Raw genomic sequence first — 115265 nt, 5'->3', positions numbered from 1 at the left:
ATGTCTTGTGGGATACCTGGAAATATATATGGACCTAAATGTAGCTTGGCTGTGTTTTCCAATTTGTTGTCCAAGGAAATATGGAACGAGGTGGTGGTCATGTGACATACATCACAAAATCCTCCAGAGCATTGACAATTGCAGGAAAACTAGAAGGCTCAATACTGGGCACTGTAAGATGGAGAGTAACATACATGGAAGAAAGGAACAGGAAGAGGAATCCTAAAGTAGGGTTAAGAGGAAGAGCATAGAATCAAAACCGCAAATTAGGATGTTGAAAAAATCTTATCTAGATAGGAACAAAGTCATTTTGCTTACTTGAATGTTTTCTCTATTCTTACCAAAATCTCTGTTGTAAAGATTAAGTACATAAGTTCAGGGAACATTCACAGATACCCGATTTGGGGCCAGTGACACCCACCAAATGCAATGTTTTGACCTCTATTTTTCTCATATGGTGTCAGAGGGAAAGGCTCTTCAATCCTGTCACTGTGTTTCCCCACCACCTTTGACAGAATGAGCTACATGCCTCCTGCACAGATGTGAACTTCCTTATCAAGGCCCAGGAGTCTAGCTCTCTGGGGTTTCACTTGGTAGGTGAAAACTCATGTGTTGAGCGAAGGTCTTTCTGGATCTATGATGACAACAGGTATCTGAGGACGTTGACTGACTTGAGCAGATGTAATCTGAGGTCCAGATATGAGGACCTTGTGAGACCCATGAGGATTTCAGAGCCTGCCTGGCACTCTTCCCTCTTCAGAGAGGATGAGAACTGTGCAGTTTGGCATCAGATTCTGAGATTTTTCGAAAAAGGCCTCATAACAGTACCCATACTTGGTTTGATACATTCTTCATTGCTTTCTATTTTCAAAGAGATTGAAATGATTCCAAGTGATAGGGAGACAGCCTTTACTCTAGGAGTAGGCACATATATCAGGTAGAGATGACTGTAGGTGCAAATGATATACTCAAAAAATATCTAAGAACTGATGAATTCGAACGTGGTGCTCATTCCTAGTCTCGGTCGATGTACCCTTGGACATATGTGGTAAAGTGTCAGGAGCGGATTTTATGGCTCATGCCAGTAGTCCCAAGAATATTGGAGGACAATGACTGCCCTCGCCCTTTACCCAAAGTTGTGTAAAGGCTGACGTATAACAAATAATTCCAGGATCATTCAATTTATATAGAGGGAAAATTGAAATGGTCTTTCCTGTTAGAGGCTGGGTAAATTCGAGATAATAAAGGCTAGGGGATAAGCCAGGGCACCTGTTTGAGACATTCCCTAGTTTTATTGGTGTTCTTCAATTCTGTCTTAGCTGCCAAAATCTTCCAGAGCATGTTGTGTTTACATATCTCTCTCTCTCGCATGGAAACCATCTCAGTTGATCCATCATGGAAATGACAATTGGGCTTTGCTTTCTGTTATTTCTTGTTGTTGTTTCTGTTTTCCACCTGCGTACATTCTTCCTCTTATTGCAGCTCTCACACAGTTGCACATCATCTCTTCTAACAAAATTTGCGTGTTACCCAAGATCTATGAAAACAACTATTCCTTTAAAAAACAAGGAAAGATATTTCTAAAGAACATGTTGCTAGCTGGTAGACCCACAGTCCTGATAATGGAGCAGACACGCTAACTCTCCAATGAAACAAGAACGAACCACACACTGAATCTTCTTAATATCCTCATGATGAACATAATTAATTCAGAACTGACACACACACACACACAGATATATATATATATATATATATATATATATATATATATATATATCTTACTACTAACAGACTTTTAGGAAGCAGGAGGATAGGACTCTTGGTAACTCTTGCTGGATACACAATTTCTACAACCATGGTTGAAACTTGAATATCCAATCAAGGACATCATGTAATCTCAGATGTGTAGTACAACATACTCTATTAAAAAGCAACCCATGAGTATTTGACCACAGGCTAGTCAGTTAGTGCGTACAAAACATCTTCTTTTCATCAGATTTAACCTGATGCATGGTAGATGATTCCAACGCACTTCCAAGTGGAAGACTTGAGTTCCATGAATCGAGACATGGTAACATACATGTAGACAAAAAGGCACCTTTGGATTCCCCTCTCTTCCAAGATGAGGTTGCATGGCAGGGAAGAAATCTAAAGTCAATTATGGAATACTCTTGGATAAACAAGGAAAGAATTCCATGCACAGAGCATAAATTTCAATGACACCCTGAAATCTCAAAGATACCATAGGGCTTACTGACTTTCACCACTGTGCAACTTGTTCGTTTTGACTTTGAGAAACGAGGAGGAGTTAAGAATGACCATACTGCAATGCTATAGGCAGTGCCTCTTCTTTGCTTTGTTGAACTTCCTTGCTGCCCACTGAGAGGCGTCCACACTGTGTCTGCTGGCACTGGCAAAGATGCTCTCACAGACAGCTTTTGAGGAAGCCATCAGAAGAAGAGAAATTTTTGCCCCAGTGGCTAAAATCTGAGGGGATTGGAAGGGAGGAAATGAATTCAATAGTTGGTTCTGGGAAATACTGAACGGCTGGCAGACTTGAAGGTCGGGACACTTTAGAAAGTCAAGGTTGCCTAGACGCATTTCCTTTTCTGATAACCTTCATACTTATTATGTTGCAGGCTAAAACTTGGAGAGGTGCTTCCCTTCTGGCAGGACAGGTAAGCAGTGACGCTGCTTCCCATGGTGTCTTTTGTTTGTAGGCAGGCTGCAGTCTCGGCTGACTAAATATTTACCTATTGTGTACCTCTAGAGATGAGAATCATATGACGTCCCTCTTATGGCTAAACAACCTAGGCTTCATCTAGCCTCTTGCTGGTGGAACACTTGTTATGGCCCTGGCATTGTAGGGGACTTAGCTAGGTAGTCCCAACCCAAGCAAGTGACAAGGATACTACCTAATACCATTAGTATGTTGATGTGCATTTGGAAAACCATTAGTTGGGTGAAGTTATTGGACTATGTGACTTTCTTTTGTAGCTACCCTTGAAGCTTCCAATTCTAAATAATATATCCAGAAGTACTAAGAAAAGCCTTCTCCCAGGTCCTTCCCTTATGGACATTCAAGCTCAAAGAATTAAACTCTTCTTTCTGCCCTGACAGGTGTGGAACCCAAAGGAAGATGATAGGGTGTTAGGAGTCTAGACCCCTAGAGCACAGAACAATAACCCTCACAAATTTCATCTATCCTTGATCCTCTGGCGTGGATACTAAGAGAGCAACCCATGCGTTTTCACGTCCTTGTAAGTAGCATGGAAACTTGCAATCTTGCCCTCTAAAATTCAGGTGAATTGCCATAAAGTTTTCGCAGCCCCAAACAGAGCTGACAATGAACCATAATTATTCTTTTTATAAATGATTATGGATTATGTTGAGCCAGAAATCTAGTTGTCCATTGTCGGAAAAATCAAAACAAAACAAAACAAAACGAAGAATATTTTTGTATTAAATGCAATGCCTTCCTTCATCTTGGAAACTGGGTGGATTTGAGTTCATTTGAAGAAACATGACATGAGAGGTGATAAGAAGAGAAGGTTCAGGAATCAGGAACACAGAACCCAACTCCTGTCCCTGTCAATGTCCTGTGGGATACCTGGAAATATATATGGACCTAAATGTAGCTTGGCTTGTGTGTTCCAATTTGTTGTCCAAGGAAATATGGAACGAGCTGGTGGTCATGTGACATACATCACAAAATCCTCCAGAGCATTGACAATTGCAGGACAACTGGATGGCTCAATACTGGGCACTGTAAGATGGAGAGGAACATACATGTAAGAAAGGAACAGGAGGAGGAATCCTAAAGTAGGGTTAAGAGAAAGAGCATAGAATCAAAACCGCAAATTAGGATGTTGAAAAAATCTTATCTAGATAGGAACAAAGTCATTTTGCTTACTTGAATGTTTTCTCTATTCTTACCAAAATCTCTGTTGTAAAGATTAAGTACATAATTTCAGGGAACATTCACAGCTACCCGATTTGGGGCCAGTGACACCCACCAAATGCAATGTTTTGACCTCTATTTTTCTCATATGGTGTCAGAGGGGAAAGGCTCTTCAATCCTGTCACTGTTGTTCCTACAACCTTTGACAGAATGAGCTACATGCCTCCTGCACAGTTGTTAAATTCCTTGTCAAGGCCCAGGAGTCTAGCTCTCTGGGGTTTCACTTGGTAGGTGAAAACTCATGTGTTGAGCGAAGGTCTTTCTGGATCTATGATGACAACAAGTATCTGAGGACGTTGACTGACTTGAGAAGATGTAATCTGAGGTCCAGATATGAGGACCTTGTGAGACCCATGAGGATTTCAGAGCCTGCCTGGCACTCTTCCCTCTTCAGAGAGGATGAGAACTGTGCAGTTTGGCATCAGATTCTGAGATTTTTCGAAAAAGGCCTCATAACAGTACCCATACTTGGTTTGATGCATTCTTCATTGCTTTCTATTTTTAAAGAGATTGAAATGATTACAAGTGATAGGGAGAAAGCCTTTACTATAGGAGTAGGCACATATATCAGGTAGAGATGACTGAAGGTGCAAATGATATACTCAAAAAATATCTATGAACTGATGAATTCGAACAAGGTGCTCATTCCTAAGTCTCGGTCGATGTACCCTTGCACATGTGTGGTAAAGTGTCAGGAGCGGATTTTATGGCTCATGCCAGTAGTCCCAAGAATATTGGAGGACAATGACTGCCCTCGCCCTTTACCCAAAGTTGTGTAAAGGCTGACGTATAACAAATAATTCCAGGATCATTCAATTTATATAGAGGGAAAATTGAAATGGTCTTTCCTGTTGGAGGCTGGGTAAATTCTAGATAATAATGGCTAGGTGATAAGCCAGGGCACCTGTTTGAGACATTCCCTAGTTTTATTGGTGTTCTTCAATTATGTCTTAGCTGCCAAAATCTTCCAGAGCATGTTGTGTTTACCTATCTCTCTCTCTCGCATGGAAACCATCTCAGTTGATCCATCATGGAAATGACAATTGGGCTTTGCTTTCTGTTATTTCTTGTTGTTGTTTCTGTTTTCCACCTGCGTACATTCTTCCTCTTATTGCAGCTCTCACACAGATGCACATCATCTCTTCTAACAAAATTTGCGTGTTACCCAAGATCTATGAAAACAACTATTCCTTTAAAAAACAAGGAAAGATATTTCTAAAGAACATGTTGCTAGCTGGTAGACCCACAGTCCTGATAATGGAGCAGACACGCTAACTCTCCAATGAAACAAGAACGAACCACACACTGAATCTTCTTAATATCCTCATGATGAACATAATTAATTCAGAACTGACACACACACACACACAGATATATATATATCTTACGACTAAGAGACTTTTTGGAAGCAGGAGGATAGGACTCTTGGTAACTCTTGCTGGATACACAATTTCTACAACCATGGTTGAAACTTGAATATCCAATCAAGGACATCATGTAATCTCAGATGTGTAGTACAACATACTCTATTAAAAAGAAACCCATGAGTATTTGCCCACAGGCTAGTCAGTTAGTGTGTACAAAACATCTTCTTTTCATCAGATTTAACCTGAAGCATGGTAGATGATTCCAACGCTCTTCCAAGTGGAAGACTTGAGTTCCATGAATCGAGACATGGTAACATACATGTAGACAAAAAGGCACCTTTGGATTCCCCTCTCTTCCAAGATGAGGTTGCATGGCATGGAAGAAATCTAAAGTCAATTATGGAATACTCTGTTGGATAAACAAGGAAAGAATTCCATGCACAGAGGATAAATTTCAATGACACCCTGAAATCTCAAAGATACCATAGGGCTTACTGACTTTCACCTCTGTGCTACTTGTTCGTTTTGACATTGAGAAACGAGGAGGAGTTAAGAATGACCATACTGCAATGCTATAGGCAGTGCCTCTTCTTTGCTTTGTTGAACTTCCTTGCTGCCCACTGAGAGGCGTCCACACTGTGTCTGCTGGCACTGACAAAGATGCTCTCACAGACAGCTTTTGAGGAAGCCATCAGAAGAAGAGAAATTTTTGCCCCAGTGGCTAAAATCTGAGGGGATTGGAAGGGAGGAAATGAATTCAATAGTTGGTTCTGGGAAATACTGAACGGCTGGCAGACTTGAAGGTCGGGACACTTTACAAAGTCAAGGTTGCCTAGACGCATTTCCTTTTCTGATAACCTTCATACTTATTATGTTGCAGGCTAAAACTTGGAGAGGTGCTTCCCTTCTGGCAGGACAGGTAAGCAGTGACGCTGCTTCCCATGGTGTCTTTTGTTTGTAGGCAGGCTGCAGTCTCGGCTGACTAAATATTTACTTACTGTGTACCTCTAGAGATGAGAATCATTTGACGTCCCTCTTATGGCTAAACAACCTAGGCTTCATCTTGCCTCTTGCTGGTGGAACACTTGTTATGGCCCTGGCATTGTAGGGGACTTAGCTAGGTAGTCCCAACCCAAGCAAGTGACAAGGATACTACCTAATACCATTAGTATGTTGATGTGCATTTGGAAAACCATTAGTTTGGTGAAGTTATTGGTCTATGTGACTTTCTTTTGTAGCTACCCTTGAAGCTTCCAATTCTAAATAATATATCCAGAAGTACTAAGAAAAGCCTTCTCCCAGCTCCTTCCCTTATGGACATTCAATCTCAAAGAATTAAACACTTCTTTCTTCCCTGACAGGTGTGGAACCCAAAGTAAGATGATAGGGTGTTAGGAGTCTAGACCCCTAGATCACAGAACAATAACCCTCACAAATTTCATCTATCCTTGATCCTCTGGCGTGGATACTAAGAGAGCAACCCATGCGTTTTCACGTCCTTGTAAGTAGCATGGAAACTTGCAATCTTGCCCTCTAAAATTCAGGTGAATTGCCATAAAGTTTTCGCAGCCCCAACAGAGCTGACAGTGAACCATAATTATTCGTTTTATAAATGATTATGGATTATATTGAGCCAGAAATCTAGTTGTCCATTGTCTTAAAAATCAAAACAAAACAAAACAAAACGAAGAATATTTTTGGTATTAAATGCAATGCCTTCCTTCATCTTGGAAACTGGGTGGATTTGAGTTCATTTGAAGAAACATGACATGAGAGGTGATAAGAAGAGAAGGTTCAGGAATCAGGAACACAGAACCCAACTCCTGTCCCTGTCAATGTCCTGTGGGATACCTGGAAATGTATATGGACCAAAATGTAGCTTGGCTTGTGTGTTCCAATTTGTTGTCCAAGGAAATATGGAACGAGCTGGTGGTCATGTGACATACATCACAAAATCCTCCAGAGCATTGACAATTGCAGGACAACTGGAAGGCTCAATACTGGGCACTGTAAGATGGAGAGGAACATACATGGAAGAAAGGAACAGGAGGAGGAATCTTAAAGTAGGGTTAAGAGGAAGAGCATAGAAACAAAACCGCAAATTAGGATGTTGAAAAAATATTATCTAGATAGGAACAAAGTCATTTTGCTTACTTGAATGTTTTCTCTATTCTTACCAAAATCTCTGTTGTAAAGATTAAGTACATAATTTCAGGGAACATTCACAGCTACCCGATTTGGGGCCAGTGACACCCACCAAATGCAATGTTTTGACCTCTATTTTTCTCATATGGTGTCAGAGGGGAAAGGCTCTTCAAGCCTGTCACTGTGTTTCCCCACCACCTTTGACAGAATGAGCTACATGCCTCCTGCACAGTTTTGAACTTCCTTGTCAAGGCCCAGGAGTCTAGCTCTCTGGGGTTTCACTTGGTAGGTGAAAACTCATGTGTTGAGCGAAGGCCTTTCTGGATCTATGATGACAACAGGTATCTGAGGACGTTGACTGACTTGAGCAGATGTAATCTGAGGTCCAGATATGAGGTCCTTGTGAGACCCATGAGGACTTCAGAGCCTGCCTGTCACTCTTCCCTCTTCAGAGAGGATGAGAACTGGGCAGTTTGACATCAGATTCTGAGATTTTTCGAAAAAGGCCTCATAACAGTACCCATACTTGGTTTGATGCATTCTTCATTGCTTTCTATTTTCAAAGAGATTGAAATGATTCCAAGTGATAGGGAGACAGCCTTTACTATAGGAGTAGGCACATATATCAGGTAGAGATGACTGTAGGTGCAAATGATATACTCAAAAAATATCTAAGAACTGATGAATTCGAACGTGGTGCTCATTCCTAGTGTCGGTCGATGTACCCTTGCACATATGTGGTAAAGTGTCAGGAGCGGATTTTATGGCTCATGCCAGTAGTCCCAAGAATATTGGAGGACAATGACTGCCCTCGCCCTTTACCCAAAGTTGTGTAAAGGCTGACGTATAACAAATAATTCCAGGATCATTCAATTTATATAGAGGGAAAATTGAAATGGTCTTTCCTGTTGGAGGCTGGGTAAATTCTAGATAATAATGGCTAGGTGATAAGCCAGGGCACCTGTTTGAGACATTCCCTAGTTTTATTGGTGTTCTTCAATTATGTCTTAGCTGCCAAAATCTTCCAGAGCATGTTGTGTTTACCTATCTCTCTCTCTCGCATGGAAACCATCTCAGTTGATCCATCATGGAAATGACAATTGGGCTTTGCTTTCTGTTATTTCTTGTTGTTGTTTCTGTTTTCCACCTGCGTACATTCTTCCTCTTATTGCAGCTCTCACACAGATGCACATCATCTCTTCTAACAAAATTTGCGTGTTACCCAAGATCTATGAAAACAACTATTCCTTTAAAAAACAAGGAAAGATATTTCTAAAGAACATGTTGCTAGCTGGTAGACCCACAGTCCTGATAATGGAGCAGACACGCTAACTCTCCAATGAAACAAGAACGAACCACACACTGAATCTTCTTAATATCCTCATGATGAACATAATTAATTCAGAACTGACACACACACACACACACAGATATATATATATCTTACGACTAACAGACTTTTTGGAAGCAGGAGGATAGGACTCTTGGTAACTCTTGCTGGATACACAATTTCTACAACCATGGTTGAAACTTGAATATCCAATCAAGGACATCATGTAATCTCAGATGTGTAGTACAACATACTCTATTAAAAAGAAACCCATGAGTATTTGCCCACAGGCTAGTCAGTTAGTGCGTACAAAACATCTTCTTTTCATCAGATTTAACCTGAAGCATGGTAGATGATTCCAACGCTCTTCCAAGTGGAAGACTTGAGTTCCATGAATCGAGACATGGTAACATACATGTAGACAAAAAGGCACCTTTGGATTCCCCTCTCTTCCAAGATGAGGTTGCATGGCATGGAAGAAATCTAAAGTCAATTATGGAATACTCTGTTGGATAAACAAGGAAAGAATTCCATGCACAGAGGATAAATTTCAATGACACCCTGAAATCTCAAAGATACCATAGGGCTTACTGACTTTCACCTCTGTGCTACTTGTTCGTTTTGACATTGAGAAACGAGGAGGAGTTAAGAATGACCATACTGCAATGCTATAGGCAGTGCCTCTTCTTTGCTTTGTTGAACTTCCTTGCTGCCCACTGAGAGGCGTCCACACTGTGTCTGCTGGCACTGGCAAAGATGCTCTCACAGACAGCTTTTGAGGAAGCCATCAGAAGAAGAGAAATTTTTGCCCCAGTGGCTAAAATCTGAGGGGATTGGAAGGGAGGAAATGAATTCAATAGTTGGTTCTGGGAAATACTGAACGGCTGGCAGACTTGAAGGTCGGGACACTTTAGAAAGTCAAGGTTGCCTAGACGCATTTCCTTTTCTGATAACCTTCATACTTATTATGTTGCAGGCTAAAACTTGGAGAGGTGCTTCCCTTCTGGCAGGACAGGTAAGCAGTGACGCTGCTTCCCATGGTGTCTTTTGTTTGTAGGCAGGCTGCAGTCTCGGCTGACTAAATATTTACTTACTGTGTACCTCTAGAGATGAGAATCATTTGACGTCCCTCTTATGGCTAAACAACCTAGGCTTCATCTTGCCTCTTGCTGGTGGAACACTTGTTATGGCCCTGGCATTGTAGGGGACTTAGCTAGGTAGTCCCAACCCAAGCAAGTGACAAGGATACTACCTAATACCATTAGTATGTTGATGTGCATTTGGAAAACCATTAGTTTGGTGAAGTTATTGGTCTATGTGACTTTCTTTTGTAGCTACCCTTGAAGCTTCCAATTCTAAATAATATATCCAGAAGTACTAAGAAAAGCCTTCTCCCAGCTCCTTCCCTTATGGACATTCAAGCTCAAAGAATTAAACTCTTCTTTCTGCCCTGACAGGTGTGGAACCCAAAGGAAGATGATAGGGTGTTAGGAGTCTAGACCCCTAGAGCACAGAACAATAACCCTCACAAATTTCATCTATCCTTGATCCTCTGGCGTGGATACTAAGAGAGCAACCCATGCGTTTTCACGTCCTTGTAAGTAGCATGGAATCTTGCAATCTTGCCCTCTAAAATTCAGGTGAATTGCCATAAAGTTTTCGCAGCCCCAAAAGAGCTGACAGTGAACCATAATTATCCTTTTTATAAATGATTATGGATTATGTTGAGCCAGAAATCTAGTTGTCCATTGTCGGAAAAATCAAAACAAAACAAAACAAAACGAAGAATATTTTTGGTATTAAATGCAATGCCTTCCTTCATCTTTGAAACTGGGCGGATTTGAGTTCATTTGAAGAAACATGACATGAGAGGTGATAAGAAGAGAAGGTTCAGGAATCAGGAACACAGAACCCAACTCCTGTCCCTGTCAATGTCCTGTGGGATACCTGGAAATGTATATGGACCAAAATGTAGCTTGGCTTGTGTGTTCCAATTTGTTGTCCAAGGAAATATGGAACGAGCTGGTGGTCATGTGACATACATCACAAAATCCTCCAGAGCATTGACAATTGCAGGACAACTGGAAGGCTCAATACTGGGCACTGTAAGATGGAGAGGAACATACATGGAAGAAAGGAACAGGAGGAGGAATCTTAAAGTAGGGTTAAGAAGAAGAGCATAGAATCAAAACCGCAAATTAGGATGTTGAAAAAATCTTATCTAGATAGGAACAAAGTCATTTTGCTTACTTGAATGTTTTCTCTATTCTTACCAAAATCTCTGTTGTAAAAATGAGTACATAAGTTCAGGGAACATTCACAGCTACCCGATTTGGGGCCAGTGACACCCACCAAATGCAATGTTTTGACCTCTATTTTTCTCATATGGTGTCAGAGGGAAAGGCTCTTCAATCCTGTCACTGTCTATCCCCACCACCTTTGACAGAATGAGCTACATGCCTCCTGCACAGTTTTGAACTTCCGTGTCAAGGCCCAGGAGTCTAGCTCTCTGGGGTTTCACTTGGTAGGTGAAAACTCATGTGTTGAGCGAAGGCCTTTCTGGATCTATGATGACAACAGGTATCTGAGGACGTTGACTGACTTGAGCAGATGTAATCTGAGATCCAGATATGAGGACCTTGTGAGACCCATGAGGATTTCAGAGCCTGCCTGGCACTCTTCCCTCTTCAGAGAGGATGAGAACTGTGCAGTTTGGCAAAAGATTCTGAGATTTTTCGAAAAAGGCCTCATAACAGTACCCATACTTGGTTTGATGCATTCTTCATTGCTTTCTGTTTTCAAAGAGATTGAAATGATTCCAAGTGATAGGGAGACAGCCTTTACTATAGGAGTAGGCACATATATCAGGTAGAGATGACTGTAGGTGCAAATGATATACTCAAAAAATATCTAAGAACTGATGAATTCGAACGTGGTGCTCATTCCTAGTGTCGGTCGATGTACCCTTGCACATATGTGGTAAAGTGTCAGGAGCGGATTTTATGGCTCATGCCAGTAGTCCCAAGAATATTGGAGGACAATGACTGCCCTCGCCCTTTACCCAAAGTTGTGTAAAGTCTGACGTATAACAAATAATTCCAGGATCATTCAATTTATATAGAGGGAAAATTGAAATGGTCTTTCCTGTTGGAGGCTGGGTAAATTCTAGATAATAATGGCTAGGTGATAAGCCAGGGCACCTGTTTGAGACATTCCCTAGTTTTATTGGTGTTCTTCAATTATGTCTTAGCTGCCAAAATCTTCCAGAGCATGTTGTGTTTACCTATCTCTCTCTCTCGCATGGAAACCATCTCAGTTGATCCATCATGGAAATGACAATTGGGCTTTGCTTTCTGTTATTTCTTGTTGTTGTTTCTGTTTTCCACCTGCGTACATTCTTCCTCTTATTGCAGCTCTCACACAGATGCACATCATCTCTTCTAACAAAATTTGCGTGTTACCCAAGATCTATGAAAACAACTATTCCTTTAAAAAACAAGGAAAGATATTTCTAAAGAACATGTTGCTAGCTGGTAGACCCACAGTCCTGATAATGGAGCAGACACGCTAACTCTCCAATGAAACAAGAACGAACCACACACTGAATCTTCTTAATATCCTCATGATGAACATAATTAATTCAGAACTGACACACACACACACACAGATATATATATATCTTACGACTAAGAGACTTTTTGGAAGCAGGAGGATAGGACTCTTGGTAACTCTTGCTGGATACACAATTTCTACAACCATGGTTGAAACTTGAATATCCAATCAAGGACATCATGTAATCTCAGATGTGTAGTACAACATACTCTATTAAAAAGAAACCCATGAGTATTTGCCCACAGGCTAGTCAGTTAGTGTGTACAAAACATCTTCTTTTCATCAGATTTAACCTGAAGCATGGTAGATGATTCCAACGCTCTTCCAAGTGGAAGACTTGAGTTCCATGAATCGAGACATGGTAACATACATGTAGACAAAAAGGCACCTTTGGATTCCCCTCTCTTCCAAGATGAGGTTGCATGGCATGGAAGAAATCTAAAGTCAATTATGGAATACTCTGTTGGATAAACAAGGAAAGAATTCCATGCACAGAGGATAAATTTCAATGACACCCTGAAATCTCAAAGATACCATAGGGCTTACTGACTTTCACCTCTGTGCTACTTGTTCGTTTTGACATTGAGAAACGAGGAGGAGTTAAGAATGACCATACTGCAATGCTATAGGCAGTGCCTCTTCTTTGCTTTGTTGAACTTCCTTGCTGCCCACTGAGAGGCGTCCACACTGTGTCTGCTGGCACTGACAAAGATGCTCTCACAGACAGCTTTTGAGGAAGCCATCAGAAGAAGAGAAATTTTTGCCCCAGTGGCTAAAATCTGAGGGGATTGGAAGGGAGGAAATGAATTCAATAGTTGGTTCTGGGAAATACTGAACGGCTGGCAGACTTGAAGGTCGGGACACTTTACAAAGTCAAGGTTGCCTAGACGCATTTCCTTTTCTGATAACCTTCATACTTATTATGTTGCAGGCTAAAACTTGGAGAGGTGCTTCCCTTCTGGCAGGACAGGTAAGCAGTGACGCTGCTTCCCATGGTGTCTTTTGTTTGTAGGCAGGCTGCAGTCTCGGCTGACTAAATATTTACTTACTGTGTACCTCTAGAGATGAGAATCATTTGACGTCCCTCTTATGGCTAAACAACCTAGGCTTCATCTTGCCTCTTGCTGGTGGAACACTTGTTATGGCCCTGGCATTGTAGGGGACTTAGCTAGGTAGTCCCAACCCAAGCAAGTGACAAGGATACTACCTAATACCATTAGTATGTTGATGTGCATTTGGAAAACCATTAGTTTGGTGAAGTTATTGGTCTATGTGACTTTCTTTTGTAGCTACCCTTGAAGCTTCCAATTCTAAATAATATATCCAGAAGTACTAAGAAAAGCCTTCTCCCAGCTCCTTCCCTTATGGACATTCAATCTCAAAGAATTAAACACTTCTTTCTTCCCTGACAGGTGTGGAACCCAAAGGAAGATGATAGGGTGTTAGGAGTCTAGACCCCTAGATCACAGAACAATAACCCTCACAAATTTCATCTATCCTTGATCCTCTGGCGTGGATACTAAGAGAGCAACCCATGCGTTTTCACGTCCTTGTAAGTAGCATGGAAACTTGCAATCTTGCCCTCTAAAATTCAGGTGAATTGCCATAAAGTTTTCGCAGCCCCAACAGAGCTGACAGTGAACCATAATTATTCGTTTTATAAATGATTATGGATTATGTTGAGCCAGAAATCTAGTTGTCCATTGTCTTAAAAATCAAAACAAAACAAAACAAAACGAAGAATATTTTTGGTATTAAATGCAATGCCTTCCTTCATCTTGGAAACTGGGTGGATTTGAGTTCATTTGAAGAAACATGACATGAGAGGTGATAAGAAGAGAAGGTTCAGGAATCAGGAACACAGAACCCAACTCCTGTCCCTGTCAATGTCCTGTGGGATACCTGGAAATGTATATGGACCAAAATGTAGCTTGGCTTGTGTGTTCCAATTTGTTGTCCAAGGAAATATGGAACGAGCTGGTGGTCATGTGACATACATCACAAAATCCTCCAGAGCATTGACAATTGCAGGACAACTGGAAGGCTCAATACTGGGCACTGTAAGATGGAGAGGAACATACATGGAAGAAAGGAACAGGAGGAGGAATCTTAAAGTAGGGTTAAGAAGAAGAGCATAGAATCAAAACCGCAAATTAGGATGTTGAAAAAATCTTATCTAGATAGGAACAAAGTCATTTTGCTTACTTGAATGTTTTCTCTATTCTTACCAAAATCTCTGTTGTAAAGATTGAGTACATAATTTCAGGGAACATTCACAGCTACCCGATTTGGGGCCAGTGACACCCACCAAATGCAATGTTTTGACCTCTATTTTTCTCATATGGTGTCAGAGGGAAAGGCTCTTCAATCCTGTCACTGTCTATCCCCACCACCTTTGACAGAATGAGCTACATGCCTCCTGCACAGTTTTGAACTTCCGTGTCAAGGCCCAGGAGTCTAGCTCTCTGGGGTTTCACTTGGTAGGTGAAAACTCATGTGTTGAGCGAAGGCCTTTCTGGATCTATGATGACAACAGGTATCTGAGGACGTTGACTGACTTGAGCAGATGTAATCTGAGATCCAGATATGAGGACCTTGTGAGACCCATGAGGATTTCAGAGCCTGCCTGGCACTCTTCCCTCTTCAGAGAGGATGAGAACTGTGCAGTTTGGCAAAAGATTCTGAGATTTTTCGAAAAAGGCCTCATAACAGTACCCATACTTGGTTTGATGCATTCTTCATTGCTTTCTGTTTTCAAAGAGATTGAAATGATTCCAAGTGATAGGGAGACAGCCTTTACTATAGGAGTAGGCACATATATCAGGTAGAGATGACTGTAGGTGCAAATGATATACTCAAAAAATATCTAAGAACTGATGAATTCGAACGTGGTGCTCATTCCTAGTGTCGGTCGATGTACCCTTGCACATATGTGGTAAAGTGTCAGGAGCGGATTTTATGGCTCATGCCAGTAGTCCCAAGAATATTGGAGGACAATGACTGCCCTCGCCCTTTACCCAAAGTTGTGTAAAGGCTGACGTATAACAAATAATTCCAGGATCATTCAATTTATATAGAGGGAAAATTGAAATGGTCTTTCCTGTTGGAGGCTGGGTAAATTCTAGATAATAATGGCTAGGTGATAAGCCAGGGCACCTGTTTGAGACATTCCCTAGTTTTATTGGTGTTCTTCAATTATGTCTTAGCTGCCAAAATCTTCCAGAGCATGTTGTGTTTACCTATCTCTCTCTCTCGCATGGAAACCATCTCAGTTGATCCATCATGGAAATGACAATTGGGCTTTGCTTTCTGTTATTTCTTGTTGTTGTTTCTGTTTTCCACCTGCGTACATTCTTCCTCTTATTGCAGCTCTCACACAGATGCACATCATCTCTTCTAACAAAATTTGCGTGTTACCCAAGATCTATGAAAACAACTATTCCTTTAAAAAACAAGGAAAGATATTTCTAAAGAACATGTTGCTAGCTGGTAGACCCACAGTCCTGATAATGGAGCAGACACGCTAACTCTCCAATGAAACAAGAACGAACCACACACTGAATCTTCTTAATATCCTCATGATGAACATAATTAATTCAGAACTGACACACACACACACACAGATATATATATATCTTACGACTAAGAGACTTTTTGGAAGCAGGAGGATAGGACTCTTGGTAACTCTTGCTGGATACACAATTTCTACAACCATGGTTGAAACTTGAATATCCAATCAAGGACATCATGTAATCTCAGATGTGTAGTACAACATACTCTATTAAAAAGAAACCCATGAGTATTTGCCCACAGGCTAGTCAGTTAGTGTGTACAAAACATCTTCTTTTCATCAGATTTAACCTGAAGCATGGTAGATGATTCCAACGCTCTTCCAAGTGGAAGACTTGAGTTCCATGAATCGAGACATGGTAACATACATGTAGACAAAAAGGCACCTTTGGATTCCCCTCTCTTCCAAGATGAGGTTGCATGGCATGGAAGAAATCTAAAGTCAATTATGGAATACTCTGTTGGATAAACAAGGAAAGAATTCCATGCACAGAGGATAAATTTCAATGACACCCTGAAATCTCAAAGATACCATAGGGCTTACTGACTTTCACCTCTGTGCTACTTGTTCGTTTTGACATTGAGAAACGAGGAGGAGTTAAGAATGACCATACTGCAATGCTATAGGCAGTGCCTCTTCTTTGCTTTGTTGAACTTCCTTGCTGCCCACTGAGAGGCGTCCACACTGTGTCTGCTGGCACTGGCAAAGATGCTCTCACAGACAGCTTTTGAGGAAGCCATCAGAAGAAGAGAAATTTTTGCCCCAGTGGCTAAAATCTGAGGGGATTGGAAGGGAGGAAATGAATTCAATAGTTGGTTCTGGGAAATACTGAACGGCTGGCAGACTTGAAGGTCGGGACACTTTAGAAAGTCAAGGTTGCCTAGACGCATTTCCTTTTCTGATAACCTTCATACTTATTATGTTGCAGGCTAAAACTTGGAGAGGTGCTTCCCTTCTGGCAGGACAGGTAAGCAGTGACGCTGCTTCCCATGGTGTCTTTTGTTTGTAGGCAGGCTGCAGTCTCGGCTGACTAAATATTTACTTACTGTGTACCTCTAGAGATGAGAATCATTTGACGTCCCTCTTATGGCTAAACAACCTAGGCTTCATCTTGCCTCTTGCTGGTGGAACACTTGTTATGGCCCTGGCATTGTAGGGGACTTAGCTACGTAGTCCCAACCCAAGCAAGTGACAAGGATACTACCTAATACCATTAGTATGTTGATGTGCATTTGGAAAACCATTAGTTTGGTGAAGTTATTGGTCTATGTGACTTTCTTTTGTAGCTACCCTTGAAGCTTCCAATTCTAAATAATATATCCAGGAGTACTAAGAAAAGCCTTCTCCCAGCTCCTTCCCTTATGGACATTCAATCTCAAAGAATTAAACACTTCTTTCTTCCCTGACAGGTGTGGAACCCAAAGTAAGATGATAGGGTGTTAGGAGTCTAGACCCCTAGAGCACAGAACAATAACCCTCACAAATTTCATCTATCCTTGATCCTCTGGCGTGGATACTAAGAGAGCAACCCATGCGTTTTCACGTCCTTGTAAGTAGCATGGAAACTTGCAATCTTGCCCTCTAAAATTCAGGTGAATTGCCATAAAGTTTTCGCAGCCCCAACAGAGCTGACAGTGAACCATAATTATTCTTTTTATAAATGATTATGGATTATGTTGAGCCAGAAATCTAGTTGTCCATTGTCTTAAAAATCAAAACAAAACAAAACAAAACGAAGAATATTTTTGGTATTAAATGCAATGCCTTCCTTCATCTTGGAAACTGGGTGGATTTGAGTTCATTTGAAGAAACATGACATGAGAGGTGATAAGAAGAGAAGGTTCAGGAATCAGGAACACAGAACCCAACTCCTGTCCCTGTCAATGTCCTGTGGGATACCTGGAAATGTATATGGACCAAAATGTAGCTTGGCTTGTGTGTTCCAATTTGTTGTCCAAGGAAATATGGAACGAGCTGGTGGTCATGTGACATACATCACAAAATCCTCCAGAGCATTGACAATTGCAGGACAACTGGAAGGCTCAATACTGGGCACTGTAAGATGGAGAGGAACATACATGGAAGAAAGGAACAGGAGGAGGAATCTTAAAGTAGGGTTAAGAGGAAGAGCATAGAAACAAAACCGCAAATTAGGATGTTGAAAAAATATTATCTAGATAGGAACAAAGTCATTTTGCTTACTTGAATGTTTTCTCTATTCTTACCAAAATCTCTGTTGTAAAGATTAAGTACATAATTTCAGGGAACATTCACAGCTACCCGATTTGGGGCCAGTGACACCCACCAAATGCAATGTTTTGACCTCTATTTTTCTCATATGGTGTCAGAGGGGAAAGGCTCTTCAAGCCTGTCACTGTGTTTCCCCACCACCTTTGACAGAATGAGCTACATGCCTCCTGCACAGTTTTGAACTTCCTTGTCAAGGCCCAGGAGTCTAGCTCTCTGGGGTTTCACTTGGTAGGTGAAAACTCATGTGTTGAGCGAAGGCCTTTCTGGATCTATGATGACAACAGGTATCTGAGGACGTTGACTGACTTGAGCAGATGTAATCTGAGGTCCAGATATGAGGTCCTTGTGAGACCCATGAGGATTTCAGAGCCTGCCTGTCACTCTTCCCTCTTCAGAGAGGATGAGAACTGGGCAGTTTGACATCAGATTCTGAGATTTTTCGAAAAAGGCCTCATAACAGTACCCATACTTGGTTTGATGCATTCTTCATTGCTTTCTATTTTCAAAGAGATTGAAATGATTCCAAGTGATAGGGAGACAGCCTTTACTATAGGAGTAGGCACATATATCAGGTAGAGATGACTGTAGGTGCAAATGATATACTCAAAAAATATCTAAGAACTGATGAATTCGAACGTGGTGCTCATTCCTAGTGTCGGTCGATGTACCCTTGCACATATGTGGTAAAGTGTCAGGAGCGGATTTTATGGCTCATGCCAGTAGTCCCAAGAATATTGGAGGACAATGACTGCCCTCGCCCTTTACCCAAAGTTGTGTAAAGGCTGACGTATAACAAATAATTCCAGGATCATTCAATTTATATAGAGGGAAAATTGAAATGGTCTTTCCTGTTGGAGGCTGGGTAAATTCTAGATAATAATGGCTAGGTGATAAGCCAGGGCACCTGTTTGAGACATTCCCTAGTTTTATTGGTGTTCTTCAATTATGTCTTAGCTGCCAAAATCTTCCAGAGCATGTTGTGTTTACCTATCTCTCTCTCTCGCATGGAAACCATCTCAGTTGATCCATCATGGAAATGACAATTGGGCTTTGCTTTCTGTTATTTCTTGTTGTTGTTTCTGTTTTCCACCTGCGTACATTCTTCCTCTTATTGCAGCTCTCACACAGATGCACATCATCTCTTCTAACAAAATTTGCGTGTTACCCAAGATCTATGAAAACAACTATTCCTTTAAAAAACAAGGAAAGATATTTCTAAAGAACATGTTGCTAGCTGGTAGACCCACAGTCCTGATAATGGAGCAGACACGCTAACTCTCCAATGAAACAAGAACGAACCACACACTGAATCTTCTTAATATCCTCATGATGAACATAATTAATTCAGAACTGACACACACACACACAGATATATATATATCTTACGACTAACAGACTTTTTGGAAGCAGGAGGATAGGACTCTTGGTAACTCTTGCTGGATACACAATTTCTACAACCATGGTTGAAACTTGAATATCCAATCAAGGACATCATGTAATCTCAGATGTGTAGTACAACATACTCTATTAAAAAGAAACCCATGAGTATTTGCCCACAGGCTAGTCAGTTAGTGCGTACAAAACATCTTCTTTTCATCAGATTTAACCTGAAGCATGGTAGATGATTCCAATGCTCTTCCAAGTGGAAGACTTGAGTTCCATGAATCGAGACATGGTAACATACATGTAGACAAAAAGGCACCTTTGGATTCCCCTCTCTTCCAAGATGAGGTTGCATGGCATGGAAGAAATCTAAAGTCAATTATGGAATACTCTGTTGGATAAACAAGGAACGAATTCCATGCACAGAGGATAAATTTCAATGACACCCTGAAATCTCAAAGATACCATAGGGCTTACTGACTTTCACCTCTGTGCTACTTGTTCGTTTTGACATTGAGAAACGAGGAGGAGTTAAGAATGACCATACTGCAATGCTATAGGCAGTGCCTCTTCTTTGCTTTGTTGAACTTCCTTGCTGCCCACTGAGAGGCGTCCACACTGTGTCTGCTGGCACTGGCAAAGATGCTCTCACAGACAGCTTTTGAGGAAGCCATCAGAAGAAGAGAAATTTTTGCCCCAGTGGCTAAAATCTGAGGGGATTGGAAGGGAGGAAATGAATTCAATAGTTGGTTCTGGGAAATACTGAACGGCTGGCAGACTTGAAGGTCGGGACACTTTAGAAAGTCAAGGTTGCCTAGACGCATTTCCTTTTCTGATAACCTTCATACTTATTATGTTGCAGGCTAAAACTTGGAGAGGTGCTTCCCTTCTGGCAGGACAGGTAAGCAGTGACGCTGCTTCCCATGGTGTCTTTTGTTTGTAGGCAGGCTGCAGTCTCGGCTGACTAAATATTTACTTACTGTGTACCTCTAGAGATGAGAATCATTTGACGTCCCTCTTATGGCTAAACAACCTAGGCTTCATCTTGCCTCTTGCTCTTGGAACACTTGTTATGGCCCTGGCATTGTAGGGGACTTAGCTAGGTAGTCCCAACCCAAGCAAGTGACAAGGATACTACCTAATACCATTAGTATGTTGATGTGCATTTGGAAAACCATTAGTTTGGTGAAGTTATTGGTCTATGTGACTTTCTTTTGTAGCTACCCTTGAAGCTTCCAATTCTAAATAATATATCCAGAAGTACTAAGAAAAGCCTTCTCCCAGCTCCTTCCCTTATGGACATTCAAGCTCAAAGAATTAAACTCTTCTTTCTGCCCTGACAGGTGTGGAACCCAAAGGAAGATGATAGGGTGTTAGGAGTCTAGACCCCTAGAGCACAGAACAATAACCCTCACAAATTTCATCTATCCTTGATCCTCTGGCGTGGATACTAAGAGAGCAACCCATGCGTTTTCACATCCTTGTAAGTAGCATGGAATCTTGCAATCTTGCCCTCTAAAATTCAGGTGAATTGCCATAAAGTTTTCGCAGCCCCAAACAGAGCTGACAGTGAACCATAATTATCCTTTTTATAAATGATTATGGATTATGTTGAGCCAGAAATCTAGTTGTCCATTGTCTTAAAAATCAAAACAAAACAAAACAAAACGAAGAATATTTTTGGTATTAAATGCAATGCCTTCCTTCATCTTTGAAACTGGGCGGATTTGAGTTCATTTGAAGAAACATGACATGAGAGGTGATAAGAAGAGAAGGTTCAGGAATCAGGAACACAGAACCCAACTCCTGTCCCTGTCAATGTCCTGTGGGATACCTGGAAATGTATATGGACCAAAATGTAGCTTGGCTTGTGTGTTCCAATTTGTTGTCCAAGGAAATATGGAACGAGCTGGTGGTCATGTGACATACATCACAAAATCCTCCAGAGCATTGACAATTGCAGGACAACTGGAAGGCTCAATACTGGGCACTGTAAGATGGAGAGGAACATACATGGAAGAAAGGAACAGGAGGAGGAATCTTAAAGTAGGGTTAAGAAGAAGAGCATAGAATCAAAACCGCAAATTAGGATGTTGAAAAAATCTTATCTAGATAGGAACAAAGTCATTTTGCTTACTTGAATGTTTTCTCTATTCTTACCAAAATCTCTGTTGTAAAGATTGAGTACATAAGTTCAGGGAACATTCACAGCTACCCGATTTGGGGCCAGTGACACCCACCAAATGCAATGTTTTGACCTCTATTTTTCTCATATGGTGTCAGAGGGAAAGGCTCTTCAATCCTGTCACTGTCTATCCCCACCACCTTTGACAGAATGAGCTACATGCCTCCTGCACAGTTTTGAACTTCCGTGTCAAGGCCCAGGAGTCTAGCTCTCTGGGGTTTCACTTGGTAGGTGAAAACTCATGTGTTGAGCGAAGGCCTTTCTGGATCTATGATGACAACAGGTATCTGAGGACGTTGACTGACTTGAGCAGATGTAATCTGAGATCCAGATATGAGGACCTTGTGAGACCCATGAGGATTTCAGAGCCTGCCTGGCACTCTTCCCTCTTCAGAGAGGATGAGAACTGTGCAGTTTGGCAAAAGATTCTGAGATTTTTCGAAAAAGGCCTCATAACAGTACCCATACTTGGTTTGATGCATTCTTCATTGCTTTCTGTTTTCAAAGAGATTGAAATGATTCCAAGTGATAGGGAGACAGCCTTTACTATAGGAGTAGGCACATATATCAGGTAGAGATGACTGTAGGTGCAAATGATATACTCAAAAAATATCTAAGAACTGATGAATTCGAACGTGGTGCTCATTCCTAGTGTCGGTCGATGTACCCTTGCACATATGTGGTAAAGTGTCAGGAGCGGATTTTATGGCTCATGCCAGTAGTCCCAAGAATATTGGAGGACAATGACTGCCCTCGCCCTTTACCCAAAGTTGTGTAAAGGCTGACGTATAACAAATAATTCCAGGATCATTCAATTTATATAGAGGGAAAATTGAAATGGTCTTTCCTGTTGGAGGCTGGGTAAATTCTAGATAATAATGGCTAGGTGATAAGCCAGGGCACCTGTTTGAGACATTCCCTAGTTTTATTGGTGTTCTTCAATTATGTCTTAGCTGCCAAAATCTTCCAGAGCATGTTGTGTTTACCTATCTCTCTCTCTCGCATGGAAACCATCTCAGTTGATCCATCATGGAAATGACAATTGGGCTTTGCTTTCTGTTATTTCTTGTTGTTGTTTCTGTTTTCCACCTGCGTACATTCTTCCTCTTATTGCAGCTCTCACACAGATGCACATCATCTCTTCTAACAAAATTTGCGTGTTACCCAAGATCTATGAAAACAACTATTCCTTTAAAAAACAAGGAAAGATATTTCTAAAGAACATGTTGCTAGCTGGTAGACCCACAGTCCTGATAATGGAGCAGACACGCTAACTCTCCAATGAAACAAGAACGAACCACACACTGAATCTTCTTAATATCCTCATGATGAACATAATTAATTCAGAACTGACACACACACACACACACAGATATATATATATCTTACGACTAACAGACTTTTTGGAAGCAGGAGGATAGGACTCTTGGTAACTCTTGCTGGATACACAATTTCTACAACCATGGTTGAAACTTGAATATCCAATCAAGGACATCATGTAATCTCAGATGTGTAGTACAACATACTCTATTAAAAAGAAACCCATGAGTATTTGCCCACAGGCTAGTCAGTTAGTGCGTACAAAACATCTTCTTTTCATCAGATTTAACCTGAAGCATGGTAGATGATTCCAACGCTCTTCCAAGTGGAAGACTTGAGTTCCATGAATCGAGACATGGTAACATACATGTAGACAAAAAGGCACCTTTGGATTCCCCTCTCTTCCAAGATGAGGTTGCATGGCATGGAAGAAATCTAAAGTCAATTATGGAATACTCTGTTGGATAAACAAGGAAAGAATTCCATGCACAGAGGATAAATTTCAATGACACCCTGAAATCTCAAAGATACCATAGGGCTTACTGACTTTCACCTCTGTGCTACTTGTTCGTTTTGACATTGAGAAACGAGGAGGAGTTAAGAATGACCATACTGCAATGCTATAGGCAGTGCCTCTTCTTTGCTTTGTTGAACTTCCTTGCTGCCCACTGAGAGGCGTCCACACTGTGTCTGCTGGCACTGGCAAAGATGCTCTCACAGACAGCTTTTGAGGAAGCCATCAGAAGAAGAGAAATTTTTGCCCCAGTGGCTAAAATCTGAGGGGATTGGAAGGGAGGAAATGAATTCAATAGTTGGTTCTGGGAAATACTGAACGGCTGGCAGACTTGAAGGTCGGGACACTTTAGAAAGTCAAGGTTGCCTAGACGCATTTCCTTTTCTGATAACCTTCATACTTATTATGTTGCAGGCTAAAACTTGGAGAGGTGCTTCCCTTCTGGCAGGACAGGTAAGCAGTGACGCTGCTTCCCATGGTGTCTTTTGTTTGTAGGCAGGCTGCAGTCTCGGCTGACTAAATATTTACTTACTGTGTACCTCTAGAGATGAGAATCATTTGACGTCCCTCTTATGGCTAAACAACCTAGGCTTCATCTTGCCTCTTGCTGGTGGAACACTTGTTATGGCCCTGGCATTGTAGGGGACTTAGCTAGGTAGTCCCAACCCAAGCAAGTGACAAGGATACTACCTAATACCATTAGTATGTTGATGTGCATTTGGAAAACCATTAGTTTGGTGAAGTTATTGGTCTATGTGACTTTCTTTTGTAGCTACCCTTGAAGCTTCCAATTCTAAATAATATATCCAGAAGTACTAAGAAAAGCCTTCTCCCAGCTCCTTCCCTTATGGACATTCAAGCTCAAAGAATTAAACTCTTCTTTCTGCCCTGACAGGTGTGGAACCCAAAGGAAGATGATAGGGTGTTAGGAGTCTAGACCCCTAGAGCACAGAACAATAACCCTCACAAATTTCATCTATCCTTGATCCTCTGGCGTGGATACTAAGAGAGCAACCCATGCGTTTTCACGTCCTTGTAAGTAGCATGGAATCTTGCAATCTTGCCCTCTAAAATTCAGGTGAATTGCCATAAAGTTTTCGCAGCCCCAAACAGAGCTGACAGTGAACCATAATTATCCTTTTTATAAATGATTATGGATTATGTTGAGCCAGAAATCTAGTTGTCCATTGTCGGAAAAATCAAAACAAAACAAAACAAAACGAAGAATATTTTTGGTATTAAATGCAATGCCTTCCTTCATCTTTGAAACTGGGCGGATTTGAGTTCATTTGAAGAAACATGACATGAGAGGTGATAAGAAGAGAAGGTTCAGGAATCAGGAACACAGAACCCAACTCCTGTCCCTGTCAATGTCCTGTGGGATACCTGGAAATGTATATGGACCAAAATGTAGCTTGGCTTGTGTGTTCCAATTTGTTGTCCAAGGAAATATGGAACGAGCTGGTGGTCATGTGACATACATCACAAAATCCTCCAGAGCATTGACAATTGCAGGACAACTGGAAGGCTCAATACTGGGCACTGTAAGATGGAGAGGAACATACATGGAAGAAAGGAACAGGAGGAGGAATCTTAAAGTAGGGTTAAGAAGAAGAGCATAGAATCAAAACCGCAAATTAGGATGTTGAAAAAATCTTATCTAGATAGGAACAAAGTCATTTTGCTTACTTGAATGTTTTCTCTATTCTTACCAAAATCTCTGTTGTAAAGATTGAGTACATAATTTCAGGGAACATTCACAGCTACCCGATTTGGGGCCAGTGACACCCACCAAATGCAATGTTTTGACCTCTATTTTTCTCATATGGTGTCAGAGGGAAAGGCTCTTCAATCCTGTCACTGTCTATCCCCACCACCTTTGACAAAATGAGCTACATGCCTCCTGCACTGTTTTGAACTTCCGTGTCAAGGCCCAGGAGTCTAGCTCTCTGGGGTTTCACTTGGTAGGTGAAAACTCATGTGTTGAGCGAAGGCCTTTCTGGATCTATGATGACAACAGGTATCTGAGGACGTTGACTGACTTGAGCAGATGTAATCTGAGATCCAGATATGAGGACCTTGTGAGACCCATGAGGATTTCAGAGCCTGCCTGGCACTCTTCCCTCTTCAGAGAGGATGAGAACTGTGCAGTTTGGCAAAAGATTCTGAGATTTTTCGAAAAAGGCCTCATAACAATACCCATACTTGGTTTGATGCATTCTTCATTGCTTTCTGTTTTCAAAGAGATTGAAATGATTCCAAGTGATAGGGAGACAGCCTTTACTATAGGAGTAGGCACATATATCAGGTAGAGATGACTGTAGGTGCAAATGATATACTCAAAAAATATCTAAGAACTGATGAATTCGAACGTGGTGCTCATTCCTAGTGTCGGTCGATGTACCCTTGCACATATGTGGTAAAGTGTCAGGAGCGGATTTTATGGCTCATGCCAGTAGTCCCAAGAATATTGGAGGACAATGACTGCCCTCGCCCTTTACCCAAAGTTGTGTAAAGGCTGACGTATAACAAATAATTCCAGGATCATTCAATTTATATAGAGGGAAAATTGAAATGGTCTTTCCTGTTGGAGGCTGGGTAAATTCTAGATAATAATGGCTAGGTGATAAGCCAGGGCACCTGTTTGAGACATTCCCTAGTTTTATTGGTGTTCTTCAATTATGTCTTAGCTGCCAAAATCTTCCAGAGCATGTTGTGTTTACCTATCTCTCTCTCTCGCATGGAAACCATCTCAGTTGATCCATCATGGAAATGACAATTGGGCTTTGCTTTCTGTTATTTCTTGTTGTTGTTTCTGTTTTCCACCTGCGTACATTCTTCCTCTTATTGCAGCTCTCACACAGATGCACATCATCTCTTCTAACAAAATTTGCGTGTTACCCAAGATCTATGAAAACAACTATTCCTTTAAAAAACAAGGAAAGATATTTCTAAAGAACATGTTGCTAGCTGGTAGACCCACAGTCCTGATAATGGAGCAGACACGCTAACTCTCCAATGAAACAAGAACGAACCACACACTGAATCTTCTTAATATCCTCATGATGAACATAATTAATTCAGAACTGACACACACACACACACAGATATATATATATCTTACGACTAAGAGACTTTTTGGAAGCAGGAGGATAGGACTCTTGGTAACTCTTGCTGGATACACAATTTCTACAACCATGGTTGAAACTTGAATATCCAATCAAGGACATCATGTAATCTCAGATGTGTAGTACAACATACTCTATTAAAAAGAAACCCATGAGTATTTGCCCACAGGCTAGTCAGTTAGTGTGTACAAAACATCTTCTTTTCATCAGATTTAACCTGAAGCATGGTAGATGATTCCAACGCTCTTCCAAGTGGAAGACTTGAGTTCCATGAATCGAGACATGGTAACATACATGTAGACAAAAAGGCACCTTTGGATTCCCCTCTCTTCCAAGATGAGGTTGCATGGCATGGAAGAAATCTAAAGTCAATTATGGAATACTCTGTTGGATAAACAAGGAAAGAATTCCATGCACAGAGGATAAATTTCAATGACACCCTGAAATCTCAAAGATACCATAGGGCTTACTGACTTTCACCTCTGTGCTACTTGTTCGTTTTGACATTGAGAAACGAGGAGGAGTTAAGAATGACCATACTGCAATGCTATAGGCAGTGCCTCTTCTTTGCTTTGTTGAACTTCCTTGCTGCCCACTGAGAGGCGTCCACACTGTGTCTGCTGGCACTGGCAAAGATGCTCTCACAGACAGCTTTTGAGGAAGCCATCAGAAGAAGAGAAATTTTTGCCCCAGTGGCTAAAATCTGAGGGGATTGGAAGGGAGGAAATGAATTCAATAGTTGGTTCTGGGAAATACTGAACGGCTGGCAGACTTGAAGGTCGGGACACTTTAGAAAGTCAAGGTTGCCTAGACGCATTTCCTTTTCTGATAACCTTCATACTTATTATGTTGCAGGCTAAAACTTGGAGAGGTGCTTCCCTTCTGGCAGGACAGGTAAGCAGTGACGCTGCTTCCCATGGTGTCTTTTGTTTGTAGGCAGGCTGCAGTCTCGGCTGACTAAATATTTACTTACTGTGTACCTCTAGAGATGAGAATCATTTGACGTCCCTCTTATGGCTAAACAACCTAGGCTTCATCTTGCCTCTTGCTGGTGGAACACTTGTTATGGCCCTGGCATTGTAGGGGACTTAGCTAGGTAGTCCCAACCCAAGCAAGTGACAAGGATACTACCTAATACCATTAGTATGTTGATGTGCATTTGGAAAACCATTAGTTTGGTGAAGTTATTGGTCTATGTGACTTTCTTTTGTAGCTACCCTTGAAGCTTCCAATTCTAAATAATATATCCAGAAGTACTAAGAAAAGCCTTCTCCCAGCTCCTTCCCTTATGGACATTCAATCTCAAAGAATTAAACACTTCTTTCTTCCCTGACAGGTGTGGAACCCAAAGTAAGATGATAGGGTGTTAGGAGTCTAGACCCCTAGAGCACAGAACAATAACCCTCACAAATTTCATCTATCCTTGATCCTCTGGCGTGGATACTAAGAGAGCAACCCATGCGTTTTCACGTCCTTGTAAGTAGCATGGAAACTTGCAATCTTGCCCTCTAAAATTCAGGTGAATTGCCATAAAGTTTTCGCAGCCCCAACAGAGCTGACAGTGAACCATAATTATTCGTTTTATAAATGATTATGGATTATGTTGAGCCAGAAATCTAGTTGTCCATTGTCTTAAAAATCAAAACAAAACAAAACAAAACGAAGAATATTTTTGGTATTAAATGCAATGCCTTCCTTCATCTTGGAAACTGGGTGGATTTGAGTTCATTTGAAGAAACATGACATGAGAGGTGATAAGAAGAGAAGGTTCAGGAATCAGGAACACAGAACCCAACTCCTGTCCCTGTCAATGTCCTGTGGGATACCTGGAAATGTATATGGACCAAAATGTAGCTTGGCTTGTGTGTTCCAATTTGTTGTCCAAGGAAATATGGAACGAGCTGGTGGTCATGTGACATACATCACAAAATCCTCCAGAGCATTGACAATTGCAGGACAACTGGAAGGCTCAATACTGGGCACTGTAAGATGGAGAGGAACATACATGGAAGAAAGGAACAGGAGGAGGAATCTTAAAGTAGGGTTAAGAGGAAGAGCATAGAATCAAAACCGCAAATTAGGATGTTGAAAAAATATTATCTAGATAGGAACAAAGTCATTTTGCTTACTTGAATGTTTTCTCTATTCTTACCAAAATCTCTGTTGTAAAGATTAAGTACATAATTTCAGGGAACATTCACAGCTACCCGATTTGGGGCCAGTGACACCCACCAAATGCAATGTTTTGACCTCTATTTTTCTCATATGGTGTCAGAGGGGAAAGGCTCTTCAAGCCTGTCACTGTGTTTCCCCACCACCTTTGACAGAATGAGCTACATGCCTCCTGCACAGTTTTGAACTTCCTTGTCAAGGCCCAGGAGTCTAGCTCTCTGGGGTTTCACTTGGTAGGTGAAAACTCATGTGTTGAGCGAAGGCCTTTCTGGATCTATGATGACAACAGGTATCTGAGGACGTTGACTGACTTGAGCAGATGTAATCTGAGGTCCAGATATGAGGTCCTTGTGAGACCCATGAGGATTTCAGAGCCTGCCTGTCACTCTTCCCTCTTCAGAGAGGATGAGAACTGGGCAGTTTGACATCAGATTCTGAGATTTTTCGAAAAAGGCCTCATAACAGTACCCATACTTGGTTTGATGCATTCTTCATTGCTTTCTATTTTCAAAGAGATTGAAATGATTCCAAGTGATAGGGAGACAGCCTTTACTATAGGAGTAGGCACATATATCAGGTAGAGATGACTGTAGGTGCAAATGATATACTCAAAAAATATCTAAGAACTGATGAATTCGAACGTGGTGCTCATTCCTAGTGTCGGTCGATGTACCCTTGCACATATGTGGTAAAGTGTCAGGAGCGGATTTTATGGCTCATGCCAGTAGTCCCAAGAATATTGGAGGACAATGACTGCCCTCGCCCTTTACCCAAAGTTGTGTAAAGGCTGACGTATAACAAATAATTCCAGGATCATTCAATTTATATAGAGGGAAAATTGAAATGGTCTTTCCTGTTGGAGGCTGGGTAAATTCTAGATAATAATGGCTAGGTGATAAGCCAGGGCACCTGTTTGAGACATTCCCTAGTTTTATTGGTGTTCTTCAATTATGTCTTAGCTGCCAAAATCTTCCAGAGCATGTTGTGTTTACCTATCTCTCTCTCTCGCATGGAAACCATCTCAGTTGATCCATCATGGAAATGACAATTGGGCTTTGCTTTCTGTTATTTCTTGTTGTTGTTTCTGTTTTCCACCTGCGTACATTCTTCCTCTTATTGCAGCTCTCACACAGATGCACATCATCTCTTCTAACAAAATTTGCGTGTTACCCAAGATCTATGAAAACAACTATTCCTTTAAAAAACAAGGAAAGATATTTCTAAAGAACATGTTGCTAGCTGGTAGACCCACAGTCCTGATAATGGAGCAGACACGCTAACTCTCCAATGAAACAAGAACGAACCACACACTGAATCTTCTTAATATCCTCATGATGAACATAATTAATTCAGAACTGACACACACACACACACAGATATATATATATCTTACGACTAACAGACTTTTTGGAAGCAGGAGGATAGGACTCTTGGTAACTCTTGCTGGATACACAATTTCTACAACCATGGTTGAAACTTGAATATCCAATCAAGGACATCATGTAATCTCAGATGTGTAGTACAACATACTCTATTAAAAAGAAACCCATGAGTATTTGCCCACAGGCTAGTCAGTTAGTGTGTACAAAACATCTTCTTTTCATCAGATTTAACCTGAAGCATGGTAGATGATTCCAACGCTCTTCCAAGTGGAAGACTTGAGTTCCATGAATCGAGACATGGTAACATACATGTAGACAAAAAGGCACCTTTGGATTCCCCTCTCTTCCAAGATGAGGTTGCATGGCATGGAAGAAATCTAAAGTCAATTATGGAATACTCTGTTGGATAAACAAGGAAAGAATTCCATGCACAGAGGATAAATTTCAATGACACCCTGAAATCTCAAAGATACCATAGGGCTTACTGACTTTCACCTCTGTGCTACTTGTTCGTTTTGACATTGAGAAACGAGGAGGAGTTAAGAATGACCATACTGCAATGCTATAGGCAGTGCCTCTTCTTTGCTTTGTTGAACTTCCTTGCTGCCCACTGAGAGGCGTCCACACTGTGTCTGCTGGCACTGGCAAAGATGCTCTCACAGACAGCTTTTGAGGAAGCCATCAGAAGAAGAGAAATTTTTGCCCCAGTGGCTAAAATCTGAGGGGATTGGAAGGGAGGAAATGAATTCAATAGTTGGTTCTGGGAAATACTGAACGGCTGGCAGACTTGAAGGTCGGGACACTTTAGAAAGTCAAGGTTGCCTAGACGCATTTCCTTTTCTGATAACCTTCATACTTATTATGTTGCAGGCTAAAACTTGGAGAGGTGCTTCCCTTCTGGCAGGACAGGTAAGCAGTGACGCTGCTTCCCATGGTGTCTTTTGTTTGTAGGCAGGCTGCAGTCTCGGCTGACTAAATATTTACTTACTGTGTACCTCTAGAGATGAGAATCATTTGACGTCCCTCTTATGGCTAAACAACCTAGGCTTCATCTTGCCTCTTGCTGGTGGAACACTTGTTATGGCCCTGGCATTGTAGGGGACTTAGCTAGGTAGTCCCAACCCAAGCAAGTGACAAGGATACTACCTAATACCATTAGTATGTTGATGTGCATTTGGAAAACCATTAGTTTGGTGAAGTTATTGGTCTATGTGACTTTCTTTTGTAGCTACCCTTGAAGCTTCCAATTCTAAATAATATATCCAGAAGTACTAAGAAAAGCCTTCTCCCAGCTCCTTCCCTTATGGACATTCAATCTCAAAGAATTAAACACTTCTTTCTTCCCTGACAGGTGTGGAACCCAAAGTAAGATGATAGGGTGTTAGGAGTCTAGACCCCTAGAGCACAGAACAATAACCCTCACAAATTTCATCTATCCTTGATCCTCTGGCGTGGATACTAAGAGAGCAACCCATGCGTTTTCACGTCCTTGTAAGTAGCATGGAAACTTGCAATCTTGCCCTCTAAAATTCAGGTGAATTGCCATAAAGTTTTCGCAGCCCCAACAGAGCTGACAGTGAACCATAATTATTCGTTTTATAAATGATTATGGATTATGTTGAGCCAGAAATCTAGTTGTCCATTGTCTTAAAAATCAAAACAAAACAAAACAAAACGAAGAATATTTTTGGTATTAAATGCAATGCCTTCCTTCATCTTGGAAACTGGGTGGATTTGAGTTCATTTGAAGAAACATGACATGAGAGGTGATAAGAAGAGAAGGTTCAGGAATCAGGAACACAGAACCCAACTCCTGTCCCTGTCAATGTCCTGTGGGATACCTGGAAATGTATATGGACCAAAATGTAGCTTGGCTTGTGTGTTCCAATTTGTTGTCCAAGGAAATATGGAACGAGCTGGTGGTCATGTGACATACATCACAAAATCCTCCAGAGCATTGACAATTGCAGGACAACTGGAAGGCTCAATACTGGGCACTGTAAGATGGAGAGGAACATACATGGAAGAAAGGAACAGGAGGAGGAATCTTAAAGTAGGGTTAAGAGGAAGAGCATAGAATCAAACCCGCAAATTAGGATGTTGAAAAAATATTATCTAGATAGGAACAAAGTCATTTTGCTTACTTGAATGTTTTCTCTATTCTTACCAAAATCTCTGTTGTAAAGATTAAGTACATAATTTCAGGGAACATTCACAGCTACCCGATTTGGGGCCAGTGACACCCACCAAATGCAATGTTTTGACCTCTATTTTTCTCATATGGTGTCAGAGGGGAAAGGCTCTTCAAGCCTGTCACTGTGTTTCCCCACCACCTTTGACAGAATGAGCTACATGCCTCCTGCACAGTTTTGAACTTCCTTGTCAAGGCCCAGGAGTCTAGCTCTCTGGGGTTTCACTTGGTAGGTGAAAACTCATGTGTTGAGCGAAGGCCTTTCTGGATCTATGATGACAACAGGTATCTGAGGACGTTGACTGACTTGAGCAGATGTAATCTGAGGTCCAGATATGAGGTCCTTGTGAGACCCATGAGGATTTCAGAGCCTGCCTGTCACTCTTCCCTCTTCAGAGAGGATGAGAACTGGGCAGTTTGACATCAGATTCTGAGATTTTTCGAAAAAGGCCTCATAACAGTACCCATACTTGGTTTGATGCATTCTTCATTGCTTTCTATTTTCAAAGAGATTGAAATGATTCCAAGTGATAGGGAGACAGCCTTTACTATAGGAGTAGGCACATATATCAGGTAGAGATGACTGTAGGTGCAAATGATATACTCAAAAAATATCTAAGAACTGATGAATTCGAACGTGGTGCTCATTCCTAGTGTCGGTCGATGTACCCTTGCACATATGTGGTAAAGTGTCAGGAGCGGATTTTATGGCTCATGCCAGTAGTCCCAAGAATATTGGAGGACAATGACTGCCCTCGCCCTTTACCCAAAGTTGTGTAAAGGCTGACGTATAACAAATAATTCCAGGATCATTCAATTTATATAGAGGGAAAATTGAAATGGTCTTTCCTGTTGGAGGCTGGGTAAATTCTAGATAATAATGGCTAGGTGATAAGCCAGGGCACCTGTTTGAGACATTCCCTAGTTTTATTGGTGTTCTTCAATTATGTCTTAGCTGCCAAAATCTTCCAGAGCATGTTGTGTTTACCTATCTCTCTCTCTCGCATGGAAACCATCTCAGTTGATCCATCATGGAAATGACAATTGGGCTTTGCTTTCTGTTATTTCTTGTTGTTGTTTCTGTTTTCCACCTGCGTACATTCTTCCTCTTATTGCAGCTCTCACACAGATGCACATCATCTCTTCTAACAAAATTTGCGTGTTACCCAAGATCTATGAAAACAACTATTCCTTTAAAAAACAAGGAAAGATATTTCTAAAGAACATGTTGCTAGCTGGTAGACCCACAGTCCTGATAATGGAGCAGACACGCTAACTCTCCAATGAAACAAGAACGAACCACACACTGAATCTTCTTAATATCCTCATGATGAACATAATTAATTCAGAACTGACACACACACACACACAGATATATATATATCTTACGACTAACAGACTTTTTGGAAGCAGGAGGATAGGACTCTTGGTAACTCTTGCTGGATACACAATTTCTACAACCATGGTTGAAACTTGAATATCCAATCAAGGACATCATGTAATCTCAGATGTGTAGTACAACATACTCTATTAAAAAGAAACCCATGAGTATTTGCCCACAGGCTAGTCAGTTAGTGCGTACAAAACATCTTCTTTTCATCAGATTTAACCTGAAGCATGGTAGATGATTCCAACGCTCTTCCAAGTGGAAGACTTGAGTGCCATGAATAGAGACATGGTAACATACATGTAGACAAAAAGGCACCTTTGGATTCCCCTCTCTTCCAAGATGAGGTTGCATGGCATGGAAGAAATCTAAAGTCAATTATGGAATACTCTGTTGGATAAACAAGGAAAGAATTCCATGCACAGAGGATAAATTTCAATGACACCCTGAAATCTCAAAGATACCATAGGGCTTACTGACTTTCACCTCTGTGCTACTTGTTCGTTTTGACTTTGAGAAACGAGGAGGAGTTAAGAATGACCATACTGCAATGCTATAGGCAGTGCCTCTTCTTTGCTTTGTTGAACTTCCTTGCTGCCCACTGAGAGGCGTCCACACTGTGTCTGCTGGCACTGGCAAAGATGCTCTCACAGACAGCTTTTGAGGAAGCCATCAGAAGAAGAGAAATTTTTGCCCCAGTGGCTAAAATCTGAGGGGATTGGAAGGGAGGAAATGAATTCAATAGTTGGTTCTGGGAAATACTGAACAGCTGGCAGACTTGAAGGTCGGGACACTTTAGAAAGTCAAGGTTGCCTAGACGCATTTCCTTTTCTGATAACCTTCATACTTATTATGTTGCAGGCTAAAACTTGGAGAGGTGCTTCCCTTCTGGCAGGACAGGTAAGCAGTGACGCTGCTTCCCATGGTGTCTTTTGTTTGTAGGCAGGCTGCAGTCTCGGCTGACTAAATATTTACTTACTGTGTACCTCTAGAGATGAGAATCATTTGACGTCCCTCTTATGGCTAAACAACCTAGGCTTCATCTTGCCTCTTGCTGGTGGAACACTTGTTATGGCCCTGGCATTGTAGGGGACTTAGCTAGGTAGTCCCAACCCAAGCAAGTGACAAGGATACTACCTAATACCATTAGTATGTTGATGTGCATTTGGAAAACCATTAGTTTGGTGAAGTTATTGGTCTATGTGACTTTCTTTTGTAGCTACCCTTGAAGCTTCCAATTCTAAATAATATATCCAGAAGTACTAAGAAAAGCCTTCTCCCAGCTCCTTCCCTTATGGACATTCAATCTCAAAGAATTAAACACTTCTTTCTTCCCTGACAGGTGTGGAACCCAAAGTAAGATGATAGGGTGTTAGGAGTCTAGACCCCTAGAGCACAGAACAATAACCCTCACAAATTTCATCTATCCTTGATCCTCTGGCGTGGATACTAAGAGAGCAACCCATGCGTTTTCACGTCCTTGTAAGTAGCATGGAAACTTGCAATCTTGCCCTCTAAAATTCAGGTGAATTGCCATAAAGTTTTCGCAGCCCCAACAGAGCTGACAGTGAACCATAATTATTCGTTTTATAAATGATTATGGATTATGTTGAGCCAGAAATCTAGTTGTCCATTGTCTTAAAAATCAAAACAAAACAAAACAAAACGAAGAATATTTTTGGTATTAAATGCAATGCCTTCCTTCATCTTGGAAACTGGGTGGATTTGAGTTCATTTGAAGAAACATGACATGAGAGGTGATAAGAAGAGAAGGTTCAGGAATCAGGAACACAGAACCCAACTCCTGTCCCTGTCAATGTCCTGTGGGATACCTGGAAATGTATATGGACCAAAATGTAGCTTGGCTTGTGTGTTCCAATTTGTTGTCCAAGGAAATATGGAACGAGCTGGTGGTCATGTGACATACATCACAAAATCCTCCAGAGCATTGACAATTGCAGGACAACTGGAAGGCTCAATACTGGGCACTGTAAGATGGAGAGGAACATACATGGAAGAAAGGAACAGGAGGAGGAATCTTAAAGTAGGGTTAAGAGGAAGAGCATAGAAACAAAACCGCAAATTAGGATGTTGAAAAAATATTATCTAGATAGGAACAAAGTCATTTTGCTTACTTGAATGTTTTCTCTATTCTTACCAAAATCTCTGTTGTAAAGATTAAGTACATAATTTTAGGGAACATTCACAGCTACCCGATTTGGGGCCAGTGACACCCACCAAATGCAATGTTTTGACCTCTATTTTTCTCATATGGTGTCAGAGGGGAAAGGCTCTTCAAGCCTGTCACTGTGTTTCCCCACCACCTTTGACAGAATGAGCTACATGCCTCCTGCACAGTTTTGAACTTCCTTGTCAAGGCCCAGGAGTCTAGCTCTCTGGGGTTTCACTTGGTAGGTGAAAACTCATGTGTTGAGCGAAGGCCTTTCTGGATCTATGATGACAACAGGTATCTGAGGACGTTGACTGACTTGAGCAGATGTAATCTGAGGTCCAGATATGAGGTCCTTGTGAGACCCATGAGGATTTCAGAGCCTGCCTGTCACTCTTCCCTCTTCAGAGAGGATGAGAACTGGGCAGTTTGACATCAGATTCTGAGATTTTTCGAAAAAGGCCTCATAACAGTACCCATACTTGGTTTGATGCATTCTTCATTGCTTTCTATTTTCAAAGAGATTGAAATGATTCCAAGTGATAGGGAGACAGCCTTTACTATAGGAGTAGGCACATATATCAGGTAGAGATGACTGTAGGTGCAAATGATATACTCAAAAAATATCTAAGAACTGATGAATTCGAACGTGGTGCTCATTCCTAGTGTCGGTCGATGTACCCTTGCACATATGTGGTAAAGTGTCAGGAGCGGATTTTATGGCTCATGCCAGTAGTCCCAAGAATATTGGAGGACAATGACTGCCCTCGCCCTTTACCCAAAGTTGTGTAAAGGCTGACGTATAACAAATAATTCCAGGATCATTCAATTTATATAGAGGGAAAATTGAAATGGTCTTTCCTGTTGGAGGCTGGGTAAATTCTAGATAATAATGGCTAGGTGATAAGCCAGGGCACCTGTTTGAGACATTCCCTAGTTTTATTGGTGTTCTTCAATTATGTCTTAGCTGCCAAAATCTTCCAGAGCATGTTGTGTTTACCTATCTCTCTCTCTCGCATGGAAACCATCTCAGTTGATCCATCATGGAAATGACAATTGGGCTTTGCTTTCTGTTATTTCTTGTTGTTGTTTCTGTTTTCCACCTGCGTACATTCTTCCTCTTATTGCAGCTCTCACACAGATGCACATCATCTCTTCTAACAAAATTTGCGTGTTACCCAAGATCTATGAAAACAACTATTCCTTTAAAAAACAAGGAAAGATATTTCTAAAGAACATGTTGCTAGCTGGTAGACCCACAGTCCTGATAATGGAGCAGACACGCTAACTCTCCAATGAAACAAGAACGAACCACACACTGAATCTTCTTAATATCCTCATGATGAACATAATTAATTCAGAACTGACACACACACACACACAGATATATATATATCTTACGACTAACAGACTTTTTGGAAGCAGGAGGATAGGACTCTTGGTAACTCTTGCTGGATACACAATTTCTACAACCATGGTTGAAACTTGAATATCCAATCAAGGACATCATGTAATCTCAGATGTGTAGTACAACATACTCTATTAAAAAGAAACCCATGAGTATTTGCCCACAGGCTAGTCAGTTAGTGCGTACAAAACATCTTCTTTTCATCAGATTTAACCTGAAGCATGGTAGATGATTCCAACGCTCTTCCAAGTGGAAGACTTGAGTGCCATGAATAGAGACATGGTAACATACATGTAGACAAAAAGGCACCTTTGGATTCCCCTCTCTTCCAAGATGAGGTTGCATGGCATGGAAGAAATCTAAAGTCAATTATGGAATACTCTGTTGGATAAACAAGGAAAGAATTCCATGCACAGAGGATAAATTTCAATGACACCCTGAAATCTCAAAGATACCATAGGGCTTACTGACTTTCACCTCTGTGCTACTTGTTCGTTTTGACTTTGAGAAACGAGGAGGAGTTAAGAATGACCATACTGCAATGCTATAGGCAGTGCCTCTTCTTTGCTTTGTTGAACTTCCTTGCTGCCCACTGAGAGGCGTCCACACTGTGTCTGCTGGCACTGGCAAAGATGCTCTCACAGACAGCTTTTGAGGAAGCCATCAGAAGAAGAGAAATTTTTGCCCCAGTGGCTAAAATCTGAGGGGATTGGAAGGGAGGAAATGAATTCAATAGTTGGTTCTGGGAAATACTGAACGGCTGGCAGACTTGAAGGTCGGGACACTTTAGAAAGTCAAGGTTGCCTAGACGCATTTCCTTTTCTGATAACCTTCATACTTATTATGTTGCAGGCTAAAACTTGGAGAGGTGCTTCCCTTCTGGCAGGACAGGTAAGCAGTGACGCTGCTTCCCATGGTGTCTTTTGTTTGTAGGCAGGCTGCAGTCTCGGCTGACTAAATATTTACTTACTGTGTACCTCTAGAGATGAGAATCATTTGACATCCCTCTTTTGGCTAAACAACCTAGGCTTCATCTTGCCTCTTGCTGGTGGAACACTTGTTATGGCCCTGGCATTGTAGGGGACTTAGCTAGGTAGTCCCAACCCAAGCAAGTGACAAGGATACTACCTAATACCATTAGTATGTTGATGTGCATTTGGAAAACCATTAGTTTGGTGAAGTTATTGGTCTATGTGACTTTCTTTTGTAGCTACCCTTGAAGCTTCCAATTCTAAATAATATATCCAGAAGTACTAAGAAAAGCCTTCTCCCAGCTCCTTCCCTTATGGACATTCAAGCTCAAAGAATTAAACTCTTCTTTCTGCCCTGACAGGTGTGGAACCCAAAGGAAGATGATAGGGTGTTAGGAGTCTAGACCCCTAGAGCACAGAACAATAACCCTCACAAATTTCATCTATCCTTGATCCTCTGGCGTGGATACTAAGAGAGCAACCCATGCGTTTTCACGTCCTTGTAAGTAGCATGGAATCTTGCAATCTTGCCCTCTAAAATTCAGGTTAATTGCCTTAAAGTTTTCGCAGCCCCAAACAGAGCTGACAATGAACCATAATTATCCTTTTTATAAATGATTATGGATTATGTTGAGCCAGAAATCTAGTTGTCCATTGTCGGAAAAATCAAAACAAAACAAAACAAAACGAAGAATATTTTTGGTATTAAATGCAATGCCTTCCTTCATCTTTGAAACTGGGCGGATTTGAGTTCATTTGAAGAAACATGACATGAGAGGTGATAAGAAGAGAAGGTTCAGGAATCAGGAACACAGAACCCAACTCCTGTCCCTGTCAATGTCCTGTGGGATACCTGGAAATGTATATGGACCAAAATGTAGCTTGGCTTGTGTGTTCCAATTTGTTGTCCAAGGAAATATGGAACGAGCTGGTGGTCATGTGACATACATCACAAAATCCTCCAGAGCATTGACAATTGCAGGACAACTGGAAGGCTCAATACTGGGCACTGTAAGATGGAGAGGAACATACATGGAAGAAAGGAACAGGAGGAGGAATCTTAAAGTAGGGTTAAGAAGAAGAGCATAGAATCAAAACCGCAAATTAGGATGTTGAAAAAATCTTATCTAGATAGGAACAAAGTCATTTTGCTTACTTGAATGTTTTCTCTATTCTTACCAAAATCTCTGTTGTAAAGATTGAGTACATAAGTTCAGGGAACATTCACAGCTACCCGATTTGGGGCCAGTGACACCCACCAAATGCAATGTTTTGACCTCTATTTTTCTCATATGGTGTCAGAGGGAAAGGCTCTTCAATACTGTCACTGTCTATCCCCACCACCTTTGACAGAATGAGCTACATGCCTCCTGCACAGTTTTGAACTTCCGTGTCAAGGCCCAGGATTCTAGCTCTCTGGGGTTTCACTTGGTAGGTGAAAACTCATGTGTTGAGCGAAGGCCTTTCTGGATCTATGATGACAACAGGTATCTGAGGACGTTGACTGACTTGAGCAGATGTAATCTGAGATCCAGATATGAGGACCTTGTGAGACCCATGAGGATTTCAGAGCCTGCCTGGCACTCTTCCCTCTTCAGAGAGGATGAGAACTGTGCAGTTTGGCAAAAGATTCTGAGATTTTTCGATAAAGGCCTCATAACAGTACCCATACTTGGTTTGATGCATTCTTCATTGCTTTCTGTTTTCAAAGAGATTGAAATGATTCCAAGTGATAGGGAGACAGCCTTTACTATAGGAGTAGGCACATATATCAGGTAGAGATGACTGTAGGTGCAAATGATATACTCAAAAAATATCTAAGAACTGATGAATTCGAACGTGGTGCTCATTCCTAGTCTCGGTCGATGTACCCTTGCACATATGTGGTAAAGTGTCAGGAGCGGATTTTATGGCTCATGCCAGTAGTCCCAAGAATATTGGAGGACAATGACTGCCCTCGCCCTTTACCCAAAGTTGTGTAAAGGCTGACGTATAACAAATAATTCCAGGATCATTCAATTTATATAGAGGGAAAATTGAAATGGTCTTTCCTGTTGGAGGCTGGGTAAATTCTAGATAATAATGGCTAGGTGATAAGCCAGGGCACCTGTTTGAGACATTCCCTAGTTTTATTGGTGTTCTTCAATTATGTCTTAGCTGCCAAAATCTTCCAGAGCATGTTGTGTTTACCTATCTCTCTCTCTCGCATGGAAACCATCTCAGTTGATCCATCATGGAAATGACAATTGGGCTTTGCTTTCTGTTATTTCTTGTTGTTGTTTCTGTTTTCCACCTGCGTACATTCTTCCTCTTATTGCAGCTCTCACACAGATGCACATCATCTCTTCTAACAAAATTTGCGTGTTACCCAAGATCTATGAAAACAACTATTCCTTTAAAAAACAAGGAAAGATATTTCTAAAGAACATGTTGCTAGCTGGTAGACCCACAGTCCTGATAATGGAGCAGACACGCTAACTCTCCAATGAAACAAGAACGAACCACACACTGAATCTTCTTAATATCCTCATGATGAACATAATTAATTCAGAACTGACACACACACACACACACAGATATATATATATCTTACGACTAACAGACTTTTTGGAAGCAGGAGGATAGGACTCTTGGTAACTCTTGCTGGATACACAATTTCTACAACCATGGTTGAAACTTGAATATCCAATCAAGGACATCATGTAATCTCAGATGTGTAGTACAACATACTCTATTAAAAAGAAACCCATGAGTATTTGCCCACAGGCTAGTCAGTTAGTGCGTACAAAACATCTTCTTTTCATCAGATTTAACCTGAAGCATGGTAGATGATTCCAACGCTCTTCCAAGTGGAAGACTTGAGTTCCATGAATCGAAACATGGTAACATACATGTAGACAAAAAGGCACCTTTGGATTCCCCTCTCTTCCAAGATGAGGTTGCATGGCATGGAAGAAATCTAAAGTCAATTATGGAATACTCTGTTGGATAAACAAGGAAAGAATTCCATGCACAGAGGATAAATTTCAATGACACCCTGAAATCTCAAAGATACCATAGGGCTTACTGACTTTCACCTCTGTGCTACTTGTTCGTTTTGACATTGAGAAACGAGGAGGAGTTAAGAATGACCATACTGCAATGCTATAGGCAGTGCCTCTTCTTTGCTTTGTTGAACTTCCTTGCTGCCCACTGAGAGGCGTCCACACTGTGTCTGCTGGCACTGGCAAAGATGCTCTCACAGACAGCTTTTGAGGAAGCCATCAGAAGAAGAGAAATTTTTGCCCCAGTGGCTAAAATCTGAGGGGATTGGAAGGGAGGAAATGAATTCAATAGTTGGTTCTGGGAAATACTGAACGGCTGGCAGACTTGAAGGTCGGGACACTTTAGAAAGTCAAGGTTGCCTAGACGCATTTCCTTTTCTGATAACCTTCATACTTATTATGTTGCAGGCTAAAACTTGGAGAGGTGCTTCCCTTCTGGCAGGACAGGTAAGCAGTGACGCTGCTTCCCATGGTGTCTTTTGTTTGTAGGCAGGCTGCAGTCTCGGCTGACTAAATATTTACTTACTGTGTACCTCTAGAGATGAGAATCATTTGACGTCCCTCTTATGGCTAAACAACCTAGGCTTCATCTTGCCTCTTGCTGGTGGAACACTTGTTATGGCCCTGGCATTGTAGGGGACTTAGCTAGGTAGTCCCAACCCAAGCAAGTGACAAGGCTACTACCTAATACCATTAGTATGTTGATGTGCATTTGGAAAACCATTAGTTTGGTGAAGTTATTGGTCTATGTGACTTTCTTTTGTAGCTACCCTTGAAGCTTCCAATTCTAAATAATATATCCAGAAGTACTAAGAAAAGCCTTCTCCCAGCTCCTTCCCTTATGGACATTCAATCTCAAAGAATTAAACACTTCTTTCTTCCCTGACAGGTGTGGAACCCAAAGTAAGATGATAGGGTGTTAGGAGTCTAGACCCCTAGAGCAGAGAACAATAACCCTCACAAATTTCATCTATCCTTGATCCTCTGGCGTGGATACTAAGAGAGCAACCCATGCGTTTTCACGTCCTTGTAAGTAGCATGGAAACTTGCAATCTTGCCCTCTAAAATTCAGGTGAATTGCCATAAAGTTTTCGCAGCCCCAACAGAGCTGACAGTGAACCATAATTATTCGTTTTATAAATGATTATGGATTATGTTGAGCCAGAAATCTAGTTGTCCATTGTCGGAAAAATCAAAACAAAACAAAACAAAACGAAGAATATTTTTGGTATTAAATGCAATGCCTTCCTTCATCTTGGAAACTGGGTGGATTTGAGTTCATTTGAAGAAACATGACATGAGAGGTGATAAGAAGAGAAGGTTCAGGAATCAGGAACACAGAACCCAACTCCTGTCCCTGTCAATGTCCTGTGGGATACCTGGAAATGTATATGGACCAAAATGTAGCTTGGCTTGTGTGTTCCAATTTGTTGTCCAAGGAAATATGGAACGAGCTGGTGGTCATGTGACATACATCACAAAATCCTCCAGAGCATTGACAATTGCAGGACAACTGGAAGGCTCAATACTGGGCACTGTAAGATGGAGAGGAACATACATGGAAGAAAGGAACAGGAGGAGGAATCTTAAAGTAGGGTTAAGAGGAAGAGCATAGAATCAAAACCGCAAATTAGGATGTTGAAAAAATATTATCTAGATAGGAACAAAGTCATTTTGCTTACTTGAATGTTTTCTCTATTCCTACCAAAATCTCTGTTGTAAAGATTAAGTACATAATTTCAGGGAACATTCACAGCTACCCGATTTGGGGCCAGTGACACCCACCAAATGCAATGTTTTGACCTCTATTTTTCTCATATGGTGTCAGAGGGAAAGGCTCTTCAATCCTGTCACTGTCTATCCCCACCACCTTTGACAGAATGAGCTACATGCCTCCTGCACAGTTTTGAACTTCCGTGTCAAGGCCCAGGAGTCTAGCTCTCTGGGGTTTCACTTGGTAGGTGAAAACTCATGTGTTGAGCGAAGGCCTTTCTGGATCTATGATGACAACAGGTATCTGAGGACGTTGACTGACTTGAGCAGATGTAATCTGAGATCCAGATATGAGGACCTTGTGAGACCCATGAGGATTTCAGAGCCTGCCTGGCACTCTTCCCTCTTCAGAGAGGATGAGAACTGTGCAGTTTGGCAAAAGATTCTGAGATTTTTCGAAAAAGGCCTCATAACAGTACCCATACTTGGTTTGATGCATTCTTCATTGCTTTCTGTTTTCAAAGAGATTGAAATGATTCCAAGTGATAGGGAGACAGCCTTTACTATAGGAGTAGGCACATATATCAGGTAGAGATGACTGTAGGTGCAAATGATATACTCAAAAAATATCTAAGAACTGATGAATTCGAACGTGGTGCTCATTCCTAGTGTCGGTCGATGTACCCTTGCACATATGTGGTAAAGTGTCAGGAGCGGATTTTATGGCTCATGCCAGTAGTCCCAAGAATATTGGAGGACAATGACTGCCCTCGCCCTTTACCCAAAGTTGTGTAAAGGCTGACGTATAACAAATAATTCCAGGATCATTCAATTTATATAGAGGGAAAATTGAAATGGTCTTTCCTGTTGGAGGCTGGGTAAATTCTAGATAATAATGGCTAGGTGATAAGCCAGGGCACCTGTTTGAGACATTCCCTAGTTTTATTGGTGTTCTTCAATTATGTCTTAGCTGCCAAAATCTTCCAGAGCATGTTGTGTTTACCTATCTCTCTCTCTCGCATGGAAACCATCTCAGTTGATCCATCATGGAAATGACAATTGGGCTTTGCTTTCTGTTATTTCTTGTTGTTGTTTCTGTTTTCCACCTGCGTACATTCTTCCTCTTATTGCAGCTCTCACACAGATGCACATCATCTCTTCTAACAAAATTTGCGTGTTACCCAAGATCTATGAAAACAACTATTCCTTTAAAAAACAAGGAAAGATATTTCTAAAGAACATGTTGCTAGCTGGTAGACCCACAGTCCTGATAATGGAGCAGACACGCTAACTCTCCAATGAAACAAGAACGAACCACACACTGAATCTTCTTAATATCCTCATGATGAACATAATTAATTCAGAACTGACACACACACACACACAGATATATATATATATCTTACGACTAACAGACTTTTTGGAAGCAGGAGGATAGGACTCTTGGTAACTCTTGCTGGATACTCAATTTCTACAACCATGGTTGAAACTTGAATATCCAATCAAGGACATCATGTAATCTCAGATGTGTAGTACAACATACTCTATTAAAAAGAAACCCATGAGTATTTGCCCACAGGCTAGTCAGTTAGTGCGTACAAAACATCTTCTTTTCATCAGATTTAACCTGAAGCATGGTAGATGATTCCAACGCTCTTCCAAGTGGAAGACTTGAGTTCCATGAATCGAGACATGGTAACATACATGTAGACAAAAAGGCACCTTTGGATTCCCCTCTCTTCCAAGATGAGGTTGCATGGCATGGAAGAAATCTAAAGTCAATTATGGAATACTCTGTTGGATAAACAAGGAAAGAATTCCATGCACAGAGGATAAATTTCAATGACACCCTGAAATCTCAAAGATACCATAGGGCTTACTGACTTTCACCTCTGTGCTACTTGTTCGTTTTGACATTGAGAAACGAGGAGGAGTTAAGAATGACCATACTGCAATGCTATAGGCAGTGCCTCTTCTTTGCTTTGTTGAACTTCCTTGCTGCCCACTGAGAGGCGTCCACACTGTGTCTGCTGGCACTGGCAAAGATGCTCTCACAGACAGCTTTTGAGGAAGCCATCAGAAGAAGAGAAATTTTTGCCCCAGTGGCTAAAATCTGAGGGGATTGGAAGGGAGGAAATGAATTCAATAGTTGGTTCTGGGAAATACTGAACGGCTGGCAGACTTGAAGGTCGGGACACTTTAGAAAGTCAAGGTTGCCTAGACGCATTTCCTTTTCTGATAACCTTCATACTTATTATGTTGCAGGCTAAAACTTGGAGAGGTGCTTCCCTTCTGGCAGGACAGGTAAGCAGTGACGCTGCTTCCCATGGTGTCTTTTGTTTGTAGGCAGGCTGCAGTCTCGGCTGACTAAATATTTACTTACTGTGTACCTCTAGAGATGAGAATCATTTGACGTCCCTCTTATGGCTAAACAACCTAGGCTTCATCTTGCCTCTTGCTGGTGGAACACTTGTTATTGCCCTGGCATTGTAGGGGACTTGACTAGGTAGTCCCAACCCAAGCAAGTGACAAGGATACTACCTAATACCATTAGTATGTTGATGTGCATTTGGAAAACCATTAGTTTGGTGAAGTTATTGGTCTATGTGACTTTCTTTTGTAGCTACCCTTGAAGCTTCCAATTCTAAATAATATATCCAGAAGTACTAAGAAAAGCCTTCTCCCAGCTCCTTCCCTTATGGACATTCAATCTCAAAGAATTAAACACTTCTTTCTTCCCTGACAGGTGTGGAACCCAAAGGAAGATGATAGGGTGTTAGGAGTCTAGACCCCTAGAGCACAGAACAATAACCCTCACAAATTTCATCTATCCTTGATCCTCTGGCGTGGATACTAAGAGAGCAACCCATGCGTTTTCACGTCCTTGTAAGTAGCATGGAAACTTGCAATCTTGCCCTCTAAAATTCAGGTGAATTGCCATAAAGTTTTCGCAGCCCCAACAGAGCTGACAGTGAACCATAATTATTCGTTTTATAAATGATTATGGATTATGTTGAGCCAGAAATCTAGTTGTCCATTGTCGGAAAAATCAAAACAAAACAAAACAAAACGAAGAATATTTTTGGTATTAAATGCAATGCCTTCCTTCATCTTGGAAACTGGGTGGATTTGAGTTCATTTGAAGAAACATGACATGAGAGGTGATAAGAAGAGAAGGTTCAGGAATCAGGAACACAGAACCCAAATCCTGTCCCTGTCAATGTCCTGTGGGATACCTGGAAATGTATATGGACCAAAATGTAGCTTGGCTTGTGTGTTCCAATTTGTTGTCCAAGGAAATATGGAACGAGCTGGTGGTCATGTGACATACATCACAAAATCCTCCAGAGCATTGACAATTGCAGGACAATTGGAAGGCTCAGTACTGGGCACTGTAAGATGGAGAGGAACATACATGGAAGAAAGGAACAGGAGGAGGAATCTTAAAGTAGGGTTAAGAGGAAGAGCATAGAATCAAAACCGCAAATTAGGATGTTGAAAAAATATTATCTAGATAGGAACAAAGTCATTTTGCTTACTTGAATGTTTTCTCTATTCCTACCAAAATCTCTGTTGTAAAGATTAAGTACATAATTTCAGGGAACATTCACAGCTACCCGATTTGGGGCCAGTGACACCCACCAAATGCAATGTTTTCACCTCTATTTTTCTCATATGGTGTCAGAGGGGAAAGGCTCTTCAAGCCTGTCACTGTGTTTCCCCACCACCTTTGACAGAATGAGCTACATGCCTCCTGCACAGTTTTGAACTTCCTTGTCAAGGCCCAGGAGTCTAGCTCTCTGGGGTTTCACTTGGTAGGTGAAAACTCATGTGTTGAGCGAAGGCCTTTCTGGATCTATGATGACAACAGGTATCTGAGGACGTTGACTGACTTGAGCAGATGTAATCTGAGGTCCAGATATGAGGTCCTTGTGAGACCCATGAGGATTTCAGAGCCTGCCTGGCACTCTTCCCTCTTCAGAGAGGATGAGAACTGGGCAGTTTGGCATCAGATTCTGAGATTTTTCGAAAAAGGCCTCATAACAGTACCCATACTTGGTTTGATGCATTCTTCATTGCTTTCTATTTTCAAAGAGATTGAAATGATTCCAAGTGATAGGGAGACAGCCTTTACTATAGGAGTAGGCACATATATCAGGTAGAGATGACTGTAGGTGCAAATGATATACTCAAAAAATATCTAAGAACTGATGAATTCGAACGTGGTGCTCATTCCTAGTGTCGGTCGATGTACCCTTGCACATATGTGGTAAAGTGTCAGGAGCGGATTTTATGGCTCATGCCAGTAGTCCCAAGAATATTGGAGGACAATGACTGCCCTCGCCCTTTACCCAAAGTTGTGTAAAGGCTGACGTATAACAAATAATTCCAGGATCATTCAATTTAGATAGAGGGAAAATTGAAATGGTCTTTCCTGTTGGAGGCTGGGTAAATTCTAGATAATAATGGCTAGGTGATAAGCCAGGGCACCTGTTTGAGACATTCCCTAGTTTTATTGGTGTTCTTCAATTATGTCTTAGCTGCCAAAATCTTCCAGAGCATGTTGTGTTTACCTATCTCTCTCTCTCGCATGGAAACCATCTCAGTTGATCCATCATGGAAATGACAATTGGGCTTTGCTTTCTGTTATTTCTTGTTGTTGTTTCTGTTTTCCACCTGCGTACATTCTTCCTCTTATTGCAGCTCTCACACAGATGCACATCATCTCTTCTAACAAAATTTGCGTGTTACCCAAGATCTATGAAAACAACTATTCCTTTAAAAAACAAGGAAAGATATTTCTAAAGAACATGTTGCTAGCTGGTAGACCCACAGTCCTGATAATGGAGCAGACACGCTAACTCTCCAATGAAACAAGAACGAACCACACACTGAATCTTCTTAATATCCTCATGATGAACATAATTAATTCAGAACTGACACACACACACACACACAGATATATATATATCTTACGACTAACAGACTTTTTGGAAGCAGGAGGATAGGACTCTTGGTAACTCTTGCTGGATACACAATTTCTACAACCATGGTTGAAACTTGAATATCCAATCAAGGACATCATGTAATCTCAGATGTGTAGTACAACATACTCTATTAAAAAGAAACCCATGAGTATTTGCCCACAGGCTAGTCAGTTAGTGCGTACAAAACATCTTCTTTTCATCAGATTTAACCTGAAGCATGGTAGATGATTCCAACGCTCTTCCAAGTGGAAGACTTGAGTTCCATGAATCGAGACATGGTAACATACATGTAGACAAAAAGGCACCTTTGGATTCCCCTCTCTTCCAAGATGAGGTTGCATGGCATGGAAGAAATCTAAAGTCAATTATGGAATACTCTGTTGGATAAACAAGGAAAGAATTCCATGCACAGAGGATAAATTTCAATGACACCCTGAAATCTCAAAGATACCATAGGGCTTACTGACTTTCACCTCTGTGCTACTTGTTCGTTTTGACTTTGAGAAACGAGGAGGAGTTAAGAATGACCATACTGCAATGCTATAGGCAGTGCCTCTTCTTTGCTTTGTTGAACTTCCTTGCTGCCCACTGAGAGGCGTCCACACTGTGTCTGCTGGCACTGGCAAAGATGCTCTCACAGACAGCTTTTGAGGAAGCCATCAGAAGAAGAGAAATTTTTGCCCCAGTGGCTAAAATCTGAGGGGATTGGAAGGGAGGAAATGAATTCAATAGTTGGTTCTGGGAAATACTGAACGGCTGGCAGACTTGAAGGTCGGGACACTTTAGAAAGTCAAGGTTGCCTAGACGCATTTCCTTTTCTGATAACCTTCATACTTATTATGTTGCAGGCTAAAACTTGGAGAGGTGCTTCCCTTCTGGCAGGACAGGTAAGCAGTGACGCTGCTTCCCATGGTGTCTTTTGTTTGTAGGCAGGCTGCAGTCTCGGCTGACTAAATATTTACTTACTGTGTACCTCTAGAGATGAGAATCATTTGACATCCCTCTTTTGGCTAAACAACCTAGGCTTCATCTTGCCTCTTGCTGGTGGAACACTTGTTATGGCCCTGGCATTGTAGGGGACTTAGCTAGGTAGTCCCAACCCAAGCAAGTGACAAGGATACTACCTAATACCATTAGTATGTTGATGTGCATTTGGAAAACCATTAGTTTGGTGAAGTTATTGGTCTATGTGACTTTCTTTTGTAGCTACCCTTGAAGCTTCCAATTCTAAATAATATAGCCAGAAGTACTAAGAAAAGCCTTCTCCCAGCTCCTTCCCTTATGGACATTCAAGCTCAAAGAATTAAACTCTTCTTTCTGCCCTGACAGGTGTGGAACCCAAAGGAAGATGATAGGGTGTTAGGAGTCTAGACCCCTAGAGCACAGAACAATAACCCTCACAAATTTCATCTATCCTTGATCCTCTGGCGTGGATACTAAGAGAGCAACCCATGCGTTTTCACGTCCTTGTAAGTAGCATGGAAACTTGCAATCTTGCCCACTAAAATTCAGGTGAATTGCCATAAAGTTTTCGCAGCCCCAAACAGAGCTGACAATGAACCATAATTATCCTTTTTATAAATGATTATGGATTATGTTGAGCCAGAAATCTAGTTGTCCATTGTCGGAAAAATCAAAACAAAACAAAACAAAACGAAGAATATTTTTGGTATTAAATGCAATGCCTTCCTTCATCTTTGAAACTGGGCGGATTTGAGTTCATTTGAAGAAACATGACATGAGAGGTGATAAGAAGAGAAGGTTCAGGAATCAGGAACACAGAACCCAACTCCTGTCCCTGTCAATGTCCTGTGGGATACCTGGAAATGTATATGGACCAAAATGTAGCTTGGCTTGTGTGTTCCAATTTGTTGTCCAAGGAAATATGGAACGAGCTGGTGGTCATGTGACATACATCACAAAATCCTCCAGAGCATTGACAATTGCAGGACAACTGGAAGGCTCAATACTGGGCACTGTAAGATGGAGAGGAACATACATGGAAGAAAGGAACAGGAGGAGGAATCTTAAAGTAGGGTTAAGAAGAAGAGCATAGAATCAAAACCGCAAATTAGGATGTTGAAAAAATCTTATCTAGATAGGAACAAAGTCATTTTGCTTACTTGAATGTTTTCTCTATTCTTACCAAAATCTCTGTTGTAAAGATTGAGTACATAAGTTCAGGGAACATTCACAGCTACCCGATTTGGGGCCAGTGACACCCACCAAATGCAATGTTTTGACCTCTATTTTTCTCATATGGTGTCAGAGGGAAAGGCTCTTCAATCCTGTCACTGTCTATCCCCACCACCTTTGACAGAATGAGCTACATGCCTCCTGCACATTTTTGAACTTCCGTGTCAAGGCCCAGGATTCTAGCTCTCTGGGGTTTCACTTGGTAGGTGAAAACTCATGTGTTGAGCGAAGGCCTTTCTGGATCTATGATGACAACAGGTATCTGAGGACGTTGACTGACTTGAGCAGATGTAATCTGAGATCCAGATATGAGGACCTTGTGAGACCCATGAGGATTTCAGAGCCTGCCTGGCACTCTTCCCTCTTCAGAGAGGATGAGAACTGTGCAGTTTGGCAAAAGATTCTGAGATTTTTCGAAAAAGGCCTCATAACAGTACCCATACTTGGTTTGATGCATTCTTCATTGCTTTCTGTTTTCAAAGAGATTGAAATGATTCCAAGTGATAGGGAGACAGCCTTTACTATAGGAGTAGGCACATATATCAGGTAGAGATGACTGTAGGTGCAAATGATATACTCAAAAAATATCTAAGAACTGATGAATTCGAACGTGGTGCTCATTCCTAGTCTCGGTCGATGTACCCTTGCACATATGTGGTAAAGTGTCAGGAGCGGATTTTATGGCTCATGCCAGTAGTCCCAAGAATATTGGAGGACAATGACTGCCCTCGCCCTTTACCCAAAGTTGTGTAAAGGCTGACGTATAACAAATAATTCCAGGATCATTCAATTTATATAGAGGGAAAATTGAAATGGTCTTTCCTGTTGGAGGCTGGGTAAATTCTAGATAATAATGGCTAGGTGATAAGCCAGGGCACCTGTTTGAGACATTCCCTAGTTTTATTGGTGTTCTTCAATTATGTCTTAGCTGCCAAAATCTTCCAGAGCATGTTGTGTTTACCTATCTCTCTCTCTCGCATGGAAACCATCTCAGTTGATCCATCATGGAAATGACAATTGGGCTTTGCTTTCTGTTATTTCTTGTTGTTGTTTCTGTTTTCCACCTGCGTACATTCTTCCTCTTATTGCAGCTCTCACACAGATGCACATCATCTCTTCTAACAAAATTTGCGTGTTACCCAAGATCTATGAAAACAACTATTCCTTTAAAAAACAAGGAAAGATATTTCTAAAGAACATGTTGCTAGCTGGTAGACCCACAGTCCTGATAATGGAGCAGACACGCTAACTCTCCAATGAAACAAGAACGAACCACACACTGAATCTTCTTAATATCCTCATGATGAACATAATTAATTCAGAACTGACACACACACACACACACAGATATATATATATCTTACGACTAACAGACTTTTTGGAAGCAGGAGGATAGGACTCTTGGTAACTCTTGCTGGATACACAATTTCTACAACCATGGTTGAAACTTGAATATCCAATCAAGGACATCATGTAATCTCAGATGTGTAGTACAACATACTCTATTAAAAAGAAACCCATGAGTATTTGCCCACAGGCTAGTCAGTTAGTGCGTACAAAACATCTTCTTTTCATCAGATTTAACCTGAAGCATGGTAGATGATTCCAACGCTCTTCCAAGTGGAAGACTTGAGTTCCATGAATCGAGACATGGTAACATACATGTAGACAAAAAGGCACCTTTGGATTCCCCTCTCTTCCAAGATGAGGTTGCATGGCATGGAAGAAATCTAAAGTCAATTATGGAATACTCTGTTGGATAAACAAGGAAAGAATTCCATGCACAGAGGATAAATTTCAATGACACCCTGAAATCTCAAAGATACCATAGGGCTTACTGACTTTCACCTCTGTGCTACTTGTTCGTTTTGACTTTGAGAAACGAGGAGGAGTTAAGAATGACCATACTGCAATGCTATAGGCAGTGCCTCTTCTTTGCTTTGTTGAACTTCCTTGCTGCCCACTGAGAGGCGTCCACACTGTGTCTGCTGGCACTGGCAAAGATGCTCTCACAGACAGCTTTTGAGGAAGCCATCAGAAGAAGAGAAATTTTTGCCCCAGTGGCTAAAATCTGAGGGGATTGGAAGGGAGGAAATGAATTCAATAGTTGGTTCTGGGAAATACTGAACGGCTGGCAGACTTGAAGATCGGGACACTTTAGAAAGTCAAGGTTGCCTAGACGCATTTCCTTTTCTGATAACCTTCATACTTATTATGTTGCAGGCTAAAACTTGGAGAGGTGCTTCCCTTCTGGCAGGACAGGTAAGCAGTGACGCTGCTTCCCATGGTGTCTTTTGTTTGTAGGCAGGCTGCAGTCTCGGCTGACTAAATATTTACTTACTGTGTACCTCTAGAGATGAGAATCATTTGACGTCCCTCTTATGGCTAAACAACCTAGGCTTCATCTTGCCTCTTGCTGGTGGAACACTTGTTATGGCCCTGGCATTGTAGGGGACTTAGCTAGGTAGTCCCAACCCAAGCAAGTGACAAGGATACTACCTAATACCATTAGTATGTTGATGTGCATTTGGAAAACCATTAGTTTGGTGAAGTTATTGGTCTATGTGACTTTCTTTTGTAGCTACCCTTGAAGCTTCCAATTCTAAATAATATATCCAGAAGTACTAAGAAAAGCCTTCTCCCAGCTCCTTCCCTTATGGACATTCAAGCTCAAAGAATTAAACACTTCTTTCTTCCCTGACAGGTGTGGAACCCAAAGTAAGATGATAGGGTGTTAGGAGTCTAGACCCCTAGAGCACAGAACAATAACCCTCACAAATTTCATCTATCCTTGATCCTCTGGCGTGGATACTAAGAGAGCAACCCATGCGTTTTCAGGTCCTTGTAAGTAGCATGGAAACTTGCAATCTTGCCCTCTAAAATTCAGGTGAATTGCCATAAAGTTTTCGCAGCCCCAACAGAGCTGACAGTGAACCATAATTATTCGTTTTATAAATGATTATGGATTATGTTGAGCCAGAAATCTAGTTGTCCATTGTCGGAAAAATCAAAACAAAACAAAACAAAACGAAGAATATTTTTGGTATTAAATGCAATGCCTTCCTTCATCTTGGAAACTGGGTGGATTTGAGTTCATTTGAAGAAACATGACATGAGAGGTGATAAGAAGAGAAGGTTCAGGAATCAGGAACACAGAACCCAACTCCTGTTCCTGTCAATGTCCTGTGGGATACCTGGAAATGTATATGGACCAAAATGTAGCTTGGCTTGTGGGTTCCAATTTGTTGTCCAAGGAAATATGGAACGAGCTGGTGGTCATGTGACATACATCACAAAATCCTCCAGAGCATTGACAATTGCAGGACAACTGGAAGGCTCAATACTGGGCACTGTAAGATGGAGAGGAACATACATGGAAGAAAGGAACAGGAGGAGGAATCTTAAAGTAGGGTTAAGAGGAAGAGCATAGAATCAAAACCGCAAATTAGGATGTTGAAAAAATATTATCTAGATAGGAACAAAGTCATTTTGCTTACTTGAATGTTTTCTCTATTCCTACCAAAATCTCTGTTGTAAAGATTAAGTACATAATTTCAGGGAACATTCACAGCAACCCGATTTGGGGCCAGTGACACCCACCAAATGCAATGTTTTGACCTCTATTTTTCTCATATGGTGTCAGAGGGAAAGGCTCTTCAATCCTGTCACTGTCTATCCCCACCACCTTTGACAGAATGAGCTACATGCCTCCTGCACAGTTTTGAACTTCCGTGTCAAGGCCCAGGAGTCTAGCTCTCTGGGGTTTCACTTGGTAGGTGAAAACTCATGTGTTGAGCGAAGGCCTTTCTGGATCTATGATGACAACAGGTATCTGAGGACGTTGACTGACTTGAGCAGATGTAATCTGAGATCCAGATATGAGGACCTTGTGAGACCCATGAGGATTTCAGAGCCTGCCTGGCACTCTTCCCTCTTCAGAGAGGATGAGAACTGTGCAGTTTGGCAAAAGATTCTGAGATTTTTCGAAAAAGGCCTCATAACAGTACCCATACTTGGTTTGATGCATTCTTCATTGCTTTCTGTTTTCAAAGAGATTGAAATGATTCCAAGTGATAGGGAGACAGCCTTTAATATAGGAGTAGGCACATATATCAGGTAGAGATGACTGTAGGTGCAAATGATATACTCAAAAAATATCTAAGAACTGATGAATTCGAACGTGGTGCTCATTCCTAGTGTCGGTCGATGTACCCTTGCACATATGTGGTAAAGTGTCAGGAGCGGATTTTATGGCTCATGCCAGTAGTCCCAAGAATATTGGAGGACAATGACTGCCCTCGCCCTTTACCCAAAGTTGTGTAAAGGCTGACGTATAACAAATAATTCCAGGATCATTCAATTTATATAGAGGGAAAATTGAAATGGTCTTTCCTGTTGGAGGCTGGGTAAATTCTAGATAATAATGGCTAGGTGATAAGCCAGGGCACCTGTTTGAGACATTCCCTAGTTTTATTGGTGTTCTTCAATTATGTCTTAGCTGCCAAAATCTTCCAGAGCATGTTGTGTTTACCTATCTCTCTCTCTCGCATGGAAACCATCTCAGTTGATCCATCATGGAAATGACAATTGGGCTTTGCTTTCTGTTATTTCTTGTTGTTGTTTCTGTTTTCCACCTGCGTACATTCTTCCTCTTAGTGCAGCTCTCACACAGATGCACATCATCTCTTCTAACAAAATTTGCGTGTTACCCAAGATCTATGAAAACAACTATTCCTTTAAAAAACAAGGAAAGATATTTCTAAAGAACATGTTGCTAGCTGGTAGACCCACAGTCCTGATAATGGAGCAGACACGCTAACTCTCCAATGAAACAAGAACGAACCACACACTGAATCTTCTTAATATCCTCATGATGAACATAATTAATTCAGAACTGACACACACACACACACACAGATATATATATATATCTTACGACTAACAGACTTTTTGGAAGCAGGAGGATAGGACTCTTGGTAACTCTTGCTGGATACACAATTTCTACAACCATGGTTGAAACTTGAATATCCAATCAAGGACATCATGTAATCTCAGATGTGTAGTACAACATACTCTATTAAAAAGAAACCCATGAGTATTTGCCCACAGGCTAGTCAGTTAGTGCGTACAAAACATCTTCTTTTCATCAGATTTAACCTGAAGCATGGTAGATGATTCCAACGCTCTTCCAAGTGGAAGACTTGAGTTCCATGAATCGAAACATGGTAACATACATGTAGACAAAAAGGCACCTTTGGATTCCCCTCTCTTCCAAGATGAGGTTGCATGGCATGGAAGAAATCTAAAGTCAATTATGGAATACTCTGTTGGATAAACAAGGAAAGAATTCCATGCACAGAGGATAAATTTCAATGACACCCTGAAATCTCAAAGATACCATAGGGCTTACTGACTTTCACCTCTGTGCTACTTGTTCGTTTTGACTTTGAGAAACGAGGAGGAGTTAAGAATGACCATACTGCAATGCTATAGGCAGTGCCTCTTCTTTGCTTTGTTGAACTTCCTTGCTGCCCACTGAGAGGCGTCCACACTGTGTCTGCTGGCACTGGCAAAGATGCTCTCACAGACAGCTTTTGAGGAAGCCATCAGAAGAAGAGAAATTTTTGCCCCAGTGGCTAAAATCTGAGGGGATTGGAAGGGAGGAAATGAATTCAATAGTTGGTTCTGGGAAATACTGAACGGCTGGCAGACTTGAAGGTCGGGACACTTTAGAAAGTCAAGGTTGCCTAGACGCATTTCCTTTTCTGATAACCTTCATACTTATTATGTTGCAGGCTAAAACTTGGAGAGGTGCTTCCCTTCTGGCAGGACAGGTAAGCAGTGACGCTGCTTCCCATGGTGTCTTTTGTTTGTAGGCAGGCTGCAGTCTCGGCTGACTAAATATTTACTTACTGTGTACCTCTAGAGATGAGAATCATTTGACATCCCTCTTTTGGCTAAACAACCTAGGCTTCATCTTGCCTCTTGCTGGTGGAACACTTGTTATGGCCCTGGCATTGTAGGGGACTTAGCTAGGTAGTCCCAACCCAAGCAAGTGACAAGGATACTACCTAATACCATTAGTATGTTGATGTGCATTTGGAAAACCATTAGTTTGGTGAAGTTATTGGTCTATGTGACTTTCTTTTGTAGCTACCCTTGAAGCTTCCAATTCTAAATAATATATCCAGAAGTACTAAGAAAAGCCTTCTCCCAGCTCCTTCCCTTATGGACATTCAAGCTCAAAGAATTAAACTCTTCTTTCTGCCCTGACAGGTGTGGAACCCAAAGGAAGATGATAGGGTGTTAGGAGTCTAGACCCCTAGAGCACAGAACAATAACCCTCACAAATTTCATCTATCCTTGATCCTCTGGCGTGGATACTAAGAGAGCAACCCATGCGTTTTCACGTCCTTGTAAGTAGCATGGAAACTTGCAATCTTGCCCACTAAAATTCAGGTGAATTGCCATAAAGTTTTCGCAGCCCCAAACAGAGCTGACAATGAACCATAATTATCCTTTTTATAAATGATTATGGATTATGTTGAGCCAGAAATCTAGTTGTCCATTGTCGGAAAAATCAAAACAAAACAAAACAAAACGAAGAATATTTTTGGTATTAAATGCAATGCCTTCCTTCATCTTTGAAACTGGGCGGATTTGAGTTCATTTGAAGAAACATGACATGAGAGGTGATAAGAAGAGAAGGTTCAGGAATCAGGAACACAGAACCCAACTCCTGTCCCTGTCAATGTCCTGTGGGATACCTGGAAATGTATATGGACCAAAATGTAGCTTGGCTTGTGTGTTCCAATTTGTTGTCCAAGGAAATATGGAACGAGCTGGTGGTCATGTGACATACATCACAAAATCCTCCAGAGCATTGACAATTGCAGGACAACTGGAAGGCTCAATACTGGGCACTGTAAGATGGAGAGGAACATACATGGAAGAAAGGAACAGGAGGAGGAATCTTAAAGTAGGGTTAAGAAGAAGAGCATAGAATCAAAACCGCAAATTAGGATGTTGAAAAAATCTTATCTAGATAGGAACAAAGTCATTTTGCTTACTTGAATGTTTTCTCTATTCTTACCAAAATCTCTGTTGTAAAGATTGAGTACATAAGTTCAGGGAACATTCACAGCTACCCGATTTGGGGCCAGTGACACCCACCAAATGCAATGTTTTGACCTCTATTTTTCTCATATGGTGTCAGAGGGAAAGGCTCTTCAATCCTGTCACTGTCTATCCCCACCACCTTTGACAGAATGAGCTACATGCCTCCTGCACATTTTTGAACTTCCGTGTCAAGGCCCAGGATTCTAGCTCTCTGGGGTTTCACTTGGTAGGTGAAAACTCATGTGTTGAGCGAAGGCCTTTCTGGATCTATGATGACAACAGGTATCTGAGGACGTTGACTGACTTGAGCAGATGTAATCTGAGATCCAGATATGAGGACCTTGTGAGACCCATGAGGATTTCAGAGCCTGCCTGGCACTCTTCCCTCTTCAGAGAGGATGAGAACTGTGCAGTTTGGCAAAAGATTCTGAGATTTTTCGAAAAAGGCCTCATAACAGTACCCATACTTGGTTTGATGCATTCTTCATTGCTTTCTGTTTTCAAAGAGATTGAAATGATTCCAAGTGATAGGGAGACAGCCTTTACTATAGGAGTAGGCACATATATCAGGTAGAGATGACTGTAGGTGCAAATGATATACTCAAAAAATATCTAAGAACTGATGAATTCGAACGTGGTGCTCATTCCTAGTCTCGGTCGATGTACCCTTGCACATATGTGGTAAAGTGTCAGGAGCGGATTTTATGGCTCATGCCAGTAGTCCCAAGAATATTGGAGGACAATGACTGCCCTCGCCCTTTACCCAAAGTTGTGTAAAGGCTGACGTATAACAAATAATTCCAGGATCATTCAATTTATATAGAGGGAAAATTGAAATGGTCTTTCCTGTTGGAGGCTGGGTAAATTCTAGATAATAATGGCTAGGTGATAAGCCAGGGCACCTGTTTGAGACATTCCCTAGTTTTATTGGTGTTCTTCAATTATGTCTTAGCTGCCAAAATCTTCCAGAGCATGTTGTGTTTACCTATCTCTCTCTCTCGCATGGAAACCATCTCAGTTGATCCATCATGGAAATGACAATTGGGCTTTGCTTTCTGTTATTTCTTGTTGTTGTTTCTGTTTTCCACCTGCGTACATTCTTCCTCTTATTGCAGCTCTCACACAGATGCACATCATCTCTTCTAACAAAATTTGCGTGTTACCCAAGATCTATGAAAACAACTATTCCTTTAAAAAACAAGGAAAGATATTTCTAAAGAACATGTTGCTAGCTGGTAGACCCACAGTCCTGATAATGGAGCAGACACGCTAACTCTCCAATGAAACAAGAACGAACCACACACTGAATCTTCTTAATATCCTCATGATGAACATAATTAATTCAGAACTGACACACACACACACACACAGATATATATATATCTTACGACTAACAGACTTTTTGGAAGCAGGAGGATAGGACTCTTGGTAACTCTTGCTGGATACACAATTTCTACAACCATGGTTGAAACTTGAATATCCAATCAAGGACATCATGTAATCTCAGATGTGTAGTACAACATACTCTATTAAAAAGAAACCCATGAGTATTTGCCCACAGGCTAGTCAGTTAGTGCGTACAAAACATCTTCTTTTCATCAGATTTAACCTGAAGCATGGTAGATGATTCCAACGCTCTTCCAAGTGGAAGACTTGAGTTCCATGAATCGAGACATGGTAACATACATGTAGACAAAAAGGCACCTTTGGATTCCCCTCTCTTCCAAGATGAGGTTGCATGGCATGGAAGAAATCTAAAGTCAATTATGGAATACTCTGTTGGATAAACAAGGAAAGAATTCCATGCACAGAGGATAAATTTCAATGACACCCTGAAATCTCAAAGATACCATAGGGCTTACTGACTTTCACCTCTGTGCTACTTGTTCGTTTTGACTTTGAGAAACGAGGAGGAGTTAAGAATGACCATACTGCAATGCTATAGGCAGTGCCTCTTCTTTGCTTTGTTGAACTTCCTTGCTGCCCACTGAGAGGCGTCCACACTGTGTCTGCTGGCACTGGCAAAGATGCTCTCACAGACAGCTTTTGAGGAAGCCATCAGAAGAAGAGAAATTTTTGCCCCAGTGGCTAAAATCTGAGGGGATTGGAAGGGAGGAAATGAATTCAATAGTTGGTTCTGGGAAATACTGAACGGCTGGCAGACTTGAAGATCGGGACACTTTAGAAAGTCAAGGTTGCCTAGACGCATTTCCTTTTCTGATAACCTTCATACTTATTATGTTGCAGGCTAAAACTTGGAGAGGTGCTTCCCTTCTGGCAGGACAGGTAAGCAGTGACGCTGCTTCCCATGGTGTCTTTTGTTTGTAGGCAGGCTGCAGTCTCGGCTGACTAAATATTTACTTACTGTGTACCTCTAGAGATGAGAATCATTTGACGTCCCTCTTATGGCTAAACAACCTAGGCTTCATCTTGCCTCTTGCTGGTGGAACACTTGTTATGGCCCTGGCATTGTAGGGGACTTAGCTAGGTAGTCCCAACCCAAGCAAGTGACAAGGATACTACCTAATACCATTAGTATGTTGATGTGCATTTGGAAAACCATTAGTTTGGTGAAGTTATTGGTCTATGTGACTTTCTTTTGTAGCTACCCTTGAAGCTTCCAATTCTAAATAATATATCCAGAAGTACTAAGAAAAGCCTTCTCCCAGCTCCTTCCCTTATGGACATTCAAGCTCAAAGAATTAAACACTTCTTTCTTCCCTGACAGGTGTGGAACCCAAAGTAAGATGATAGGGTGTTAGGAGTCTAGACCCCTAGAGCACAGAACAATAACCCTCACAAATTTCATCTATCCTTGATCCTCTGGCGTGGATACTAAGAGAGCAACCCATGCGTTTTCAGGTCCTTGTAAGTAGCATGGAAACTTGCAATCTTGCCCTCTAAAATTCAGGTGAATTGCCATAAAGTTTTCGCAGCCCCAACAGAGCTGACAGTGAACCATAATTATTCGTTTTATAAATGATTATGGATTATGTTGAGCCAGAAATCTAGTTGTCCATTGTCGGAAAAATCAAAACAAAACAAAACAAAACGAAGAATATTTTTGGTATTAAATGCAATGCCTTCCTTCATCTTGGAAACTGGGTGGATTTGAGTTCATTTGAAGAAACATGACATGAGAGGTGATAAGAAGAGAAGGTTCAGGAATCAGGAACACAGAACCCAACTCCTGTTCCTGTCAATGTCCTGTGGGATACCTGGAAATGTATATGGACCAAAATGTAGCTTGGCTTGTGGGTTCCAATTTGTTGTCCAAGGAAATATGGAACGAGCTGGTGGTCATGTGACATACATCACAAAATCCTCCAGAGCATTGACAATTGCAGGACAACTGGAAGGCTCAATACTGGGCACTGTAAGATGGAGAGGAACATACATGGAAGAAAGGAACAGGAGGAGGAATCTTAAAGTAGGGTTAAGAGGAAGAGCATAGAATCAAAACCGCAAATTAGGATGTTGAAAAAATATTATCTAGATAGGAACAAAGTCATTTTGCTTACTTGAATGTTTTCTCTATTCCTACCAAAATCTCTGTTGTAAAGATTAAGTACATAATTTCAGGGAACATTCACAGCAACCCGATTTGGGGCCAGTGACACCCACCAAATGCAATGTTTTGACCTCTATTTTTCTCATATGGTGTCAGAGGGAAAGGCTCTTCAATCCTGTCACTGTCTATCCCCACCACCTTTGACAGAATGAGCTACATGCCTCCTGCACAGTTTTGAACTTCCGTGTCAAGGCCCAGGAGTCTAGCTCTCTGGGGTTTCACTTGGTAGGTGAAAACTCATGTGTTGAGCGAAGGCCTTTCTGGATCTATGATGACAACAGGTATCTGAGGACGTTGACTGACTTGAGCAGATGTAATCTGAGATCCAGATATGAGGACCTTGTGAGACCCATGAGGATTTCAGAGCCTGCCTGGCACTCTTCCCTCTTCAGAGAGGATGAGAACTGTGCAGTTTGGCAAAAGATTCTGAGATTTTTCGAAAAAGGCCTCATAACAGTACCCATACTTGGTTTGATGCATTCTTCATTGCTTTCTGTTTTCAAAGAGATTGAAATGATTCCAAGTGATAGGGAGACAGCCTTTACTATAGGAGTAGGCACATATATCAGGTAGAGATGACTGTAGGTGCAAATGATATACTCAAAAAATATCTAAGAACTGATGAATTCGAACGTGGTGCTCATTCCTAGTGTCGGTCGATGTACCCTTGCACATATGTGGTAAAGTGTCAGGAGCGGATTTTATGGCTCATGCCAGTAGTCCCAAGAATATTGGAGGACAATGACTGCCCTCGCCCTTTACCCAAAGTTGTGTAAAGGCTGACGTATAACAAATAATTCCAGGATCATTCAATTTAGATAGAGGGAAAATTGAAATGGTCTTTCCTGTTGGAGGCTGGGTAAATTCTAGATAATAATGGCTAGGTGATAAGCCAGGGCACCTGTTTGAGACATTCCCTAGTTTTATTGGTGTTCTTCAATTATGTCTTAGCTGCCAAAATCTTCCAGAGCATGTTGTGTTTACCTATCTCTCTCTCTCGCATGGAAACCATCTCAGTTGATCCATCATGGAAATGACAATTGGGCTTTGCTTTCTGTTATTTCTTGTTGTTGTTTCTGTTTTCCACCTGCGTACATTCTTCCTCTTATTGCAGCTCTCACACAGATGCACATCATCTCTTCTAACAAAATTTGCGTGTTACCCAAGATCTATGAAAACAACTATTCCTTTAAAAAACAAGGAAAGATATTTCTAAAGAACATGTTGCTAGCTGGTAGACCCACAGTCCTGATAATGGAGCAGACACGCTAACTCTCCAATGAAACAAGAACGAACCACACACTGAATCTTCTTAATATCCTCATGATGAACATAATTAATTCAGAACTGACACACACACACACACACAGATATATATATATCTTACGACTAACAGACTTTTTGGAAGCAGGAGGATAGGACTCTTGGTAACTCTTGCTGGATACACAATTTCTACAACCATGGTTGAAACTTGAATATCCAATCAAGGACATCATGTAATCTCAGATGTGTAGTACAACATACTCTATTAAAAAGAAACCCATGAGTATTTGCCCACAGGCTAGTCAGTTAGTGCGTACAAAACATCTTCTTTTCATCAGATTTAACCTGAAGCATGGTAGATGATTCCAACGCTCTTCCAAGTGGAAGACTTGAGTGCCATGAATCGAGACATGGTAACATACATGTAGACAAAAAGGCACCTTTGGATTCCCCTCTCTTCCAAGATGAGGTTGCATGGCATGGAAGAAATCTAAAGTCAATTATGGAATACTCTGTTGGATAAACAAGGAAAGAATTCCATGCACAGAGGATAAATTTCAATGACACCCTGAAATCTCAAAGATACCATAGGGCTTACTGACTTTCACCTCTGTGCTACTTGTTCGTTTTGACTTTGAGAAACGAGGAGGAGTTAAGAATGACCATACTGCAATGCTATAGGCAGTGCCTCTTCTTTGCTTTGTTGAACTTCCTTGCTGCCCACTGAGAGGCGTCCACACTGTGTCTGCTGGCACTGGCAAAGATGCTCTCACAGACAGCTTTTGAGGAAGCCATCAGAAGAAGAGAAATTTTTGCCCCAGTGGCTAAAATCTGAGGGGATTGGAAGGGAGGAAATGAATTCAATAGTTGGTTCTGGGAAATACTGAACGGCTGGCAGACTTGAAGGTCGGGACACTTTAGAAAGTCAAGGTTGCCTAGACGCATTTCCTTTTCTGATAACCTTCATACTTATTATGTTGCAGGCTAAAACTTGGAGAGGTGCTTCCCTTCTGGCAGGACAGGTAAGCAGTGACGCTGCTTCCCATGGTGTCTTTTGTTTGTAGGCAGGCTGCAGTCTCGGCTGACTAAATATTTACTTACTGTGTACCTCTAGAGATGAGAATCATTTGACGTCCCTCTTATGGCTAAACAACCTAGGCTTCATCTTGCCTCTTGCTGGTGGAACACTTGTTATGGCCCTGGCATTGTAGGGGACTTAGCTAGGTAGTCCCAACCCAAGCAAGTGACAAGGATACTACCTAATACCATTAGTATGTTGATGTGCATTTGGAAAACCATTAGTTTGGTGAAGTTATTGGTCTATGTGACTTTCTTTTGTAGCTACCCTTGAAGCTTCCAATTCTAAATAATATATCCAGAAGTACTAAGAAAAGCCTTCTCCCAGCTCCTTCCCTTATGGACATTCAAGCTCAAAGAATTAAACTCTTCTTTCTGCCCTGACAGGTGTGGAACCCAAAGGAAGATGATAGGGTGTTAGGAGTCTAGACCCCTAGAGCACAGAACAATAACCCTCACAAATTTCATCTATCCTTGATCCTCTGGCGTGGATACTAAGAGAGCAACCCATGCGTTTTCACGTCCTTGTAAGTAGCATGGAAACTTGCAATCTTGCCCACTAAAATTCAGGTGAATTGCCATAAAGTTTTCGCAGCCCCAAACAGAGCTGACAATGAACCATAATTATCCTTTTTATAAATGATTATGGATTATGTTGAGCCAGAAATCTAGTTGTCCATTGTCGGAAAAATCAAAACAAAACAAAACAAAACGAAGAATATTTTTGGTATTAAATGCAATGCCTTCCTTCATCTTTGAAACTGGGCGGATTTGAGTTCATTTGAAGAAACATGACATGAGAGGTGATAAGAAGAGAAGGTTCAGGAATCAGGAACACAGAACCCAACTCCTGTCCCTGTCAATGTCCTGTGGGATACCTGGAAATGTATATGGACCAAAATGTAGCTTGGCTTGTGTGTTCCAATTTGTTGTCCAAGGAAATATGGAACGAGCTGGTGGTCATGTGACATACATCACAAAATCCTCCAGAGCATTGACAATTGCAGGACAACTGGAAGGCTCAATACTGGGCACTGTAAGATGGAGAGGAACATACATGGAAGAAAGGAACAGGAGGAGGAATCTTAAAGTAGGGTTAAGAAGAAGAGCATAGAATCAAAACCGCAAATTAGGATGTTGAAAAAATCTTATCTAGATAGGAACAAAGTCATTTTGCTTACTTGAATGTTTTCTCTATTCTTACCAAAATCTCTGTTGTAAAGATTGAGTACATAAGTTCAGGGAACATTCACAGCTACCCGATTTGGGGCCAGTGACACCCACCAAATGCAATGTTTTGACCTCTATTTTTCTCATATGGTGTCAGAGGGAAAGGCTCTTCAATCCTGTCACTGTCTATCCCCACCACCTTTGACAGAATGAGCTACATGCCTCCTGCACATTTTTGAACTTCCGTGTCAAGGCCCAGGATTCTAGCTCTCTGGGGTTTCACTTGGTAGGTGAAAACTCATGTGTTGAGCGAAGGCCTTTCTGGATCTATGATGACAACAGGTATCTGAGGACGTTGACTGACTTGAGCAGATGTAATCTGAGATCCAGATATGAGGACCTTGTGAGACCCATGAGGATTTCAGAGCCTGCCTGGCACTCTTCCCTCTTCAGAGAGGATGAGAACTGTGCAGTTTGGCAAAAGATTCTGAGATTTTTCGAAAAAGGCCTCATAACAGTACCCATACTTGGTTTGATGCATTCTTCATTGCTTTCTGTTTTCAAAGAGATTGAAATGATTCCAAGTGATAGGGAGACAGCCTTTACTATAGGAGTAGGCACATATATCAGGTAGAGATGACTGTAGGTGCAAATGATATACTCAAAAAATATCTAAGAACTGATGAATTCGAACGTGGTGCTCATTCCTAGTGTCGGTCGATGTACCCTTGCACATATGTGGTAAAGTGTCAGGAGCGGATTTTATGGCTCATGCCAGTAGTCCCAAGAATATTGGAGGACAATGACTGCCCTCGCCCTTTACCCAAAGTTGTGTAAAGGCTGACGTATAACAAATAATTCCAGGATCATTCAATTTAGATAGAGGGAAAATTGAAATGGTCTTTCCTGTTGGAGGCTGGGTAAATTCTAGATAATAATGGCTAGGTGATAAGCCAGGGCACCTGTTTGAGACATTCCCTAGTTTTATTGGTGTTCTTCAATTATGTCTTAGCTGCCAAAATCTTCCAGAGCATGTTGTGTTTACCTATCTCTCTCTCTCGCATGGAAACCATCTCAGTTGATCCATCATGGAAATGACAATTGGGCTTTGCTTTCTGTTATTTCTTGTTGTTGTTTCTGTTTTCCACCTGCGTACATTCTTCCTCTTATTGCAGCTCTCACACAGATGCACATCATCTCTTCTAACAAAATTTGCGTGTTACCCAAGATCTATGAAAACAACTATTCCTTTAAAAAACAAGGAAAGATATTTCTAAAGAACATGTTGCTAGCTGGTAGACCCACAGTCCTGATAATGGAGCAGACACGCTAACTCTCCAATGAAACAAGAACGAACCACACACTGAATCTTCTTAATATCCTCATGATGAACATAATTAATTCAGAACTGACACACACACACACACACAGATATATATATATCTTACGACTAACAGACTTTTTGGAAGCAGGAGGATAGGACTCTTGGTAACTCTTGCTGGATACACAATTTCTACAACCATGGTTGAAACTTGAATATCCAATCAAGGACATCATGTAATCTCAGATGTGTAGTACAACATACTCTATTAAAAAGAAACCCATGAGTATTTGCCCACAGGCTAGTCAGTTAGTGCGTACAAAACATCTTCTTTTCATCAGATTTAACCTGAAGCATGGTAGATGATTCCAACGCTCTTCCAAGTGGAAGACTTGAGTGCCATGAATCGAGACATGGTAACATACATGTAGACAAAAAGGCACCTTTGGATTCCCCTCTCTTCCAAGATGAGGTTGCATGGCATGGAAGAAATCTAAAGTCAATTATGGAATACTCTGTTGGATAAACAAGGAAAGAATTCCATGCACAGAGGATAAATTTCAATGACACCCTGAAATCTCAAAGATACCATAGGGCTTACTGACTTTCACCTCTGTGCTACTTGTTCGTTTTGACTTTGAGAAACGAGGAGGAGTTAAGAATGACCATACTGCAATGCTATAGGCAGTGCCTCTTCTTTGCTTTGTTGAACTTCCTTGCTGCCCACTGAGAGGCGTCCACACTGTGTCTGCTGGCACTGGCAAAGATGCTCTCACAGACAGCTTTTGAGGAAGCCATCAGAAGAAGAGAAATTTTTGCCCCAGTGGCTAAAATCTGAGGGGATTGGAAGGGAGGAAATGAATTCAATAGTTGGTTCTGGGAAATACTGAACGGCTGGCAGACTTGAAGGTCGGGACACTTTAGAAAGTCAAGGTTGCCTAGACGCATTTCCTTTTCTGATAACCTTCATACTTATTATGTTGCAGGCTAAAACTTGGAGAGGTGCTTCCCTTCTGGCAGGACAGGTAAGCAGTGACGCTGCTTCCCATGGTGTCTTTTGTTTGTAGGCAGGCTGCAGTCTCGGCTGACTAAATATTTACTTACTGTGTACCTCTAGAGATGAGAATCATTTGACATCCCTCTTTTGGCTAAACAACCTAGGCTTCATCTTGCCTCTTGCTGGTGGAACACTTGTTATGGCCCTGGCATTGTAGGGGACTTAGCTAGGTAGTCCCAACCCAAGCAAGTGACAAGGATACTACCTAATACCATTAGTATGTTGATGTGCATTTGGAAAACCATTAGTTTGGTGAAGTTATTGGTCTATGTGACTTTCTTTTGTAGCTACCCTTGAAGCTTCCAATTCTAAATAATATATCCAGAAGTACTAAGAAAAGCCTTCTCCCAGCTCCTTCCCTTATGGACATTCAAGCTCAAAGAATTAAACTCTTCTTTCTGCCCTGACAGGTGTGGAACCCAAAGGAAGATGATAGGGTGTTAGGAGTCTAGACCCCTAGAGCACAGAACAATAACCCTCACAAATTTCATCTATCCTTGATCCTCTGGCGTGGATACTAAGAGAGCAACCCATGCGTTTTCACGTCCTTGTAAGTAGCATGGAAACTTGCAATCTTGCCCACTAAAATTCAGGTGAATTGCCATAAAGTTTTCGCAGCCCCAAACAGAGCTGACAATGAACCATAATTATCCTTTTTATAAATGATTATGGATTATGTTGAGCCAGAAATCTAGTTGTCCATTGTCGGAAAAATCAAAACAAAACAAAACAAAACGAAGAATATTTTTGGTATTAAATGCAATGCCTTCCTTCATCTTTGAAACTGGGCGGATTTGAGTTCATTTGAAGAAACATGACATGAGAGGTGATAAGAAGAGAAGGTTCAGGAATCAGGAACACAGAACCCAACTCCTGTCCCTGTCAATGTCCTGTGGGATACCTGGAAATGTATATGGACCAAAATGTAGCTTGGCTTGTGTGTTCCAATTTGTTGTCCAAGGAAATATGGAACGAGCTGGTGGTCATGTGACATACATCACAAAATCCTCCAGAGCATTGACAATTGCAGGACAACTGGAAGGCTCAATACTGGGCACTGTAAGATGGAGAGGAACATACATGGAAGAAAGGAACAGGAGGAGGAATCTTAAAGTAGGGTTAAGAAGAAGAGCATAGAATCAAAACCGCAAATTAGGATGTTGAAAAAATCTTATCTAGATAGGAACAAAGTCATTTTGCTTACTTGAATGTTTTCTCTATTCTTACCAAAATCTCTGTTGTAAAGATTGAGTACATAAGTTCAGGGAACATTCACAGCTACCCGATTTGGGGCCAGTGACACCCACCAAATGCAATGTTTTGACCTCTATTTTTCTCATATGGTGTCAGAGGGAAAGGCTCTTCAATCCTGTCACTGTCTATCCCCACCACCTTTGACAGAATGAGCTACATGCCTCCTGCACATTTTTGAACTTCCGTGTCAAGGCCCAGGATTCTAGCTCTCTGGGGTTTCACTTGGTAGGTGAAAACTCATGTGTTGAGCGAAGGCCTTTCTGGATCTATGATGACAACAGGTATCTGAGGACGTTGACTGACTTGAGCAGATGTAATCTGAGATCCAGATATGAGGACCTTGTGAGACCCATGAGGATTTCAGAGCCTGCCTGGCACTCTTCCCTCTTCAGAGAGGATGAGAACTGTGCAGTTTGGCAAAAGATTCTGAGATTTTTCGAAAAAGGCCTCATAACAGTACCCATACTTGGTTTGATGCATTCTTCATTGCTTTCTGTTTTCAAAGAGATTGAAATGATTCCAAGTGATAGGGAGACAGCCTTTACTATAGGAGTAGGCACATATATCAGGTAGAGATGACTGTAGGTGCAAATGATATACTCAAAAAATATCTAAGAACTGATGAATTCGAACGTGGTGCTCATTCCTAGTCTCGGTCGATGTACCCTTGCACATATGTGGTAAAGTGTCAGGAGCGGATTTTATGGCTCATGCCAGTAGTCCCAAGAATATTGGAGGACAATGACTGCCCTCGCCCTTTACCCAAAGTTGTGTAAAGGCTGACGTATAACAAATAATTCCAGGATCATTCAATTTAGATAGAGGGAAAATTGAAATGGTCTTTCCTGTTGGAGGCTGGGTAAATTCTAGATAATAATGGCTAGGTGATAAGCCAGGGCACCTGTTTGAGACATTCCCTAGTTTTATTGGTGTTCTTCAATTATGTCTTAGCTGCCAAAATCTTCCAGAGCATGTTGTGTTTACCTATCTCTCTCTCTCGCATGGAAACCATCTCAGTTGATCCATCATGGAAATGACAATTGGGCTTTGCTTTCTGTTATTTCTTGTTGTTGTTTCTGTTTTCCACCTGCGTACATTCTTCCTCTTATTGCAGCTCTCACACAGATGCACATCATCTCTTCTAACAAAATTTGCGTGTTACCCAAGATCTATGAAAACAACTATTCCTTTAAAAAACAAGGAAAGATATTTCTAAAGAACATGTTGCTAGCTGGTAGACCCACAGTCCTGATAATGGAGCAGACACGCTAACTCTCCAATGAAACAAGAACGAACCACACACTGAATCTTCTTAATATCCTCATGATGAACATAATTAATTCAGAACTGACACACACACACACACACAGATATATATATATCTTACGACTAACAGACTTTTTGGAAGCAGGAGGATAGGACTCTTGGTAACTCTTGCTGGATACACAATTTCTACAACCATGGTTGAAACTTGAATATCCAATCAAGGACATCATGTAATCTCAGATGTGTAGTACAACATACTCTATTAAAAAGAAACCCATGAGTATTTGCCCACAGGCTAGTCAGTTAGTGCGTACAAAACATCTTCTTTTCATCAGATTTAACCTGAAGCATGGTAGATGATTCCAACGCTCTTCCAAGTGGAAGACTTGAGTTCCATGAATCGAGACATGGTAACATACATGTAGACAAAAAGGCACCTTTGGATTCCCCTCTCTTCCAAGATGAGGTTGCATGGCATGGAAGAAATCTAAAGTCAATTATGGAATACTCTGTTGGATAAACAAGGAAAGAATTCCATGCACAGAGGATAAATTTCAATGACACCCTGAAATCTCAAAGATACCATAGGGCTTACTGACTTTCACCTCTGTGCTACTTGTTCGTTTTGACTTTGAGAAACGAGGAGGAGTTAAGAATGACCATACTGCAATGCTATAGGCAGTGCCTCTTCTTTGCTTTGTTGAACTTCCTTGCTGCCCACTGAGAGGCGTCCACACTGTGTCTGCTGGCACTGGCAAAGATGCTCTCACAGACAGCTTTTGAGGAAGCCATCAGAAGAAGAGAAATTTTTGCCCCAGTGGCTAAAATCTGAGGGGATTGGAAGGGAGGAAATGAATTCAATAGTTGGTTCTGGGAAATACTGAACGGCTGGCAGACTTGAAGATCGGGACACTTTAGAAAGTCAAGGTTGCCTAGACGCATTTCCTTTTCTGATAACCTTCATACTTATTATGTTGCAGGCTAAAACTTGGAGAGGTGCTTCCCTTCTGGCAGGACAGGTAAGCAGTGACGCTGCTTCCCATGGTGTCTTTTGTTTGTAGGCAGGCTGCAGTCTCGGCTGACTAAATATTTACTTACTGTGTACCTCTAGAGATGAGAATCATTTGACGTCCCTCTTATGGCTAAACAACCTAGGCTTCATCTTGCCTCTTGCTGGTGGAACACTTGTTATGGCCCTGGCATTGTAGGGGACTTAGCTAGGTAGTCCCAACCCAAGCAAGTGACAAGGATACTACCTAATACCATTAGTATGTTGATGTGCATTTGGAAAACCATTAGTTTGGTGAAGTTATTGGTCTATGTGACTTTCTTTTGTAGCTACCCTTGAAGCTTCCAATTCTAAATAATATATCCAGAAGTACTAAGAAAAGCCTTCTCCCAGCTCCTTCCCTTATGGACATTCAAGCTCAAAGAATTAAACACTTCTTTCTTCCCTGACAGGTGTGGAACCCAAAGTAAGATGATAGGGTGTTAGGAGTCTAGACCCCTAGAGCACAGAACAATAACCCTCACAAATTTCATCTATCCTTGATCCTCTGGCGTGGATACTAAGAGAGCAACCCATGCGTTTTCACGTCCTTGTAAGTAGCATGGAAACTTGCAATCTTGCCCTCTAAAATTCAGGTGAATTGCCATAAAGTTTTCGCAGCCCCAACAGAGCTGACAGTGAACCATAATTATTCGTTTTATAAATGATTATGGATTATGTTGAGCCAGAAATCTAGTTGTCCATTGTCGGAAAAATCAAAACAAAACAAAACAAAACGAAGAATATTTTTGGTATTAAATGCAATGCCTTCCTTCATCTTGGAAACTGGGTGGATTTGAGTTCATTTGAAGAAACATGACATGAGAGGTGATAAGAAGAGAAGGTTCAGGAATCAGGAACACAGAACCCAACTCCTGTTCCTGTCAATGTCCTGTGGGATACCTGGAAATGTATATGGACCAAAATGTAGCTTGGCTTGTGGGTTCCAATTTGTTGTCCAAGGAAATATGGAACGAGCTGGTGGTCATGTGACATACATCACAAAATCCTCCAGAGCATTGACAATTGCAGGACAACTGGAAGGCTCAATACTGGGCACTGTAAGATGGAGAGGAACATACATGGAAGAAAGGAACAGGAGGAGGAATCTTAAAGTAGGGTTAAGAGGAAGAGCATAGAATCAAAACCGCAAATTAGGATGTTGAAAAAATATTATCTAGATAGGAACAAAGTCATTTTGCTTACTTGAATGTTTTCTCTATTCCTACCAAAATCTCTGTTGTAAAGATTAAGTACATAATTTCAGGGAACATTCACAGCAACCCGATTTGGGGCCAGTGACACCCACCAAATGCAATGTTTTGACCTCTATTTTTCTCATATGGTGTCAGAGGGAAAGGCTCTTCAATCCTGTCACTGTCTATCCCCACCACCTTTGACAGAATGAGCTACATGCCTCCTGCACAGTTTTGAACTTCCGTGTCAAGGCCCAGGAGTCTAGCTCTCTGGGGTTTCACTTGGTAGGTGAAAACTCATGTGTTGAGCGAAGGCCTTTCTGGATCTATGATGACAACAGGTATCTGAGGACGTTGACTGACTTGAGCAGATGTAATCTGAGATCCAGATATGAGGACCTTGTGAGACCCATGAGGATTTCAGAGCCTGCCTGGCACTCTTCCCTCTTCAGAGAGGATGAGAACTGTGCAGTTTGGCAAAAGATTCTGAGATTTTTCGAAAAAGGCCTCATAACAGTACCCATACTTGGTTTGATGCATTCTTCATTGCTTTCTGTTTTCAAAGAGATTGAAATGATTCCAAGTGATAGGGAGACAGCCTTTACTATAGGAGTAGGCACATATATCAGGTAGAGATGACTGTAGGTGCAAATGATATACTCAAAAAATATCTAAGAACTGATGAATTCGAACGTGGTGCTCATTCCTAGTCTCGGTCGATGTACCCTTGCACATATGTGGTAAAGTGTCAGGAGCGGATTTTATGGCTCATGCCAGTAGTCCCAAGAATATTGGAGGACAATGACTGCCCTCGCCCTTTACCCAAAGTTGTGTAAAGGCTGACGTATAACAAATAATTCCAGGATCATTCAATTTATATAGAGGGAAAATTGAAATGGTCTTTCCTGTTGGAGGCTGGGTAAATTCTAGATAATAATGGCTAGGTGATAAGCCAGGGCACCTGTTTGAGACATTCCCTAGTTTTATTGGTGTTCTTCAATTATGTCTTAGCTGCCAAAATCTTCCAGAGCATGTTGTGTTTACCTATCTCTCTCTCTCGCATGGAAACCATCTCAGTTGATCCATCATGGAAATGACAATTGGGCTTTGCTTTCTGTTATTTCTTGTTGTTGTTTCTGTTTTCCACCTGCGTACATTCTTCCTCTTATTGCAGCTCTCACACAGATGCACATCATCTCTTCTAACAAAATTTGCGTGTTACCCAAGATCTATGAAAACAACTATTCCTTTAAAAAACAAGGAAAGATATTTCTAAAGAACATGTTGCTAGCTGGTAGACCCACAGTCCTGATAATGGAGCAGACACGCTAACTCTCCAATGAAACAAGAACGAACCACACACTGAATCTTCTTAATATCCTCATGATGAACATAATTAATTCAGAACTGACACACACACACACACACAGATATATATATATCTTACGACTAACAGACTTTTTGGAAGCAGGAGGATAGGACTCTTGGTAACTCTTGCTGGATACACAATTTCTACAACCATGGTTGAAACTTGAATATCCAATCAAGGACATCATGTAATCTCAGATGTGTAGTACAACATACTCTATTAAAAAGAAACCCATGAGTATTTGCCCACAGGCTAGTCAGTTAGTGCGTACAAAACATCTTCTTTTCATCAGATTTAACCTGAAGCATGGTAGATGATTCCAACGCTCTTCCAAGTGGAAGACTTGAGTTCCATGAATCGAGACATGGTAACATACATGTAGACAAAAAGGCACCTTTGGATTCCCCTCTCTTCCAAGATGAGGTTGCATGGCATGGAAGAAATCTAAAGTCAATTATGGAATACTCTGTTGGATAAACAAGGAAAGAATTCCATGCACAGAGGATAAATTTCAATGACACCCTGAAATCTCAAAGATACCATAGGGCTTACTGACTTTCACCTCTGTGCTACTTGTTCGTTTTGACTTTGAGAAACGAGGAGGAGTTAAGAATGACCATACTGCAATGCTATAGGCAGTGCCTCTTCTTTGCTTTGTTGAACTTCCTTGCTGCCCACTGAGAGGCGTCCACACTGTGTCTGCTGGCACTGGCAAAGATGCTCTCACAGACAGCTTTTGAGGAAGCCATCAGAAGAAGAGAAATTTTTGCCCCAGTGGCTAAAATCTGAGGGGATTGGAAGGGAGGAAATGAATTCAATAGTTGGTTCTGGGAAATACTGAACGGCTGGCAGACTTGAAGATCGGGACACTTTAGAAAGTCAAGGTTGCCTAGACGCATTTCCTTTTCTGATAACCTTCATACTTATTATGTTGCAGGCTAAAACTTGGAGAGGTGCTTCCCTTCTGGCAGGACAGGTAAGCAGTGACGCTGCTTCCCATGGTGTCTTTTGTTTGTAGGCAGGCTGCAGTCTCGGCTGACTAAATATTTACTTACTGTGTACCTCTAGAGATGAGAATCATTTGACGTCCCTCTTATGGCTAAACAACCTAGGCTTCATCTTGCCTCTTGCTGGTGGAACACTTGTTATGGCCCTGGCATTGTAGGGGACTTAGCTAGGTAGTCCCAACCCAAGCAAGTGACAAGGATACTACCTAATACCATTAGTATGTTGATGTGCATTTGGAAAACCATTAGTTTGGTGAAGTTATTGGTCTATGTGACTTTCTTTTGTAGCTACCCTTGAAGCTTCCAATTCTAAATAATATATCCAGAAGTACTAAGAAAAGCCTTCTCCCAGCTCCTTCCCTTATGGACATTCAAGCTCAAAGAATTAAACACTTCTTTCTTCCCTGACAGGTGTGGAACCCAAAGTAAGATGATAGGGTGTTAGGAGTCTAGACCCCTAGAGCACAGAACAATAACCCTCACAAATTTCATCTATCCTTGATCCTCTGGCGTGGATACTAAGAGAGCAACCCATGCGTTTTCAGGTCCTTGTAAGTAGCATGGAAACTTGCAATCTTGCCCTCTAAAATTCAGGTGAATTGCCATAAAGTTTTCGCAGCCCCAACAGAGCTGACAGTGAACCATAATTATTCGTTTTATAAATGATTATGGATTATGTTGAGCCAGAAATCTAGTTGTCCATTGTCGGAAAAATCAAAACAAAACAAAACAAAACGAAGAATATTTTTGGTATTAAATGCAATGCCTTCCTTCATCTTGGAAACTGGGTGGATTTGAGTTCATTTGAAGAAACATGACATGAGAGGTGATAAGAAGAGAAGGTTCAGGAATCAGGAACACAGAACCCAACTCCTGTTCCTGTCAATGTCCTGTGGGATACCTGGAAATGTATATGGACCAAAATGTAGCTTGGCTTGTGGGTTCCAATTTGTTGTCCAAGGAAATATGGAACGAGCTGGTGGTCATGTGACATACATCACAAAATCCTCCAGAGCATTGACAATTGCAGGACAACTGGAAGGCTCAATACTGGGCACTGTAAGATGGAGAGGAACATACATGGAAGAAAGGAACAGGAGGAGGAATCTTAAAGTAGGGTTAAGAGGAAGAGCATAGAATCAAAACCGCAAATTAGGATGTTGAAAAAATATTATCTAGATAGGAACAAAGTCATTTTGCTTACTTGAATGTTTTCTCTATTCCTACCAAAATCTCTGTTGTAAAGATTAAGTACATAATTTCAGGGAACATTCACAGCAACCCGATTTGGGGCCAGTGACACCCACCAAATGCAATTTTTTGACCTCTATTTTTCTCATATGGTGTCAGAGGGAAAGGCTCTTCAATCCTGTCACTGTCTATCCCCACCACCTTTGACAGAATGAGCTACATGCCTCCTGCACAGTTTTGAACTTCCGTGTCAAGGCCCAGGAGTCTAGCTCTCTGGGGTTTCACTTGGTAGGTGAAAACTCATGTGTTGAGCGAAGGCCTTTCTGGATCTATGATGACAACAGGTATCTGAGGACGTTGACTGACTTGAGCAGATGTAATCTGAGATCCAGATATGAGGACCTTGTGAGACCCATGAGGATTTCAGAGCCTGCCTGGCACTCTTCCCTCTTCAGAGAGGATGAGAACTGTGCAGTTTGGCAAAAGATTCTGAGATTTTTCGAAAAAGGCCTCATAACAGTACCCATACTTGGTTTGATGCATTCTTCATTGCTTTCTGTTTTCAAAGAGATTGAAATGATTCCAAGTGATAGGGAGACAGCCTTTACTATAGGAGTAGGCACATATATCAGGTAGAGATGACTGTAGGTGCAAATGATATACTCAAAAAATATCTAAGAACTGATGAATTCGAACGTGGTGCTCATTCCTAGTCTCGGTCGATGTACCCTTGCACATATGTGGTAAAGTGTCAGGAGCGGATTTTATGGCTCATGCCAGTAGTCCCTAGAATATTGGAGGACAATGACTGCCCTCGCCCTTTACCCAAAGTTGTGTAAAGGCTGACGTATAACAAATAATTCCAGGATCATTCAATTTAGATAGAGGGAAAATTGAAATGGTCTTTCCTGTTGGAGGCTGGGTAAATTCTAGATAATAATGGCTAGGTGATAAGCCAGGGCACCTGTTTGAGACATTCCCTAGTTTTATTGGTGTTCTTCAATTATGTCTTAGCTGCCAAAATCTTCCAGAGCATGTTGTGTTTACCTATCTCTCTCTCTCGCATGGAAACCATCTCAGTTGATCCATCATGGAAATGACAATTGGGCTTTGCTTTCTGTTATTTCTTGTTGTTGTTTCTGTTTTCCACCTGCGTACATTCTTCCTCTTAGTGCAGCTCTCACACAGATGCACATCATCTCTTCTAACAAAATTTGCGTGTTACCCAAGATCTATGAAAACAACTATTCCTTTAAAAAACAAGGAAAGATATTTCTAAAGAACATGTTGCTAGCTGGTAGACCCACAGTCCTGATAATGGAGCAGACACGCTAACTCTCCAATGAAACAAGAACGAACCACACACTGAATCTTCTTAATATCCTCATGATGAACATAATTAATTCAGAACTGACACACACACACACACAGATATATATATCTGCCCCAAACAGAGCTGACAATGAACCATAATTATTCTTTATATAAATGATTATGGATTATGTTGAGCCAGAAATCTAGTTGTCCATTGTCGGAAAAATCAAAACAAAACAAAACAAAACGAAGAATATTTTTGGTATTAAATGCAATGCCTTCCTTCATCTTGGAAACTTGGTGGATTTGAGTTCATTTGAAGAAACATGACATGAGAGGTGATAAGAAGAGAAGGTTCAGGAATCAGGAACACAGAACCCAACTCCTGTCCCTGTCAATGTCCTGTGGGATACCTGGTGATGTATATGGACCAAAATGTAGCTTGGCTTGTGTGTTCTAATTTGTTGTCCAAGGAATTATGGAACGAGCTAGTGGTCATGTGACATACATCACAAAATCCTCCAGAGCACTGACAATTGCAGGACAACTGGAAGGCTCAATACTGGGCACTGTAAGATGGAGAGGAACATACATGGAAGAAAAAAACAGGAGGAGGAATCCTAAAGTAGGGTTAAGAGGAAGAGCATAGAATCAAAACCGCAAATTAGGATGTTGACAAAATCTTATCTAGATAGGAACAAAGTCATTTTGCTTACTTGAATGTTTTCTCTATTCTTACGAAAATCTCTGTTGTAAAGATTAAGTACATAATTTCAGGGAACATTCACAGCTACCCGATTTTGGGCCAGTGACACCTACCAAATGCAATGTTTTGACCACTATTTTTCTCATATGGTGTCAGAGGGGAAAGGCTCTTCAATCCTGTCACTGTGTTTCCCCACCACCTTTGACAGAAGGAGGTACATGCCTCCTGCACAATTTTGAACTTCCTTGTCAAGGCCCAGGAGTCTAGCTCTCTGGGGTTTCACTTGGTAGGTGAAAACTCATGTGTTGAGCGAAGGCCTTTCTGGATCTATGATGACAACAGGTATCTGAGGACGTTGACTGACTTGAGCAGATGTAATCTGAGGTCCAGATATGAGGACCTTGTGAGACCCATGAGGATTTCAGAGCCTGCCTGGCACTCTTCCCTCTTCAGAGAGGATGAGAACGGTGCAGTTTGGCATCAGATTCTGAGATTTTTCGAAAAAGGCCTCATAAAAGTACCCATACTTGGTTTGATACATTCTTCATTGCTTTCTATTTTCAAAGAGATTGAAATGATTCCAAGTGATAGGGAGACAGCCTTTACTATAGGAGTAGGCACATATATCAGGTAGAGATGACTGTAGGTGCAAATGATATACTCAAAAAATATCTAAGAACTGATGAATTCGAACGTGGTGCTCATTCCTAGTCTCGGTCGATGTACCCTTGCACATATGTGGTAAAGTGTCAGGAGCGGATTTTATGGCTCATGCCAGTAGTCCCTAGAATATTGGAGGACAATGACTGCCCTCGCCCTTTACCCAAAGTTGTGTAAAGGCTGACGTATAACAAATAATTCCAGGATCATTCAATTTAGATAGAGGGAAAATTGAAATGGTCTTTCCTGTTGGAGGCTGGGTAAATTCTAGATAATAATGGCTAGGTGATAAGCCAGGGCACCTGTTTGAGACATTCCCTAGTTTTATTGGTGTTCTTCAATTATGTCTTAGCTGCCAAAATCTTCCAGAGCATGTTGTGTTTACCTATCTCTCTTTCTCTCGAATGGAAACCATCTCAGTTGATCCATCATGGAAATGACAATTGGGCTTTGCTTTCTGTTATTTCTTGTTGTTGTTTCTGTTTTCCACCTGCGTACATTCTTCCTCTTATTGCAGCTCTCACACAGATGCACATCATCTCTTCTAACAAAATTTGCGTGTTACCCAAGATCTATGAAAACAACTATTCCTTTAAAAAACAAGGAAAGATATTTCTAAAGAAAATGTTGCTAGCTTGTAGACCCACAGTCCTGATAATGGAGCAGACACGCTAACTCTCCAATGAAACAAGAACGAACCACACACTGAATCTTCTTAATATCCTCATGATGAACATAATTAATTCAGAACTGACACACACACACACACAGATATATATATATATATATATATATATATATATATACATATATATATATATATATCTTACTACTAACAGACTTTTAGGAAGCAGGAGGATAGGACTCTTGGTAACTCTTGCTGGATACACAATTTCTACAACCATGGTTGAAACTTGAATATCCAATCAAGGACATCATGTAATCTCAGATGTGTAGTACAACATACTCTATTAAAAGCAACCCATGAGTATTTCCCCCAGGCTAGTCAGTTAGTGCATACAAAACATCTTCTTTTCATCAGATTTAACCTGAAGCATGGTAGATGATTCCAACGCTCTTCCAAGTGGAAGACTTGAGTTCCATGAATTGAGACATGGTAACATACATATAGACAAAAAGGCACCATTGGATTCCCCTCTCTTCCAAGATGAGGTTGCATGGCATGGAAGAAATCTAAAGTCAATTATGGAATACTCTGTTGGATAAACAAGGAAAGAATTCCATGCACAGAGGATAAATTTCAATGACACCCTGAAATCTCAAAGATACCATAGGGCTTACTGACTTTCACCTCTGTGCAACTTGTTCGTTTTGACTTTGAGAAACGAGGAGGAGTTAAGAATGACCATACTGCAATGCTATAGGCAGTGCCTCTTCTTTGCTTTTTTGAACTTCCTTGCTGCCCAATGAGAGGCATCCAAACTGTGTCTGCTGGCACTGGCAAAGATGCTCTCACAGACAGCTTTTGAGGAAGCCATCAGAAGAAGAGAAATTTTTGCCACAGTGGCTAAAATCTTAGGGGATTGGAAGGGAGGAAATGAATTCAATAGTTGTTTCTGGGAAATACCGAACGGCTGGCAGACTTGAAGGTCGGGAAACTTTAGAAAGTCAAGGTTGCCTAGACGCATTTCCCTTTCTGATAACCTTCATACTTATTATGTTGCAGGCTAAAACTTGGAGAGGTGCTTCCCTTCTGGCAGGACAGGTAAGCAGTGACGCTGCTTCCCATGGTGTCTTTTGTTTGTAGGCAGGCTACAGTCTCGGCTGACTAAATATTTACCTACTGTGTACCTCTAGAGATGAGAATCATTTGACGTCCCTCTTATGGCTAAACAACCTAGGCTTCATCTTGCCTCTTGCTGGTGGAACACTTGTTATGGCCCTGGCATTGTAGGGGACATAGCAAGGTAGGCCCAACCCAAGCAAGTGACAAGAATACTACCTAATACCATTAGTATTTTGAGGTGCATTTGGAAAACCAACAGTTGGGTGAATTTATTGGCATATTTGACTTTCTTTTGAAGCTACCATTGAAGCTTCCAATTCTAAATAATATATCCAGAAGTACTAAGAAAAGCCTTCTCCCAGCTCCTTCCCTTATCGACACTCAAGCTCAAAGAATTAAACTCTTATTTCTGCCCTGACAGATGTGGAACCCAAAGGAAGATGATAGGGTGTTAGGAGTCTAGACCCCTAGAGCACAGAACAATAACCCTCAAAAATTTCATCTATCCTTGATCCTCTGGCGTGGATACTAAGACAGCAACCCATGCGTTTTCACTTCCTTGTTAGTAGCATGGAAACATGCAATCTTGCCCTCTAAAATTCAGGTGAATTGCCATAAAGTTTTCGAAAACCCAAACAGAGCTGACAATGAACCATAATTATTCTTTTTATAAATGATTATGGATTATGTTGAGCCAGAAATCTAGTTGTCCATTGTCAGAACAAAACAAAACAAAACTAAGAATATTTTTGGTATTAAATGCAATGCCTTCCTTCATCTTGGAACCTGGGTGGTGTTGAGTTCATTTGAAGAAACATGACATGAGAGGTGATAAGAAGAGAAGGTTCAGGAATCAGGCACACAGAACCCAACTCCTGTCCCTGTCAATGTCCTGTGGGATACCTGGTGATGTATATGGACCAAAATGTAGCTTGGCCTGTGTGTTGCTTTTTGTTGTCCAAGGAAAAATGGAAGGAGCTGGTGGTCATGCGACATACATCACAAAATCTTCCAGAGCATTGACAATTCCAGGACAACTGGAAGGCTCAATACTGGGCACTGTAAGATGGAGAGGAACATACATGGAAGACAGGGAACAGGAGGAGAAAGTGTAAAGGCGGCTTAACATGACGAGCATAGAATCAAAACCGCAAATTAGGATGTTGAAAAAATCTTATCTAGATAGGAAAAAAAGTCATTTTTCTTTCTTGAATGTTTTCTCTATTCTTACCAAATCTTTGTTGTAAAGATTAAATACATAAGTTCAGGGAACATTCACAGGTACCCGATTTGGGGCCAGTGACACCCACCAAATGCAATGTGTTGACCTCTATTTTTCTCATATGGTGTCAAAGGGGAAAGGCTCTTTAATCCTGTCCTCTGTGTTTCCCCAGAACCTTTGACAGAATGAGCTACATGCCTCCTGCACAGTTTTGAACTTCCTTGTCAAGGCCCAGGAGTCTAGCTCTCTGGGGTTTCACTTGGTAGGTGAAAACTCATGTGTTGAGCGAAGGCCTTTCTGGATCTATGATGACAACAGGTCTCTGAGGACGTTGACTGACTTGAACAGATGCGATCTGAGGTCCAGATATGAGGTCCTCGTGAGACCCATGAGGATTTCAGAGCCTGCCTTGCACTCTTCCCTCTTCAGAGAGGATGAGAACTGTGCAGTATGGCATCAGATTCTGAGATTTTTCGAAAAAGGCCTCATAACAGTACCCATACTTGGTTTGATACAATCTTCATTGCTTTCTATTTTCAAAGAGATAGAAATGATTACAATTTATAGGGAGACAACCTTCACTATAGGAGTAGGCACATGTATCAGGTAGAGATGACTGTAGGTGCAAATGACGTACTCAAAAAATATGTAAGAACTGATGAATTCGAACGTGCTGCTCATTCCTAGTCTCCGGCGATGTACCCTTGCACATATGTGGTAAAGTGTCAGGAGGGGAGGTTAGGGCTCATGCCAGTAGTCCCAAGAATATTGGAGGACAATGACTGCCCTCGCACTTTTCCCAAAGTTGTGTAAAGGCTGACGTATAACAAAAAATTAAAGGATCATTCAATTTTTATAGAGGGAAAATTGAAATGGTCTTTCCTGTTGTAGGCTGGGTAAATTCTAGATAATAATGGCTAGGTGAGAAACCAGGGCACCTGTTTGAGACATTCCCTAGTTTTATTGGTGTTCATCATTTATGCCTTAGCTGCCAAAATCTTCCAGAGCATGTTGTGTTTACCTATCTCTTTCTCGCATGGAAACCATCTCAGTTGATCCATCTTGAGAAATGACAATTGGGCTTTGCTTTCTGTTATTTGTTGTTGTTGTTTCTGTTTTCCTCCTGGGTACATTCATCCTCTTATTGCCGCTCTCACACAGATGCAAATCATCTGTTCTAACAAAATTTGCGTGTTACCCAAGATCTATGAAAACAACTATTCCTTTATGAAACAAGGAAAGATATTTCTAAAGAACATGTTGCTAGCTGGTAGACCCACAATCCTGATAATGGATCAGATGCGCTAACTCTCCAATGAAACAAGAAAGAACCACACACTGAATCTTCTTAACATCCTCATGATGAACACAGTTAATTTAGAAATGACACACACATATATGTATATATATATATATACACATATATATCCATCTTGAGAAATGACAATTGGGCTTTGCTTTCTGTTATTTGTTGTTGTTGTTTCTGTTTTCCTCCTGGGTACATTCATCCTCTTATTGCCGCTCTCACACAGATGCAAATCATCTATTCTAACAAAATTTGCGTGTTACCCAAGATCTATGAAAACAACTATTCCTTTATGAAACAAGGAAAGATATTTCTAAAGAACATGTTGCTAGCTGGTAGACGCAGTCCTGATAATGGAGCAGACACGCTAACTCTCCAATGAAACAAGAACGAACCACACACTGAATCTTCTTAATATCCTCATGATGAACATAATTAATTCAGAACTGACACACACACACACACACACACACACACACATATATATATATATATATATATATATATATCTTACTACTAACAAACATTTAGGAAGCAGGAGGATAGGACACTTGGTAACTCTTGCTGGATACACAATTTCTACAACCATGGTTGAAACTTGAATATCCAATCAAGGACATCATGTAATCTCAGATGTGTAGTACAACATACTCTATTAAAAAGCAACCCATGAGTATTTGACCACAGGCTAGTCAGTTAGTGCGTACAAAACATCTTCTTTTCATCAGATTTAACCTGAAGCATGGTAGATGATTCCAATGCTCTTCCAAGTGGAAGACTTCAGTTCCATGAATCGAGACATGGTAACATACATGTAGACAAAAAGGCACCTTTGGATTCCCCTCTCTTCCAAGATGAGGTTGCATGGCATGGAAGAAATCTAAAGTCAATTATGGAATACTCTGTTGGATAAACAAGGAAAGAATTCCATGCACAGAGCATAAATTTCAATGACACCCTGAAATCTCAAAGATACCATAGGGCTTACTGACTTTCACCTCTGTGCAACTTGTTCGTTTTGACTTTGAGTAACGAGGAGGAGTTAAGAATGACCATACTGCAATGCTATAGGCAGTGCCTCTTCTTTGCTTTGTTGAACTTCCTTGCTGCCCACTGAGAGGCGTCCACACTGCGTCTGCTGGCACTGGCAAAGATGCTCTCACAGACAGCTTTTAGGAAGCCATCAGAAGAAGAGAAATTTTTGCCACAGTGGCTAAAATCTGAGGGGATTGGAAGGGAGGAAATGAATTCAATAGTTGGTTCTGGGAAATACTGAACGGCTGGCAGACTTGAAGGTCGGGACACTTTAGAAAGTCAAGGTTGCCTAGACGCATTTCCTTTTCTGATAACCTTCATACTTATTATGTTGCAGGCTAAAACTTGGAGAGGTGCTTCCCTTCTGGCAGGACAGGTAAGCAGTGACGCTGCTTCCCATGGTGTCTTTTGTTTGTAGGCAGGCTGCAGTCTCGGCTGACTAAATATTTACCTACTGTGTACCTCTACAGATGAGAATCATTTGACGTCCCTCTTATGGCTAAACAACCTAGGCTTCATCTTGCCTCTTGCTGGTGGAACACTTGTTATGGCCCTGTCATTGTAAGGGACTTAGCTAGGTAGTCCCAACCCAAGCAAGTGACAAGGATACTACCTAATACCATTAGTATGTTGATGTGCTTTTGGAAAACCATTAGTTGGGTGAAGTTATTGGACTATGTGACTTTCTTTTGTAGCTACCCTTGAAGCTTCCAATTCTAAATAATATATCCAGAAGTACTAAGAAAAGCCTTCTCCCAGCTCCTTCCCTTATGGACATTCAAGCTCAAAGAATTAAACTCTTCTTTCTGCCCTAACAGGTGTGGAACCTAAAGGAATATGATAGGGTGTTAGGAGTCTAGACCCCTAGAGCACAGAACAATAACCCTCACAAATTTCATCTATCCTTGATCCTCTGGCGTGGATACTAAGAGAGCCACCCATGCGTTTTCACGTCCTTGTAAGTAGCATGGAAACTTGCAATCTTGCCCTCTAAAATTCAGGTGAATTGCCATAAAGTTTTCGCAGTCCCAAACAGAGCTGACAATGAACCATATTTATTCTTTTTATAAATGATTATGGATTATGTTGAGCCAGAAATCTAGTTGTCCATTGTCGGAAAAATCAAAACAAAACAAAACAAAACAAAGAATATTTTTGGTATTAAATGCAATGCCTTCCTTCATCTTGGAAACTGGGTGGTTTTGAGTTCATTTGAAGAAACATGACATGAGAGGTGTTAAGAAGAGAAGGTTCAGGATTCAGGATCACAGAACCCAACTCCTGTCCCTGTCAATGTCCTGTGGGATACCTGGAAATGTATATGGACCAAAATGTAGCTTGGCTTGTGTGTTCCAATTTGTTGTCCAAGGAAATATGGAACGAGCTGGTGGTCATGTGACATACATCACAAATCCTCCAGAGCATTGACAATTGCAGGACAACTGGAAGGCTCAATACTGGGCACTGCAAGATGGAGACGAACATACATGGAAGAAAGGAACAGGAAGAGGAATCCTAAAGTAGGGTTAAGAGGAAGAGCATAGAATCAAACCGCAAATTAGGACGTTGAAAAAATCTTATCTAGATAGGAACAAAGTCATTTTGCTTACTTGAATGTTTTCTCTATTCTTACCAAAATCTCTGTTGTAAAGATTAAGTACATAATTTCAGGGAACATTCTCAGCTACCCGATTTGGGGCCAGTGACACCCACCAAATGCAATGTTTTGACCTCTATTTTTCTCATATGGTGTCAGAGGGGAAAGGCTCTTCAATCCTGTCACTGTGTTTCCCCACCACCTTTGACAGAATGAGCTACATGCCTCCTGCACAGTTTTGAACTTCCTTGTCAAGGCCCAGGATTCTACCTCTCTGGGGTTTCACTTGGTAGGTGAAAACTCATGTGTTGAGCGAAGGCCTTTCTGGATCTATGATGACAACAGGTATCTGAGGACGTTGACCTACTTGAACAGATGCGATCTGAGGTCCAGATATGAGGTCCTCGTGAGACCCATGAGGATTTCAGAGCCTGCCTGGCACTCCTCCCTCTACAGACTGGATGAGAACTGTGCAGTTTGGCATCAGATTCGGAGACTTTTCGAAAAAGGCCTCATAACAGTACATATACTTGGTTTGATACATTCTTCATTGCTTTCTATTTTCAAAGAGAATGAAATGATTCCAAGTGATAGGGAGACAGCCTTTACTATAGGAGTAGGCACATATATCAGGTAGAGATGACTGTAGGTGCAAATGACGTAACCAAAAAATATCTAGGAACTGATGAATTCGAACGTGCTACTCATTCCTAGTCTCGGTCAATGTACCCTTGCATTTATGTGGTAAAGTGTCAGAAGGGGATGTTATGGCTCATGCCAGTAGTCCCAAGAATATTGGAGGACAATGACTGTCCTCGCACTTTACCCAAAGTTGTGTAAAGGCTGACGTATAACAAATAATTCCAGCATCATTCAATTTATGTAGAGGGAAAATTGAAATGGTCTTTCCTGTTGGAGGCTGGGTAAATTCTAGATAATAATGGCTAGGTGAGAAGCCAGGGTACCTGTTGGAGACATTCCCTAGTTTTATTGGTGTTCATCATTTATGTCTTAGCTGCCAAAATCTTCCAGAGCATGTTGTGTTTACTTATCTCTCTCTCGCATGGAAACCATCTCAGTTGATCCAAAATGAGAAATGACAATTGGGCTTTGCTTTCTGTTATTTGTTGTTGTTTCTGTTTTCCTCCTGGGTACATTCATCCTCTTATTGCCGCTCTCACACAGATGCAAATCATCTCTTCTAACAAAATTTGCGTTTAACCCAAGTTCTATGAAAACAACTATTCCTTTAAAAAACAAAGGAAAGATATTTCTAAAGAACATGTTGCTATCTGGTAGACCCACAGTACTGATAATGGATCAGACGCGCTAACTCTCCAATGAAATAAGAAAGAACCACACACTGAATCTTCTTAACATCCTCATGATGAACACAATTAATTCAGAACTGACACACACATATATGTATATATATATATATATGTATCTTACTACTAACAGACTTTCACGAAGCTGTAGCATAGGACTCTTGGTAACACTTGCTGGATACACAATTTCTAAAGCCATGTTTGAAGCTTGAATATCCAATCAAGGACATCATGTAATCTCAGATGTGTAGTACAGCATACTCGATAAAAAGGAACCCATGTGTATTTGACCACGGGCTAGTCAGTTAGTGCGTAGAAAACATCTTCTTTTCATCAGATTTAACCTGAAGCATGGTAGATGATTCCAACGCTCTTCCAAGTGGAAGACTTGAGTTTTTATGAATCGAGACATGGTAACATACATGTAGACAAAAAGGTACCTTTGGATTCCCCTCTCTTCCAAGATGAGGTTGCATGGCAGGGAAGAAATCTAAAGTCAATTATGGAACACTCTGTTGGATAAACAAGGAGAGAATTCCATGCACAGAGGACAAATTTCAATCACACCCTGAAATCTCAAAGATACCATTGGGCTTATGACTTTCACCTCTGTGCAACTTGTTCATTTTGACTTTGAGAAAGGAGGAGTTAAGAATGACCATACTGCAATGCTATACTCACTGCTTCTTCTTTGCTTTGTCCAACTTCCTCGCTGCCCACTGAGAGGCGTCCACACTGTGCCTGCTGGCACTGGCAAAGATGCTCTCACAGACAGCTTCTGAGGAAGTCATCAGAAGAAGAGAAATCCTTGCCACAGTGGCTAAAATCTGAGGGGATTGGAAGGGAGGAAATGAATTCAATAGTTGGTTCTGGGAAAGACTGAAGTGCAGGCAGACTTGAAGGTCGGGACACTTTAGAAAGTCAAGGTTGCCGAGACGCATTTCCTTTTCTGATAACCTTCATACTTATTATGTTGCAGGCTAAAACTTGGAGAGGTGCTTCCCTTCTGGCAGGACAGGTAAGTGACGCTGCTTCCCATTGTGTCTTTTGTTTGTAGACAGGCTGCATTCTCGCCTGACTAAATATTTACCTACTGTGTACCACAAGAGTTGAGATTTATTTAACATCCCTCTCATGGCTAAACAACCTAGGCTTCATCTTGCCTATTGATGGTGGAACACTTGCTATGGCCCTGGCATTGTAGGGGACTTAGCTAGGTAGACCAAACCCAAGCAAGTGACAAGGATACTAACTAATACCATTAGTATTTTGAGGTGCATTTGGAAAACCAACAGTTGGGTGAAGTTATTGGCATATTTGACTTTCTTTTGAAGCTACCATTGAAGCTTCCAATTCTAAATAATATATCCAGAAGTAGTAAGAAAAGCCTTCTCCCAGCTCCTTCCCTTATCGACATTCAAGCTCAAAGAATTAAACTTTTATTTCTGCCCTGACAGGTGTGGAACCCAAAGGAAGATTATAGGGTGTTAGGAGTCTAGACCCCTAGAGCACAGAACAATAACCCTCACAAATTTCATCTATCATTGATCCTCTGGCGTGGATACTAAGAGAGCAACCCATGCGTTTTCACTTCCTTGTAAGTAGCATGGAAACATGCAATCTTGCCCTCTAAAATTCAGGTGAATTGCCATAAAGTTTTCAAAAACCCAAACAGAGCTGACAATGAACCATATTTATTCTTTTTATAAATGATTATGGATTATGTTGAGCCAGAAATCTAGTTGTCCATTGTCAGAACAAAACAAAACAAAACGAAGAATATTTTTGGTATTAAATGCAATGCCTTCCTTCATCTTGGAACCTGGGTGGTATTGAGTTCATTTGAAGAAACATGACATGAGAGGTGATAAGAAGAGAAGGTTCAGGAATCAGGCACACAGAACCCAACTCCTGTCCCTGTCAATGTCCTGTGGGATACCTGGTGATGTATATGGACCAAAATATAGCTTGGCCTCTGTGTTGCTTTTTGTTGTCCAAGGAAATATGGAAGGAGCTGGTGGTCATGCGACATACATCACAAAATCCTCCAGAGCATTGACAATTGCAGGACAACTGGAAGGCTCAATACTGTGCACTGTAAGATGGAGAGGAACATACATGGAAGACAGGGAACATGAGGAGGAAGTGTAAAGGCGGGTTAACATGACGAGCATAAAATCAAAACCGCAAATTAGGATGTTGAAAAAATCTTATCTAGATAGGAAAAAAGTCATTTTGCTTTCTTGAATGTTTTCTCTATTCTTACCAAATCTTTGTTGTAAAGATTAAATACATAAATTCAAGGAACATTCACAGGTACCTGATTTGGGGCCAGTGACACCCACCAAAGGCAATGTGTTGACCTCTATTTTTCTCATATGGTGTCAAAGGGGAAAGGCTCTTTAATCCTGTCCTCTGTGTTTCCCCAGAACCTTTGACAGAATGAGCTACATGCCTCCTGCACAGTTTTGAACTTCCTTGTCAAGGCCCAGGAGTCTAGCTCTCTGGGATTTCACTTGGTAGGTGAAAACTCATGTGTTGAGCGAAGGCCTTTCTGGATCTATGATGACAACAGGTCTCTGAGGACGTTGACTGACTTGAACAGATGCGATCTGAGGTCCAGATATGAGGTCCTCGTGAGACCCATGAGGAGTTCAGAGCCTGCCTTGCACTCTTCCCTCTTCATAGAGGATGAGAACTGTGCAGTATGGCATCAGATTCTGAGATTTTTCGAAAAAGGCCTCATAACAATACCCATACTTGGTTTGATACAATCTTCATTGCTTTCTATTTTCAAAGAGATAGAAATGATTCCAAGTGATAGGGAGACAACCTTTACTATAGGAGTAGGCACATATATCAGGTAGAGATGACTGTAGGTGCAAATGACGTACTCAAAAAATATGTAAGAACTGATGAATTAGAACGTGCTGCTCATTCCTAGTCTCCGGCGATGTACCCTTGCACATATGTGGTAAAGTATCAGGCTGGGAGGTTAGGGCTCATGCCAGTAGTCCCAAGAATATTGGAGGACAATGACTGCCCTCGCACTTTTCCCAAAGTTGTGTAAAGGCTGACGTATAACTAATAATTAAAGGATCATTCAATTTATATAGAGGGAAAATTGAAATGGTCTTTCCTGTTGGAGGCTGGGTAAATTCTAGATAATAATGGCTAGTTGAGAAGCCAGGGCACCTGTATGAGACATTCCCTAGTTTTATTGGTGTTCATCATTTATGTCTTAGCTGCCAAAATCTTCCAGAGCATTTTGTGTTTACCTATCTCTTTCTCGCATGGAAACCATCTCAGTTGATCCATCATGAGAAATGACAATTGGGCTTTGCTTTCTGTTACTTGTTGTTGTTGTTTTTCTTTCCTCCTGGGTACATTCATCCTCTTATTGCCGCTCTCACACAGATGCAAATCATCTATTTTAACAAAATTTGCGTGTTACCCAAGATCTATGAAAACAACTATTCCTTTATGAAACAAGGAAAGATATTTCTAAAGAACATGTTGCTAGCTGGTAGACCCACAATCCTAATAATGGATCAGATGCACTAACTCTTCAATGAAACAAGAAAGAACCACACACTGAATCTTCTTAACATCCTCATGATGAACACAATTAATTCAGAACTGACACACACATATATGTATGTATATATATATATATATATATATATATATATATATCTTACTACTAACAGACTTTTACGAAGCTGTAGCATAGGACTCTTGGTAACACTTGCTGGATACACAATTTCTAAAGGCATGGTTGAAGCTTGAATATCCAATCAAGGACATCATGTAATCTCAGATGTGTAGTACAACATACTCGATAAAATCAACCCAGTGTATTTGACCACGGGCTAGTCAGTTAGTGCGTAGAAATCATCATCTTTTCATCAGATTTAACCTGAAGCATGGTAGATGATTCCAATGCTCTTCCAAGTTTAAGACTTGAGTTCCATGAATCGAGACATGGTAACATACATGTAGACAAAAAGGTACCTTTGCATTCCCCTCTCTTCCAAGATGAGGTTGCATGGCAGGGAAGAATTCTAAAGTCAATTATGGAACACTCTGTTGGATAAACAAGGAGAGAATTCCATGCACAGAGGACAAATTTCAATGACATCCTGAAATCTCAAAGATACCATTGGGCTTACTGACTTTCACCTCTGTGCAACTTGGTCGTTTTGACTTTGAGAAAGGAGGAGTTAAGAATGACCATACTGCAATGCTATACGCACTGCTTCTTCTTTGCTTTGTCCAACTTCCTCGCTGCCCACTGAGAGGCGTACACAATGTGCCTGTTGGCACTGGCAAAGATGCTCTCACAGACAGCTTCTGAGGAAGTCATCAGAAGAGGAGAAATCCTTGCCACAGTGGCTAAAATCTGAGGGGATTGGAAGGGAGGAAATGAATTCAATAGTTGGTTCTGGGAAAGACTGAACTGCTGGCAGACTTGAAGGTCGGGACACTTTAGAAAGTCAAGGTTGCCTAGACGCATTTCCTTTTCTGATAACCTTCATACTTATTATGTTGCAGGCTAAAACTTGGATAGGTGCTTCCCTTCTGGCAGGACAGGTAAGTGACGCTGCTTCCCATTGTGTCTTTTGTTTGTAGGCAGGCTGCATTCTCGCCTGACGAAATATTTACCTACTGTGTACCACAAGAGATGAGAATTATTTAACGTCCCTCTCATGGCTAAACAACCTAGGCTTCATCTTGCCTCTTGATGGTGGAACACTTGCTATGGCCCTGGCATTGTAGGGGACTTAGCTAGGTAGTCCCAACCCAAGCAAGTGACAAGGATACTACCTAATACCATTAGTATTTTGAGGTGCATTTGGAAAACCAACAGTTGGGTGAAGTTATTGGCATATTTGACTTTCTTTTGAAGCTACCATTGAAGCTTCCAATTCTAAATAATATATCCAGAAGTACTAAGAAAAGCCTTCTCCCAGCTCCTTCCCTTATCGACATTCAAGCTCAAAGAATTAAACTCTTATTTCTGCCCTGACAGGTGTGGAACCCAAAGGACGATGATAAGGTGTTAGGAGTCTAGACCCCTAGAGCACAGAACAATAACCCTCACAAATTTCATCTATCCTTGATCCTCTGGCGTGGATACTATGAGAGCCACCCATGCGTTTTCACTTCCTTGTAAGTAGCATGGAAACATGCAATCTTGCCCTCTAAAATTCGGTGAATTGCCATAAATTTTTCAAAAACTCAAACAGAGCTGTCAATGAACCATATTTATTCTTTTTATAAATGATTATGGATTATGTTGAGCCAGAAATCTAGTTGTCCATTGTCAGAACAAAACAAAACAAAACTAAAAATATTTTTGGTATTAAATGCAATGCCTTCCTTCATCTTGGAAACTGGGTGGTGTTGAGTTCATTTGAAGAAACATGACATGAGAGGTGATAAGAAGAGAAGGTTCAGGAATCAGGCACACAGAACCCAACTCCTGTCCCTGTCAATGTCCTGTGGGATACCTGGTGATGTATATGGACGAAAATGTAGCTTGGCCTGTGTGTTGCTTTTTGTTGTCCAAGGAAATATGGAAGGAGCTGGTGGTCATGCGACATACATCACAAAATCCTCCAGAGCATTGACAATTCCAGGACAACTGGAAGGCTCAATACTGGGCACTGTAAGATGGAGAGGAACATACATGGAAGACAGGGAACAGGAGGAGGAAGTGTAAAGGCGGGTTAACATGAAGAGCATAGAATCAAAACCGCAAATTAGGATGTTGAAAAAATCTTATCTAGATAGGAAAAAAAGTCATTTTGCTTTCTTGAATGTTTTCTCTCTTCTTACCAAATCTTTGTTGTAAAGATTAAATACATAAGTTCAGGGAACATTCACAGGTACCCGATTTGGGGCCAGTTACACCCACCAAAGGCAATGTGTTGACCTCTATTTTTCTCATATGGTGTCAAAGGGGAAAGGCTCTTTAATCCTGTCCTCTGTGTTTCCCCAGAACCTTTGACAGAATGAGCTACATGCCTCCTGCACAGTTTTGAACTTCCTTGTCAAGGCCCAGGAGTCTAGCTCTCTGGGGTTTCACTTGGTAGGTGAAAACTCATGTGTTGAGCGAAGGCCTTTCTGGATCTATGATGACAACAGGTCTCTGAGGACGTTGACTGACTTGAACAGATGCGATCTGAGGTCCAGATATGAGGTCCTCGTGAGACCCATGAGGATTTCAGAGCCTGCCGTGCAATCTTCCCTCTTCAGAGAGGATGAGAACTGTGCAGTATGGCATCAGATTCTGAGATTTTTCGAAAAAGGCCTCATAACAGTACCCATACTTGGTTTGATACAATCTTCATTGCTTTCTATTTTCAAAGAGATAGAAATGATTCCAAGTGATAGGGAGACAACCTTTACTATAGGAGTAGGCACATATATCAGGTAGAGATGACTGTAGGTGCAAATGACGTACTCAAAAAATATGTAAGAACTGATGAATTCGAACGTGCTGCTCATTCCTCGTCTCCGGCTATGTACCCTTGCACATATGTAGTAAAGTGTCAGGAGGGGAGGTTAGGGCTCATGCCAGTAGTCCCAAGAATATTGGAGGACAAGGACTGCCCTCGCACTTTACCCAAAGTTGTGTAAAGGCTGACGTATAACTAATAATTAAAGGATCATTCCATTTATATAGAGGGAAAATTGAAATGGTCTTTCCTGCTGGAGGCTGGGTAAATTCTAGATAATAATGGCTAGGTGAGAAGCCAGGGCACCTGTTGGAGACATTCCCTAGTTTTATTGGTGTTCATCATTTATGTCTTAGCTGCCAAAATCTTCCAGAGCATGTTGTGTTTACCTATCTCTCTCTCGCATGGAAACCATCTCAGTTGATCCATCATGAGAAATGACAATTGGGCTTTGCTTTCTGTTATTTGTTGTTGTTGTTTCTGTTTTCCTCCTGGGTACATTCATCCTCGGATTGCCGCTCTCACACAGATGCAAATCATCTATTCTAACAAAATTTGCATGTTTTTCAAGATCTATGAAAACAACTATTCCTTTATGTAACAAGGAAGGATATTTCTAAAGAACATGTTGCTAGCTGGTAGACCCACAGTTCTGAAAATGGATCAGATGCGCTAACTATTCAATGAAACAAGAAAGAACCACACACTGAATCTTCTTAACATCCTCATGATGAACACAATTAATTCAAAACTGACACACACATATATGTATATATATATATCTTACTACTAACAGACTTTTACGAAGCTGGAGCATAGGACTCTTGGTAACACTTGCTGGATACACAATTTCTAAAGCCATGGTTGAAGCTTGAATATCCAATCAAGGACATCATGTAATCTCAGATGTGTAGTACAACATACTCGATAAAAAGCAACCCAGTGTATTTGACCACGGGCTAGTCAGTTAGTGTGTAGAAAACATCTTCTTTTCATCAGATTTAACCTGAAGCATGGTAGATGATTCCAACGCTCTTCCAAGTGGAAGACTTGAGTTCCATGAATCGAGACATGGTAACATACATGTAGACAAAAAGGTACCTTTGCATTCCCCTCTCTTCCAAGGTGAGGTTGCATGGTAGGGAAGAAATCTAAAGTCAATTATGGAACACTCTGTTGGATAAACAAGGAGAGAATTCCATGCACAGATGACAAATTTCAATGACATCCTGAAATCTCAAAGATACCATTGGGCTTACTGACTTTCACCTCTGTGCAACTTGGTCGTTTTGACTTTGAGAAAGGAGGAGTTAAGAATGACCATACTGCAATGCTATATGCACTGCTTCTTCTTTGCTTTGTCCAACTTCCTCGCTGCCCACTGAGAGGCGTACACAATGTGCCTGTTGGCACTGACAAAGATGCTCTCACAGACAGCTTCTGAGGAAGTCATCAGAAGAGGAGAAATCCTTGCCACAGTGGCTAAAATCTGAGGGGATTGGAAGGGAGGAAATGAATTCAATAGTTGGTTCTGGGAAAGACTGAACTGCTGGCAGACTTGAAGGTCGGGACACTTTAGAAAGTCAAGGTTGCCTAGACGCATTTCCTTTTCTGATAACCTTCATACTTATTATGTTGCAGGCTAAAACTTGGATAGGTGCTTCCCTTCTGGCAGGACAGGTAAGTGACGCTGCTTCCCATTGTGTCTTTTGTTTGTAGGCAGGCTGCATTCTTGCCTGACTAAATATTTCCCTACTGTGTACCACTAGAGATGAGATTTATTTAACGTCCCTCTCATGGCTAAACAACCTAGGCTTCATCTTGCCTCTTGATGGTGGAACACTTGCTATGGCCCTGGCATTGTAGGGGACTTAGCTAGGTAGTCCCAACCCAAGCAAGTGACAAGGATACTACCTAATACCATTAGTATTTTGAGGTGCATTTGGAAAACCAACAGTTGGGTGAAGTTATTGGCATATTTGACTTTCTTTTGAAGCTACCATTGAAGCTTCCAATTCTAAATAATATATCCAGAAGTACTAAGAAAAGCCTTCTCCCAGCTCCTTCCCTTATCGACATTCAAGCTCAAAGAATTAAACTCTTATTTCTGCCCTGACAGGTGTGGAACCCAAAGGAAGATGATAGGGTGTTAGGAGTCTAGACCCCTAGAGCACAGAACAATAACCCTCACAAATTTCATCTATCCTTGATCCTCTGGCGTGGATACAAAGAGAGCCACCCATGCGTTTTCACTTCCTTGTAAGTAGCATGGAAACATGCAATCTTGCCCTCTAAAATTCAGGTGAATTGCCATAAAGTTTTCGAAAACTCAAACAGAGCTGACAATGAACCATATTTATTCTTTTTATAAATGATTATGGATTATGTTGAGCCAGAAATCTAGTTGTCCATTGTTAGAACAAAACAAAACAAAACTAAGAATATTTTTGGTATTAAATGCAATGCCTTCCTTCATCTTGGAAACTGGGTGGTGTTGAGTTCATTTGAAGAAACATGACATGAGAGGTGATACGAAGAGAAGGTTCAGGAATCAGGCACACAGAATCCAACTCCTGTCCCTGTCAATGTCCTGTGGGATACCTGGTGATGTATATGGACCAAAATGTAGCTTGGCCTGTGTGTTGCTTTTTGTTGTCCAAGGAAATATGGAAGGAGCTGGTGGTCATGCGACATACATCACAAAATCCTCCAGAGCATTGACAATTGCAGGACAACTGGAAGGCTCACTACTGGGCACTGTAAGATAGAGAGGAACATACATGGAAGACAGGGAACAGGAGGAGGAAGTGTAAAGGCGGGTTAACATGAAGAGCATAGAATCAAAACCGCAAATTAGGATGTTGAAAAAATCTTATCTAGATAGGAAAAAAAGTCATTTTGCTTTCTTGAATGTTTTCTCTCTTCTTACCAAATCTTTGTTGTAAAGATTAAATACATAAGTTCAGGGAACATTCACAGGTACCCGATTTGGGGCCAGTTACACCCACCAAAGGCAATGTGTTGACCTCTATTTTTCTCATATGGTGTCAAAGGGGAAAGGCTCTTTAATCCTGTCCTCTGTGTTTCCCCAGAACCTTTGACAGAATGAGCTACATGCCTCCTGCACAGTTTTGAACTTCCTTGTCAAGGCCCAGGAGTCTAGCTCTCTGGGGTTTCACTTGGTAGGTGAAAACTCATGTGTTGAGCGAAGGCCTTTCTGGATCTATGATGACAACAGGTCTCTGAGGACGTTGACTGACTTGAACAGATGCGATCTGAGGTCCAGATATGAGGTCCTCGTGAGACCCATGAGGATTTCAGAGCCTGCCGTGCAATCTTCCCTCTTCAGAGAGGATGAGAACTGTGCAGTATGGCATCAGATTCTGAGATTTTTCGAAAAAGGCCTCATAACAGTACCCATACTTGGTTTGATACAATCTTCATTGCTTTCTATTTTCAAAGAGATAGAAATGATTCCAAGTGATAGGGAGACAACCTTTACTATAGGAGTAGGCACATATATCAGGTAGAGATGACTGTAGGTGCAAATGACGTACTCAAAAAATATGTAAGAACTGATGAATTCGAACGTGCTGCTCATTCCTCGTCTCCGGCTATGTACCCTTGCACATATGTAGTAAAGTGTCAGGAGGGGAGGTTAGGGCTCATGCCAGTAGTCCCAAGAATATTGGAGGACAAGGACTGCCCTCGCACTTTACCCAAAGTTGTGTAAAGGCTGACGTATAACTAATAATTAAAGGATCATTCCATTTATATAGAGGGAAAATTGAAATGGTCTTTCCTGCTGGAGGCTGGGTAAATTCTAGATAATAATGGCTAGGTGAGAAGCCAGGGCACCTGTTGGAGACATTCCCTAGTTTTATTGGTGTTCATCATTTATGTCTTAGCTGCCAAAATCTTCCAGAGCATGTTGTGTTTACCTATCTCTCTCTCGCATGGAAACCATCTCAGTTGATCCATCATGAGAAATGACAATTGGGCTTTGCTTTCTGTTATTTGTTGTTGTTGTTTCTGTTTTCCTCCTGGGTACATTCATCCTCGGATTGCCGCTCTCACACAGATGCAAATCATCTATTCTAACAAAATTTGCATGTTTTTCAAGATCTATGAAAACAACTATTCCTTTATGTAACAAGGAAGGATATTTCTAAAGAACATGTTGCTAGCTGGTAGACCCACAGTTCTGAAAATGGATCAGATGCGCTAACTATTCAATGAAACAAGAAAGAACCACACACTGAATCTTCTTAACATCCTCATGATGAACACAATTAATTCAAAACTGACACACACATATATGTATATATATATATCTTACTACTAACAGACTTTTACGAAGCTGGAGCATAGGACTCTTGGTAACACTTGCTGGATACACAATTTCTAAAGCCATGGTTGAAGCTTGAATATCCAATCAAGGACATCATGTAATCTCAGATGTGTAGTACAACATACTCGATAAAAAGCAACCCAGTGTATTTGACCACGGGCTAGTCAGTTAGTGTGTAGAAAACATCTTCTTTTCATCAGATTTAACCTGAAGCATGGTAGATGATTCCAACGCTCTTCCAAGTGGAAGACTTGAGTTCCATGAATCGAGACATGGTAACATACATGTAGACAAAAAGGTACCTTTGCATTCCCCTCTCTTCCAAGGTGAGGTTGCATGGTAGGGAAGAAATCTAAAGTCAATTATGGAACACTCTGTTGGATAAACAAGGAGAGAATTCCATGCACAGATGACAAATTTCAATGACATCCTGAAATCTCAAAGATACCATTGGGCTTACTGACTTTCACCTCTGTGCAACTTGGTCGTTTTGACTTTGAGAAAGGAGGAGTTAAGAATGACCATACTGCAATGCTATACGCACTGCTTCTTCTTTGCTTTGTCCAACTTCCTCGCTGCCCACTGAGAGGCGTACACAATGTGCCTGTTGGCACTGACAAAGATGCTCTCACAGACAGCTTCTGAGGAAGTCATCAGAAGAGGAGAAATCCTTGCCACAGTGGCTAAAATCTGAGGGGATTGGAAGGGAGGAAATGAATTCAATAGTTGGTTCTGGGAAAGACTGAACTGCTGGCAGACTTGAAGGTCGGGACACTTTAGAAAGTCAAGGTTGCCTAGACGCATTTCCTTTTCTGATAACCTTCATACTTATTATGTTGCAGGCTAAAACTTGGATAGGTGCTTCCCTTCTGGCAGGACAGGTAAGTGACGCTGCTTCCCATTGTGTCTTTTGTTTGTAGGCAGGCTGCATTCTTGCCTGACTAAATATTTCCCTACTGTGTACCACTAGAGATGAGATTTATTTAACGTCCCTCTCATGGCTAAACAACCTAGGCTTCATCTTGCCTCTTGATGGTGGAACACTTGCTATGGCCCTGGCATTGTAGGGGACTTAGCTAGGTAGTCCCAACCCAAGCAAGTGACAAGGATACTACCTAATACCATTAGTATTTTGAGGTGCATTTGGAAAACCAACAGTTGGGTGAAGTTATTGGCATATTTGACTTTCTTTTGAAGCTACCATTGAAGCTTCCAATTCTAAATAATATATCCAGAAGTACTAAGAAAAGCCTTCTCCCAGCTCCTTCCCTTATCGACATTCAAGCTCAAAGAATTAAACTCTTATTTCTACCCTGACAGGTGTGGAACCCAAAGGAAGATGATAGGGTGTTAGGAGTCTAGACCCCTAGAGCACAGAACAATAACCCTCACAAATTTCATCTATCCTTGATCCTCTGGCGTGGATACAAAGAGAGCCACCCATGCGTTTTCACTTCCTTGTAAGTAGCATGGAAACATGCAATCTTGCCCTCTAAAATTCAGGTGAATTGCCATAAAGTTTTCGAAAACTCAAACAGAGCTGACAATGAACCATATTTATTCTTTTTATAAATGATTATGGATTATGTTGAGCCAGAAATCTAGTTGTCCATTGTTAGAACAAAGCAAAACAAAACTAAGAATATTTTTGGTATTAAATGCAATGCCTTCCTTCATCTTGGAAACTGGGTGGTGTTGAGTTCATTTGAAGAAACATGACATGAGAGGTGATACGAAGAGAAGGTTCAGGAATCAGGCACACAGAATCCAACTCCTGTCCCTGTCAATGTCCTGTGGGATACCTGGTGATGTATATGGACCAAAATGTAGCTTGGCCTGTGTGTTGCTTTTTGTTGTCCAAGGAAATATGGAAGGAGCTGGTGGTCATGCGACATACATCACAAAATCCTCCAGAGCATTGACAATTGCACGACAACTGGAAGGCTCACTACTGGGCACTGTAAGATAGAGAGGAACATACATGGAAGACAGGGAACAGGAGGAGGAAGTGTAAAGGCGGGTTAACTTGAAGAGCATAGAATCAAAACCGCAAATTAGGATGTTGAAAAAATCTTATCTAGATAGGAAAAAAAGTCATTTTGCTTTCTTGAATGTTTTCTCTATTCTTACCAAATCTTTGTTGTAAAGATTAAATACATAAGTTCAGGGAACATTCACAGGTACCCGATTTGGGGCCAGTGACACCCACCAAAGGCAATGTGTTGACCTCTATTTTTCTCATATGGTGTCAAAGGGGAAAGGCTCTTTAATCCTGTCCTCTGTGTTTCCCCAGAACCTTTGACAGAATGAGCTACATGCCTCCTGCACAGTTTTGAACTTCCTTGTCAAGGCCCAGGAGTCTAGCTCTCTGGGGTTTCACTTGGTAGGTGAAAACTCATGTGTTGAGCGAAGGCCTTTCTGGATCTATGATGACAACAGGTCTCTGAGGACGTTGACTGACTTGAACAGATGCGATCTGAGGTCCAGATATGAGGTCCTCGTGAGAACCATGAGGATTTCAGAGCTTGCCTTGCACTCTTCCCTCTTCAGAGAGGATGAGAACTGTGCAGTATGGCATCAGATTCTGAGATTTTTCGAAAAAGGCCTCATAAGAGTACCCATACTTGGTTTGATACAATCTTCATTGCTTTCTATTTTCAAAGAGATAGAAATGATTCCAAGTGATAGGGAGACAACCTTTACTATAGGAATAGGCACATATATCAGGTAGAGATGACTGTAGGTGCAAATGACGTACTCAAAAAATAAGTAAGAAATGATGAATTCGAACGTGCTGCTCATTCCTAGTCTCCGGCGATGTACCCTTGCAATTATGTGGTAAAGTGTCAGGAGGGGAGGTTAGGGCTCATGCCAGTAGTCCCAAGAATATTGGAGGACAAGGACTGCCCTCGCACTTTACCCAAAGTTGTGTAAAGGCTGACGTATAACTAATAATTAAAGGATCATTCAATTTATATAGAGGGAAAATTGAAATGGTCTTTCCTGCTGGAGGCTGGGTAAATTCTAGATAATAATGGCTAAGTGAGAAGCCAGGGCACCTGTTTGAGACATTCCCTAGTTTTATTGGTGTTCATCATTTATGTCTTAGCTGCCAAAATCTTCCAGAGCATGTTGTGTTTACCTATCTCTCTCTCGCATGGAAACCATCTCAGTTGATCCTTCATGAGAAATGACAATTGGGCTTTGCTTTCTGTTATTTGTTGTTGTTGTTTCTGTTTTCCTCCTGGGTACATTCATCCTCTCATTGCCGCTCTCACACAGATGCAAATCATCTATTCTAACAAAATTTGCGTGTTACCCAAGATTTATGAAAACAACTATTCCTTCATGAAACAAGGAAAGATATTTCTAAAGAACATGTTGCTAGCTGGTAGATCTACAATCCTGATAATGGATCAGAGGTGCTAACTCTCCAATGAAACAAGAAAGAACCACACACTGAATCTTCTTAACATCCTCATGATGAACACAATTTATTCAGAACTGACACACACATACATGTATATATATATATATATATATATATATATATATATATATATATATATATCTTACTACTAACAGACTTTTACGAAGCTGTAGCATAGGACTCTTGGTAACACTTGCTGGATACACAATTTCTAAAGCCATGGTTGAAGTTTGAATATCCAAACAAGGACATCATGTAATCTCAGATGTGTAGTACAACATACTCGATAAAAAGCAACCCATGTATATTTGACCACGGGCTAGTCAGTTAGTGCGTAGAAAACATCTTCTTTTCATCAGATTTAACCTGAAGCATGGTAGATGATTCCAACGCTCTTCCAAGTGGAAGACTTGAGTTCCATGAATCGAGACATGGTAACATACATGTAGACAAAAAGGTACCTTTCGATTCCCCTCTCTTCCAAGATGAGGTTGCATGGCAGGGAAGAAATCTAAAGTCAATTATGGAACACTCTGTTGGATAAACAAGGAGAGAATTCCATGCACAGAGGACAAATTTCAATGACATCCTGAAATCTCAAAGATACCATTGGGCTTACTGACTTTCACCTCTGTGCAACTTGGTCGTTTTGACTTTGAGAAAGGAGGAGTTAAGAATGACCATACTGCAATGCTATACTCACTGCTTCTTCTTTGCTTTGTCCAACTTCCTCGCTGCCCACTGAGAGGCGTACACAACGTGCCTGTTGGCACTGGCAAAGTTGCTCTCACAGACAGCTTCTGAGGAAGTCATCAGAAGAAGAGAAATCCTTGCCACAGTGGCTAAAATCTGAGGGGATTGGAAGGGAGGAAATGAATTCAATAGTTGGTTCTGGGAAAGACTGAACTGCTGGCAGACTTGAAGGTCGGGACACTTTAGAAAGTCAAGGTTGCCTAGACACATTTTCTTTTCTGATAACCTTCATACTTATTATGTTGCAGGCTAAAACTTGGAGAGGTGCTTCCCTTCAGGCAGGACAGGTAAGTGACGCTGCTTCCCATTGTGTCTTTTGTTTGTAGGCAGGCTGCATTCTCGCCTGACTAAATATTTACCTACTGTGTACCACTAGAGATGAGATTTATTTAACGTCCCTCTCATGGCTAAACAACCTACGCTTCATCTTGCCTCTTGATGGTGGAACACTTGCTATGGCCCTGGTATTGTAGGGGACTTAGCTAGGTAGTCCCAACCCAAGCAAGTGACAAGGATACTACCTAATACCATTAGTATTTTGAGGTGCATTTGGAAAACCAACAGTTGGGTGACGTTATTGGCATATTTGACTTTCTTTTGAAGCTACCATTGAAGCTTCCAATTCTAAATAATATATCCAGAAGTACTAAGAAAAGCCTTCTCCCAGCTCCTTCCCTTATCGACATTCAAGCTCAAAGAATTAAACTCTTATTTCTGCCCTGACAGGTGTGGAACCCAAAGGAAGATGATAGGGTTTTAGGAGTCTAGACCCCTAGAGCACAGAAGAATAACCCTCACAAATTTCATATATCCTTGATCCTCTGGCGTGGATACTAAGAGAGCCACCATGCGTTTTTACTTCCTTGTAAGTAGCATGGAAACATGCAATCTTGCCCTCTAAAATTCAGGTGAATTGCCATAAAGTTTTCGAAAACTCAAACAGAGCTGACAATGAACCATATTTATTCTTTTTATAAATGATCATGGATTATGTTGAGCCAGAAATCCAGTTCTGTCCATTTTCAGAACAAAACAAAACAAAAATAAGAATATTTTTGGTATTAAATGCAATGCCTTCCTTCATCTTGGAAACTGGGTGGTGTTGAGTTCATTTGAAGAAACATGACATGAGAGGTGATACGAAGAGAAGGTTCAGGAATCAGGCACACAGAACCCAACTCCTGTCCCTGTCAATGTCCTGTGGGATACCTGGTGATGTATATGGACCAAAATGTAGCTTGGCCTGTGTGTTGCTTTTTGTTGTCCAAGGAAATATGGAAGGAGCTGGTGGTCATGCGACATACATCACAAAATCCTCCAAAGCATTGACAATTCCAGGACAACTGGAAGGCTCAATACTGTGCACTGTAAGATGGAGAGGAACATACATGGAAGACAGGGAACAGGAGGAGGAAGTGTAAAGGCGGGTTAACATGAAGAGCATAGAATCAAAACCGCAAATTAGGATGTTGAAAAAATCTTATCTAGATAGGAAAAAAAGTCATTTTGCTTTCTTGAATGTTTTCTCTATTCTTACCAAATCTTTGTTGTAAAGATTAAATACATAAGTTCAGGGAACATTCACAGGTGCCCGATTTGGGGCCAGTGACACCCACCAAAGGCAATGTGTTGACCTCTATTTTTCTTATATGGTGTCAAAGGGGAAAGGCTCTTTAATCCTGTCCTCTGTGTTTCCCCAGAACCTTTGACAGAATGAGCTACATGCCTCCTGAACTTCCTTGTCAAGGCCCAGGAGACTAGCTCTCTGGGGTTTCCCTTGGTAGGTGAAAACTCATGTGTTGAGCGAAGGCCTTTCTGGATCTATGATGACAACAGGTCTCTGAGGACGTTGACTGACCTGAACAGATGCGATCTGAGGTCCAGACATGAGGTCCTCGTGAGACCCATGAGGATTTCAGAGCCTGCCGTGCAATCTTCCCTCTTCAGAGAGGATGAGAAATGTGCAGTATGGCATCAGATTCTGAGATTTTTCGAAAAAGGCCTCATAACAGTACCCATACTTGGTTTGATACAATCTTCATTGCTTTCTATTTTCAAAGAGATAGAAATGATTCCAAGTGATAGGGAGACAACCTTCACTATAGGAGTAGGCACATATATCAGGTAGAGATGACTGTAGGTGCAAATGACGTACTCAAAAAATATGTAAGAACTGATGAATTCGAACGTGCTGCTCATTCCTAGTCTCCGGCGATGTACCCTTGCACATACGTGGTAAAGTGTCAGAAGGGGAGGTTAGGGCTCATGCCAGTAGTCCCAAGAATATTGGAGGACAAGGACTGCCCTCGCACTTTACCCAAAGTTGTGTAAAGGCTGACGTATAACTAATAATTAAAGGATCATTCAATTTATATAGAGGGAAAATTGAAATGGTCTTTCCTGCTGGAGGCTGGGTAAATTCTAGATAATAATGGCAAGGTGAGAAGCCACGGCACCTGTTTGAGACATTCCCTTGTTTTATTGGTGTTCATCATTTATGTCTTAGCTGCCAAAATCTTCCAGAGCATGTTGTGTTTACCTATTTCTCTCTAGCATGGAAACCATCTCAGTTGATCCATCATGAGAAATGACAATTGGGCTTTGCTTTCTGTTATTTGTTGTTGTTGTTTCTGTTTTCCTCCTGGGTACATTCATCCTCTGATTGCCGCTCTCACACAGATGCAAATCATCTATTCTAACAAAATTTGCGTGTTACCCAAGATCTATGAAAACAACTATTCCTTTATGAAACAAGGAAAGATATTTCTAAAGAACATGTTGCTAGCTGATAGACCCAAAATCCTGATAATGGATCAGATGTGCTAACTCTTCAATGAAACAAGAAAGAACCACATACTGAATCTTCTTAACATCCTCATGATGAACACAATTAATTCAGAACTGACACACACATATATGTATATATATATATATATATCTTAATACTAACAGACTTTTACGAAGCTGTAGCATAGGACTCTTGGTAACACTTGCTGGATACACAATTTCTAAAGCCATGGTTGAAGCTTGAATATCCAATCAAGGACATCATGTAATCTCAGATGTGTAGTGCAACATACTCGATAAAAAGCAACCCAGTGTATTTGACCACGGGCTAGTCAGTTAGTGCGTAGAAAACATCTTCTTTTCATCAGATTTAACCTGAAGCATGGTAGATGATTCCAACGCTCTTCCAAGTGGAAGACTTGAGTTCCATGAATCGAGACATGGTAACATACATATAGACAAAAAGGTACCTTTGGATTCCCCTCTTTTCCAAGATGAGGTTGCATGGCAGGGAAGAAATCTAAAGTCAATTATGGAACACTCTGTTGGATAAACAAGGAGAGAATTCCATGCACAGAGGACAAATTTCAATGACATCCTGAAATCTCAAAGATACCATTGGGCTTACCTACTTTCACCTCTTTGCAACTTGGTCGTTTTGACTTTGAGAAAGGAGGAGTTAAGAATGACCATACTGCAATGCTATACGCACTGCTTCTTCTTTGCTTTGTCCAACTTCCTCGCTGCCCACTGAAGGGCATCCACACTGTGCCTGCTGGCACTGGCAAAGATGCTCTCACAGACAGCTTCTGAGGAAGTCATCAGAAGAAGAGAAATCCTTGCCACAGTGGCTAAAATCTGAGGGGATTGGAAGGGAGGAAATGAATTCAATAGTTGGTTCTGGGAAAGACTGAACTGCTGGCAGACTTGAAGGTCGGGACACTTTAGAAAGTCAAGGTTGCCTAGATGCATTTCCTTTTCTGATAACCTTCATACTTATTATGTTGCAGGCTAAAACTTGGAGAGGTGCCTCCCTTCTGGCAGGACAGGTAAGTGACGCTGCTTCCCATTGTGTCTTTTGTTTGTAGGCAGGCTGCATTCTTGCCTGACTAAATATTTACCTACTGTGTACCACAAGAGATGAGAATTATTTAACGTCCCTCTCATGGCTAAACAACCTAGGCTTCGTCTTGCCTCTTGATGGTGGAAAACTTGCCATGGCCCTGGCATTTTAGGGGACTTAGCTAGGTAGTCCCAACCCAAGCAAGTGACAAGGATACTACCTAATACCATTAGTATTTTGAGGTGCATTTGGAAAACCAACAGTTGGGTGAGGTTATTGGCATATTTGACTTTCTTTTGAAGCTACCATTGTAGCTTCCAATTCTAAATAATATATCCAGAAGTACTAAGAAAAGCCTTCTCCCAGCTCCTTCCCTTATCGACATTCAAGCTCAAAGAATTAAACTCTTATTTCTGCCCTGACAGGTTTGGAACCCAAAGGAAGATGATAGGGTGTTAGGAGTCTAGACCCCTAGAGCACAGAAAAATAACCCTCACAAATTTCTTCTATCCTTGATCCTCTGGCGTGGATACTAAGAGAGCCACCCATGCGTTTTCACTTCCTTGTAAGTAGCATGGAAACATGCAATCTTGCCCTCTGAATTTCAGGTGAATTGCCATAAAGTTTTCGAAAACCCAAACAGAGCGGACAATGAACCATATTTATTCTTTTTATAAATGATTATGGATTATGTTGAGCCAGAAATCTAGTTGTCCATTGTCAGAACAAAACAAAGAAACTAAGAATATTTTTGGTATTAATTGCAATGCCTTCCTTCATCTTGGAAACTGGGTGGTGTTGAGTTCATTTGAAGAAACATGACATGAGAGGTGATACGAAGAGAAGGTTCAGGAATCAGGCACACAGAACCCAACTCCTGTCCCTGTCAATGTCCTGTGGGATACCTGGTGATGTATATGGACCAAAATGTAGCTTGGCCTGTGTGTTGCTTTTTGTTGTCCAAGGAAATATGGAAGGAGCTGGTGGTCATGCGACATACATTACAAAATCCTCCAGAGCATTGACAATTCCAGGACAACTTGAAGGCTCAATACTGGGCACTGTAAGATGGAGAGGAACATACATGGAAGACAGTGAACAGGAGGAGGAAGTGTAAAGGCGGGTTAACATGAAGAGCATAGAATCAAAACCGCAAATTAGGATGTTGAAAAAATCTTATCTAGATAGGAAAAAAAGTCATTTTGCTTTCTTGAATGTTTTCTCTATTCTTACCAAATCTTTGTTGTAAAGATTAAATACATAATTTCAGGGAACATTCACAGGTACCCGATTTGGGGCCAGTGTCACCCACCAAAGGCAATGTGTTGACCTCTATTTTTCTTATATGGTGTCAAAGGGGAAAGGCTCTTTAATCCTGTCCTCTGTGTTTCCCCAGAACCTTTGACAGAATGAGCTACATGCCTCCTGCACAGTTTTGAACTTCCTTGTCAAGGCCCAGGAGTCTAGCTCTCTGGGGTTTCACTTGGTAGGTGAAAACTCATGTGTTGAGCAAAGGCCTTTCTGGATCTATGATGACAACAGGTCTCTGAGGACGTTGACTGACTTGAACAGATGCGATCTGAGGTCCAGATATGAGGTCCTCGTGAGACCCATGAGGATTTCAGAGCCTGCCGTGCACTCTTCCCTCTTCAGAGAGGATGAGAACTGTGCAGTATGGCATCAGATTCTGAGATTTTTCGAAAAAGGCCTCATAACAGTACCCATACTTGGTTTGATACAATCTTCATTGCTTTCTATTTTCAAAGAGATAGAAATGATTCCAAGTGATAGGGAGACAACCTTTACTATAGGAGTAGGCACATATATCAGGTAGAGATGACTGTAGGTGCAAATGACGTACTCAAAAAATATGTAAGAACTGATGAATTCGAACGTGCTGCTCATTCCTAGTCTCCGGCGATGTACCTTGCACATATGTGGTAAAGTGTCAGGAGGAGAGGTTAGGGCTCATGCCAGTAGTCCCAAGAATATTGGAGGACAATGACTGCCCTCGCACTTTACCCAAAGTTGTGTAAAGGCTGACGTATAACTAATAATTAAAGGATCATTCAATTTATATAGAGGGAAAATTGAAATGATCTTTCCTGTTGGAGGCTGGGTAAATTCTAGATAATAATGGCTAGGTGAGAAGCCAGGGCACCTGTTGGAGACATTCCCTAGTTTTATTGGTGTTCATCATTTATGTCTTAGCTGCCAAAATCTTCCAGAGCATGTTGTGTTTACCTATCTCTCTCTCGCATGGAAACCATATCAGTTGATCCATCATGAGAAATGACAATTGGGCTTTGCTTTCTGTTATTTGTTGTTGTTGTTTCTGTTTTCCTCCTGGGTACATTTATCCTCTGATTGCCGCTCTCACACAGATGCAAATCATCTATTCTAACAAAATTTGCGTTTTACCCAAGATCTATGAAAACAACTATTCCTTTATGAAACAAGGAAAGATATTTCTAAAGAACATGTTGCTAGCTGGTAGACCCACAGTCCTGATAATGGATCAGATGCGCTAACTCTTCAATGAAACAAGAAAGAACCACACACTGAATCTTCTTAACATCCTCATGATGAACACAATTAATTCAGATATGACACACACATATATGTATATATATATATATATATATCTTACTACTAAAAGACTTTTATGAAGCTGGAGCATAGGACTCTTGGTAACACTTGCTGGATACACAATTTCTAAAGCCATGGTTGAAGCTTGAATATCCAATCAAGGACATCATGTAATCTCAGATGTGTAGTACAACATACTCGATAAAAAGCAACCCAGTGTATTTGACCACGGGCTAGTCAGTTAGTGCGTAGAAAACATCTTCTTTTCATCAGATTTAACCTGAAGCATGGTAGATGATTCCAACGCTCTTCCAAGTGGAAGTCTTGAGTTCCATGAATCGAGACATGGTAACATACATGTAGACAAAGAGGCACCTTTGGATTCCCCTCTCTTCCAAGATGAGGTTACATGGCATGGAAGAAATCTAAAGTCAATTATAGAATACTCTGTTGGATAAACAAGGAAAGAATTCCATGCACAGAGCATAAATTTCAATGACACCCTGAAATCTCAAAGATACCATAGGGCTTACTGACTTTCACCTCTGTGCAACTTGTTCGTTTTGACTTTGAGAAACGAGGAGGAGTTAAGAATGACCAAACTGCAATGCTATAGGCAGTGCCTCTTCTTTGCTTAGTTGAACTTCCTTGCTGCCCACTGAGAGGCGTCCACACTGAGTCTGCTGGCACTGGCAAAGATGCTCTCACAGACAGCTTTTGAGGAAGCCATCAGAAGAAGAGAAATTTTTGCCACAGTGGCTAAAATCTGAGGGGATTGGAAGGGAGGAAATAAATTCAATAGTTGGATCTGGGAAATCCTGAACGGCTGGCAGACTTGAAGGTCGGGACACTTTAGAAAGTCAAGGTTGCCTAGACGCATTTCCTTTTCTGATAACCTTCATACTTATTATGTTGCAGGCTTAAACTTGGAGAGGTGCTTCCCTTCTGGCAGGACAGGTAAGCAGTGACGCTGCTTCCCATGGTGTCTTTTGTTTGTAGGCAGGCTGCAGTCTCGGCTGACTAAATATTTACCTACTGTGTACCTCTAGAGATGAGAATCATTTGACGTCCCTCTTATGGCTAAACAACCTAGGCTTCATCTTGCCTCTTGCTGGTGGAACACTTGTTATGGCCCTGGCATTGTAGGGGACTTAGCTAGGTAGTCCCAACCCAAGCAAGTGACAAGGATACTACCTAATACCATTAGTATGTTGATGTGCATTTGGAAAACCATTAGTTGGGTGAAGTTATTGGACTATGTGACTTTCTTTTGTAGCTATCCTTGAAGCTTCCAATTCTAAATAATATATCCAGAAGTACTAAGAAAAGCCTTCTCCCAGCTCCTTCACTTATGGACATTCAAGCTCAAAGAATTAAACTCTTCTTTCTACCCTGACAGGTGTGGAACCCAAAGGAAGATGATAGGGTGTTAGGAGTCTAGACCCCTAGAGCACAGAACAATAACCCTCACAAATTTCATCTATCCTTGATCCTCTGGCGTGGATACTAATAGAGCAACCCATGCGTTTTCACGTCGTTGTAAGTAGCATGGAAACTTGCAATCTTGCCCTCTAAAATTCAGGTGAATTGCCATAAAGTTTTCGCAGCCCCAAACAGAGCTGACAATGAACCATAATTATTCTTTTTATAAATGATTATGGATTATGTTGAGCCAGAAATCTAGTTGTCCATTGTCGGAAAAATCAAAACAAAACAAAACAAAACGAAGAATATTTTTGGTATTAAATGCAATGCCTTCCTTCATCTTGGAAACTGGGTGGATTTGAGTTCATTTGAAGAAACATGACATGAGAGGTGATAAGAAGAGAAGGTTCAGGAATCAGGAACACAGAACCCAACTCCTGTCCCTGTCAATGTCCTGTGGGATACCTGGAAATGTATATGGACCAAAATGTAGCTTCGCTTCTGTGTTCCAATTTGTTGTCCAAGGAAATATGGAACGAGCTGGTGGTCATGTGACATACATCACAAAATCCTCCAGAGCATTGACAATTGCAGGACAACTGGAAGGCTCAATACTGGGCACTGTAAGATGGAGAGGAACATACATGGAAGAAAGGAACAGGAGGAGGAATCCTAAAGTAGGGTTAAGAGGAAGAGCATAGAATCAAAACCGCAAATTAGGATGTTGAAAAAATATTATCTAGATAGGAACAAAGTCATTTTGCTTACTTGAATGTTTTCTCTATTCTTACCAAAATCTATGTTGTAAAGATTAAGTACATAATTTCAGGGAACATTCACAGCTACCCGATTTGGGGCCAGTGACACCCACCAAATGCAATGTTTTGACCTCTATTTTTCTCATATGGTGTCAGAGGGGAAAGGCTCTTCAATCCTGTCACTGTGTTCCCCCACCACCTTTGACAGAATGAGCTACATGCCTCCTGCACAATTTTGAACTTCCTTGTCAAGGCCCAGGAGTCTAGCTCTCTGGGGTTTCACTTGGTAGGTGAAAACTCATGTGTTGAGCGAAGGCCTTTCTGGATCTATGATGACAACAGGTATCTGAGGACGTTGACTGACTTGAGCAGATGTAATCTGAGGTCCAGATATGAGGACCTTGTGAGACCCATGAGGATTTCAGAGCCTGCCTGGTACTCTTCCCTCTTCAGAGAGGATGAGAACGGTGCAGTTTGACATCAGATTCTGAGATTTTTCGAAAAAGGCCTCATAAAAGTACCCATACTTGGTTTGATATATTCTTCATTGCTTTCTATTTTCAAAGAGATTGAAATGATTCCAAGTGATAGGGAGACAGCCTTTACTATAAGAGTAGGCACATATATCAGGTAGAGATGACTGTAGGTGCAAATGATATACTCAAAAAATATCTAAGAACTGATGAATTCGAACGTGGTGCTCATTCCTAGTCTCAGTCGATGTACCCTTGGACATATGTGGTAAAGTGTCAGGAGCGGATTTTATGGCTCATGCCAGTAGTCCCAAGAATATTGGAGGACAATGACTGCCCTCGCCCTTTACCCAAAGTTGTGTAAAGGCTGACGTATAACAAATAATTCCAGGACCATTCAATTTATATAGAGGGAAAAGTGAAATGGTCTTTCCTGTTGGAGGCTGGGTAAATTCTAGATAATAATGGCTAGGGGATAAGCCAGGGCACCTGTTTGAGACATTCCCTAGTTTTATTGGTGTTCTTCAATTATGCCTTAGCTGCCAAAATCTTCCAGAGCATGTTGTGTTTAACAATCTCTCTCTCTCGCATGTTAACCATCTCAGTTGATCCATCATGGAAATGACAATTGGGCTTTGCTTTCTGTTATTTCTTGTTGTTGTTTCTGTTTTCCACCTGCGTACATTCTTCCTCTTATTGCAGCTCTCACACAGATGCACATCATCTCTTCTAACAAAATTTGCGTGTTACCCAAGATCTATGAAAACAACTATTCCTTTAAAAACAAGGAAAGATATTTCTAAAGAACATGTTGCTAGCTGGTAGACCCACAGTCCTGATAATGGAGCAGACACGCTAACTCTCCAATGAAACAAGAACGAACTACACACTGAATCTTCTTAATATCCTCATGATGAACATAATTAATTCAGAACTGACACACACACACACAGATATATATATATATATATATATATATATATATATATATATATATATATCTTACTACTAACAGACATTTAAGAAGCAGGAGGATAGGACTCTTGGTAACTCTTGCTGGATACAAAATTTCTACAACCATGGTTGAAACTTGAATATCCAATCAAGGACATCATGTAATCTCAGATGTGTAGTACAACATATTCTATTAAAAAGCAACCCATGAGTATTTGACCACAGGCTAGTCGGTTAGTGCATACAAAACATCTTCTTTTCATCAGATTTAACCTGAAGCATGGTAGATGATTCCAACGCTCTTCCAAGTGGAAGACTTGAGTTCCGTGAATCGAGACATGGTAACATACATGTAGACAAAAAGGCACCTTTTGATTCCCCTCTCATCCAAGATGAGGTTGCATGGCATGGAAGAAATCTATAGTAAATTATGGAATACTCTGTTGGATAAACAATGAAAAAATTCCATGCACAGAGGATAAAAATCAATGACACCCTGAAATCTCAAAGATACCATAGGGCTTACTGACTTTCACCTCTGTGCAACTTGTTCGTTTTGACTTTGAGAAACGAGGAGGAGTTAAGAATGACCATACTGCAATGCTATAGGCAGTGCCTCTTCTTTGCTTTGTTGAACTTCCTTGCTGCCCACTGAGAGGCGTCCACACTGTGTCTGCTGGCACTGGCAAAGATGCTCTCACAGACAGCTTTTGAGGAAGCCATCAGAAGAAGAGAAATTTTTGCCACAGTGGCTAAAATCTGAGGGGATTGGAAGGGAGGAAATGAATTCAATAGTTGGTTCTGGGAAATACTGAACGGCTGGCAGACTTGAAGGTCGGGACACTTTAGAAAGTCAAGGTTGCCTAGACGCATTTCCTTTTCTGATAACCTTCATACTTATTAGGTTGCAGGTTAAAACTTGGAGAGGTGCTTCCCTTCTGGCAGGACAAGTAAGCAGTGACGCTGCTTCCCATGGTGTCTTTTGTTTGTAGGCAGGCTGCAGTCTCGGCTGACTAAATATTTACCTACTGTGTACCTCTAGAGATGAGAATCATTTGACTTCCCTCTTATGGCTAAACAACCTAGGCTTCATCTTGCCTCTTGCTGGTGGAACACTTGTTATGGCCTTTGCATTGTAGGGGACTTAGCTAGGTAGTCCCAACCCAAGCAAGGATACTACCTATTACCATTAGCATGTTGAGGTGCATTTGGAAAACCAACAGTTGGGTGAAGTTATTGGCATATTTGACTTTCTTTTGAAGCTACAATTGAAGCTTCCAATTCTAAATAATATATCCAGAAATACTAAGAAAAGTCTTTTCCCAGCTCCTTCCCTTATCGACATTCAAGCTCAAAGAATTAAACTCTTATTTCTGCCCTGGCAGGTTGGAACCCAAAGGAAGATGATAGGGTGTTACGAGTCTAGACCCCTAGATCACAGAACAATAACCCTCACAAATTTCATCTATCCTTGTTCCTCTGGCGTGGATACTAAGAGAGCGACCAATGTATTTTCAAGTCCATGTAAGTAGCATGGAAACTTGCAATCTGCCCTCCAAAATTCAGGTGAATTGCCGAAAAGTTTTCGTAGCCCCAAACATGACATGAGAGGTGATAAGAAGAGCAGGTTCAGGAATCAGGCACACAGAATCCAACTCCTGTCCCTGTCAATGTCCTTTGGGATACCTGGTGATATATATGGATCAAAATGTAGCTTGGTTTCTCTGTTCCAATTTGTGTCCAAGGAAATATGGAATGAGCTGGTGGTCATGTGACATACATCACAAAATCCTCCAGAGCATTGAAAATTGCAGGACAACTGGAAGGCTCAATACTGGGCACTGAATGATAGAGAGGAACATACATGGAAGACAGGGAACAGGAGGAAGAATCCTAAAGGAGGGTAAAGAGGAAGAGCATAGAATCAAAACCGCAAATTAGGATGTTGAAAAAATCTTATCTAGATAGGAACAAAGTCATTTTGCTTACTTGAATGTTTTCTCTATTCTTGCCAAAATCTCTGTTGTAAAGATTAAGTACAGAAGTTCAGGGAACATTGAGAGGCACCCGATTTGGGGGCAGTGACACTCACCGAATGCAATGTTTTGACCTCTATTTTTCTCATATGGGGTCAAAGGGGAAAGGCTCTTTAATCCTGTCCTCTGTGTTTCCCCACCACCTTTGACAGAATGAACTACATGCCTCCTGCTCAGTTTTGAACTTCCTTGTCAAGGCCCAGTAGTCTAGCTCTCTGGGGTTTCATTTGGTAGGTGAAAACTCATGTGTTGATCAAAGGCCTTTCTGGATCTATGATGACAACAGGTATCTGAGGACGTTGACTGACTTGAACAGATGCGATATGAGGTCCAGATATGAGGTCCGTGTGAGACCCATGAGGATTTCAGAGTCTGCCTGGCACTCTTCCCTCTTCAGAGAGGATGAGAACTGTGCAGTTTGGCATCAGATTCTGAGATTTTTCGAAAAAGGCCTCATAACAGTACCCATACATGGTTTGATACATTCTTCATTGCGTTCTATTTTCCAAGAGATTGAAATGATTTCAAATGATAGGGACAGAGCCTTTACTATAGGAGTAGGCACATATATCAGGTAGAGATGACTGTAAGTGCAAATGATGTACTCAAAAACTGTCTAGGAACTGATGAATTCGAACGTGCTGCTCATTCCTAGTCTCGGTCGATGTACCCTTGCACATATGTAGTAAAGTGTCAGGAGGGGATGTTATGGATCATGCCAGTAGTCCCAAGAATATTGGAGGACAATATATGCCCTCGCCATTTACCCAAAGTTGTGTAAAGGCTGACGTATAACAAATAATTCCAGGACCATTCAATTTATATAGAGGGAAATTTGAAATGATCTTTCCTGTTGGAGCCTGGGTAAATTCTAGATAATAATGGCTAGGTGATAAGCCAGGGCACCTGTTTGAGACATTCCCTAGTTTTATTGGTGTTTATCAAGTATGTCTTAGCTGCCAAAATATTCCAGAGCATGTTGTGTTTACCTATCTCTCTCTCGCATGGAAACCCTCTCAGTTGATCCATCATGAGAAATGACAATTGGGCTTTGCTTTCTGTTATTCGTTGTTTTTGTTTCTATTTTCCTCCTTGGTACATTCATCCTCTTATTGCTGCACTCACACAGATGCAAATCATCTCTTTTAACAAAATTTGCATGTTACCCAATATCTATGAAAACAACTATTCCTTTAAAAAACAAAGGAAAGATATGTCTATAGAACATGTTGCTAGCTGGTAGACCCACAGTCCTGATAATGGATCAGACGCGCTAACTCTCCAATGAAACAAGAAAGAACCACACACTGAATCTTCTTAATATCCTCATGATGAACACAATTAATTCAGAACTGACACACACACACACACACACACACACACACACACACACACACACACATATATATATATATATATATACATATATATATATATATATATATATCTTACTACTAACAGACTTTTAGGAAGCAGGAGCATAGGACTTTTGGTAACACTTGCTGGATACACAATTTCTAAAGCTATGGTTGACGCTTGAATATCCAATCAAGGACATCATGTAATCTCAGATTTGTAGTACAACATACTCGATAAAAAGCAACCCATGAGTATTTGACCACGGGCTAGTCAGTTAGTGAGTAGAAAACATCTTCTTTTCATCAGATTTAACCTGAAGCATGGTAGATGATTCCAACGCTCTTCCAAGTGGAATACTTGAGTTCCATGAATCGATACATGGTAACATACATATAGACAAAAAGGCACCTTTGGATTCCCCTCTCTTCCAAGATGAGGTTGCATGGCAGGGAAGAAATCTAAAGTCAATTATGGAACACTCTGTTGGATAAACATGAGAGAATTCCATGCACAGAGGACAAATTTCAATGACACCCTGAAATCTCAAAGATACCATAGGGCTTATTGACTTTCACCTCTGTGCAACTTGTTCATTTTGACTTTGAGAA

General features: G+C 41.1%; 33 non-coding genes across 33 annotated transcripts; all 33 read left to right on the top strand.

Annotated features, from left to right (window-relative positions):
* Positions 1 to 630: 630 nt before the first annotated feature.
* Positions 631 to 695, top strand: LOC132647614 (small nucleolar RNA SNORD109A). The gene has a single exon (XR_009585961.1). It is a non-coding gene; the product is annotated as a small nucleolar RNA SNORD109A (small nucleolar RNA).
* Positions 696 to 4228: 3533 nt separating this feature from the next.
* LOC132647595 (small nucleolar RNA SNORD109A) lies at positions 4229 to 4293 on the top strand. Its single transcript, XR_009585942.1, has one exon. It is a non-coding gene; the product is annotated as a small nucleolar RNA SNORD109A (small nucleolar RNA).
* Positions 4294 to 7798: 3505 nt separating this feature from the next.
* Positions 7799 to 7863, top strand: LOC132647613 (small nucleolar RNA SNORD109A). The gene has a single exon (XR_009585960.1). It is a non-coding gene; the product is annotated as a small nucleolar RNA SNORD109A (small nucleolar RNA).
* Positions 7864 to 11367: 3504 nt separating this feature from the next.
* LOC132647685 (small nucleolar RNA SNORD109A) lies at positions 11368 to 11432 on the top strand. The gene has a single exon (XR_009586031.1). It is a non-coding gene; the product is annotated as a small nucleolar RNA SNORD109A (small nucleolar RNA).
* A 3503-nt stretch (positions 11433 to 14935) lies between these two features.
* LOC132647684 (small nucleolar RNA SNORD109A) lies at positions 14936 to 15000 on the top strand. Its single transcript, XR_009586030.1, has one exon. It is a non-coding gene; the product is annotated as a small nucleolar RNA SNORD109A (small nucleolar RNA).
* A 3504-nt stretch (positions 15001 to 18504) lies between these two features.
* LOC132647612 (small nucleolar RNA SNORD109A) lies at positions 18505 to 18569 on the top strand. The gene has a single exon (XR_009585959.1). It is a non-coding gene; the product is annotated as a small nucleolar RNA SNORD109A (small nucleolar RNA).
* A 3502-nt stretch (positions 18570 to 22071) lies between these two features.
* Positions 22072 to 22136, top strand: LOC132647683 (small nucleolar RNA SNORD109A). Its single transcript, XR_009586029.1, has one exon. It is a non-coding gene; the product is annotated as a small nucleolar RNA SNORD109A (small nucleolar RNA).
* A 3506-nt stretch (positions 22137 to 25642) lies between these two features.
* LOC132647682 (small nucleolar RNA SNORD109A) lies at positions 25643 to 25707 on the top strand. Its single transcript, XR_009586028.1, has one exon. It is a non-coding gene; the product is annotated as a small nucleolar RNA SNORD109A (small nucleolar RNA).
* Positions 25708 to 29211: 3504 nt separating this feature from the next.
* On the top strand, positions 29212 to 29276 carry LOC132647611 (small nucleolar RNA SNORD109A). Its single transcript, XR_009585958.1, has one exon. It is a non-coding gene; the product is annotated as a small nucleolar RNA SNORD109A (small nucleolar RNA).
* A 3504-nt stretch (positions 29277 to 32780) lies between these two features.
* On the top strand, positions 32781 to 32845 carry LOC132647610 (small nucleolar RNA SNORD109A). The gene has a single exon (XR_009585957.1). It is a non-coding gene; the product is annotated as a small nucleolar RNA SNORD109A (small nucleolar RNA).
* A 3504-nt stretch (positions 32846 to 36349) lies between these two features.
* LOC132647608 (small nucleolar RNA SNORD109A) lies at positions 36350 to 36414 on the top strand. Its single transcript, XR_009585955.1, has one exon. It is a non-coding gene; the product is annotated as a small nucleolar RNA SNORD109A (small nucleolar RNA).
* A 3504-nt stretch (positions 36415 to 39918) lies between these two features.
* Positions 39919 to 39983, top strand: LOC132647681 (small nucleolar RNA SNORD109A). The gene has a single exon (XR_009586027.1). It is a non-coding gene; the product is annotated as a small nucleolar RNA SNORD109A (small nucleolar RNA).
* Positions 39984 to 43488: 3505 nt separating this feature from the next.
* Positions 43489 to 43553, top strand: LOC132647680 (small nucleolar RNA SNORD109A). The gene has a single exon (XR_009586026.1). It is a non-coding gene; the product is annotated as a small nucleolar RNA SNORD109A (small nucleolar RNA).
* Positions 43554 to 47059: 3506 nt separating this feature from the next.
* LOC132647607 (small nucleolar RNA SNORD109A) lies at positions 47060 to 47124 on the top strand. Its single transcript, XR_009585954.1, has one exon. It is a non-coding gene; the product is annotated as a small nucleolar RNA SNORD109A (small nucleolar RNA).
* A 3506-nt stretch (positions 47125 to 50630) lies between these two features.
* Positions 50631 to 50695, top strand: LOC132647679 (small nucleolar RNA SNORD109A). The gene has a single exon (XR_009586025.1). It is a non-coding gene; the product is annotated as a small nucleolar RNA SNORD109A (small nucleolar RNA).
* Positions 50696 to 54200: 3505 nt separating this feature from the next.
* On the top strand, positions 54201 to 54265 carry LOC132647678 (small nucleolar RNA SNORD109A). Its single transcript, XR_009586024.1, has one exon. It is a non-coding gene; the product is annotated as a small nucleolar RNA SNORD109A (small nucleolar RNA).
* A 3508-nt stretch (positions 54266 to 57773) lies between these two features.
* Positions 57774 to 57838, top strand: LOC132647677 (small nucleolar RNA SNORD109A). The gene has a single exon (XR_009586023.1). It is a non-coding gene; the product is annotated as a small nucleolar RNA SNORD109A (small nucleolar RNA).
* Positions 57839 to 61343: 3505 nt separating this feature from the next.
* LOC132647675 (small nucleolar RNA SNORD109A) lies at positions 61344 to 61408 on the top strand. The gene has a single exon (XR_009586021.1). It is a non-coding gene; the product is annotated as a small nucleolar RNA SNORD109A (small nucleolar RNA).
* A 3506-nt stretch (positions 61409 to 64914) lies between these two features.
* Positions 64915 to 64979, top strand: LOC132647674 (small nucleolar RNA SNORD109A). The gene has a single exon (XR_009586020.1). It is a non-coding gene; the product is annotated as a small nucleolar RNA SNORD109A (small nucleolar RNA).
* Positions 64980 to 68485: 3506 nt separating this feature from the next.
* LOC132647673 (small nucleolar RNA SNORD109A) lies at positions 68486 to 68550 on the top strand. The gene has a single exon (XR_009586019.1). It is a non-coding gene; the product is annotated as a small nucleolar RNA SNORD109A (small nucleolar RNA).
* Positions 68551 to 72055: 3505 nt separating this feature from the next.
* LOC132647672 (small nucleolar RNA SNORD109A) lies at positions 72056 to 72120 on the top strand. Its single transcript, XR_009586018.1, has one exon. It is a non-coding gene; the product is annotated as a small nucleolar RNA SNORD109A (small nucleolar RNA).
* A 3505-nt stretch (positions 72121 to 75625) lies between these two features.
* Positions 75626 to 75690, top strand: LOC132647671 (small nucleolar RNA SNORD109A). Its single transcript, XR_009586017.1, has one exon. It is a non-coding gene; the product is annotated as a small nucleolar RNA SNORD109A (small nucleolar RNA).
* Positions 75691 to 77643: 1953 nt separating this feature from the next.
* Positions 77644 to 77708, top strand: LOC132647606 (small nucleolar RNA SNORD109A). The gene has a single exon (XR_009585953.1). It is a non-coding gene; the product is annotated as a small nucleolar RNA SNORD109A (small nucleolar RNA).
* Positions 77709 to 81248: 3540 nt separating this feature from the next.
* On the top strand, positions 81249 to 81313 carry LOC132647816 (small nucleolar RNA SNORD109A). Its single transcript, XR_009586157.1, has one exon. It is a non-coding gene; the product is annotated as a small nucleolar RNA SNORD109A (small nucleolar RNA).
* A 3900-nt stretch (positions 81314 to 85213) lies between these two features.
* On the top strand, positions 85214 to 85278 carry LOC132647387 (small nucleolar RNA SNORD109A). Its single transcript, XR_009585755.1, has one exon. It is a non-coding gene; the product is annotated as a small nucleolar RNA SNORD109A (small nucleolar RNA).
* Positions 85279 to 88771: 3493 nt separating this feature from the next.
* Positions 88772 to 88836, top strand: LOC132647815 (small nucleolar RNA SNORD109A). Its single transcript, XR_009586156.1, has one exon. It is a non-coding gene; the product is annotated as a small nucleolar RNA SNORD109A (small nucleolar RNA).
* A 3510-nt stretch (positions 88837 to 92346) lies between these two features.
* LOC132647814 (small nucleolar RNA SNORD109A) lies at positions 92347 to 92411 on the top strand. Its single transcript, XR_009586155.1, has one exon. It is a non-coding gene; the product is annotated as a small nucleolar RNA SNORD109A (small nucleolar RNA).
* Positions 92412 to 95898: 3487 nt separating this feature from the next.
* LOC132647813 (small nucleolar RNA SNORD109A) lies at positions 95899 to 95963 on the top strand. Its single transcript, XR_009586154.1, has one exon. It is a non-coding gene; the product is annotated as a small nucleolar RNA SNORD109A (small nucleolar RNA).
* A 3487-nt stretch (positions 95964 to 99450) lies between these two features.
* LOC132647812 (small nucleolar RNA SNORD109A) lies at positions 99451 to 99515 on the top strand. The gene has a single exon (XR_009586153.1). It is a non-coding gene; the product is annotated as a small nucleolar RNA SNORD109A (small nucleolar RNA).
* Positions 99516 to 103030: 3515 nt separating this feature from the next.
* On the top strand, positions 103031 to 103095 carry LOC132647325 (small nucleolar RNA SNORD109A). The gene has a single exon (XR_009585693.1). It is a non-coding gene; the product is annotated as a small nucleolar RNA SNORD109A (small nucleolar RNA).
* Positions 103096 to 106586: 3491 nt separating this feature from the next.
* Positions 106587 to 106651, top strand: LOC132647810 (small nucleolar RNA SNORD109A). Its single transcript, XR_009586152.1, has one exon. It is a non-coding gene; the product is annotated as a small nucleolar RNA SNORD109A (small nucleolar RNA).
* A 3507-nt stretch (positions 106652 to 110158) lies between these two features.
* Positions 110159 to 110223, top strand: LOC132647605 (small nucleolar RNA SNORD109A). Its single transcript, XR_009585952.1, has one exon. It is a non-coding gene; the product is annotated as a small nucleolar RNA SNORD109A (small nucleolar RNA).
* A 3342-nt stretch (positions 110224 to 113565) lies between these two features.
* On the top strand, positions 113566 to 113630 carry LOC132647358 (small nucleolar RNA SNORD109A). The gene has a single exon (XR_009585726.1). It is a non-coding gene; the product is annotated as a small nucleolar RNA SNORD109A (small nucleolar RNA).
* Positions 113631 to 115265: the final 1635 nt, after the last annotated feature.

The sequence above is a fragment of the Meriones unguiculatus genome, chromosome 14, assembly GCF_030254825.1.
Source record: "Meriones unguiculatus strain TT.TT164.6M chromosome 14, Bangor_MerUng_6.1, whole genome shotgun sequence".
Taxonomy (NCBI): Eukaryota; Metazoa; Chordata; class Mammalia; order Rodentia; family Muridae; genus Meriones; species Meriones unguiculatus.
The sequence above is the reverse complement of the archived record's forward strand: the minus strand, read 5'-3'. Positions and strand labels throughout refer to the sequence as shown.